At 41.0% G+C, this 144,179-nt stretch overlaps 1 protein-coding gene across 1 annotated transcript; it reads right to left on the bottom strand.

Moving 5' to 3' along the window:
- Window positions 1–31,193: 31,193 nt before the first annotated feature.
- LOC126455515 (glutathione S-transferase 1-1-like) lies at window positions 31,194–125,263 on the bottom strand. Its single transcript, XM_050091265.1, has 6 exons — window positions 125,121–125,263; window positions 104,710–104,889; window positions 78,787–78,845; window positions 75,832–75,973; window positions 32,333–32,494; window positions 31,194–31,464 (listed from the first exon to the last, which is right to left on the bottom strand). Exons 2-6 carry the CDS (start codon window positions 104,851–104,853, stop codon window positions 31,294–31,296), a joined length of 678 nt encoding a protein of 225 aa, XP_049947222.1. The 5' UTR covers window positions 104,854–104,889; window positions 125,121–125,263; the 3' UTR covers window positions 31,194–31,293.
- Window positions 125,264–144,179: the final 18,916 nt, after the last annotated feature.

Below are 144,179 nucleotides of genomic sequence, written 5' to 3'. Positions count from 1 at the left end.
TATTAATTGAGGACAAATTGGATGAAAATCAGTGTGGGTTTAGGCCTCTTAGAGGTTGTCAAGACCAGATCTTTAGCTTACGACAAATAATGGAGAAGTGTTGTGAATGGAACAGGGAATTGTATCTATGCTTTATAGATCTAGAAAAGGCTTATGACCGGGTTCCTAGGAGGAAGTTATTGTCTGTTCTACGAGATTATGGAATAGGAGGCAAACTTCTGCACTGCAAGCAATTAAAGGTCTTTACATAGATAGTCAGGCAGCAGCTAGAGTTGACGATAAACTGAGTTCATGGTTCAAGTAGTTTCAGGGGTAAGACAAGGCTGCAACCTGTCTCCACTGTTGTTCATATTATTTATGGATCATATGTTGAAAACAATAGACTGTCTGGGTGAGATTAAGATATGTGAACACAAAATAAGCAGTCTCGCATATGCGAATGACTTAGTTGTGATGGCAGATTCGATTGAAAGTTTGCAAAGTAATATTTCAGAGCTAGATCAGAAATGTAAGGACTATGGTATGAAGATTAGCATCTCCAAAACGAAAGTAATGTCAGTGGGAAAGAGATATAAACGGATTGAGTGCCAAATAGGAGGAACAAAGTTAGAACAGGTGGACGGTTTCAAGTACTTAGGATGCATATTCTCACAGGATGGCAACATAGTGAAAGAACTGGAAGCGGGGTGTAGCAAAGCTAATGCAGTGAGCGCTCAGCTACGATCTACTCTTCTGCAAGAAGGAAGTCAGTACCAAGACTAAGTTATCTGTGCACCGTTCAATATTTCGACCAACTTTGTTGTATGGGAGCGAAAGCTGGGTGGATTCAGGTTACCTTATCAATAAGGTTGAGGTTACGGATATGAAAGTAGCTAGGATGATTGCAGGTACTATTAGATGGGAACAATGGCAGGAGAGTGTTCACAATGAGGAAATCAAAGAAAAGCTGGGAATGAACTCTATAGATGTAGCAGTCAGGACGAACAGGCTTAGATGGTGGGGTCAGGTTACACGCATGGGAGAAGCAAGGTTACCCAAGAGACTCATGGGTTCAGCATTAGAGGGTAGGAGGAGTCGGGGTAGACCAAGGAGAAGGTACCTCGATTCGGTTAAGAATGATTTTGAAGTAACAGGCTTAACATCAGAAGATGCAGCAATGTTAGCACTGAATAGGGGATCATGGAGGAATTTTATAAGGGGGACTATGCTCCAGACTGAACGCTGAAAGGCATAATCAGTCTTAAATGATGATGATGATGATGATGATGATGACAAGAACAGCAAACCCAAAAAGTGAATATCACCGGGTAAACTGAGACATATCTGTAGCTTTAGTAAGAGCGGGGTGTTCTTGCAACTTCCGTGTCCTTCAGACTGTTCTGACGCTGTTCACGTCCGTATACTCTACCAGGAATGTTAACAGCATTAAACGTGAGCATTATTAACGCACTCTGGTGGCCGTTTAGACTGTCACAACTCTTCTGAGTAGGCTCCAAGTTCTCAGTGTAATACAAGGGCGTACACAATTCATCACTTTGGTTAGATTACTAGCGAAGTTCTGTACAAATAATTGTAATGGGCTTGATGTTATTCCAATTGATTATTCATTTTAGCTATTTTTTCACTGTCCTGTGGTTCTACAACACATAATTTGCCAAGGGATTTTTCTTCAAGATATTTTCGTCTGCTATGAGAAAGGTGAAACATAACTGCGTCCTGCTTTATGTTTCTTGCCCTTAAGTAAAGACAGGTTTCACAGAAGTAAAGAAGTCGTTGGGTACTAGAGTAACATCGCTGATGATAGCTTTAGAATAATTCGTGGAAGCTCTTTACTTCACAAATTACATCTAGCTCACTGTAACCAAACGCACTAAGGCGACAAAAGTCACAGTTTACGTGCTATTATCGTGTCGGATCTTTTTCCGGGCGTAGCGCTGCAACTCGACGTGGCATGGACTCAGTGGGTCGTTGGAAGTCCCCTGCAGAACTATTGAGCCATGCTGCCTCCACAGCCGTCCATAATTGCTAAAGTGTTGTCGGTGCAGAATGTCTTGCATAAACTGACCTCTCTGTTACGTTCCATAAATGTTCGACAGGATTTATGTCGGGAAACATGACGAAATCATTCGCTCGAATTGCCCAGAATGTTCTTCAAACTAATCGTGAACAATTGTGTTCCAGTGACATGGCATCGTTGTTCGGGAATATGGAGTGCATGAACGGCTGATATTAGTCTCTAAGTAACCGAACACAACCACTTCCAGTCAATGATCGGACCAGTTGGACCATAGGATACATACAGTACATTCCACGTAAACACAGGTCGCATCATCACGGAGCCACAACCGGATTGCACAGTGCTCTGTTGACAACTTGGGTCCACGGCTTCGTGGGGTCTACGCCACACTCGGACCGTACCATCAGCTCTTACCAACTGAAACTGAGACTCACCTCACCAGGTCACGGTTTTCCAGTCATCTAGAATCCAATCCGTGTACCCGTGGCCTCGGCAAGCCGGCGCGGTAGCTCAGCGTGTTCAGCAGAGGGTTATCAGCCCTCTGTAATAAAAAAAAAACTAAGTTAATGGATCAACAACGAACTTTCACAAGCATCGTGGGACGTCTACCCCGAACAAATACCAGGACCAATAACGAACATAACGAGATTTTTTTTTTAAAAAAAAAAAAGGCGTAGCGTCTTTGATTAGTAATCAAACCGTCCTCGGTCCCGGGTTCGAAACCCGCCACTGTTTACATTTTGATTAATAATCGCCCGAAGATTTCCGGCGTAAGAAGTCACTCTCATTCTGCAAACGGCCTTGTCAAAGAGGGCGGAGGAGCGGACAGAGGTTCAGGGCACTCTCTCTTCCTTGGAATTGGAAACTGCCTCTAAAGGCGGAAGAATCAGCAATGATCAACGGCATGAGGATTCAAAAGGCAATGGGAACCACTTCATTAAAGACACGTAACGTGCATCCGCAGGACATGTGGCCTGTTTCGGATTTCTGGGAGGAGACTGGCAAGGTGGAGGTGACCATGAGAAAAAGATTGAATAGTTAACGAAAGGATAACGCTCTACGCGTCGGGGCGTGGAATGTCAGACGCTTGAACGTCGTAGGGAAACTAAAAGATCTGTAAAGGGAAATGCAAAGGCTCAGTCTAGAGAATACATATTTAAATGATTAACAGTGCTAGATCACCGGTTAATGTAAGCGCGGGGTTAACCCCCTGCAAATGTAAATTCTTGTACCTTGATAACCGGTGTAACCGCCAGATTGTTGAATGCAAGTATGCAATCGTGCCCGCATTGTGTTCTACAGTTATCGGATGTCAATTTGTGGGGTAGAGTTCCATGCCTGTTGCATTTGGTGGTCAATTTAGGGACGGTTAATGCTGTTTACGGATTTTAAATGACTCTTCCGTCGTTTCGTGGAAGAAAAACATAATAAATGACAAGCGCTGGTTTTCTTTCGTTCTATAGTATTATTTTTACTGTGTTAACAGGTTTCCTGCTTACAAGATTCATAAAATAAAAGTAGTACTGTAGAAAAAAGCGAACTTACGAAAACGGATGACGCTGGAGTTGTCGTCTGATGAAGTATCACATGTGCTCGATTGCACACCCATCGGTGATGGAGCAGGCCAAGGCAACAGATCGACAAGCTGAAGAGCATGTTGGGTTACAACAGCAGTATGTTATGCTGTTGGAATGCTGTTCGTGAATGGCAACACAACAGGTCGAATCACCAGATCGACATACAAATTTGCAGCCAGGGTCGTGTGACAGCCATAAGAGTACTCTTGCTGTCATACGAAATCGCACCGCAGGTCATAACTCCAGGTGTAGGCCCAGTGCGTTTAGCACGCTGTCAGGTTAGTTGCAAGGCCTCGACTAGCTCCCTCCCAACCGAGATAGAAAAAGCTTTCATCTAAAAACACAACAGATCTCCACCTCGCTCTCCAATGACCTCGTGCTCGACACCACTGAAGCCGCAAATGGCGGTGGTTTCTGGTCAATGGAATGCACGCTACACGTCATCTGGTTCGGAGCTGTCCGTGAAGTAACCTATTTGTAACAGTTCTTAGTGTCGCTGTGGTGACAACTGCTGCTCAAAATGATGCTTCAGATGCAGTAGGATGCGCCAGAATTATACGCCGAACACAGTGGTCTTCCCTCCAGGTGCTGACACGTGGCCGTCCCGAGTCTGGTCTTCTTGGGAATGTAGATCCCCATGACCACCGCTGCCAAAAATCAAGTACAGTGGCTACATTCCTGCTAATTCTTTCTGCGCTATCGCTGAAGGAACATCCAGCTTATAGTAGCTCTATTACACGACCTCGTTCAAACTCAGCGAGGTGTTACCATTGGTGTCTTCGTCGCCTAAAAAGCGTTCTTGACTAACTTCAACTCACCACGCATAATCCCAAAGGCAAGCAATGCTCACGATCGTTACAGTGTGTACTTAAAGCAAACCTGATTAGCATCCTCATAGTGGCGCTTCTCCTAAGTGTCTGGCACGAAATTTTAATAGACGTCATCTTTCAGAAATACGAACACACCTACCAATTTTCGTTTATCTCGCACAAGTCGCCCTTGGTGTTGATATTCTTTTCCGCCAATGTAGTCTGCATACTATTCCACAGTCTTCCATACTCTCTTCGACATGAACATGTTTATTGAATAAAGTGTTAACCGAAAGATTGTTGCAGTCAGACCCCTTCCATTCATATTAAAATATTCTGAGTGTAAATTTTCACTTTAGGACTTCAACAAGGGCCTTCACATATTAACATTTGTAGCTTAGATCTTAAAAGCATGTCTGTTTCACAAGTAGTTTTCTGCGTTTGCAAGCAGATGGTTTCACGTAAATTGCTCAGGATACGACTTCCTTTTGGCTCCCATGATGCGCAGTCAGAAAAACTGTCAGTTTTTTTATTCATTTTGTGTTATTGGTGTAACCGGCAAGAGACAGAAACATTGTACTGCGGTAGTCTCTAGTCCTTTCAAACGTGAATTACAATCTATGTATTTTCTTTTCTCTAGGTTCATGTTCATCGTTTTGTCGATTCCGCCTCCCATCTGATGGTGTAATCTGCGTTCCAAACTAGCGTTGCGTGAATTTTGGAAAGGTCTTACTCTTCTCTGGACTTCATCAGTCGCCAAGTTTCACACCTACGTAAGAGACAGCTCGAGTGGCTACTACTGCTTCATATAAGTCCTTCCCAAATTTGACACCAGTAGCATTCGTGTTCTTCATTTGAGTCAGTCTTATTCTTCTAACACTTGATTTGGCCAGCTATCTTGCATAAACTGACTTCTTTCTTCTACTGTTACGTCTTCCACAACTTAGCATTTAGCAAGTCGCTACTGCCCAGTCTGTTATTCGTCCTCTGTCACTTTTGCTCTCACTTTTTTGGCAAAGCTCATGGTGGGTGGGTAGCTGGTTCTTCTTCCAGACTGCTGCCAGTCACACTTGCAATCTGCTGAAATGACCTGTTTATGTGTACAGAATCTTAACTGTAAGTTGGCCGATTTCCTGAGGGGGTTGCAATGAGCGGAGGAAGCAAACCCAGGACCCACATTGGCCGCCACGGGGTGAGCAGCCGCGCGAAGGTTAACAAGCCCCGCTTCTCTCCTGCAGTACAGGCACCGTTACCTGCACTTCAAGTTTCTGCAAAAGCAGAAGTCACGCATGGAGGAAAAAATCGGCGAAATCGTCTTATGTACTGACATGTTTAATAAAAATGCTAACTGCAACAATTACATACACTTATCACAAGGAAAGGAAGCAGTGTGAAACTGAAGGAAGTACTAAAGATAACAGAAGAGAGAACAATGGACGCCTCACACAGTGCTACCAAATTGTCAGCTGCGTACCATTGGTTGCAACCAAAAAGAAATGACTGCCAGCCGAAAACAGGGTTCTTACGTGTATAATAAAGATCACAAGTATATCATAATTTCAAGTCCTGTGTGATGTATGATCCTAAGAGAAGAATTATAAACGAAAATATTATAATTTTGAGAAGGGAGGAAGGGAGACTGGGTTTAACACCCTGTCGACATTGAGGTCATTAGAGATGGAGCATAAGCAAGGATTGTGTCAAGGATGAGGAACGGGATCGGCCGTGACATTTCTAAGGAACCGTCCCGGCATTTGCCTGGAGAGATTTAGAGAAATCACGGAAAACATAAATCTGGATGGCTGGATGCGGGTTTGGAACGTCGTCCTGCCGAATACGAGTCCAGTGCGCTAACCACTGCGCCACCTCTCTCAGTGATAATTTTGAAATTTTTCCTTTTTTTTTAACGAGAAACCGTTGCGAAAAAAAAATCAACTCTCTATATATTATCAGGTAATTATCAAGCGATTACCAACCACTTGTGTAACAATGGACTACGCTTACGTTAAGATTATTTAATTTAGTGCAAGAACGTCTTTCAATATACGCGCCTCGCAGGGACCTGATGTGTAGTAAGGTTCATTTTAGCGCCCTGTGTCCATTATAGTTCGGCTTAATATTTCAATATTTAACTAGCAATGGATTTCGACTACGTGCTTCCTATAGTGAATGATATTACGTGTGGTTATTCCTGCAGCTGGGCTGTGAATTGTTTAACTGTCATTCTCAGCTCTTCGTGCTCTAGTTGTGTACATAACACACCTTGTCAAGCAACATATTATACCATTAACATTTCGTGTTAATTTGTGTAATTTATTAAAATGATGTAATGTCAACTAGTGATGAAGATGTGTCTGGTGTATGTATGCCAGTCAAAAAGAAGATGCAAATAGGTGAGATGACAAAAACTCATCACAGACTTCAGCAATCTCGTACTGCATGGGAGGAGGATCCAACATTTCGTTCATGGATAGCAAAGGACCCTAATAATTGCTATGTTGAGTGGTACTTAAGATAAGTAAATAAATTAGTGAAATCAAAGTGAAGTAGAAATTAGAAAATAAATGAAAAACTTGGTTTAGTTTAGAGAGTTACATACTGGCAAACAGCGGGCAGAGCAGAAGAGACAATGACTGTGAAGTCATCAAGTTCAGGAGAAGACATCGTCCTCCCTACATAAGCGGACGCACTCGATTCAGCCGTCAGGGCATCGCCCGACCGGCTCACGTGTTTCTCAGTTGTCACATGTGATCAAAGGCCCTCGCCTACATTCCAAGAGCCAATGACCGACGTTAAGAAGATTCTTCAAGAAGCTTTTCAACGTGACAGAAGAGGCAATGACCGTGAAGTCGTTCACCTGCAGTGAACTGAAGTGAATAAATACGCGAGACGCAGTGGGCCCGAGAAGGAAGTAGAGCAGTAGTTTTCAGTCAGTTTCGGTGCTGAAGACCGTCATGCAAGAAGAGACTACATCATACACAGACGCACCAAGTCCGCCTCTGTAATGTAATAGCAAGCAGCAGCCTCGGCGCCAGAAGACAGAAGTTAACCCTAGCATTACCAACGTATTTTTTGTTACATGTAATACCAACGGGGGGGGGGGGGGGGCCTCAAAGGCCCATAAAGAATACCACAATTTATTTTATCATAAATCAAGTTTATTTACTTCTGATACCTCTAATAACAATTCAAAATGCTTAGACATTGTTTTTGTATACTGGATAATAAAAGATGTTATTATAATAGGAATAAAATGAACAAATCACGAGATTCAGTTTATATATTTTTTGGAATAATGTTTCAAAATAGTGTTTTCTTATAAAAACGACTTTTTTAATTCGATACACTACATGAAGCAAACAAAATTTACTGTCTCATTCTGCAACGCATTTTTCACACAACACTGTCTTCCTGCAGTGTTTCCCACAGACGTGTTTGTGGCACTGAGAGCAGGTAACAGTTGACTTTCCCAGCTTGTTGTACTTGATCTTTTTAGATGCAGCTTCTTGGCAGCATATGTGGCACCGTCCACGTGTTCCTGGTTCTGCTGTTGAGGATGATGGTTCTACAGAGCAGCTGAGCTTCCGTTGTGTGATGCTTTCCATTGCCATTATTACTGGCTTCTGAAGTCCATACAAATTTTGTGCCCGTTTATCTACTTGAGATCTTATTAGTTCGAGACCTAAGTTAGTGATAAAAACTCTTCTGCGGTTTAGCAAATTCTTTTTCCAATTCGGAAAGTTGAGGAGGAAGAGTGAATATGCATTTATTGCTGCTATGTCAATGAGTGTGTAGAAGAGGGACAAAGGCCATCTTCTTGTTCCTCTCTTTGTGCTGTAGTGTCTTGCCATCTGGTCTATGGTGTCCACGCCTCCCTTTGTAGAATTATAAAAAAGATTTATGTTAGTCTTTTTTGAGTCTTCATTCAACACCCCTTCTGAGTGATAAGTTGAAAGCATCAACAGCAGTCGTTTTGGCTTCTCGCGGACTAGCGTTGATGCAAGAGTAACTGGTGGCCTCTGTGTCTGAGGGTCAGTATAAGCAAAGATGGAAGAGTGTAAACTGCGGCCAGTTGTAGTCTTCAGCTCTTCAGGTATGTGTCGTCTGTTAGACTGTAGGGTGCCAACAAGTGTGAGGTGAAAATCATTCCATAGAGTCTCAGCAAGCTCCACTGAAGTATAGTACCGATCTGTGGTAACATTACGGCCTGATTTTTCAATAGGTTTTATTAGTCTCTTTACAATTTCCATCGGTCCATTTGAATGCTGTGTATTTCCTGACTTGCCTATATAGATGTCCATGCTGATCACATATCTAGTCTCAGCATCAGACAGCATTCGAATTAGAATGCCGTATTTTCCAGGTTTTTCTTTTAGAAACACCTTGAATGGACAGCGACCACGGAACAAAGACAACATCTCATCCACTGTTGTATGTAGACCAGGAATGAAATACAATGGAAGTGAAGAATTGAAGCTTTCAAAAATTTCCCTCATTGGAGCAAACTTGTCAGTCTGGCGACGAATTTCTCTTGTGTTCTTATCATCAAACCTCAATATTTTAGTCAATTCGAAAAATCGGGTCCGACTCATTGATCCATAGTACACTTGTCGGGCCTGAAGCAAAGACCATAAATCTTGGACAGGTATCTTATTGTCATGATTTGAACCCATGATTAGCAAGAGTCCTATATAACAAAATAACTCATCTTCATCTGTGTGCTGAATACCTAGTCGAGAAGCCTCTTCATTTGAGTGTAGTTTTATTAGATTCATAATTTGAGGTGTAAATAAGAGCTCTATAGCCTCTTTCGGAGACGCAATTCTTCCTTGTTGTCCTAGCCCCATTCTTCCTCGCACTATATTTTGTACAGAACGCCGATATTGTCGAGATAGCTTCGTAATATACTCTCGTCCACTTTTTGCAATGAATTTATCACATTCCGTATCATTATCATCTGGTGGATTGGCTTCAACCTCATCTTCATTCTCAGACGATGAATCAGTTCTAATTTCTTCCACATCATCATCCACTTCACTTTCCTCTAAATCTGATTCTTTCAAAACTTCTTCTAGCACTCTTTCAATGGAACTATCACGTAAACAATGTCTACTCATGTTGCTGGTTCAACAGCAGCAGAAACACTGAAAATAACAATGGTCTGCTTCATAATAATATGTCTGAAGGCAACAATGCCAAAATTCGTTTCATGGTAAGAATTTGAAACGAGAGACTCAACCTCGTAAATCTTTCCTTGCTATTACCAACGGGTGGGCTTCTAAGGCCCACAGAGAATTAAATCAAGTAAATGAATTTTAATTACATTTTTATTCCGAAATTCTGTAATGACTCAATAGTACATTCAATAACGAACAATTACCTTTGCTTTCAAGTTCATATATCAAAGGGTGTGGATACAACATAGAAAAACTGAGTCAGTGGGCCTACGAGGCCCCCCCGTTGGTAATGCTAGGGTTAAAAGGTATTTGAAGTCTGATTTTTACGTACCCGCGTGACTCGTGAGGACGGGAAGGAGACGGCCTCACATCAGCAGTCACCTGTGAGCTGGGATGAAGATTTGACAGCCGAAGACTGGCAAGCGGGAGTCCGTTGTTCGAGGCCGGGATACTGGCCTTCCCCCGCCGCGCCGCTCCGCTGGCCGACGCACAACACACGCGGCCGTTTAGAGAAGAGAAACACTGGGACGCCACATCCAAGGTATCACCGTCCGATGCACGACTTCGCTCTCAATAATTAATCGGGCCACAACACGATGCGCGTCTCCAGTCAACTGGGCGAGACGGCGACAGTAGATACACACCGCCAGACGTAACCAGATGCCGCCGCAGAAGAATTCGAAAAAGACACAGCTGCCGCTCTCCGAGCCAGAACATCCAGTAAGGGAACAGTTGTACAAAACTTTCAATAAAAGTTATCTTATGTAAAATGCTGTTTCATTCTACCTCATACCCGAGCCAAGGAAGAACCCACCCTTCCCACATGTTGTTAAGAGAGAAAAAGTAATTTATTTAGTGTTTTTCACCCTGACATAATGCTTTAGAATCAAACGCCCTTTGCAGTAATGCTCATCCTGACAACTGACTAGCATCAAAAGAGAAAAGCCAGTTACATATAGTGTCAGAACTGTTACAGCTATAATGCAAAATGCAAATACCGTAATGATTCTATAATAGCTACTGTAACTGTAGTAAAGAAACAGCATATTAATAGAATGAGTGATATTACTGAAAAATCATGCGCAACTTTTGCAGAGGTTTTGTCTAAAGGCACGACAACGCTCGGTGAACGAACTACGGAAGCCGTGCTTAAACTTGCAGCGTTCCTAGCAGCTCATGATATTCTTTATAATATATCTTACTATTTGATACCTATGTTAGGAAAGAGCGTTTCCTGATTCTAAATAGCACAAAATGTTATGAAAAGGAATAAAAGCAAGCTAGCAAAAGAAATGCTATTGAGTCTTCTCAGAACAATGATCTTATTTTGTTAACCAGTTTTAATGTTTATATGTAACTATGGAACACAGGTCAATCAATATTTTCAGCGTAGACCAAGATGGTAGTACGTGGATCGAGATTTAAAAATAAAAATGTATGATATTTTCAGTGGTAGTATGATATTTTTGTAGAAACCCGCCAGGATAGCCGAGCGCGCTAACGCGATGCTTCCTGGACTCGGGTAGGCGCGCCGGCCCCGGATCGAATCCGCCCAGTGGATGTGGTTTTTAGGCGGTTTTCCTCATCCTGCTAGGTGAATACTGGGCTGGTCCCCACGTTCCGCCTCAGTTACACGCGTCGCAGACATTTGCACTTTTTCACGATTTACACTAGACACAGATAGTTGCGGTACACTGATTCCGTCCTGGGGGGTACGGGGTGGCGGCAGGAAGGGCATCCGGCCATCCCTAACACTAACACTGTGAAATCCGTTGTAACCACGCCGACCCTGCGATCGCTGCGGGACTATGGCGTAAGCGAAAGAAAGAAAGATATTTTTGTAGTGGGTTGTATGATTATCTGCAGCGACTCCCTAACAATTCTGAGCCGAAGACTTCCGACTCATACAGCCTTCTATCGATTCAGGACGAGTGACCCAACAAGCCAAATTACATTTAGCACTCTGCTGCTGAAATCACAACTAGCTTTTACGTCAGCTAGCCCTGTGTCATCAGTGCAAACGCAGATACGCATATTTCTCTCCTGTTTCCACTGAGAAGCTGAGTTACTTTCTGTGCTTCTTTGATCCTTAGCTACATTCGTAGCTAGGCTCATTTTTGCTTTGATGGTGGTACCTGAGCTGCGGTGGGGTGGATTTAATCTAAACTCTAGTCTGCCCGAAGGGGCTTCCGTGCTGTTGAATTGTGATACGATCAGATAACTGTACCAACTTCCTTTCATGTTGAGCTATTACACTGAAATACTTTATTGCCGCCCTTGACCATCAATGCACATTTCTTTGGCATGCCAATCTTCGCATCTAAGCAGACGAGGCTCCTCTTGAAATCCTTATGCCACTGCTGGTAGTTTTGGCACTGACATAGATTGTCAAGCCATAACCTGACTTTTAGTAACAAGCGTAATTTTAGGGACAAAGTCTGGGAAAGACTTCCTTTTTGAATAGTAGCACTCAAACTCAATAAAGGGCCAGACTTACCTCTGTCGTGGGCTTCTGCCTAAAGGAGACGTCACCTGGACGGCATGCTTGTCAGCAGAGAGCTTGGAATCTACTCTCATAGCCTCATGTCCTTAATCATTGACCTGACATCTCACCTTCACTACTTCTTCGGCTCTTCCTTATTAACTATGACAAGAGCCACAGGCGGCGGTGTAATAGGCCTGCTGAAGTCCCGCGACTGTTTCTGCTCATCACTTTGGACAAATGGTCTGCCCTGTAGAGACGCCACTGCTTGCCACCACCGCTAGTATTAATTGCTACTCTTGTGAAACGCTTATCTCACTCGTAATCTTGAGGTTCTTGAGAGCAAGATAGTTGTGGGATCATCACTACAAGTTCTGTAGTGTCTGTCACATACCGTACTAGTGGAACTTCTTCGAGACTGTCAGACTAACATCAGGCGATTCGGTCTCTACTACTCTCCTGATTGGGCGCAATTCTTAAAGTTTCACTGAGCCAGTATAGCGTCCCCAGTGAAATAATAAGAAGAGACTTAAAAAAACAGTATTTATAGAGAAGAGACATTTAAAAATTTAATAATATACATTTTTCTCATGTATCATTATAATAATTTCTCTGTGTAAGTTTCGAGGGCAAAGAAATATAACAAAATTATCTAAAGAGGGCAAGATACGCTCTTTTGTTAATTTTTTGGTCGTCTTCACTTCTTCGCTTGTCTTGGTTGCGTGTAGACGAACATCTTGCGAGTGCTGGCAAATGTAAGCATATTTGTACTAATTAAGTAAATAATATATTGATTTAATATTATTGTGCGCTTTTAATTTGTAAGAGGTGATCCCGATTTCATGTCTGCCTTCCTTGAATTAACCTGCATACGAGTGATTTACAGTGCAACAATCGCAGCGGCCGATGCAGCCAACGACGCCATTACGTGTAGATATTAACTTATAAAAATTAGAGGAAGCGAAAAACTCGCCCGCTATTAACATTATATACATTTTTCTCCACAGCCGCCCGACGTTGAAGAAAATACGTAGCGCTAAGATTCTTATTTTCAGTACCATAGCCGAGAGCCGAGAGCCGACTACAATGCAATGGTTAACGGAGGTAAGAAGAAATACTCTCGCGCGTGAGTGGGCCGCAATTGTAATTAATAACTAAAGATTTTTTTGCTTTAAAGTGAACTGACTAGCCAAGGAAATTAGTATGAAAAGTTTATTCCATTGTTCAACTTATATGTTCATGCTTTAAGATTCAGGGAGTCTAACGTTCATTAACGTAAAAAATAATTTCCACTCAAGTTTAATATTGTTTAAAAAAGAGAACTTCACAAAATCATGTAATCGTAAATCAAAATTGAATGAAATATCATTTTGATTAAGACCCACCACGTAAGTCGGCAACAATCAACATTACCAATCAATTACTAATTAAATTACGACGGCCGACGGACGCGAGATCAGGCAGTGCAAATGTCCAGATACCGAACTAATATTCCACTTTTTACCTAAATCACTTCAAGTTAATGCAACAGTCTTTAAATAAACCACTGTAGACGTTTCCCTCGCCATCTTTGTCAAATTAATCTGTTTTCAATTCCAAACTACTCAATGAGACACTTTAAACTTGCTTCTTTCTTTTTTCCAGCATTTCCGCAACTTGTGGCCCATACCTTATCTCACAATGGCTCCTGTTTCCATCGAGATTTTCGACATTATACTGCTTCCCAATGCTAACCCAAAGTCAGTCGGAAGTTCAGCATCACATTCGAAGTAGCTTGTGTGATTGTCATGTGCGTCATGAACTTTAGAAACATAAAATGGAATTAACTGGATTCATTAGGAAGAAGAAAATGGAAAACTCGAAAATAAAATGAGAAACAATATTAGTCTTCCACTCATTACTATCACTGAAATATACTGTGCAGAGACAGCTTAACTGCAATCAAAATTTAGTAAGAGTAGAAAGACCTAGTGCATGACCTGCTCCCATAGCATACGGCGCAATATGCTAGCTTGCGAGATATGAAGGCGACTCAGACCTGGGGGGTGAATCCACGCGGCTGGTTTGTCTGCAGGCCCGTTTGTGGTGTTCAGGCATTTTCCCAACCTCGTTTAGGTAAATGTTGGGCGGCTCCCCAAATTCTGCCTCAAAGAATACGATACTTAAACAGTTAAAATACGATAAAACAGACGACTGTGCCAACAGAAAGGGTATCCTTTCTGTGAATAAATTTCATCAAATCTTGAAAAGTGGACCTTACTAGACAGGATAAATGTTAGGGAAGAGAAAAACAGACCTATTTTATAACACACCACATCTGTTTTCTAAAGAGGTTATAGAAGATCCAGTAGCCTGATCTATTTCACATAGTATTTGAATATTATAAGGATAGGTCCCCAGGAATGGAATTAGCTTTTCGAAACCACCTGTACAGTCGTTTAGGTTAGGGTGTCAGGGTTTATACGCTGCCATTCACCGCATTCCTGGAGATCCTCTAGACCACTGAAAATAAATTCTGAGACAGAAGAAACAACGCACCACCAAGGAAGTATTCGAATGGGACGGAAATCGGTTGGCTTGAGTTGTTTTGAGGGAGGAGAACAGACAGCGAGGTTATCGGTCTCATCAGATTAGGAAGGGAAGTCGACCGTGGCATTTCAAAGGAACCAACCCGGCATTTGCCTGGAGCAATTCAGGGAAATCACGGAAAACCTAAATCAGGATGGTCGGACGCGGGAGTGAACCGTCGTCCTCTCTAATGCCAGTCCAGTGTGCTAACCCTTGCACCACCTCGCTCGGTGGAGATCGGTAGATGTGATTTAGACGTACAGACAGTCAAACGATACAATTTCAGAAAAATTGGATGAATTATTCAACAGAAACAGCTCCACATATTCAGCGAGTCAATAAAAGCGTTGTTCCACCTCTGGCCCTGGCAAATCGTTATTCGGCTTGACACTGATTGAGAAAGTTGATGGATGACCTCCTGAGGGATATCGTGCTAAATTATTTTCAGTTGGTTCGTTCGTCACATTGTTAAAATCTCGAAATGGTTGGAAAGCTTGAAAGGTGGCTACACTGAGCCACAGCGCCAGAGATTGCGCCAAAGAGATTTATTCCGCCGACTCCACTGGCAGTGCTTGTCGAGATGTGGCAGTAGTCGGTGCTTGTGGAGTAGTAGTAGTGAGTCGGTGTTGAAATGTTGTAGTAGGGAGTGCTTGTTCCATGTTTTATGCAGTTGTTTGATGGGCTAGACAGCAGATGTTGTTCGAATGGAGATATTGTAATGATCAGAGTGCTTTTCGTCAATATATATGAAGGTAAAAAAATTCCTTTTTTTTATCATTTCAGTGTCTTAAATAATACGTCATTACAGGTTCAGTCAACAAATCATCTGCCTTGTGTTCTTGTATTAGAGTGTAATTCTGGTTTTCTTGCGCAATTATAGTATTTCTATTTTTTTTAATTACTTCAGTATAAATGGTATTTAAAATTTCTTGTCTTATTGAAGAAGAACCGTGCCAGATGTGTACGTTGAATCACACTTCCACACACAGAACAGTTACACTTGTGCTTTGGTTTCGTACGTTTTATAGTTGCTGGGGACTTAATTAATTAATTGTGTTAACGGAAATTTTCTTTCATTCTTATTGCTATTCTATGCAGTCAGATTGCGTACTAAAACCAGTCAGGGCCAACCGTTTACGAGACTGCGTAACCGAACAGACAGCTACTAAATCAAAAAATTAAGATTATTTGCATTCTTTATAATTAAGCACCCATGCACGTGGCCACCGCTGCTTCGGATCGTCCCTTGGAATTCTTCTGATTGTAAAAATAGCAGACAGTAGTATTGTTGTAGTAATTTGTAGTTTAGTATTTGTAGTCTATATTGCATGTGTAGATTTGGTAATTGTCATTCTTCTAATGGTATTTTTTGCAGAATTTAATTTTTGTTGTCTTTTATACGGGTTTGACAATTTTGTGCAATTATGAAGATTTCAGTTGTTCGTTAATCGTGTTTGAGGGAAGCATTTCGTGTAAATGATATTGTTGATGATAAAGTGTCATTGTGTGTAATTTTCATATAGTGACGAGTTTTGTATATTTTGTAAATGATTACGCAATCGATGAAAAAGGCAAAAATGATGGATAGTCAGAATGACGAAATTGTTGACATGGCGAACTCGCCAGCACAGGATAACAGTATGATGAATAATGAAGTTGAAAACAATTTAATAAGTCGGGAAAATAGGCCGGAATCAATTCAAAATTTTTCACAATCAAAACATTTTCAGTATACGAGATTAACGACAGAAGACTCTGGAATAGTATCGAACACAGATAGCTTTATGGCTATGCCGAAGGAAGTTGGTTTTGCGGGAAATGTTAGGGGGCGAAAAGAATTTTGAACCAGTTAATATGGAGCAGTTGATGGGTGTAATATTAAATTTGGGATCTGAATTAAAAACGCGGTTAGACTCACAAATAGGAACAATTAAAACAGAGATGGGGACGTTGGGATCTGAATTAAAAACTGATATGGGAACAATGGAAACACAGTTAAGATCTGAATTAAAAACAGTGGGATCACAGTTACGATCTGAAATTAAAACTGATATGGGAACAATGGAAACACGGTTAGACCTACTGGGATCACAAATAGGAACAATTAAAACAGAGATGGAAACACGGTTAGACTCACGAATAGGGACATGTTTCAAAAACATGAAAGATGAATTAAAGAAAGAAATTAGAGAAGAAGTACAACCGATTTTGAATTCTCACAATAATAGATTAATTGCAGTAGAGATTAGACAAAGGGAACAAGATAGAGAACAGGAAGAAAGAGATCGCGTGATAGTACAAAAATTTTCAGAGTTAAATTTACGTGCACACGATAACGAAGAAATATTTGAAAGAATCGAGGAATCAGTACCAAATGAGAGGACAAATAACTTAACGCAACAGTATGAACAGTTAACTACTAAATGTGACAATACCGAAACCCGAGTCGCGACACTTACGGAAAACGTAAATAAACAGAAAGAAAAAATAGGTGACTTATCGGAAAGAGTTGAGGAGATTTCAGATAAATTGACAAGTCTTAGTTTAAATGGGGACAGAGATTCGGATGATACAGTTCCATTACCATTTGCAGAAACCGAAGAGTACCAGAACATAAATAAGCATGTTGAAAATCAGGGAAAATTTAATGAACGCGTTAAAAGGGAATTTGAGGCATTACAAAAGCAAGTCAAACAAATTGAAGGCGAAATCGTAGGAAAAGACAGCAGAAGAAATTTAGGATCACAGATAGCAGAGGGCGCTGAAGAAAATAGTTTGTTTCATTTACGGGATGCAACAAGAGAGCGCCAGGCGCGTGAACTTGACAATAATCGACATTCGGACTGGAACAGTCGCGGTAGGTCTTTGTCGCCACGAGGAGAAAACTTTGGCTATAAACACTTCTTAACTGTTCGTAAATTTAAGATCTTTCGCAATTCTAAGAACGACATACATTCATGTTCATGGTTAAATCAATTTATGTACGCACTACCACCAAATTGGCCACTAAGTCACAAACTGGAATATATGTGCGGCTATTAAAGTCCTCAGGGGATTCACTACACTAAGTGAATATGTGCCGTAGCGTGCATAGGGCCCCGAGCTGTAGTGGTGCTATTTCCCTTTTAGTTTTCTGCACCGCTGCCTACTCTTTTACTATTCTTTCCATCTGTCAAAACAACTCTTCGACTATCAATCTATCTAGAGAGTCGGTAAAGATTAACCGGATATGACGATTTTACCCAAAAGAGATTTCGGAAATTACCGTTTGGACTTACTGTACCTTCAGCAGCATTCATTTGTAGTTTAAACCAAATTTTACCTGTTTATCTTCGTGACAATATCACTTCATATGTTGACGATATTCTTATTGCTAAACATTCTTGGAGTGAACATAACAAAATTTTGGATTCATTATTACGTATCTTTGCAAGAGTTGGCATTACAGTGAACTTGGAAAAATCCGAATTTGGTCGTTCTCAGGTGAAATTTCTTGGTCATATTATTTCTACAGAAGTTATTCTTCCTGATCCAGAGAAACTAGACGCTATTCGGAATTATGCTGTACCTAACACAAAACGTAATGTTCGTAGTTTCCTTGGTGTCTGTAGTTTTCGTAGACGCTTTGTTAGATTGGACGATTTGGCCACACCTCGTTTATGTGAACTATCTGGAAAGAATTCTAATTGGTGTTGGGATGAGGAAGCTCAGTCAGAATTTGAACAACTTCGTGATGCTTTAGTTGCTGCTCCACTTCTTTCACATCCGGATTTATCTAAAGATTTTTGTTAGACAGCATTATTTAGTTCGCAATGATATTCTTTTTAAACGAAAATCGGTCGACAACTCTGTTTGGTTAGTTTGTATTCCTGATGAGTGGGCAATAAATTGATTTGGTACACACATTTCAGTTATGCACACTTTGGTCCCAGAAAATGCTTCCATAAATTACGAGAAAATTGCTACTTCAGTAATATGGAAAAACGTATTCGATTTGTTCTTGCCAAATACAAATTATGTGAAAAGGCTAAACCGCCAACTATTTCTTACAGAGCACCATTGTTTCCTATCATTCCAGTGAAATTAAAGGACATGGCTGCAGTCGATTTGTTCGGTCCAGTGGTTCGTTCTACTAATGGTTTTGCGTACATTTTCGTAGCAGTGGAATTGACATCAAAATATGTGTGTTTTACACCGTTACGCAAAGCAACAGCTCCTTCAGTATCTAATGCTTTCATCAAACACTTTCTTAAAGAAGTGGCTCATGTTGATAAGGTTATATCAGATAATGGATCACAGTTTAGCTCTAAAATTTGGCTTCGTACTCTACGGCGTCATAAGATTAAACCAATTTTCATTTCACTTTTTCACCCTCAATCTAACGCTTCAGAGAGATGGATGAAGGAAATCAATAAATTGTGTCGACTTTATTGTCATCAGAATCATAGAACATGGGATCAGTATCTTCATATTTTTCAAAATATTCTGAATGAACTCCCAAATGATTCAACTTGTTTACCGCCTATATTGATATTAAAAAATAAAGCACCGACAAATCGCATTTCGGAAATCGTTCCTTTTCCGCCTTCACGAAAACTGCGGCATTCTGAAGTTGTCAACCTGGCTCTACAAAATATTGCATCTGCGGCTGCTAGAAGAGAGAAATCAGCTAAACGTCCTGGTCGTTTAAAAACCTTGTCAGTTGGTCAAAAGGTGTTAATTAAGTCTCACCGTTTGTCTCACAAAGGAAAGGGCTTGTGTCGCAAATTTTTTCTGCTTTATAACGGTCCATATAGAATTTGCAAAATTATTCATGATAACACTGTCGAAATAGAAACTCTTAAATCTCGACGCTCTAAGGGAATACATCATACAGGGTGATTCAAAAAGAATACCACAACTTTAGGAATTTAAAACTCTGCAACGACAAAAGGCAGAGCTAAGCACTATCTGTCGGCGAATTAAGGGAGCTATAAAGTTTCATTTAGTTGTACATTTGTTCGCTTGAGGCGCTGTTGACTAGGCGTCAGCGTCAGTTGATGCTAAGATGGCGACCGCTCAACAGAAAGCTTTTTGTGTTATTGAGTACGGCAGAAGTGAATCGACGACAGTTGTTCAGCGTGCATTTCGAACGAAGTATGGTGTTAAACCTCCTGATAGGTGGTGTATTAAACGTTGGTATAAACAGTTTACAGAGAATGGGTGTTTGTGCAAAGGGAAAAGTTCTGGACGGCCGAGAACGAGTGCTGAAAATGTAGCACGCATCCAGCAAGCATTTGTTCGCAGCCCAGGAAAATCGACTTGCAGAGCTAGCAGAGGGCTGCAAATTCCACAATCAACTGTATGGAGAGTCCTACGAAAAAGGTTAGTTATGAAACCTTATCGTCTGAAATTGGTTCAAGCACTGTCTGCAGCTGATAAGATTAAAAGAATCGATTTCTGTGATTTTATCCTTGCTCAAATGGAAACAGATGAATCTTTCATTTCAAAGATTGTGTTTAGTGATGAAGCAACTTGCCACACTAACGGGAAAGTCAACCGTCACAATGTCTGTATATGGGGCACTGAGAATCCGCGGGAAACAACTCAGTATGAACGTGACTCGCCTAAGGTGAACGTTTTCTGTGCCATTTCAGCCAATAAAGTTTTTGGTCCCTTTTTCTTGGAAGGTGCTACTGTAACTGGACTACAGTATCTGGAGATGTTAGAGAATTGGCTGTTCCCTCAGCTCGAACAAGAAGCACAACAATTCATATTTCAGCAGGATGGAGCGCCACCACATTGGCACTTATCTGTCCGTAACTACCTGAACGTCAACTACCCGAGGCGATGGATCGGCCGCCAGGCGGCCCGTGACAGAGCACTTCATCACTGGCCTCCAAGAAGCCCTGATCTTACCCCCTGCGATTTTTTTTATGGGGGTATATTAAGGATATGGTGTTTCGGCCACCTCTCCCAGCCACCATTGATGATTTGAAACGAGAAATAACAGCAGCTATCCAAACTGTTACGCCTGATATGCTACAGAGAGTGTGGAACGAGTTGGAGTATCGGGTTGTTATTGCTCGTGTCTCTGGAGGGGGCCATATTGAACATCTCTGAACTTGTTTTTGAGTGAAAAAAAACCTTTTTAAATACTCTTTGTAATGATGTATAACAGAAGGTTGTATTATGTTTCTTTCATTAAATACACATTTTTAAAGTTGTGGTATTCTTTTTGAATCACCGTGTATATCAAACGTTAAAATTTTTGTGGAATGACATACTTTTGAGAGACTAACAGTTACATGTAAACACGCAGAGAATACAAGGATACCGCGCCGTGTTCCGGCGGCGGCACATACTCAAAGCAACAGTCAAGTCTGCGCGGCGCACAAGGCAGTCGTTGACCGCAAACAATTACTTCCTACGTCACGCGTACCTACAGCTGATCGAGCGTTCAGTGTGAATGCACTGACAGCCGTAAACAAAAACACAGTCTAATTTCTCCGATTAAATTCAGTATAAAGCTATAGTGATTTGACAAATTATGTTATTAACGTTCAGTATTTTTCAGGATACGGTTGTATAAAATATTTAAGAACTTCAGGTAAATTCTGTGTGTCTCCGACGTTAAGAGAACTTGCTATGGAGAAAATTTCAGGAAGAATGTAATTTCGAAGAAAAAAGTAATAAACTAAAAAGGTTAACTATTAATTGAGTTTATTTTTCAGGTAACATATTTCCACTTAGGTACGTACTTTAGACGTAATTTGCTGCTCGCGATTACGTGAGTCATACTTTGTGCTAAATTTCATGTTCTTTGAATTTGTGAAGCGACATGCTTGCGTACATTAACTGCTTTTGACAATGATTGATTAATGAACAGGGTTGTTACTTGTGTATATTATGCATCGCTTGGCTGCACTGCTTTTTCACTAATGTCATTTTTTTAATTATGTGACTGCTGTGTTTATTTATTTAAATTATAATTGTCACCTGATTAATTGTGCTGACTATGGTTATGTATTTAGGTTATACTTTGTGATGTATCTGCTTGCGCCTTCATGTTTACTTATTAAGATTACATATGAAGATTTATTTGCTAATGCTGATATGATGCTAATGACCTGTTTATTATGTAAGATATATATTTGCTGCTTTGCGTATGGATTGCATATTTACACATTTCTGTTTTGTTGTCATAACTACTCTAATTTGGTATATAGAATTGCTGATATACTGTGTACGAACATAGAGTTTAGGTCACACTATGGTATTAATTATAGATTGTTTGCTTGGCAGACCCTCGTGGTAAGAATTGTGCTGCATCCACTTGTTGACATTCTGTTCTCCACTGGTATATTTACTCGCTATTGCATGTTTTGTTTACACTCAATGCCTCATTTTTTTAAGATAAGAAAATGAACTGCTATAATTCGACGAACGACATTAGTACAAGAAACGTCATAGAAGTCACACGAGCTGGAGGTTTTATGGAAGCTGTATAAATGTAATAGGAAGGAAGCTAACGACATGACATACCAACACTAGGTTTAGACCATTGACAGTTATTACACTGCATTCTTCATGAGCAATTGAAATAGCAAGTGACACTTGACACAAGAAATACTCCACATGTTTGCTTCTGTTCGCCATAGTTCTTGAAGTGGTGTACACACCGAAATATCACGATTATTCACACTTCGTAATCGTACTTACTTACTGAAAGTTCTTCGAACTAAAGGCTATTATAGGTCATGTATGCATTTCTCTTATTTAATGATGGACAAGGTAACCAAAATGTATTTTATAATTCATAATGAGTAGAAGATATGGGTCAGATGGATTACACAGAGGTTGTGTGTGGACATTGTGTCTACGGATTGTATGGGATGTGAAGTTTGCATTAGGATTTTATCTGTACTTGTTCGAGGAGACTGACTAGAAGAAAGAGTTGTTATGGAAGTGAAATGATATTGGCGATAAGGTTTATATGTATCGACGTATTGAAGAGGTATTATTGAGGTATTGAGATTGTGTGAAGTTGATGGTTATTGGAGTTTTAGTGAACAAGAGGTAAGGTATATGATATTGATGATAAGGTTTATATGTATCGACGTAAGAGGTATTATTGAAGTATTGAGATTATGTGATGCTGATCATTATTGGAGTTTTGGTGGATAAGAGGTGAAGTAAGTGAGGAGCATTTTTTTTTTTTTTTGTTGGTTTATATGGAACAAGGAGGATGAAGATGGCAGACTAGAACACTCTAGTAGAAGGAAGATTGTCTACACACACACACTTTGTTAAATCACTAAGCAGTATATACTTTTTTTTGGAGAGAGGAAGTATTTGCATATCTTGGCTCACTGACAGTTGTTCAGCAACCGTACATTTGATTTGGCTTGGCAAACATTGGTCTTGACATGATGACTATGACGTTGACTAACTATTATTGACTGCTATACATTGCTGCCACTACTACTTGATACACAAGTTGAACATAAAATTTTGGACAGAATTGCATTTACACAGTTAACACTATTCAATTACACAGTAGTACTTAATGTAGATGAAGGATGAGTGAGTGCGTTTTGTGTGTTTTCCTTTCCTAATCCCAAATAATTGGTACCGACCTATCTCCTAAATATTATTTTACTTGTTTGTTGTGACTTGCACTGACACCCATAAATATTATAGATTTACTTATATTTGTGTATTTGTAATAGTTAATATGACAATTATCTGATATCATCTGTGTGTTTATTATAATTTGTATGTTTAGTGTAAGAGCATTGATAATAATTTTGTAAAAGCAATTGTGTGTGCATTCAAACTGTTGTTCACACCTGTACCTGTTCAACATTGATGTATGACACTTAGAAATGTTTAATTTCTGCTGATGAACAGTGTGATTAGTGATAGTGAATATTATGGACTGCTGGCTGCACCTGCTCAACATTGCTGGGTGCCACTGATGAAACTGTTTCTACTGACATGTCACCTGTTGGTGTCTGCACTTGCTCAACATTGCTGGGTGCCAATGATGGACTGCTTCTACTGACATAAGGTCACTTGTTGGTGTCTGCACCTGTTGACCATTGTTGGGTGCTACTGCTGGAACTATCAACTACTTGTTTTTGAATCATTGAAAGCATTTTATGTGAACATTTGTATAAACTGATTTTTTGTGTATTGTGTAAACTATTATGTAAAGTCACATGTATGAAAGAATTTGTATTGCTTACTGTATTTTATATATTAGGTTATTGAAAGGTCAGTGCAAAGCCAAAATTTTATCTAATTATGTGATATTTACGTATTAATATTATCTTTTATTTTTGTCTGTATTTTTGTGGACGAATTTGGTGGTATTTTCACCACCAATGCTGGCAAAAATACTATCAAATTCTGGCCCATGGAGGAGGGGCATATGAAAGGTGGCTACACTGAGCCACAGCACCAGAGATTGCGCCAAAGCGTTTTATTCCGCCGCCTCCACTGGCAGTGCTTGTCGAGATGTGGCAGTAGTCAGTGCTTGTGGAGTAGTAGTAGTGAGTCGGTGTTGAGATGTTGTAGTAGGGAGTGCTTGTTCCATGTTTTATGCAGTTGTTTGATGGGCTAGACAGCAGATGTTGTTCGAATGGAGATATTGTAATGATCAGAATGCTTTTCGTCAATATATATGAAGGTAAAAAAAATTCCTTTTTTTTATTATTTCAGTGTCTTAAATAATGCGTCATTACAGGTTCAGTCAACAAAGCATCTGGCTTGTGTTCTTGTATTAGAGTGTAATTCTGGTTTTCTTGCGCGATTGTAGTATTTCTATTTTTTTTAATTACTTCAGTATAAATGGTATTTAAAATTTCTTGTCTTATTGAAGAAGAACCGTGCCAGATGTGTACGTTAAATCACACTTCCACACACAGAACAGTTACACTTGTGCTTTGGTTTCGTACGTTTTATAGTTGCTGGGGACTTAATTGATTAATTGTGTTAACGGAAATTTTCTTTCATTCTTGTTGCTATTCTATGCAGTCAGATTGCGTACTAAAACTAGTCAGGGCCAACCGTTTACGAGACTGCGTAACCGAACAGACAGCTACTAAATCAAAAAATTAAAATTATTTGCATTCTTTATAATTAAGCCCCCATGCAAGCTCTGCCCATACAGCTCCAAACGTTTTCAGTTGGGGAAGGTACGGCAAGCACGAAGACTAACAATAGAAACTTTCGCCGCTTAAGGGCGGGCATTCTCTTGCTGAAATGTAAACCCTGGATGGCTTCCCGTGAAGAACAACAAAAGTGGGAGTAGAATACAGTCGAAGTACCGCTGCGCTACAAGGATGCCGTGGGTGACAACTAAAGGAGGTCCTGCAGTGGAAAGAAATGGCACCCCACACCATCGCTCCGGGTTGTCGGGCCGTATAGCGGGCGACAGTCGTGAGTCTGGCTTCGAAATGAGCCCCGATGACCAGTGAAAACGCTGCAGACAGTAGTGGGATACCAATCTGCTTGTTGCCCGCAGCAGTGACAGTCTGGGCCCTGATTCCATTTCATAGCAGGACCCCTTTGGTTGTCATCTGCCGCTACCTTACAGCACAGCGCTTCGCCGACGATATTCTACGGGCCGTTTTGCTGCCTTTCATGACAACCCATCCCGGGCTTACAATAATGCCCGCTCGCACCACATCGAGAGTTTCTACTGCCTTTCTGTGTGCTTGCCGAACACTATCTTAGCCATCAGTCGCCGAAACCTAGAGTATTATGGGTAACAACTCTTAACCAGCTTGGGATTTTGAAGATATAACGAATTGGATCATATTTGGCACGATACCCTCCGGTGATATACCGCTACTCTATCAATCAATGCCTCGCAGGAAACTGCTTACTTAAGGGCCAGAGGTGTATGAACGCGCTGATGGCTTGTTCAATTTGTGAAGCTCTTTCTCTTTAATGGATCATCCAATTTCTCCGAAATTGTAATCACTTGTTTGTAAATGAACATCTCATCTACCGATTTCCGTCCCATACGTATAATTCCTTCGTGGTACGTTTTTTTTTTGTTGTTGTTTCTTACAGTTAGAATGTAAAATCAGCTGTTGAAATAGCAATGCAGTCTAGAGCGTAAGATATTAGTCTGGTATATGTGCTGAAAGTTGTAGGTTCGATCATGATGGTTTCATCTTCACAAAAATAGTTGTTAATTAGTTTCAATATATCTTATAAGTTTTCTCAGTGTTATATTTACCATATTTACTTTTTGTTTCTTCTTATTTGTTTACTTCTTTTTCTTCTTTTTTCCATTTGGAATCATTCTCCATGTACTTTCAAGTATTTTTCATTTATCCATCGTAATATTTAAATCTTAAAAAATACTGATGTAATAGTTAAAAAAGGATGAAAAACTAAAAAAAGAAAAGTTAATACAACTGTTAAAGTGGTGCGGTAAAAAGACAAATGAATTACATTTAAATTAATTAATTAGTTAATTAGTTTGATAAAGATAAAAATGGACGGAAGCCACCAGGAATCCAACCCACAATTCAGCGTACCAGCGTAACATCTTATTTGCTAGCCTACAGTATCATATCAAAATCTGGTATTATTTCTATGGCTCTAGTGCAGTGGTCGTCGAACTGAACCAAGTATTCTTATGACTCGTGGTTCTCAGCCGTATTTCACAATAATACGCAACTTGCAACCAAAAAGCGAATCCAAAAACGTCAACTTACATTGAGAGTTTCTTAAGAGTGTAGTTTTCCTGTTCAGTTACAAACAAAATTACAGAGACAGTCCAGGAGGTAAGTAAAGTTGGCCGCATACCTCAGGGGCAGAGGTGTGAGTAGTGCAGCCATTGAGGTGAGAGGATATGTGAGAGAGGGAATGTTTTACTGTTTGTCTTCCAGTACTGTCAACTCATGGACGTGAACGCCTCATAGCGATCAGCTCCTACGGTATAAATTTTGACATGGAAATAAGATGGATTCGTGAATTTTCATTACAAAGAAAATCATTTTCCTGTGCATATTTGTAGCAATGAATATGAAATTAAGTTACGGCTGCTGTAACACAACGCAATACAAAAAACGACATCTGAAAGGTTTAGTAAACATTTGTGATCATGTCTCCTATTACATCATGCATTTAAATATAGTGCTACTGTGTTACCCAATTTATCATTCACCCACACAGACAACAACAACACCACTTCGTCAGGCAATTACAGCGTCACAACTTTGAGGTCTCTGAAACAGAATAGTTCACGTGAAGCGTTCCCTGCGACCAACTTTTAATGATCGGCATTTAGGATCCTGCGGCAACTTATTGCATCCTTACTGTCGCTAGTCTATTTTAGGTATCAAGACGCAAAGGAATGAATGACATAAGCTGCCAGTTGACAATGATTTAAATCAATGAGGAAAGCTGAAAATTTGTGCCAGACAGTGATTCAAACCTGTCTCTCCTGCTAACTAGGCAGATGCACTGACCACTGCGCCATCTAGGCCCTTTGCCCTTTATCCTCATTGCTCACAGCAATTCGCCGATTCCGTAAGAGTTCGAACGTGGTGTACACCCGCATTGAAGTGGTCATTAGCTGTCCTCGCCTTAATTATATATGTGGTGTCCGTTCTTTCCGACGTGTCTGAAAGAACACATACCACGTGTATAATTTTATGTAGGTTACGAATACTAATAATAAATCCCACCCTTTGAGATCTTTCCGTCTTGAAGGAGAGTTATCAACGTCACAGCAATTTGTTCCTGACGTATGTGAAATCCCAATGTCAACCATATGTCTATTTTACAATAATACTCCTTAATTTTGGAAATTAATATAACGGACATGACAGTCACATATCGCTGTGCGACATTTGATTATTTTTCTGCTCATTTCTTGGCTTTTTGAGAGGAATACGGGACTTGCTAGCTTAGGAAGATGGCTCGAATAATTTTGTTATAAACGAGAGGGTCCACTGGTTGTTCTACGGTGTGTTGAGACCACTGGTTAGTCACAGAGGCCTTAAAGAAGGTGCATGGTTTCCCAGGGCACTGGAGTCTGCGAAGGTTGGCTGCGCTAAACCCCTGCTCCGCGCTTTGTTGGCAAATGCGGTTTTCTCCTTGGAAGGCAGTATCCCGCTAAGCCACTGCAAGCCCCGAGTGTATTACTGAGCGTCACGAATTCACCTTCCTACATGCACATCTAAGAACAGGCCGCCGCAACTCTGCTTGGACAGTAGAAAATTATTTACCTTTCCCTCCAGACTTTTCTTATTCAACCAAATGTCTCCTACCCGCCACCGTGCCTCAGCGCGAACGAATCGACCAATGAGTGGAACACGGCTAGCAGCCGATACCTACCTCTGGCACGTTAAGATGTCTTCTGTAAGTCAAGAATGGGAAATTTTTGCATCGTTACCCTCTGTATTCAAGTAAAGACGGCAATTATTTTGGTGGTCACTTTGGTAGTACCATTGACTTACCCCTTCCACCCGATGTTTTCTGTAAGGTGGGGAGTCAGGTTTAAAGGAAGATAATTTCGGTCACTGGCGATCCTGCCGCGGAGGGAGACAGGGTTCTGGCCCTGACACCGAGTGGGCAGTAGGCCGACTGAAGCGATCTTCATCCGGTAGCATTCGGCGAGGTCTGGCTGGCTTTTGCCGAGTTTGGAGTTGTTTCGCATTTCGCATCAGCGTTACCCACTTTCTGAGCAGCTCGCGATTGTGCGATTCGCTATGCGTCTTGTGTTACTTGATTAATTGTATAGTTTCGTGGGTCTTGGACTCGTCTTCTTTGGACTTACGATGTGCACAAATTAGGAAAGCTTTTAGTGTTTCGCAGGCAGGCTTCCACATAAGTGAGTTACCTCCCCACATCGTTAGTGGGACATTCTTGAGCTTCTAAATATGAATATAACCAGTTTACACGCATATCTAATTCGTTTGTATCATTGTGACAATGTTTCGTTGCAGACAGTGGCCAAGCCTTTTGATCACTCGAGATTATGCGCAGATATTGTGATTAGTTGTTATCTGATGTGCAACGAGCATTGCTCTCACTCGTGAAGCATGCTTTCGATGATATCCTAAGTTAGGACAAATTGCATGCCACGTGCACAAGACGAAAAATACAGTGCGTACACTTTACATGTATTAAAATGTACCAGTAGCGGTATGGGTATTATTACTCTGACACTATATCGTGGCAGTCGGACGAGAGCGTAAACAAGACAGGACTACGGCAGGTAGGGGCCACAAGAGAGGTGGTGGGGGGGGGGGGGGGGCAGCCCCCCCCCCCCTCTCGCACCCATGTTTCGCGCTTCAGCAAAAGCAGATCTGAAGCAGGCTGATAGTGAATGCAAAAACCAGTGAAGACACCTATTGTTACAGAGTGCCTAACAGTTATCAGAAATGATATAAAATTAGAGATAAACATTTCTGATAGAAAACCACTATAAACATATAACACTTACATACTGCATGAAACACTTCGACGATTTATCTTAGTCACACTCACGGCCACTTTCGGCCGTGTCCGTATGCTTTGTCCGTGCGGGACGAGCTCTCATGTTCCACTGTGTGTCTGTTAGATGAGTCCTCGTTGGAGTCATTAGCACGTGTTATAATATCGTCAATTCCAATGTCCATTACGACATCGCGCCTCTTGTCATGATGCTCTGCCTCTTGCACTTTTCTGCAGTACCCTTCCAAAAAGCTTGAATTGACAGAATTGAAGGCATCGTCTGTCAGTTTCTTGAGTTTGGCTACAGACATGTCGCCAGAGCCTTTGTGCTCCCTCATATACCGCTTAATTTCGCACATCCGAGTTCAGGTCGCAATTGCACGGCGGTAGGCGAACCACAGTGTGGTCTGCACTCTTAGACAGTTTGTCTACTAACTTACATCTTTTCACTTTGTTTATTCGCCTGCACAAGAGAATACAGCTCAGCTTTAAGATGCTGTCATTGCACTTAACTTTCATTTTCGCAGCCATTTTATCATCGCCACCCTTGGAGAGTATATTGATGCTGTTTTGTCCACCTGCCTAAAGTGATAGCAATGACAGAATTTGGCGGAAGATTTGGGAGCACCGTCTTCGGAAACCACTTCCCGAAATTCTCAGATTTCGTTTGGCCATGATAATCTCCTTGCGTCGTTTTCGCCCATACTTTAGCTCAGCTTGCTTCACAAACCAGTCTTTTCGAGCCAACACTTGCCACTCTCGTCCTTTTGGAGGAACTTCCCCACACGCTAACACCCACTGCCTCTTGCAACCTCTGTCAGCTTTTGTCACATGTCATATTGCTGTCAGTCCGCGACTCATCAAGATAAAAAATATTTTGCTGAGCTTCCCTAATGTTCCTCATGTGTACAAGGAAACGAGACCGCCAAATAACAATGCCACCAAGCTCTAGCAGGGGATTTCGTTTGTTTCGTACGGATTTCCAAAGGAATCACATCGAGAATGTTTCCAGAATGAGATTTTCACTCCGCAGCGGAGTGTGCGCTGATGTGAAACTTCCTGGCAGATTAAAACTGTGTGCCGGACCGAGACTCGAGCTCGGGACCTTTGCCTTTCGGGGGCAAGTGCTCTACCATCTGAGCACGACTCACGCCTCGTCCTTATAGGAGATGAGGTACTAGCTGAAGTAAAGCTGTGAGGACGGGGCGTGAGTCGTGCTTGTGTAGCTCAGATGGTAGAGAACCTGCCCGCGAAAGGCAAAGGTACCGAGTTAGAGTCTCGGTCCGGCACACAGTTTTAATCTGCCAGGAAGTTTCGAATAACATCGACTTAAGCAAAGCTTTTAATGAGGTGCTGCCCCATCTCCAATTTTACCTTCTCATGCAGCACTAGAAGTAGTTTTGCCACGCTTGCAAGTCCTGTCTGTTGTGTATAGAACTCCGCGTTCGTATTCCTTATAACTAATTTACTGAAGTCTTCCACTGGATCTCACAGGGCCTCTAAGTGAAATAAAATAAAAATAAAGTAATTTGAACCTAGCAGCTGCCTAGTTGGAAGCTTTACAAGTGTGCAGTACAAATTAGGACTAAAACTGACCATTTCTTTTCTGGAGTACCAGGAGATTCCAGTGGATGAGAGCTTGCAAACTTTCTAATCCTATCTACGTTTGGTATACCTTTGTCAGTTTGGGTAAGTGTCAGCTCTCTTAGAGGCTTGAGTGATACGGTGTAGCAGCTTTATGCTTTCCTTTTCCATCCCGCAGCACTCCAGTACATCATGCATCATTCTGCGAGCACCACTTCGTATTACGAATCTCCCTTTCCTTTTAGGGGTCGCGGGAGTCTTACTCGGACCCCGTGATAAACCTGTGGCAGTGTCTTCACTCATTTCACAATACGAAACGAGCGACAAACTACGTACAACACAAAGCAAAACAAATCTGAGAACACACGAGGTATTCTGTAATGGTTGGCACAGTTGTAAAAGCTGTGGGATAGGCCTACCGTTAACTTCAGCAACCAAATATCAAAACACCGCCACCTAAAACTGCCATGATATAGTGTCCGATCAATATTACTTTTTGTTGTCATCCGTAACTAGTACACATTGTACGAGATCTCGTCATACAAAAACATCTTTTTATTGAAGCATTCTTATCAGCTACTGATGATGTAATTACTGCTCTTAGAGCAACCTAAATATTTAATATATAATCCATTTATTGTTTGTTGACCGACATCTGTGCGAGTTTCTCTGTCAGCTTCTGTAACAGTTCCTTTAAAGCAGCAAACGATGAATTGTTTATCTCGTCGAAGCAGGGAATAGCTTTCTTCACACGATCTAGCCATCTGCAAACGTTGCTGTACGCCTTGAGATCCACTCCTGACCACTGCAACACAAAATTATTACTGATTAATTAGCTATTGATGATTCCGGTATGCAGGCAATTCTGAAAGGTATTCTGATACACGCTACAAAACAAAAGATTCCTCAGTTGTTGATAAAAGAAAATTAGATACTTAATACTCATTAATGATGGGCCAAGTCAATAGGATAGGGCGAAGCTTAGAAAGTCCACCCTTCCTCTTTTGTACAATGACTTCCAGAGACTAAATTTTCTGTTACACAAAAAATTCGAAACAGTTAACTTAATTGTATTTAATTGCACTTCCTTTGTAAACAATTTTTTGACAGTTTTATCCTGCTCGGTATTATCACTGAAGTGCTTAAGTCCTGCATACTATTTCAGGTTGAGGAACAAATGAAAATCTGTAGACAAGCTCTCAAGCCTGCGCAGTGCATACTTACTGCGTGACCAAAACTTTGAAACAAACATGCTGCGATCTTGGTACATGAAGTCACACTGATGGACCAAATATTTTCCCTGTTGCACTGACTGATCAATTTACAGGTTTGTGAGAACGCTAGGTGTCCTCCAATGTGCAGAACCCATCCATGCGTTAGTAAAACGATTAAAATGAAACGAATTCGTTACTGTATTTTCTACATGACTGTCATTACGAATACGTCAGATTCGTCCATCTCGTCTGTATATTTGTGCTACTTTCTTGTTCTGAATGGAGTCTTTTAAGCCGCAAACACCTAAGCTGTATTCAGTGTGATTAAACAGATTCTCGTCACTAATCGCAGAGGCTAGCAAGGCAATTTTTAAAATTCAACAAGGCAGTTTTTAAAATTCCTTTATCTGGAAATTGCTCTGCTTAGTCTGATTTTCTGGAGAATACGCACGCAATTACCTCAGCACTGCTGGTGGTGACAGCGAGGGCGTAATCAGCAATGGTGACGTGGCTGCCCGTAGCCCACTCTTTACCGTCCAGGAGCTTGTCGAACGTCTCGAAAGCTGCCATCATTTTCTTCTCTTTCTCTGGATCACCAGGCTGACCGTAAAAGATAGGCATCTGGAAAAAGAACGCTGCAGACAAACACCGAATCATGTGTAGTTGTGCACGTAGAAAATAAGACCACCAGACAAATACAATGTTGTTATAAATGACTGATGAGATTTTAATGAATTCGGTGTAGTAACATTAGTTGATATATTGTCATAAAACTCAACATTCACATTGAAAACTCAAAAAGTTCTCCCACGAGAGCACAGCGGTGAGCAGTTTGGCACATGGCATCAGGCGCCGAGAAAGTGTATATTGTGCGTGAAATGCATTCACACCAGTTTACCGTAACATGGCAACGGCATTTCGTTCTGCAGTTCAGAAAAGATCCGCCAACTCCATTTAGCCAAGATACGGACATTTTACAGCTTCAGGATGCCTCTGCAAGGGGAAATCAACAGATCGGGCTGCAGTGAGTGAAGAAACCACAGACAGCGTGCGGGCGGGGTTAGGGAGTAGCCCGCAGAAATCGACGCACAGAGCGAGCAGAGAGCTGGACATACTATAACCAACCATTTGGAAGACCTTAAGAAAACAACTGATGCTGAAGCCTTACCGCTTGCAGTTGCTACAAGCCCTGACTCCCGATGAAAGAAGTCAGGAGCTTCGAATTTTCGGTACAGTTGCAACTGCTTATGAAGGAGAAAGGGTTTTGTGAGAAACTCATCTTCAACATTTAAGCAACTTTTTTTTATGACTGGCACAGTGAACAGACACAATGTGTGGATCTTGGGGACAGATAATCACCGCGCTATCGTTCTGCACATTCGATATTCGCCGAAAGTTAATGTATTCCGTGCAGTCTCACGGTTTAAAGTTTACAGTCCGTTTTTCTTCTGTGAAAAGACCATTAGAGGCCACGTCTACCTAGACATGCTAGAAAACTGGCTCGTCCCACAACTGGAGACCTATAGTGTGACCTTCATCTACAAAAAGAATGGTGCTCCATCTCGCTTTAATCGATCGTGAATTCTTGCACAGAAAATTGAGAAACCGTTGGATGGGTCCTAGTGGGAATTATCAGGAATTCGTATCATGGCCTCCTCATTCTCTCGACCTAACCCCATGCGAGGTTCTCGTGTGTTATGTGAAACATTAAGTGTTTGCGCCCCTTCTATCAAGAAAGTTACCAGAACTGCGAGCTGATATAACAATGCTTAGGGACATACTGGGCCGAACGTGGGAACAACTCTTAATGACTTGATATCTGCAGAATCAGTGGGGCGGGCGGGGGGGGGGGGGGGGGGGGCACAAAGCGCGAGAAAAGCCACTGCAAATGTGAAATGCTGGTACATCAATAACTAGTGTAATTCAATCATGTAGACGTGCATGCACTTTGTCGTATAGGAGCCAGATGTCAGTTTCGGGGATGGAATTCCGTGCCTGTTGCACTTGGTCAGGCAATGTACGAATGGTTAACGCTGCTTGTGAATGACGCTGGAGTTATCGTCCCATGATATACCTTTTTTCGAGTAATCAGTCTTCTGATGGGTTTGATCCGGCCCGCCACGAATTCCTCTCCTGTGCCAGTCACTTCATCTCAGAGTAGCACTTTCACCCTGCGTACTCTATTTGCTTTATCTATTCCAATATCTGTCTTTCTCTGTAGTTTTTGCCCTCTACAGCTCCCTCTGGTACCATGGCAATCGTTCCCCGAAGTCTTAATAGATGTCCTATCATCCTATCCCTTCACTTTCTCAGTTTTCCACATATTCCTTTCCTCTCCGATTCTGCACACATCCTCCTCATTCCTTCCTCAAATTAAGGCCTATCTTTGATACTAGTAGACTTCTCTTGGCCAGAGATGCACTTTTTGCCAGTGCTAGTCTGCTTTTCATGTCCTCCTTGCTCTGTACGTCATTGGTTGTTTTGCTGTCTAGGAAGCAGAGCTCCTTAACTTCGTGACCATCAACCCTTATGTTAAGTTTCTCGCTGTTTTCATTTCTGCTACTTCTTGTTACTTTCGTCTTTCTTCGATTTACTCTCAATCCGTACCGCCCCTGGTAGCTGAGTGGTCAGCGCGACGGAATGTCGTACCTAACGGCCCGGGTTCGATTCCCGGCTGGGTCGAGGATTTTCTCCGCTCAGGGACTGGGTATCGTGTTATCATCATCATCATCATCATCCCCCATCATCATCATCATCATCATTTCATCCCCATCGACACGCAAGTCGCCGAAGTGGCGTCAACTCGAAAGACTTGCACCAGGCGAACGGTCTACCCGACGGGAGGCCCTAGCCACACGGCATTAGACGGTTCATTCCGTTTAGTTCATCTGTAATTGTTCTTCACTTTCACTCAGAGTAGCAATGGCATCAGCGAATCGTGTCATTGATAGCCTTTCACCTTCAATTTTAATTCCACTCCCGAATCTTTCTTTTACTTCCATTATTGCATCTTCGATGTACAGATTGAACAGTAGGGTCGAAAGACTACATCCCTGCCTTACACCCTTTTTAATCCGAGCACTTTGTTCTTGGGAGTCCACTCTCATTATTCCCTTTTGGCTGTTGTACATATTGCATATGACCCGTCTCTCCCTATAGATTACCCCTACTTTTCTCAAATTTCGAACATCTTGCACCATTTTACATTGTCGAACGCTTTTTCCAGGTGGACAAATACTATGAACGTGTCTATTTTTTTTAGTCTTTCCTCCATTATCGACCGCAACGTCAGAATTGCCTCTCGCACCTTTACCTTTCCTAAAGCCAAACTGATAGTGATACGTGGGGCTCCGTTGGCGCCAAACGCTTTTCTGTAATGATGTAAGATTGTAAGATCCCAGCAATCGACTCTGCATCGCGTGGCCGCTGTTTTCCTCTTTGGTCGCTTTTCGGCTATTTAAGCGCACTTTGCTGTGGGGAGATAGCTGGTTGTCGGCGGTCGCGCTTTTGCGCATGCTCTGCCTCTTTCTGTCACGTGGGCAGCGGGCGAAGACGCGCGTGCAGTTGGCTACTAGAGATGGGTCGAACTCGTTCATTCCAGTGAACTACTTCATTCATTTCACTCTTTGCCGTGAAGCGTTCAAATGAAGTAGTTCATTCGTGAAGTACGGAAGCCTGTCGAAGTTGCCCAGTTCGCCGCTCAGCCGCTGCTACGCTCGCTCGTACAATGAAGCTTCTTAATACTTCATAATTTTACCAACAGATGGCCGAACTATGTAGTAACGTGCACGCAACGTTTTACGCTCTTACAGCGTCTGAGTTAACTTAAATAGAGCATGGTCGGAGGGACAAAGGAAAGATAAACAGAGAAGCCTGTCACATATAAAGACGGTATTACATTTAATCTTGCTCGGAATTTTCTCATGAAGCGTCCAAAAAAGTCTTTATCTGCCAAATGAAATATTATTTGTTGTATTCATGAACTGAAAAATAGGGCTAACAACGAAATGCAGTCCAATTTTATGTTCCTTGTAAAATTTAATCCAAAATAGGATGAGTATGTTTACCACTGTCACAGTCTATATACCTACGTTAAGTAATTATTCAGAAGTTTTCCTGTAGATTTTATTTTTGTTGAGAATAATAACCCTCCAGATTCAAAACGTAAACTGTCACCTGTAGTCATTGGTACGATTTCAGGTAAAATCCCTCCTTCAGTGTTATTAACAAACCTTTTATTTTCATGTTGGCTATGCGTGCTCACACAGCCAGCCCCTTCGTTTATATCTTTAATATTCATTTGTCTGCAAGCGCTGCCAACGGTAGGCTACCCGTAGACGCGAAGTATAACTGCACAAATAGTCACAAGTAATGTCAGCACTGCACGTAGCAGCTGACGCTGCCTTCCCCTCGCCCCTCACCTCACCAACCACTCGTAAACCTATCGTTCCCCACAAACCCCGCGCGATTCGTAGACAGGCAGCGGAGGGAGGACTGAAGGGAGGATGAGTGACGTAGCGCCGATGTAGTGGGAGAGGGAGAGGGGAAGAGAGTGAGTGAACTAGAAAAAGTGTGGAGTGTGCTATCTGTGAAGAGTTTGAAGTACCAGTTAATTGAAATTGAGTGGTTAGTTCACACTTCACGGAAGTGAAGCGTTCATTTGAACGACTCATTCACGAGCTCCCCATCACTATTGGCTACTTGTGCCACGCCGACATCAAATTTGGAGCATGTGAAGTTCTTTCCATTGAGTATGTTGAGAACACAGCCAGCATCAGAAAGATGCAGGATGAGTAGGTGATGGTACGGAGGTGATGAGAGAGGAGCAGGATTAATATAAGCTGTTTGTGAGAAACAGATTGTCTACTCCTTCAAAAGGCTCATTGTGTGATAATATTTTGCGTCTGATATATTCTTTCAGTGTGGGTTAAGTAGAAAAATAAGAAAGCTTGTGGGTCGCTTGTGTCTGTATTCCTGTTTTTGAAATTTTTCAAATGTTTTAAGGATTATTACTCTGGATACTACACAGTTGCTCTGTAGTTTTTTTTTTTGTTTCAGTGGTGTAATCAGCGGTGCGCGTCAACCGTTGTAGCTGGTCGTTTTAACTGGGGGACGACGTCTTGGCGGCTGCCAGTTTGAATTGTAACCGATAGCGCGGTCGCTGTATTCATCACCAGTGGACTCCAGTTCTCCGGCGAATTTGAGTATTTTATTATTTGTTCCTGGTGACGTCGAGGCGTTCGTCTTTCCTTCTTCAGCGACTCCCTTTCAGCTTTCATTCAGACTCGCTCCGAGTTGTTCCCGCGCATCTCTGATGTGCGATAACTTATCACTGCAATTTTGTAATACCTGAAAGAGGCCTTTCATTGTATTGGGCTTTTAATATTTGATTTTGAGAGAGAAATCGTGAGTTGTTTCTGCTGTTATGTCTCAAAAGGTGTTCTGCTTGTATGGGAGTTCTCTCGGTAAAGAATTTATTGTTTGTAGGGTTCTTAAGATTTATGTAAAGAGGCTTTTAACATCGTTGCTTGGGGTGGGTTTTGACGCCCGTAGACATTTTGTCTGTTTAGTAATGTTTCAGATTCTAGAGGAATTATATATATTATTCTGGGGTATTGGTAAATAAAATCTGTTGGAAATTACAAGCCTGAGTTTGTGTTTCGTTGGTAATTATTGCCTTGTGTTTATTGAGTTGAAGTATTCTTGAGCGTGCGTCCCATGTCTCAACTTACATCTGGGTACCCCAACTGGATGGATGAATGTGCCAGCACTACAAAAAAAATGACGTCTTTTTTTTTTAGCGAGGTGTCTGATTGTGATCTGTCGATCACCTCGAATGAGTGTGTCCGAACCTTCCAACAATGCAGAACTCACGGCTGTGCGCGGCCTGCCGGCACGCGGGCTACCTAAAGGTTCTGCGAACGCCTACGAATATCTGCGATGCTCTGGTTTTCAGCCAAAAGAGACTCAATGACAGCTCTCTTTGGAACGCTCGCCCGTTACACACGGAATTTTGAAGGCCACGTATAGTGCCACCACCTATCTAAACTTATGAAACTATAGGAACTAAAGCGAGAATATTCCACATGTCCCTCAACAAATTCAGCATTTTTTCCAACCGAAATTGGCCAAACAATGGGTTGCGTTATGTATTGAATGCCCCTCATGCCAAGGATGCAGAAGGTGTTCACAGCATATTAGCGTGGTATCTCCTGGAACAGAGTTATTTTTTTTTGTCCAATGTGCTTATTGCTACGCACAGTACAGCACAGCACAAACTGTGAATGATATTCCTGCCAAAGACGCCGTTTCTACTTGATTCACAAAGTATAGAGCATTTAACGTTCCAAGCTATGTAGCCTTTCTAGGGACTAGTAGATAGTCGTGCCGCATAAGGAGTATGGTTGCTTGGTTAGCTGCTGTTGGGAGTCAGCTCGACCTCCGTAAGTTATCACAATGCTAGGTTATGTTCCGCTTTCAGAGGCTGATTAAGTTCAATGGGAAATGAAAGTGTTGGAGATAACTGAAAGCACTGCCACTTAAAATGTGAGCTGTATGTCAATTACATATGACAAAATAGAATGTATTAAAAGCATCTGCGAAGGTGTTATTCGTGAGTCCTCAGTTCGGGATGGCGGGAAAATTTGAGATCGTGGAGGTAGAAAGCATGAAGGAAGAACATGAAGACCCTTTGTCGTTACAAATAATCTATTTATGACTGTTACTGACGTCAGTGAAAAAACTGCATATTTTTTTCGCATACGAGGTGTGGCTAGAAAAAAACCGGACTAGTACTGGTGAAACAATAAAACGAATGCAATAAGGCTGAAAGTCGCGTGGCTTGTCACGTGACTTTCGCTCCGCCTACTGCTCGAGTTTCATCTGCCTCCTGCACTCAGTCTGCCCGTGGCGTCTGTTTTAAGTAGTTGATATTTTGTCTGTGCGTCGGAAAATGTTGAGTGTACAGAAAGAACAGCGTGTTAACATCAAATTTTGTTTCGAACTAGGGAAATCTGCAAGTGAAACGTTTGTAATGTTACAACAAGTGTACGGCGATGATTGTTTATCGCGAACGCAAGTGTTTGAGTGGTTTAAACGATTTAAAGATGGCCGCGAAGACACCAGTGACGAAACTAGCACTGGCAGACCATTGTCAGCAAAAACTGATGCAAACATTGAAAAAAATCGGTAAACTTGTTCGAAAAGATCGCCGTTTAACAATCAGAGCAGTGTCTGAGTTAACAGGAGTTGACAAGGAAAGTGTTAGGCAGATTCTTCATGAAAGTTTCAACATGAACAAAGTGTGTTCAAAAATGATTCCGAAGTGCGTCACAATTGAACAGAAGGAACGCCGAAGAATGATTTGTTCTGACATCCTGGAAAACATTGAAAGTGATCCCACCTTCTTACAAAATGTTATTACTTGCGATGAATCGTGGTTTTTTACTTACGATCCCGAAACTAAACGCCAATCGATGCATTGGAAAACTCCTGGTTCTCCACGACAGAAAAAAGCACAACTGTCAAAATCGAAATTCAAGGCAATGATGATTGTTTTTTTTTGACATCAAAGGGATTGTGCACATTGATTGGGTACCAGAGGGACAAACAGTGAATCAGCATTACTACATTAGCGTCCTGGCTACCCTACGTGAGCGAGTACGGAGAAAACGGAACGATTTGTGGAGAAAAAAGTCATGGATCCTTCACCAAGACAATGCCCCAGCTCACAGTGCGTTGTCAGTGAAGACGTTTTTGGCAAAACACAACATTCCCATCTTAGATCATCCACCCTACTCACCTGATTTGGCCCCCTGTGACTTTTTCTTTTCCCTAAAGTCAAGTCAGCTTTGAAAGGAACTAGATTTGAGACTGTTGAAGCAGTAAAAGAAAAAGCGACGGAAGTAATGTATGGACTTACGCAAAATGATCTGCAGCATTGCTATGAACAGTGGAAAATTCGTATGGAGCGGTGTAGAGACCGAGGAGGAGAGTACATTGAAGGAGATAACATGAAATTGTAAATAATTGTAAATAAATGTTTTTTCCAGCATCAGTCCGGTTTTTTTCTAGCCGCACCTCGTATAGTTATTGAAGGAATTGCTACAGCTCATCTAAAGTACAGTCAAATCACGCGAAGCGGCTTCTTCGTAGATTTGCATGCGAATGGTAAAGAGATTTATGGGCGCAGAAAGACATTTCAGCAATGCCATGCTATGCATAGCATAGGTAGGACATGTTTTGAGGCATCAAGGGATCACAAATTTAGCATTGGAGGGCAGCGTGGAGGGTAAAAATCGTAGAGGGAGACCAAGAGATGAATACACTAAGCAGATTCAGAAGGATGTAGGTTGCAGTAGGTACTGGGAGATGAAGCTTGCACAGGATAGAGTAGCATGGAGAGCTGCATCAAACCAGTCTCAGGACTGAAGACCACAACCACAACAATGCTATGCTACGGATAGAGACTCAGGTAGTACGTAAACACTGACGACGAAACTTTGATTCCTATTCGCAAAACAACTACTGGGACCAATCGCGTCGGCAGTACGCCATTACACATGTACAATCCCACACTAATAAATGGGGTCCGTAGAGCGAATCCAGGAGTACATACACAGTTCGGTCACGAGCGCAGACCAGTAACCTCCGTAGAATGTCCAAATACGGTACCGAGAGGGAAAGAATAATAGAACAAGGGAACATTATGCGCGCACATCCTAGCAACTCTTTGTCGAAACTTCCGAAGATTACGGCTTACAAAGGCTAGGCGTAATGCCTAACGGGATCGGTAAGTCTGAATGTCCTGTAAATAACATAATTTCATGGTATCTTTTTACAACCTCGGACCACACAAATTTTAACATAACCAGTATAAACTTCTTAGAAAGTCATCAACTGAAGTTTAAAAACAAAGAAAAAAGTAGTAAAATGCTAAGAAACTAAATTACAATCAAACTTAAACTACCTACAATGTGTAATTTAGCTGCGTAGTGTTATGCTATCCCCACCTTTCATTTTTAACCAGATCTAAATTCTAAACGATGACGTTTCTGGGAGTAGAAACCAGGTGTGACACGATTTGTGCATTCCGAGGCTGGAAAATGCAATAAAATATTACTTCTTTCATGAAAGCCGTATCAACTGCTGCCAAAAATTCAAGTTTCTAGTATTTTCGGTCTACACACCTTCTGGTCAAAAAATTCATTATAACATTCGAGCTTTCTGAGGCATTACGTATACAGGGATTCGACAAAAATATGTAAACTCTGCGAGAAATGGATGCAAGAACATAAATGTAGGTTCTAGTCAAGCCTGCGGATTGCGCCGTTGTAGTTGACCACCAATGGCACCTGTGGCATGTTCTCACTACGTTGCAAGTGTCGTAACAGTGTCCTGCGCAGTTGTGAGTGCGTTATGTCGGAACTACGTGAATCCGAACGTGGGCAAACTGTCAATGCTCGTATACTGCGTGCTTCCGTAACCAAGGGAGCCGAAGTGTTTGCTGTTACAAGAGACACCGTTTCGGAGTTTTCTACCACATCCAGTGAATGCGGGAAACCATCATCCGGTAAGCCACAACGCTATCCAATTCCTGGTATACCGATATTAGTTCCGTCGTTCTGGTTTTCTTGTTTGTTGGTTTTACGTGTTGATGGTGAAGAGCCGGAGGAGCTATCAACTAAGCGGCTGCCCAGAAACGACGAAACTTGTCCGCGGTGGGCCCTTTATTCTTTCGTTTGGTCCCGTGGACGTACCCCGTTGTGAGACTTACCGTGTGCGAAGCGGTGAATGCCTCCCATGCATCTTGCGACAAGTTTTTGTCTCCTTCTGAGCTGAATTGACGTATATCGGAAGAATTGGAACTATTATAATTGCGTAGGTTTCCGCGGCCAGAGTCAGCTCGACATAAAAGTTTTGTGGGTATGGTGCCGCGTCATATTGTATAAAACTGCTGCTGGAGAAAACCAAAGTTTCGACCACGGTTGCAGCGGCTTCCTTCTGCGTCTACTGTTGCGTTCTTGTTATGCAGTGTCCCTTATATTTTATTACTGTTCACAGCGCATGCCATTACGTCATAATTTTGAAAGATAGCTCATTTCTTTGGTCACTTCAAGAAGAAGGAGAGAGTACCTTCATTTTAATAGGTTACTGCGGTGGAGGGTGAGCGTATCCTCTTTTCTATTGGCTCTTGTATTATGTGCCATGATTAGTGGTCACCGGTAACTGAGAAGTTGGCTCCTGTTTACCAAATGCTGGACGTCAGCCGCGCGGCGGCAGTTACTCGCCAGTAGTGCTCGCGCCTCGAGCTGACAATTCGGTCGGTTGGGCTCTGATTGCTGGCAGCCAAGTCAGGGAAAGCCTGAGTCCATCCTCCCTATTCATGTTCTTATGGTTTTCAAGTATTTCGCTGGCCTCTCTGGTAAACAGAGGACGGAATCAGGCTTGCCCCGTCTTGCTTGCCAGCAATCAGAGCCCAACAGACCGCACTGCCACTACGAGGCGCGAGCACTACCGGTGAGTAACCGCCACTGCGCGGCCGACATCCAGCATTTGGTAAACAAGAGCCAACTCCTCATTCTCCGGTGACCACCAATCATGGCACATAATACAAGAGCCAATAGACAACAGAGGTTGCGCTCGCCCTCCACGGCAGTAACTTATTAAAATGAAGGTTCCCTCTACTTCTTCCGTAAGTGACCAATGAAATGAGCTGTCTTTCAAAATTATGACGTAATGGCATGCGCTGTGAACAGCAATAACAGAATTTCAGGGACATTGCATAGCTAGAACGCAACAGTAGACCCAGGAGGAGGCCGCTGCAAGCGTGGCCGAAACGTTGGTTTTCTCCAGCAGTAGTTTTATACAATACGACGTGGCACCATACCCACAAAACTTTTATGTCGAGTTGACACTATGTGCCACACTGGGTCACGTACCCTGGTTCCTTTGTTCTAGGATAAGTCAGTAGAGCACTGGGTTCGAGTCCCGGTCTGGCACGCAGTTTTAATCTGGCGAGAAGTTTCGTGTCAGCTCACATTTCGCTGCAAAACGAATATTTTATTCTGAAAATCTGAATATCAAATGGCATTTGAAAACTATGCAGAAGAATAGCAAATTATTTGATTGTGAAAAAAGTACTTGTTTCCTACGAAAATATTCCCCGTTCGGATATCAACTGCACTATGGGTGAGATACTCTTGTATCCAACCTACAAAAACAGAAATTTACCGACGGCGAGTGGAAATTCGCGTAATAACGCAACAGGAATTATACAATTTTAGAAATGGACTTCATTTTCCGAGTGTGATGTATCGCCACATTTCGATTATGTGTGAAAATAGCCAACTCATGCAGGTTCAACGAGATCGAAGGCGAAAGCCTGATTCTTGCGTGTCATAGCTAGTAAATGGATTATTTTTGTCCATGGTAGTACCGTAATGGTTCGCTATGCTTTTCATCTCATAATTGTTGTTTTCTCAACCTGAATTTTGTTGAAGTATGTGGGACCCACACAAAGCAGAGGGCAACGGGGGATACTGAGCGTGTACGAGGACGGCCAGCAGGAATAGTCACAGGTTTTGTTCGAAACACGAGAACGTAAAACACTGAAAGAAAAAAAAATTCTGAACCAGCGGACGCTTCAGGGCAGACGCGAAAGCTATTTACAAAGTTTTGAGAAGTAGTATTAAGTGAAGAACCTAGGAACATACTGCAGCCTACTATTTCCGTAGGGAACGCGAAGCCAATACTGCTTTAGCGAGCTCAGAGGTGTTTAAGAAGTCATTCTTCCTGCGCTATATACGTGGCTGGAATGGGAAAAATTCTGTGTGTTCCATTTGCAAGTACCCTCTGCCATACACCCACAATAATTAGCCGAGTATGGATGTAGATGTAGAGCTTAATGCTGTTAACTTACAAGCTACTTATTGCACCTGGTCCGAACACAATCACTACAACACCTATATTTATGATAAATTACAAAGATGACTTTAATTGCTTTCAGGACCGCTGTGAGCCCGTACGCAGTGACGCCATCGTAGTGTTTACGTCAGGGGGGGTAGGGGAGGAGAGGGGGGGTAGGGGGGGAGAGGGGGGAGAGGGGGGGTAGGGGGGAGAGGGGGGAGAGGGGGGAGAGGGGGGGTAGGGGGGAGAGGGGGGAGAGGAGGGGGGAGGGGGGGGGGGAGAGAGAGAGAGAGAGAGAGAGAGAGAGAGAGAGAGAGAGAGAGAGAACGCTGTGGCTTTACAGTGAAACATTGTCATGCATTATATTCGATAACCAGCTTTGAAACGCCTTCTAATTTGCGGCAGGGATGCAAGCAGGACTTGAGCGTTTTGATCGCAGTATCTCTCCCACGCCGATACAGCGGCGAATGACAGTAATGAGTGTACCTGCATAGTCTGACAGTTTTAATACCATTGTCCATTAAAGCGTTCGCTGTTGAGTAATAATTCTACAGATTTGTAACATGATCTTCCAGTTTCCTCACATCTAACTTAACAACAGCAAGAGCATTGATCGGTAACTTCTGTAAGTTCCATTTCTGGTAATTGTATAATGTGGGTCTTGTAAGAAGGCTCACGTAATATATACGAAAAGAGAACTTTAATTCCTTCTTGTAGCTCGATTTATAGGAGACGAAAATGCTTTCATATAGCAATCCTGGGATAAACTGATCCTCACCTATTATCTAAAGCGTTTGTTTTCCATTTCTAAGTCTAATCCGACATTTTTTTCCTTTCAGAGCCCTGTATCAGAAATAAACTGGTAATGATATCATTGCCATCATATGAATACACAGCAATTAAGCTGTGACATACTCTTTGCTACCCTCAAGGCTCGCTAATGTACCAAGTAATTACTGACATTTTTCGTTCCATTCTTCACAGTAACAGAGAATATTGCCTCATAATACATCTACGAAGATTTTCAGTAGAACTATTAAGACTTTTCTTCCTTTGTTCTTGAGTCTAGAACATACACCCGCTTTCATTTTCCCACTCTGCTTCCTTCCCTTCGTTGACTATCAGTCGTCATATGAAACATCCCATTTTTAAAACTGTTTCGGTCACTTTTTCTTGGAATTTTGTTGTTTTCACCTAGTATTCAATGATCTTCATGATGTTAACAAGTCGTTTGTTCTGTCCGCAAGGTTTTTTTCTGTGAAGTCTTTAAGTGCTGAATCAACGCACTGTTTTGAACGCAGCTATACAATGCGGCCTGACAGAGGTTACATCCTAGGACTGGCGGTACGGTACCATGTTTGCTTTGTCGGATTAATATATCAACGAAGCTGCATTTGTGGTCCTCTGACTGCTCCGCTTCTATTACATACTCCAGGATACCTTATAGAAGTTTGAGTTAGTACCTTAGAAATACATGAAGGAGCTCTTCGCTACACACACCTGTCACAAATATTGGTAGAGCTATAACGGAATTTCACAGCGTACGTAGAATTTCAAATTTGTGTGTACTTAGTAGATTTTCATTGTCATATCGCTGTGTAAATGATGATTACGTGCTAAGCAGTTTTGTTAAAATGCACCATGAAATTGTCTCTGAATAATTACAGCTGCGTATAATGAGCCTGGAGGTAAGACTCAGGGGAGACAGCGCTACAGACTTTGCGCTATACGTTGTTTTGAATATGGTTTTGAAGCAAACGCCGACATGTTAAATGTCCCAAACCAACTGTTTACGTGGAGGTTGTTTACGGTTGTCATTGTAATTTTTGTAGTGTGCACGCAACAGTTGTTTTAAATAGTAAATATTACAAATCTTTCGCTAATAACATTGGCATGAAGATATTTTCAAAAGTTTTCCCTGTCTTAAAAGTTTATTTGATCTAGCAATACGATCTCCATGATAATGACTCAGGAGCTGTGCCAAAGACTGTTAACAGACACTGTGGAAACAAGTGAAGAGGATTTAGAATATTGTTTGCCGTTGTGCGTACCAATCTCTCATTTTTTATATGAAATTTTATTTGACGCTAGTGATATGAAAGCGAAAATAAGATCAGGGTATTCGATGTTGCAAATACGGGTAAAGATCAGTTCGGAAACATTGTGAAATTAATTCAAAACAAGATTACACAGCGCCCTGCGAATACAAAAATAGCGGTGCCTGATTGCTGACTTCGAAGATTCACAAGTAAACCTGCTTACTTTGTAAATGTCGAGAAAGGGAAAATTCCATTTTGTAAGTATTAGGTGCAGATAAATAATAATAATAATATATTTCGATCTACTGTGTGAGTCAACCGCGTTTTCACCTTAAATCTGTGGATGTTTTGAGCTACCGTAAAAGCAACAGTTGAAGGTCATTCCATAAAAAGTGGAGATTTTGTTGCATCTGTAACACTTCCTGTTCCTTTTCAAGTATTATTAGCGCCACGAAATATGTAGGGAAGGGCGGGCCCAAGTTCTGCTCCTGATTTTGAAGATGTGGAAAGTAGTGGGAATGGCGAGCAACAACATATTCCTCACGTTCGTTTTACTATTATGAAATTTTCTCATGAATTGAGGGAATCAATGAATGTCATCAGTTTTGCCAGACAGTACAATTTAATTGCTTGCTATTTTAAGTGTTGTGTTTGTGGCAACGAGATGACATTGTGCAAGGTTTCAAAGAAACGCACGAGTGATTTGTCTATGAGCCACTGTGCGAAAGATCGAGTGTGGCAGTCTACTCGTGGAGGAACTTGGGTTGAGAAATCAAGGCTTCCTACGACAAGTATTTTGTTACTTTTTTTTTAAGATCTCGTATTTGGCTTGCTGTTTATGTGAGAGAGAGACCGTAAAACTGTTGTAGACTGGTATTCGTTTTACCAGGAAGTTTGTTCCAATTTTGTTATGAGAAGGGGCAAAACTAGTGGGCTGGTGGTTATTGTAGAAATTGACGAATCGTAGTTTGATAAAAAAACTAAAAAGTGAGACATGATGTTGTTGGACCATGGGTGTGATGGGCAGTTGATTCAGGGAATCAGTCTTCTTCAGATATGATTTTAAGGTAATTAAACATAGCACAGCTTGTACGATGTTTCAGTTAGTAAAAAGTTATACAACGGATCGGTGAATCACATGGGGCAATCAATGTCGGATGGGTGGGCTAGTTATAAGTGATTAGATGAAATTCGGTGCATGCATGTGGCTGTGAATCATTCCGTCGGATTTAGGGACAAGAAAGTAGGGGCATGTACAAGTAACGCAATGGTATTAGGGAACAATAAAAAGTATTATTGAGCGAGAGAAAAAGAAAATTTCAGTACTACAGAGTCATTTAGATGATCACGTCTGGAGGAAGAATGTTCCACAAAATATATTTTTGGAAGGTGTATGTATCAAAGAAAGAGTTACGTTTCTATTTTGGAATGGAGGTTCATCTTCCGTTTTTATTTTAATTACAACAATTACTTTTACTTCGTTAATTTTTTCATGTTTGCTTTTGAACTATTGGGATTTTTTTAAATATTTCCTAGGTAGCCTTGATTTCTTGATGTTAAGCTATTGGGGATAATGATCTGCTGTTGATAAGTACTGGTGCGTACCCTATTACCGTAATTTTCCATTTCTGTACAAGTTTTGTCTAACAGTGACTTGTTCTTGCATTGTGTGCTGATGTTGGCAGTTGATTGAAGTTGGTGTTAGCGAACTTGTAGATAGCAATTGAGTACATGTCGAGGAGGCGGAGGTGGTGTGAAGAGAGAGATGTACTTCTTGGAATTATTGGAGTTCCAGGTTTCCTAAAGAGCGGTTATCTCGTGAGCCAGCACAACGGCTTAATGTCACGATAATAGATTGGTTTAGCCGGAGGTCTAGGTTATTATGGAACGTCACGTCACGATTTGGATGTGAGTTGGCAAAGCCAACCAGTCTTATAGTGGGAAAGGTTCTGTGTTGACACATTGATTTCTAGCGTAGCCCGAGGTCTAGGTTAGGTTGGAATACGACAGTTTGGTTGTGAGTTAGCAATGAATCCGACAATGGAAAATCTTTCTGTGGTGACGGACTGATGAGTAGCGTAGCCTGCGGTCTAGACTAGGTTATGATTTCACAGTTTTCCCGTTAATGTCAAGAAAACTACATGTGTTAAGAGACTCACGTGTAATGTATGTGTATTTGTGTTTTCAAATATTTTACGTTCTGGCGTCCATTATAACTGTAGAGTGCGTCTTTACGATAGGGCCTTCCCGACAGTGGCGAAGCGTGGCATTTTTTGTAGGGTACGCTGAGAATTATGACTTTCGAAAAGAGAAAAAAATCTTAAAACAAAAACTTGTAAAATAGAAACACTGCTAAAGGAACTTCCATATTTTTACTAGGACTGAAACTATTACAGAAATTGTTATAAATAAAAATATAAAACATTAAACAGTTGCATATTAATAAAAATATAACACCAAGTAACTCACCGCTACACATTTTTATAAATTAGTTCTATCGTCTTGCCCTTTTTCTAGGCGTAAACAACGATAACATTAGATATTGAAGACCTGTCGTTTGGTTGAAGATTTCACAGTTCTCTTCTCCATAGCCCAAATCGCCAAGTTGGACCATCATTTGTCATTGTGTTGCGAAGGTAGGTTTTCTCCCGTTTTAATTTACTCATACTTCTTTAGCAAGACGCCGTGGTTGCTTACACAGCAAGTACCGACGACAGTAATTTCATACATTCAGAGATGATTTTTTGATCCATTGTTTATAATGGATTTAAGAAGGTCCTGAGGCTGTAGACGTTTGCTGTAAATAAACTTAAGCTCTCCTTTCCGTTTTTCACTGTCAAAGAAAGGATATATTTTAAGTAGTTTCTCAACTTTACGTATCGAAAAATTGTACGATTTGCTATAACCAGAGAACTTTATCTTATATACAAGTTCTCTAAAACCTGTTTCACTAAAGCCCTGGGATGTTTTCTACGTTTACTAATACTGTGTCAATTATTTCGAATGCTAGCTTTCCAGTTTCTGAATACTTGCTTCTGTTGCGTTAAGATTAATTTCAGATACTCCTGCTGAATTTATGAGGATTTTATCTCCCACTATGCATTTCGGAATAATTTCCTCATATCTTCGTCTTTCAACAGCTTTAATGCAGTTTTCCGTTTCGAGCTTACAGCGTCGTATGTCCACAATTTTAATTTTCAGGATGTCAAATTAGGTACTTGTATGCTGGAAAATCGAACTGTACAGCTGCAGTAGAAAAAGAAAAGTTTGATTATCCAGTATACTATTTAGCCCAATTGCTTGATGTAAAGAATTATTATCTCACCCTTCATTGTTTATCAGATAATTAAATGCTGCTCTCAGGTCTATATATTGAAGAATAATTGCTTGTACAGCGCGTGAATGAAAATTCCACTTTGTTTCACAAGGACTTGATAGTTTAAATGCTCTTTCCCTAAGACGTTCACTTTTTTGTAACGGCTAAAAATCCGTGAAATCCTGATTTGGCACAAAAATATTTATGTGCGTAATTTCTTTTACAAGCATAGAGGGGGACCATGTTCAACTCATGTGCGTAGCAGTGAATATAGAGAGCATGAGGATATGCTTGTTTCAGAACAGGATGGACACCATGATTTTTCCCTGGCATTGCACTGTAGCCGTCGTATGTTACCGATACTAATTTGTTTTTATCAGTATTCCAATTGCTTAGCACTTGCAACCAAACAGTGGCTATGCCTTGTGCACTCTAGTCTTTGGATACGTCATAAAATCCTATGAATCTCTTATTTCTCCTGATTCGTTATTTGCGAAACGAAAAAGTACACTCACTTGACTTCTAGTTCAGACAACCATTGTTTCGTCGGCTTGTGCTGATTTAAAACGACTATTTTTAATTTCACTTGAAATTTGTTCTTTAACAACATCCGTAATACAAGCTATTAACTCAGTCTGTGTGTCAGAGGAAGTGTCTTTAAACACTCCATCAGATGTTAAATGATCTTTCATGTACGGTTCTTCTTCTGCTAAGAAATCAAAGTTCTAAGTAATTTCCTTTATTTATTGACACCTCAGATTCCTCAAGACTTCAGAGCTAACTCTTGCCGTGATGAAAAGCAGATAGTCGAAATAAGTCTCTTCATAGTATTTCCGTTTCGATTAACCTTCTGAGTTTATTTCAAAGCCTCCAGGAGTGTTGCTTTCCAAAGAGCATGGTCAAGTCTTTCTGCACCAAGCTAATTGTATTTAACAGCTGCTGTGATATGTGAATTGGTACAGTCATCCTTTTTAGCCTTCGAAAGAAAAAGTGAAGACACTCTTCGCTTACTTCCCGCTTACGGCCATTCAAAACAGTCATTACCCATTCCAAATAGCACAGTAATGAGGAAAAAGTTTGTTCCCTACAACGTTGCCACTTAACCACGGCTTTGAATTGTACCACTGTGTATGGAAACGTGATTTTTTCAACAGACTTTGCGTCGGTTTTAGTTCTTTCACCAGGAGTTTATTTTCCAACGAAAGACGAGACAAGAATGCAGGATTTTCTATATAAAAAATTCAGTGGATCTTGTGATGAAATAAACACGTCCATGGCAGTTTGAGGTAGTCAGCAATACCATGCTTGACAAGATGATTATTTAAATATTACAGGACTTAACAGTTTTCGTCTTGCTAACACAATGGCAAGACAAATTGTCTATGACAGCTAACACGTGACAGGGCACACCGAAATACAGTTCACAATCAGTTAATCACTACCACTACTTTTTAACTACAGAATTCATGTTCCAGGTTTCATCATAAGCACGTCCAGTATTGATAAGAAAACCTACAGATACGTTACGGAACTACCAACATTTGAAATAAGTAAGGCTACTATATTTTACTCTGAGGAACAATGAAAATACATAGGCTCTTTCATATAATCTTGTAACAACACTCAATGATGCATTCACATTTATTTTCTATGAATTATGAATGCCTTCTTGGTCTATTTTTGAAGTACAGATTTAAATCGAAAGTTAATGCTTTCTCATTCTGCCCGTCTTGCCACTAGCGTGCTAGAAGATGCTAAGTAGGGCTCTCTGTTAGGGAACTGCTGAATGACTTTATTCCAAGGCGTGTATCCGCCTGCTGGCGAGAAGTGGAAACAAATCGAACGCCAGTTTTGAAATACCTTATCCACGCTGCAGAAGCCCCAGTCCGCCACGTGAAAAAACAGACTTACTGCGCATGTTCGTAAGAAGCACGGAATTCCTAGCTGCTATTGGTTGAAAAGCAAGAGGAGTTATGCATTATAATAGTGGCGGGTGCATGTACGAAGTTCAAACGTAAAATATTTGAAAACATTTACGAGGATACGTGATCAGATCCAATTAATTTCCGTTTTGACGAATTATTTGGAGTTTTTTGTGTAGGTTCAGCCCTAAAGGACTCATCGCCACTGCTACTAGATGCCTTTTTCGTTCTAAAAACTATATCTTTCATTACTATATTCGTAATCCGTTGTTTTGCGACCTTGTTAATTTTTTTTTACTCGCTGTTTCTGTCACAATAAAGAAATCCACATTGATACGACGTCACATTGGTCATTTTATGACGTTTGTCGCATGTTTTTTACGTCATTCGCCAAAGCCAGCGATCGTATTGAAGACTGCATATTAAAACTTCAGTGCGAATTCTACAGATGTTACGTCCGTAACCATGAATCACCCTTGATTGTATTTCTACAGAATCCTCCTTGTAGACGGTACAGCAGAGCCCCGGTAATCCGAACGTTCGGTTAATCCGTACATGGAAAATGTTTGTGTAAGTACGGAAAACTGTGCGGTAAACTGCCGTACACACACACTTTTTTAATTTACACAATACAGTAAACATGTATTAGAAAAATTGGCAAGAAAACATTAGGTTTAAAAATACATAACAATGTCTGCAGCCCGTGGTCTTTCGATAGCGTTCTCGCTTCCCGCGCACGGGGTCCCGGGTTCGATTCCCGGCGGGGTCAGGGATTTTCTCTACCTCGTGATGACTGGGTGTTGTGTGTCTTTCATCTTCATTTCATCATCATTGACTCGCCAGTCGCCGAAGTGGCGTCAAGTAAAAAGGACTTGCAATACGGCGGCCGAACTTCCCCGCATGGGGCCTCCCGGCCAACAATGCCATACGATCATTCATTCATTCAATGCATAACAATGAAAGAAAAGCTGTAAAATTGTTAAAATACAGCGGACATTATACCCCTACTTTTTATATGACAAAAACTCAGTCGTTTTTTGGCGTAATGATGATAGTCTGTTACATGACGCATAGTAGCGCCATTGTCTCAAACATCAAATCAGCAGGTGTAGCAGCGGGCTGTTGCTCCAAATAACGTAGCGCGAGGTTACGAGCTTGTGCTGCGTCACTGCGTGGCACCAGCTCTCGTTTGTCGCTTTCAGGCTCATTTTCACTTCCGTCACAGCAGTCCACTTCTTTCTGGTCTTGAGTCACAGCAGCAACTAAATCAGCGTCAGTAATGATCTCCACACCTGCCCCATCCGCTGCCATCCACTCATCTACGTCTCCTTCACTAGCTTCTTCACATCCAGGGATTGTACCATTTGTAGATTTTCCTCTTCACTTTCAACTAGGTTGTCCCGAAATTCAAGAGATGTCCACAGTTTTCTCCACGATTTTCTCAGAGTATTTTCTGAAATATTCTGCCATGCCTCAGCGGCCCAGTAAACAACATCCTTCACATTGGTCCTTTTTATTTTGTCCATTAAAGGAATGCTATCATCTCGGATCAGCATTCTTAATTATTCTCTGTAAATCAGTTTTAATGTTTGCAGTACGCCCTGGTCCATCGGCTGTAGAAGTGGTGTAACGTTCGGCGGCAAAAACTTCGCCACAATTTCTCCATCACATAATTCGCCAGTGCTGGGGTGAGATGGCGCGTTATCAATCGAAAGGTTTGCACGGGGAGACAAATGATTTTTATCGAATGCCAATAAATAGCTTTCAGTTCCGTTTTTCGTCCATGTTTATGAATAGTGTTTACTTAATATTGGAACTAAGTCTGGATCACAGCGCTCAGTGGCGCAGAAATGGGAGAAATCTTACGACTGAATTAAAAAATGATCAAGATAAATTCAATGATATACAGTATCTTCAATGGTGATTCGTATTCTGCAACTATGTTAATTACAGAAATTAAAGTAAAATTAACAAATAATGACATATTTATTGTGGGAAAGAAAATAGTTCCCACAAGTGACACTATTTGCCTAAAGCCAATACAAGCCTGTCTGCGACTCATCATCTCTGTATGGTGAGTAGCAATCTGACATTTCCATAATATTGTGATTGTTCAAAAAGTTCAAAGAAGGATAGCTCGTTTCGTACTACCGCAAAACAGGGAAAAGAGTGCCACGGAAATGGTACGTGAATTGGGGTGGCAGCCATAAAACAAAAGCGTTTTCCTTTACAGTAGGATCTTCATGAAATTTCCATCACTAACTTCTTTTTACGCAGAGTGAGAAAATAGTTTTTTGGTGTCCACCTCCATAGGGAGGAATTGTCATAATAGAATAATGAGAAATCAGAGCTCGCACAGAAAGATTTAAGTGTTCGTTTTTCCCGCGTGGTTTTCGAGAATGGAACGGTGAAGAAATAGCTTGAATGTGGTTCGATAAGCACACATCCAGGCACTTAACTGTGAATTGTAGAGTAATCACACTTCGATGTAGATTCCATCCTTTATTTTGCTTTGTACTTCAATTTTAGAAACACGCTAGACTCTAGCTAATCCAGCCCTCAGTAGTCTGGCCTCTCAGTAATCCAGCCCACATCCAAAAACACGGGCACAAATTATCGTGCGTAACAATGCTTATTTGAAATTGTAGCTCTCTTTACATTTTGGCATCATGTCTTCTGAAAGAAAACACTTCACGCTGGACCTCAAGCAGAAACTCGAAATGTTAGATAAGTTAAATCGAAGTTCTTCGCAGAAAGCCATTGTTGCCGAGTTCAATGCTGGACGAGCAACTCTTTATAACATCAGAAAGAAAGAAGATTTCATTCGACAATACTCAAGACAAATGGACAGTGAGTTGAGAAAACGGAAGGTTTTGCGAATGAATGAGAATGAAGAACTGGACGTAGTTGTTTATCGATACAACAACGCAGTAAAGGAATTCCAGTCAGTGACCCGATTATAAAGGAAAAAACAGCTGCATTCAACAAACAACTTGGCGGTAGTAACTTGTTTGCAGCAAGCGGAGGTTGGCTGTGAAACTGGAAAAAAACGACATGGTATTCGGCAGCTGATAGTCGCCATGAAAAGTCGCTCATCTAACGATAAGGATGCTGATGAGTTTGTAAACAATAAATGGAAGATAATAGAGGAAGAAGATTTAACTACTGATGTCTTGTATAATGCTGATGAAACAGGACTCTTTTACAAGATGCTTACTTCAAAAACATTAGCTGCCAAGAACGAGAAAGAAGCTCGTGGTTACAAGCAACAGAAACAGCTCGTAACAATGGCGTGTTGTAATGCAAATGGGGAGTCATAAACTACCGCTTATGGTGACTGGAAAATCCCAACATCCACGCTGTTTTCAGCACACTGACGAATACTCTACCAATGCAGTATTGCGCTCAGAAGAAATCGTGGATGGACAGACAAGTATTCCCTCGGTGGTTCCATTAAACGTTTGTACCAGCAGTGAGAAAAGAGCTAAAGAAAAAAAATCCTTCCACTGAAAGCTATCCTTATAGCTGACAATGCTCCCAGTCATCCTTCAGATGTTTCTCTGAAGTCAGATGGTATACAAGCACTCTTTCTTCTACATCTACATCTACATTTATACTCCGCAAGCCACCCAACGGTGTGTGGCGGAGGGCACTTTACGTGCCACTGTCATTACCTCCCTTTCCTGTTCCAGTCGCGTATGGTTCGCGGGAAGAACGACTGTCTGAAAGCCTCCGTGCGCGCTCTAATCTCTCTAATTTTACATTCGTGATCTCCTCGGGAGGTATAAGTAGGGGGAAGCAATATATTAGATACCTCATCCAGAAACGCACCCTCTCGAAACCTGGCGAGCAAGCTACACCGCGATGCAGAGCGCCTCTCTTGCAGAGTCTGCCACTTGAGTTTATTAAACATCTCCGTAACGCTATCACGGTTACCAAATAACCCTGTGACGAAACGCGCCGCTCTTCTTTGGATCTTCTCTATCTCCTCCGTCAGACCGATCTGGTACGGATCCCACACTGATGAGCAATACTCAAGTATAGGTCGAACGAGTGTTTTGTAAGCCACCTCCTTTGTTGATGGACTACATTTTCTAAGCACTCTCCCAAGGAATCTCAACCTGGTACCCGCCTTACCAACAATTAATTTTATATGATCATTCCACTTCAAATCGTTCCGCACGCATACTCCCAGATATTTTACAGAAGTAACTGCTACCAGTGTTTGTTCCGCTATCATATAATCATACAATAAAGGATCCTTCTTTCTATGTATTCGCAATACATTACATTTGTCTATGTTTAGGGTCAGTTGCCACTCCCTGCACCAAGTGCCTATCCGCTGCAGATCTTCCTGCATTTCGCTACAATTTTCTAATGCTGCAACTTCTCTGTATACTACAGCATCATCCGCGAAAAGCCGCATGGAACTTCCGACACTATCTACTAGGTCATTTATATATATTGTGAAAAGAAATGGTCCCATAACACTCCCCTGTGGCACGCCAGAGGTTACTTTAACGTCTGTAGACGTCTCTCCATTGATAACAACATGCTGTGTTCTGTTTGCTAAAAACTCTTCAATCCAGCCACACAGCTGGTCTGATATTCCGTAGGCTCTTACTTTGTTTATCAGGCGACAGTGCGGAACTGTATCGAACGCCTTCCGGAAGTCTAGGAAAATAGCATCTACCTGGGAGCCTGTATCTAATATTTTCTGGGTCTCATGAACAAATAAAGCGAGTTGGGTCTCACACGATCGCTGTTTCCGGAACCCATGTTGATTCCTACATAGTAGATTCTGGGTTTCCAAAAACGACATGATACTCGAGCTAAAAACATGTTCTAAAATTCTACAACAGATCGACGTCAGAGATATAGGTCTGAATGAGGAAAACGGTGATACGGACCAAAGTTTAACAGATGAAGAAATAATCAAAAGCGTGCAGGAAAGTAATAATGAAAGTGAAGAGGACACAGGAGGAGAGAGTATGAAGATTTCTTACAATGCTGGCGCTGAAGCTTCCTGGAGTACATTATGCAACAACCAGATACATGCAGTAACGATTAATGCTTGTAAAGCGGTTGCGCAATAAAGCATGCCACCGTCGCGTATCATTGCGACAGTTAAAAATAGGTGCCATGTTTCGTAGTGAGTGATACGACTGTATAATTATGCAGATTATACACTCAAGGACTAAGTTTTCTTTGAAAATTAATGTATTTTGGATTTAATAAAGTATATCCTCAATTTTTTAAAATTATATCCTTCGGTTTAATAAAGTACAGTACACTACATCCCTTATGTTTTCAAAATAAATAAAAAACAAAATAAGTGAATATAAGAAATTTCAGACACTCAGTAATCCGGCACTTCCGCTAATCCGGCACACATGTGTGCCAGGAACGCCGGGATTAGCGAGTTTTTATACTTTTTATTCACCTCTCTTCCAAAATAATTCGTTATTTCTCTCCAAAGAAGTTAGTGACCCTAGACATGGTCGTTGTATAGACGAACAGACTGAAAAAGTTCTTAAGTGAAATCACTCAAACCCGCAGACTAAAAATATTCATGTAACTGACATAGCCGTTAAAGACTTATCAGACAGTTTGGTTTACATTAAGTGGAGCCACTCACTGGGTGCAAAACATTCATGTACACTATGTGATCAGAAGTATCCGGACACCCCAAAAAACATACGTTTTCCATATAGGTGCATTGTGCTGCCACTCACTGCCAGGTACTCCATATCAGCGACCTCAGTAGTCGTTAGACGTCGTGAGAGAGCAGAATGGGGCGCTCCGCGGAACTCACGGACTTCGAGCGTGGTCAGGTGATTGGGTGCCACTTGTGTCACATGTCTGTACGTGGGATTTCCACACTCCTAAACATCCCTAGGTCCACTGCTTCCGATGTGATAGTGAAGTGGAAACGTGAAGAGACACGTACAGCACAAAAGCGTACAGGCCGACCTCGTCTATTGACTTACAGAGACCGCCAACAGTTGAAGAGGGTCGTAATGTGTAATAGGCAGACATTTATCCAGACCATCACACAGGAATTACAAATTGCATCAGGATCCACTGCAGGTACTATGACAGTTAGGCGGTAGGCGAGAAAACATTGATTTCACGGTCGAGCGGCTGCACATAAGCCACACATCACGCCGGTAAACGCCAAACGACGCCTCTCTTGGTGTAAAGAGCGTAAACATTGGACGATTGAACAGTGCAAAAAAGTTGTGTGGAGTGATGAATCACGGTACGTAGTGTGGCGATCCGATGGCAGCGTGTGGGTATGGCGAATTCCCGGTGAACATCTGCCAGCGTGAGTAGTGCCAACACTAAAATTCTTTGGCGGTGGTGTTATGGTGTGGTCGTAGTTTTCATGGAGGAGGTTTGCACCCTTCTTGATTTCGTGGCACTATCACGGCACAGGCCTTCATTGATGTTTTAAGCACCTTCTTGCTTCCTACTATTGAAGAGCAAATCGGGGATGGCGACTGCATCTTTTAACACGATCGAGCACCTGTTCATAATGCACGGCCTGTGGCGGAGTGGTTACCCCACAATAACATCCCTGTAATGGACTGGCCTGCACAGAGTCCTGTCCTGAATTCTATAGAACACCTTTGGGATGCTTTGGAACGCCGACTTCGTGCTAGGCCTCACCGACCGACATCGTGCAGCACTTAGTGAAGAATGGGCTGCCATTCCCCAAGAAACCTTCCAGCACCTGACAGAACGTATGCCTGCGTGAGTGGAAGCAGTCATCAAGGCTAAGTGTAGGCCAAAACCATACTGAATTCCAGCATTGCCGATGAAGGCGCCACGAACTTTTAAGTCATTTTCATCCAGGTGTCCGGATACTTTTTATCACAAAGTGTAGCTGATGTGGCCGCAAAGATTAATTTTATTCTTTTGTGTAATGCGACTGATAAAGCTGACTGACCCAAAAACAATTTTTGTATGGAGTGTCTCGTAATTAGAGCGAAAAATGACTGGAGTGAAAGAATACAATAACAGAAACGAAAATGTTCAAGTACACATCGGCTCCCAAAGGAGCCATTTGAGAATGTATGGTTGTGAGCAGTCACTGACTTCAGTGCCTTTAGTATCAAATACATTGGGGTGACTAGCCATGGGATACCTCTTAATATAGTGTCGGACATCCTTTTGCCCGTCATAGTGCAGCAACTCAACGTGGCATGGATTCAGCAAGTCGTTAGAAGTCCCTGTAGAAATACTGAGCCTTGCTGCCTCTGCAGCCTACCATAACTACGAAAGTGTTGCCGGCACAGGATTTTGTGCACGAACTGACCTCTCGATCACGTCCCATAAATGTTCGCTGGGATTCATGGCCGGCGATCTGGGTGGCCAAATCATTGACTCAAATTGTCCAGAATGTTCTTCAAACCAGCCGCAGACAACTGTGGTCCAGTCACATGGCGCATTGCCCTCCATAAAAATTCCATTTTAGCTTGGAACATGAAGTCCATGAATGGCTGCGAATGGTATACAAGTAGCCGAACGTAACCAGAGGATGCAGTCCATTCCATGTAAACACAACTCACACCATTACGGAACCATCGCCAGCTTGCACAGTGCCTTGTTGACAGCTTGATTCCATGACTTCGTGGTGTCTGCGCCACACTTTAAACCCACCATCATCAACTCTTATCTGGACTCATCTGACCGGGACACAGTTCTCCAGTCGTCCAGGGTCAACCGATATTTTCACAAGCCCAGGTGAAGCGCCGCAGGCGATGTCGTGCTGTAAGCAAAGGCACTCACGCTGGCCGCCTGCTGCCATAGTCCATTTGCCCTCGGTCATGAAGTAAAGGCCGTTGGCCACCGCGTTGTCCGTGGTGAGAGGTAACGCCTGAAATTTCGTGTTCTCGGGACACTCTTGACGCCGTAGAACATGGAATTCCCTAAAGATTCCAGAAATGGAATATCCCATGCATGTAACCCCAATTACCATTCAACGTTCCTCGTCTGTTAATTCCCGTCGTGCAACCATAATCACATTGGCAATCGTTTCACATGTCGTGCTAATTACCAATGGCAGTTCCGCCAATGCACTGCTCTTTTACACCTTACGCACGCGATACTGCCGACAATCTTTTACGTGCATAACGCTAACTGACGACTTGTCACCTTAGTGTATTGTTGTTGTATTCAGCACGTAAATTTTTCAATTAAGTCTCCATCTAATGCGCTCAATTTTCATCTGAGGCCTACCTTAACAAGAAATACTCGTTAAGTACTACTACAGCACGTTACACGTTACAAAGTACTGTACACGTACTGTTAGAAAGAAATTTTCCACATGTCTTCCGATTTTGATGCAATACTATACTCGTCTCTGCGCTGACTTACGAATTCTTTGCAACGCTCAGGGATCATCTCGCAAAACTTGACAAAACTATACAATTCACTGCTCCAGTTCTTGAACCGTATCAACTGCAGTGCAGTACGCTTCGCTTTTGAATTGCCCATTACAGAAAAACCCAGAATATAGAGGTTACGTAACCACGGAGACCGAGGTACTGGTCGTGCTCGATTTATCCGTAATGGACCAAACTGGCGCGTTTACATTTCAAATACAAAAGTACTTACTAGGACACCATTTCATACTGAAATCTAAAGCAGCTTGTAACCATCAATTCGCAGTTACCCTCTAACGACTCGTTTCAAGGCCATATTTTTTGGACTGATTCTGTTTCTATCATCGTAGAATTTTAAGTGTCAACATTTTTGCTATTCATTGCGATCCATCCTACATGTATACTAACATTGTTCATCATCATCATCTTCATATATAAATAATAAATCCCGTGTGGCTCACAGATCCACGCAAATACAGTGCCAGAAAAAAATATAGTACACCTGGAAAGACGACGTCGATTTTTATCCGATTGCGGCATATGTCACGTGCGGGGCTAGTAGACTACTGATGATAGTGTCAACGTCGTCAGGTAACAGCGTAGTGGGAAATTACCAGAGCGTCATCTGTGTCTTCCCTTCAATAAGTAATGCTCACAGCCAGAAGGCTCGGTGTGGCGCCAACATGTGAAGCAAGCAGGCACCTATGCCATGGAGATGCACTCATGATTCCAGTAGTGAACTGAGCGAGTTTGAAAGGAGTCATACTGTGGCCTTCCCAATGGCGGGATGGTCCTTTCAGAGAATTGCCACCAAAGTTGGACGTGCTGCGTCAGTTGTGGACCAATGCTGCTGCCAGTGGTCACTAACATTCTCACACCCATAGCCGAGGTTCTGGACGTCCACGCAGCACTGGCGCCCTCCTGGATCGTCGTATTGTAAGGGCAGCAGTGGCAAATCTTACAGCTACCACAGTACAAATGGTTCAAATGGCTCTGAGCACTGTGGGACTTAACATCTGAGGTGGTCAGTCCCCTACAACTTAGAACTACTTAAACCTAACTAACCTAAGGACACCACACACATCCATCCCCGAGGCAGGAATCGAACCTGCGACCGTAGCGGTCGCGCGGTTCCAGACTGAAGCGCCTAGAACCGCTCGGCCACATCGGCCATAACCACAGTACAGGCAGGAGGCGTAAACACGAAATGTTGCGGACCGGTTATTAGCAGAGGGACTACGGGCACGCACACCTCTAGCATGTCTTCCACTCACACCACAATATCGACAAGCACAGCTCAACTGTTGTCGTCAGAGGATCACTGGGGACGTGGGATAGCGCGCCGTGGCCCTCAGTAATGAAGCAGATTATGCCTGCTCGCAGGTGAAGGTCGTCTGCACATACGACATACAGCTGGTGAATGTTGTCTTAGAATGCTTTCGTCCAAGGCACACTGACCGCAACACATGCCTTATTGTCTGGGGGTACGATAAGCTATAACTCTTTCGCCTTTGGTATTTCTGGAGGGCACAAAAAACAACGCTCGGTATGTGCAGAATATTGTTTGACCTAGACGCACGGAACATTCCATTTCGGAAATCGTTAGGGAATTCGATACTCCGAGATCCACAGTGTCAAAAGTGTGCGAGTATACCAACTTTCAATCATCATCTCTCACCAGGGACAACGGAGTGGCCGAAGGCCTTCACTAACGAATGGGAGCAACGGTATTTGCACAGAGTGCAGTGCAGTGCTAACAGACAAGCAGTTGTTGTTGTTGTTGTTGTTGTTGTTGTTGTTGTTGTTGTTGTTGTCTTCAGTCCTGAGACTGGTTTGATGCAGCTCTCCATGCTACTCTATCCTGTGCAAGCTGCTTCATCTCCCAGTACGTACTACAGCCTACATCCTTCTGAATATGCTTAGTGTATTCATCTCTTGGTCTCCCTCTGCGATTTTTACCCTCCACGCTGTCCTCCAATACTAAATTGGTGATCCCTTGATGCCTCAGAACGTGGCCTACCAACCGATCCCTTCTTCTAGTCAAGTTGTGCCACAAACTTCTCTTCTCCCCAATCCTATTCAATACCTCCTCATTAGTTATGTGATCTACCCATCTAATCTTCAGCATCATTCTGTAGCACCACATTTCGAAAGCTTCTATTCTCTCTCTTATCGTCCATATGTCACTTCCATACATGGCTACACTCCATACAAATACTTGCAGAAACGACTTCCTGACACTTAAATCAATACTCGATGTTAATAAATTTCTCTTCTTCAGAAACGCTTTCCTTGCCATTGCCAGTCTACATTTTATATCCTCTCTACTAACGACCAGCATCAGTTATTTTGCTCCCCAAATAGCAAAACTCTTTTACTACTTTAAGTATCTCATTTCCTAATCTAATTCCCTGAGCATCATTCTATTCAGTGCGGCGAAATGTGGTGTTAATATGCTATGACAGCAGACAACCGACGCTAGTGCCTTTGCTAGCAGGCACGATATCGCCTGCAGCCCCTCAACTGGGCTCATGACAGTGTTGGATGGATCGTAGGCGACTGGAAAACTGTGGTCAGATGAGTTCCGATTTCAGTTGGTAAGAGCTGGCAACAGGGATCGAGTGTGGCGCAGACCCCACGAAGATATAGAATAAAGTTGTGAACAAGGCACTGTGCGAGCTGGTGGTGACTCCATCATGGTGTGGGTTGCGTTCACACGGATCATTGACTGAAAATGGAAATGTTCGGCTACTTGGATACCATTTGCAGCCATTCATGGACTTCATGTTCCTGAACAATGACGAAATTTTTATGGATGATGATGCGCCATGTCCCCAGGCTACAATCATTCACGATTGGTTTGAAGAACATTCTGTATGATTCGAGCAAATGATTTGGCCATCCAGATCGCCTAACATGACTTCTATCCAACATTCGCGGGGCATAATCGAGAAGTCAGTTCGTTCACACAATCCTCCACCAGCCACACTTTCACAATTATGGTGGCTATTGAGAAAGCGGGGCTCAATATTCATCGAGTGGACTTGGAACAACTTGAGTCCATGTCACGTCAAGCTGCTGCACTATGCCGGGCAAATGGAGGTCCGGCACGATATTAGGAGGTATCCCATGACTTATCGCCTAAGTGTATGTAGAATATTAGTCGACCACAATATTATCGCACTTAGGAGTGAGGACGCTTCGGTTGACTTGTGTGTTTACCTGCGTGCTTGAAGCTGACCAGAATGTGCTCTGCTGCTTTAACAGCCAGACAACGTGTCCTTGACGCTATTTTCACTTTCATAGTGTATGTGACCGTCTAGGTAACTGATGTGGTAGTGTTGGCAGAAGAGCCAACACCGTGTTACTAGAGGAGGCAGAAATGCACGCGTTTTAGCTCATGCAGGCTGGCGTGAGGAGGGATGAACTATACTGACGTGAGGTCTGGAACATGACAAGGAATTAGAATTCAGGATGCGGACGTAATTAGTTTGATACTTAACTTTAATCCATTAATGATGAACGTCGCTTTTGACGGTACATGATTCACAATATTATCGGTTCAGAAGACATGGTAACTGAACATGGCGCCTTGCTAGGTCGTAGCAAATTACGTAGCTGAAGGCTATGCTAAACTGTCGTCTCTGCAAATGAGAGCGTATGTAGACGGTTAACCATCGCTAACAAAGTCGGCTCTCCAACTGGGGCGAGTGCTAGGGAGTCTCTAGACTAGACCTTCCGTGTGGCGGCGCTCGGTCTGCAATCACTGATAGTGGCGACACGCGGGTCCGACGTATACTAACGGACCGCGGCCGATTTAAAGGCTACCATCTAGCAAGTGTAGCAGATGTGGTTCTTGTTTACAATAATGTCACCATGTACTTACAGTAACAGCCACTGGAGGTAAGAGCAGTAGCGAGATGGTTTACACTGATGATCCAGAATATTATGACCACCTACCTAATGTCTGGTATGTCCATCTCCGGCGCGGATAACAGCGGCGACACGTCATGGCATAGGAGCAGTGAGGCCCTGGTAGGTCGCTGGAGGGAGTGGTACCATATCTGAAGACGCAAGTCAAGTAATTCACGTAAGTTCTAGGGAGGGGGGCATGAGCTCTTATACCATGTTCAATTACATGCCAGTTGTTTTTGATTGGATTCAGATATAGCGAGTTAGCAAGACAGCACAACAATTGGAACTCACCACTGTGTTCCTCGAACAACATCTCACTCCTGTCCTTACGACATGGCGCATTATCTTCTTGAAAAAATGCCACTGCCGTCAGGAAACATGATCGTCATGAAGGAGTGTACATGGTCTGCAACCAGTGCACAATTCTCGTTTACTGTCACGGTACCATGCACGAGTTCCACTGGACCCATGGATGCCCATATGAGTGTTCCCCAAAGCCAGTTTGTCTCCATCCCGTAGTAGAGGTGTGAGGGAACTGTTTTGCTGGAAGACAACGGATTCATGCCCACCCATCGGCATGATGAATAAGGTATCAGGATTCATAAGACACTGCAACACTGCCACTGCCCCAGTGTCAAGTGCCTATAGTCACGTGCCCATGGCATTGTTTTAACATTGGCATATGCATGGATTGCTGGCTGCGGAGACCCATTGTTACGAGGGTTTGTTGCACTCAGTGGCGGATTTACATATAGGCCGACTTGGCACGGGCCTGGGGCGACTCCTTGCGGGGGGGCGACATGTTTTGCTCTGTACTCATTTTAATCTTTTACATTTTAAAATAACTGCTCTTACAAACGACAAAAATTTTTAATATTGTTAAACAACTTGCTAGTTTAAATAAGCTTTATGAACGAAATTTGATAATACAAGCTTGGAACTATACATAGTTTACTTGGTGACTGAATGGAAATTTAACATTGGGTTTCTGTCTGGTATTATCTGCATGATTGTTCAAAATATTTTGAAGTAAGCTGTCAGGAGGCAGTCTACAATACAATATTTGAACGTTATTATTCCGAGAATGTTGTCGGCTTCTACTTAACCCTACCATATTTTCCCTGTGAAAATACCGGGACCCTGAAAAGCTGTCATAAACTAATCAACAGTTTCTTAAATGCTGTAACATGTGTGGACCTCAGTATGTAAAACCCGACTCTACTTAAACTTCTTGTAGAATTTAAGGGGAAGTATCAAGTCAACCCTCCATTACCGCAATTAATGTGGAAGCTGCTTGGTCTTCAATATCTGAGCTTTGATTTAATGACACCCATTTAACAAAACATTTTGATACTGGGAATGTTTTACATTTTTAAACACATGTTTGTACGAAAAGAAAATAAGCAGAATATCTAACAATGTGTGAAATACACTTCGCAACAGCTTAAAAAAAATATTTATTTATTTATTTACTTAGTTACTTTTTGCCGAAAACAGAAGAAAAACCAATTTTCGTTTGCCTCATTTATTGTGCTTCAGCCTGCACGATATCAAAGTTCCCACTCAGTGCAATCAAATGGTACGTGGCATTGCAAATTTTATATTAAATTTCTTAACTAAGCTTTTTTTTCTTCGAGGAAAGGTAATAATTGTTTTATGTTGGTACAAAAGGTGCATTTCCTTGTAGACATAACAGCAGTGTTCAGACAAATGACAACACACCACATCAACTGCCAACAAGACTACTTTAACTTTGTAGCCTGCCTTCTCTGCCCACAGAAACCGCTAAAATGTTGGAAGAATAAGTGGGGTAAGAGTCGATCCAGCACACCTCACTCCAAGAAATTGCAAAAATTATTTGCTTCTTAAATTAGATAGACAGTGTGAAGAATATTCAGAACATATTTGCGTCCCAGCTAAAATTCCGGCGACTCGGGAAACAGAAGCCAAATAAGGGAATGTCACGTTTTCTTTACGAGACGAATTCCAGCCGGCAGGTGTGCTTCTTAGTGATGGGGAGCTCGTGAATGAGTCGTTCAAATGAACGACTCACTCCTGTGAAGTGTGAACTAACCATTCAATTTCAATGAACTGGTACTTCAAACTCTTCACAGATAGCACACTCCACACTTTTTTCTAGTTCACTCACTCTCTTCCCCTCTCCCTCACCCACGTCACTCCTCCTCCCATCACTTCACTCCTCCCTGTCCTGCCTGTCGACGAATCACGCGGTGTTAGTGGGGAACGATGGGTTTAGGACGGGTGGAGGAGGTGAGGGGTGAGGAGAAGGCAGCGTCAGCTGCTACCTGCAGTGCTGACATCATTACCCGTGACTATTTGTGCAGTTAAACTTCGCGTCTACGGGTAGCCTACCGTTGTCAGCGCTTGAAGACAAATGAATATTAAAGATAGAAACGAAGTGGCTATCTGTGTGAGCACGCACAGCAAACATGAAAATAAAAGGTTTGTTAATAACACTGAAAGAGGGATTTTACCTGAAATCGTACCAGTGACTACAGGTGACAGTTTACATTTTGAATCTAGTGGGTTATTATTGTCAACAAAAATAAAACCTACAGGAAAACTTCTGAATAATTACTTAACGTAGGTATATAGACTTTGTGACAGTGTTAAACATACTCATTCTATTTTGGATTAAATTTTAAAAGGAACATAAAATTGGACTGCATTTCGTTCGTAGCCCTATTTTTCAGTTCATGAATACAACAAATAATGTTTCATTTGGCAGATAAAGACTTTTTTGGGGGCTTCATGAGAAAATGTCGAGCAAGATTAAATATAGTACCTTCTTTATGTGTGACAGCCTTCTCTGTTTATCTTTCCTTTGTCCCCCTTTTTTTTCTTTATTGTCATTTTGAAACCTATATACAGGCAGGCCTGCAGCAGCATACTACGCCGCTCTTTGGCCGTAGAGAAACACAAAAGATAGAAATGAAGACAATTAGAGAAAAAAGATGGTGGACATATAAACGGAGCCAAACACTTTTTAAAATACAAGGTGCCGTTCACGGGCGTAAAGTCCAAGATAAAATTGTTCAGACACTTGGACACAGACAGAAACGCCCTTTGTCCCCTTCGACCATGCTGTATTTAAGATAACTCAGACGCTGTAAGAGCGTAAAACGTTGCGTGCACGTTACTCCATAGTTCCGCCATCTGTTGGTAAAATTATGAAGTATTACGAAGCTTTATTGTACGAGCGAGGCGAAGCGAGCGTAACAGCGGCTGAGCGGCGAACTGGGCAACTTCGCTAGGCTTCCGTACTTCACGAATGAACTACTTCATTTGAACGCTTCATGGCAAAGAGTGAAATGAATGAAGTAGTTCACGGGAATGAACGAGTTCGACCCACCTCGCTTCTACTGTTCACTGACAGAGAAACAGGCGACAATGAAATTATTCTGCACTGTCGTTCTTTCATAGCGCAGTTACGTCGAGTAATTCGATTTGGTCAGTTCATCGCTCCGTGTCTAAATGAAAAATCTTTGAGCTCGTGTGCCGTCTTTAAAGTAAAAAGATTTGTGCTCACGTGTGGTGTAGTACGATTGGAACTGGATACTTCCTTTCCTTTTACAATTTTTTTTGTTTCGACTGTTGGTTGACAATTTTGTGACTTAACATGAATAACAGTGAAAAAAGCAAACGTGTAAAATTAAGTGGGGTGGCATTTCGAAAATTATCGATGGAAAGGCGACAACGCGCAGCCAATGCTCTAAAAATGCTTTGCAGAGTAGATAAATTTTTCCCAAAGGATGTTGCTGGTTCTACCTCGAGTTCAAGAGTACGGATGATATTTCTGGCATTGCAGCTGTTGCAAAAGAAGTAAATATAGACGAAACAAAAGTTAAAAAATGAAGAAAAGCAGATTGTCCCTGATTTCGAGTTTCACGAAAAAACTAAGTGTCGAGTAACACATTACAAAAAGAAAGCGATGATTCTGCAGAATGCTGTGTCAATGAATCAACAATCGACCTTCTCTTACAACGTGGCATTAATCAAAATTGTAACGGTGATTTTTATAATTCAAGAAGATCAATAGGTGATAAAACCAGATATTTGAACAAAAATGTATTTTACTGTAAACTTATAAATCGTGGGGAATCAACTGTGTTATTTTCTAGTATACTCTTGTGGCACCTGTGCTGTTTTTTGTGCACCATGTAAATTGCTCAGAGGTAAGGCCGTGATTGCTACTAATGGTATTACAAATTGGGAAAATATTTCTAATATTAATCTCATCATGAGACTCCACTTTAACACCAAAATTCTGAGTTATCACTCTTAACAAGAAAAAAGTCACTTGGAACAACAGATAACCATTTCGAGTCATATGTTGAGACATTTTCTGTCCCTGGTGCAGTGTGCTGAAAAGGGTGTTTGCAGTAGTGAAGAAGCTAAAAAGTCGTGGACTTCCCTACGTGGATACGTTGAAAGATTCCATTCATTATGTAATCGCCAATTTATGATGTCACTTCAACTTATAGCCGAGACTGAACCTTTTCTCGCAGAGCATATTGAACGATATGGAAATCCAGGGCAGGGACATAGAAGTTATCTTTCTTCAACCATCTGTGACGAAATAAGAGCTTCTTTATGAATGAATAGAAAGAATTACCGTAAGTTAAATAAAACAGGCCAAATATTTCTCTATAATAGTAGATTCTAGTATGGACATTCCACTTACTGATCAATTATCTTTCATATTAAGATATGTGAACGAGAATGGTGAACCTGTTGAACATTTCCTTCTGTTTTTAACAAACCTGGGACCCAAGCCCGAAAACTTTGCTGAGGCCGTACTACAAATTCTATTGATATTACTGACTGTAGAGGCCAGTCATATGACAACGCAAGCAAATGTCAGGAACCTACACTGGTTTGCAGGCACGCATTAGAGAATGAAATCCGAAAGTGCACTATGTGCCTTGTGCAGCACTTTCTTTGAATGTAGTCGGAACTAGTGCTGCAAGCTGTTGTCAGGAAGCAAGTTCATTTTTCAGTGTAGTGCAAAACCTTTATAATTTTTTCTCTGCTTCTACACAGCGCTGGGATAAATTACTATCTTTCGCGAAACCAGGAAGCAAAACCGTAAAAAGTTTACCAAAAACATGTTGGTCAGCATGAGAGGAAGGGTGTGTAAGTCTATATGGAAACTGGGAGGGCGTTATCAATGCTCTTCACACATATTGCCAACAATACGTTTGAAAAAAAACACTTGTGCGAAATGAAGCTTCAGCTTTATTGAATCAACTCAGCAGACTAGAAACAGTATACATGATGACAGTTTGGAAGTACATACTCCGGAGACTTTATAGTGTAAATCTGAAATTGCAATGTGTAAATATTGATACCAAAATAGTGCATGAATTATAGGAATCACTTGCAGGACTTATTACAGCTATTCGTGGCATGTTCGACCATTATGAAAATAAATCCATGTAGATTGTGACTGATATAGACTGTGAATGCACCTACAAAAGATCACGAAAACGCTAACTTAATGACGACGAAGAAGCGGACTCTTAAGTTTTTCTGACTGGAAGGGAAAAATTTAAAGTCGAAATATTTCTCCCAGTAGGACAACTTGTACCCCGAATTAGTGAGGAGGAAGGAAAGCTATAGAACACTGTTGGACTCCTTCGGTTTTCAGGAACCTTAAGAACAGTTTGTTCACCTGACAATATTGCTGAACGTGCAGCAAAACTCCAAGCGTCATGTGATACCGATTTAGAGCCTTCCTTCCCTAGTGAATGTGTACATTTCCGGAACTTTCGAAATCTTCTGAGATTAGGGATATACCAGTCGCAATAGCAAATTTTTTAGGAAAGAGGTTACAGCCCGTGTTTCCGAATGTTGACGGCGCCTTTAGAATATTTCTATATATGGCACTTAAAATTGTTCCGCAGTACGCTCGTTTTCGCCTCTTAAGAGACTGAGTCGCACCTACGTTCTACGTTGTCTGAGGAGAGATTGAATGCCTTGTCTATTCTTCACATCGAAGCCGACCTCCCAATTGACAACCGTCTGAACTATGAAGATATGATCAACGAGTTTTCTGCCGAAAACGCCAGACGCAAACTTTCCTGACTGGTGAGTTTGTTTATTTATTCATATTAGTTTAAAATATTTAAGATTACAATGTGATTTTTACTATAACTTAGAGCACATTCATTGGATTTACAAACTACGTATTCCCTGCTTATTTTACAATTGCCGATGGCAGAACACGGAACTAAACCTCATGTACGTGACCGAAGCCGCCCGACAATGCTAAACAATACCGGAATGACCCAGGCCGCTCGGCGCTGTACAGTCAAGTCATGTTGATTGATACTGTAGTATATTACAACTCATGCGTATTCTTGGCGTCTGCTGAAATGTATAGTTTCGCGGAAATATACGTTATCGGAGAGTACGCCGCTCAGATGAAAAAGTGTTAATAACGTAGTCCAGTTCTGTTGATAATTACGTAAAAGTTTTGCTAATACCGTTAGAAAGAGCATAGTGAGAGCAGTAGCTGCAGTACAAAACTGGTCAGCCCTTACATGGTTAAACGTATTGTGTACACTTATTATGCAGCATCTAGCTACACAGACCCTAATGCTTTACACGTTAACTATTAGATTATAAAACAAATTTGAATTTTCCACACTAGTCTGTAAAATTATGTAATAGCAAGTCCAGTTCTGTGTTTGTTCGTCTGTATTTAGTTATTAGCTCGTGCATCGAAATCTCTATTTCATTTTCATTTCTTACACTTTCCTGTAGACTCACGTATTAATACCGAACGTGTTTTTTTTATCTGCTACATATTCAAGTTATTAGATCGTAAAGCGACAGTTCAATTTTAATTCTGAACGCATCTCTGTAAAAGTTCATATTACTTTCTAATGTATGGCACATTCGCTTCAATTTTTAGATCGTATAAATTTTTTTTTATTTTCATTATCAACGGTTTCGTGTAAAAGAACATATTAAAAGTGAATGTATAAAAAATCCGTTGTCTCCTACACGCTCTGCTGAATTTGTAGGCCATAGAAGAAAAGTTATTTTCCTTGTGTTCGTTTCTGTTGTCTTTCGACAGAAGAATGTGTTAACACAATGGAGTTTTAAGTTTGTTTTATCTGCTGCCGTACAAGTACAGTTCAGGAACCACATTGCATTTTGATTGACCGCGTCTAGACCACTGATGCGTCCTTCAGAACAACGTATGGCAGAGTACGGTAACAGTTCACAGCGCTCCCACCCAAAACGGCAATTGTGAAGTTATCGGGTAGTAGTTATTACTTAAAACATGCTTTGTGGGCGGAAGGGGGAGGGGGTATAATATGGTGTGCCTAGGGACGCAAAATTTTTAAATCCGCCACCGGTTGCACTGCGTATTCACACACACTTCTACTCTGCCCAGCATTGAAGTACGATGTCAGTTCCACCAGAGTTTTCCGCCTGTGCTGGTTTACCAGTCTGGCCAGCCTACGACGTCAGACATCTGTCATGATGTGTGGCTGCCCAATCCCGTGATGTCTGGGCGTGGTTTTGTCACATGTTGAAGACCCGACAAGTCGCGCAGTTTTCAAAATGCTCGTGCCAAGCCTGTGGGCCATCTCCATCTAACCTCAGTCAAATTCAGATAGACCACGCGCCTTGCCCATTCTACTCACGGACTGCACGTGCATTGACACTATATGCATCGTGCGCGCGCGCACGACAGAGAGAGAGAGAGAGAGAGAGAGAGAGAGAGAGAGAGAGAGAGAGAGAGAATACTTGATACATAACACCTTGTGCTGGGGTTGTGACTAAATGAGAGATACTTTATCTGTGATTCGCATTACTCGGCGCCATACACACCAAGAAGCCAATGAAGTAGGAAGAGTGTTTGTACTCACGTATTTTGTATTTCTGCAACCAGCCTAAACAGGTAAATGAAACACTAACATGTCTGAACAGGAAGATGTTGCAGACGTAATGTGCACAAAAATTTGTATTCAGTTCTAATCACTTAAGGGGATACGGAATCACCTATCCCCGCAATGTTAATATATGCCTACTATAGGGAACATTTTCTCACAAACTACTGGAGACAGACAGGTAAAAATTTTACTGTATGTGCATTCATATGTTACAACAATACTGAAACAACAGTTTATTGTCAAAGTATTTTCTTACAGAGATATTGTACATTTATTTTTAAGTAAATTTTTTCCATCGCTTTTTACTAGACTATCACCCCTAAGTCTTTTGTAAATCAAGTAATTAAAAAATCGTTGTTTCAGTATGTAATAGGGACCTATGTCACTACGTCATAAAAATTTCAGACTTCTAGGTTGACCAGTACCTGAGATAATGTTCCTAGATGAAGTAAAAAGTAAACTTACGGGAAACGGAGAAAGAAGATTAAAACATTCCTGATCCGTAGCTAATACCCCCTTCACAGTCTTCATAATCATCTTCAAGTCTTCTTTTGGCACCCCTCTGCACCTGTCTTGCTTTTTTCACTAATGTCTTGATTATATTATCAGCATGCCTTAGTCTGTGCTGATCTAAAAAGAACATAGCACGTACCGTACGGGAACCAACACACATACCCAACTTTTGAAGGACCTGGCATTTAGTTATATTTCCAAGATTGAAGGTTGCCACAGCATCATACACACCAAAATGTAGTGTATTAATTCCGACAAACACTGTTTTTGGGAGACGATGCCATATCACACTATTCAAGCACTCGTTGGGGTTCTGCGTTTTTCCGTGAAGACATTTCATCAGAAGACTTCTGTCAGCCAGATCTCTGAAAATGGGCTTTATTTCTGCCATGATGGCTGATGGTAGACTGTGGTGGTGAATGTATTTCTCTCCTGTTGTTAGTCCCCTATTGTATTTACACCAGCTGTTTTCACCTTTGGGGCACAAACCATGTTGTGGATGCTCATCCGTGGATGCGGTGTGGAAATATAAAGCCCATATAGCTCTCCTCATTTCTTCAAGATTGCCTGTATTTTGCCTGATTGCAAGGCCATAGCAGTTCTGAATGTGGTCTATTATGGAATCAGTCAATCTTCCTCTGCCATCCAAGGTTTTCCCATCATCTAGTTTTTTCCCTTTCATAACTGATTTTAACCTTCTCAGCCTGGCACCCATTCTCTTCTGCACATGTCCTATACATTCAAGTTTGCTTATATTTACACTGTTCCCATATGGTTTGCTTTCCAAAACTTCTTTGAATGCTTTAGAGTCACCATCTCCCATATATTTGACATAGCGAACATTATACCACTGTGAAGAGCGATGAAAAATTTTCTTCACCCCAGCAACCTCCATGCCACCACTACTACCATAATAATTAGCAATACAGTCATCACTGTGTTCATTTTTCAGCCTGCCTGTGCACCTACAGTATTTAGACATTATTGCAACATCAATAACCTTGCCAGTATCAACACTAGTTGCTGTTACAACACCATTGTTGGAGGTGTGGCCTCTTTTCTGCCACGTGCCATCAAACGCCACTGTGAGGTCACGACTGCCGTCATTTTCTTCCACTGCTTCTTCCACAGCAACCTGCATTGACTTCTGTGCTACATCTTCAACTGCAGATCCTAGTACATAATTGTAAGCTTCAAACTTTGAAGGTGCACTTGGAAGATTTAGAACACCACATAGCATATCACCAGCTGCTTTGCCCTTACCAATTGCTCGCAATCCATAAACTAACCTAATATTTACACTATAAAGTTCAGTTTTCTTGTATCCATTATTTACAGTTACTGAAACCGAACTTGGAAACTTACAGCTGTATTTACAAACACTGCATATTAAATTAAACTGGGCAGCCAGGCCAACATGGGATTCTACTTTCAGAGAAACGTTTCCATGACATTTTTTGCAGCACAAACTGTTTTCAAGAGCTTCACACAATATATTCGTATCAATGAGTTCAAAAACTTCATTCCCTCTATCAAGTAAATTATATTTCTCTTCCAAATCTCTTAGTTTTTTATGAGAAGCACTGTTTTCATTTGGTGTAAGTTCGTTCGGCAAATCAGTAATAAGTGGATTCACATTTTCCAACAGTGATGATGATGAACTGCTTTGCTTTGCTAATGAATCATTATTTCTTTTCTTTTGCCAGTTCACACGCTTTTTAAATACTTTTGCTTTAGCTCTAGGCATTTTCACTGCGAAAAATGAAGCACTAAATACGAAATAACTCAACAACAACTACTTTCTTATATCACACTGTTTACAAAACAGCCCCGCCACAAAGTCAAAGAGTAACTTGAGGAAACCAGAGAGAAACATTTTCGGGCAACTAGTGTATAAATAGTCGCTGGAAACCGGGATATTTGAATTCATGTCACTTTAAAGGTACTGCCAAAAAGTTCATGGTCAGCCACGAGAGACGTGTATAACTAAAGCGCAATACCCGATCTCACAAATATATAAAAATAAAATAGTTATAATTGTAGTAGAGCTATGTATGATACGTCATTTTAAAGAGGAAACATGGCAGAATATAATACGCCAATAAAAAAAATTCAATTTTTTAACCCAAAATCCGATTCCGTATCCCCTTAAAGTTTCCACTACTCATGGCGCGTTAAATCGTGGAGGTTCCGCAAAACGAACGAGTGACTCCACAGTTTTACTTGTCACATCCTATCGAAAGACCGGGTGCGCTCAAAAATATGGAAACACCAAAAACCCAACACTTTACCACCCCGAATATGATGTAGGAAAACAGTTGGCGTTCTGAATAGCTTCCAGTCGTCTTGGAATGCATAAATACAAATCTTATCTCGTCTTCGAGGGAACCTACTAACATTGTTCCTGCAAAACAGTGGTGAGGTCAGGTAACAATGTTGGAATGTGGATAGCGATCAGGCACCCTTCTCTTCGAAGCTGATCACAAAGAATCAGTCATGTTTGAGATGTGGCTTTGGTGGCCGAGGAGATGCTACAATTCACTCTCTCCCCCACAAAACCAGTCCTGGACGATGTGAGCTGCGTGAACAGAGCCCTACAGTCTTCGAAAATAGCGTCGCACAATGGGATGCACCTGATCAGCCAAAATGGTCACAAATCCTTGGCAGTAATGTGACCTTACAGAGAAACCATGGTGCCCATGGCATACCACTATAGAGCTGCCCAAAATAATCACCCAACCTCTACCATGTCTAGCTCTTGGGGCATAAGCTCTGCCAGAATTTAGTAAGTGTGCACCAAGACTCATCCGACCAAGCGACTTTCTACCATTTCCCCACAGCCCAGGTTTTATGACTGTGGCACAACGTTTTCCTGTTATGGGCATTTACATCACAGGAGATGTTTTGGAATTCCAGGTCGCCTTGCAATCCGCTGCTTATGAAGTTCCCTTCGTATTGCTATGGTGCTTCGTATTGCTCGGGAGTGCAACGTTCAGTTCTTTCGCCACTTTTGCAACTGTCGTCGTCGCCATCTTACTTTTGATCACAATCCTCTTCCACGACCGTCCGTTATGATCACTCAAACTTTCGTCCACATTGTGACAGCGGATGATATTTTTCCGCTTTCCTTGTATGTGGTATAAATCTTCTATACAGTGCCTTTTGAAACATTAAACGCTTTGGCAAACTTGACCAAGGAAGAACCCACCATACGAACACCAACAATTTGCCATGTTCGAATGCACTGAGATCCGACGTAATGCACTTACAACACAGAAATTTGTTCTGACCATGACTGACACTAGCAACGTATTGAGGACATTGCGTATGTGCCGTTTGTTGTCAAATACAACAGCGTAACCAGCACGTTTGGCTCGCTTCTACATTTATGTTCAAGCATTCATTTCACGCGGTATTTCGAAATTTTTGTCTACCCCGTCCATGTTCAGCAGCTATTGGAGAGAACAGATTCAAGCACAAGACTTCCTGCAGTTAGTGACAGTGTATCTACCTATTTGAAATGACATACCTACTCATTTACAGTGCTCATCTAGAGTTACACCCACATACTTCAATTTCAAGAAGAATGGAGAGCATGTTTTCATGGAATGGAGGACTAAGAAACTTCTGATGTTATAATAAATTGGGATTTCTCCACATTTCGTTTTAGGCACACATTTTACACCCATAAAAAGAATAAAGTCTTCATTCATCTGGACGATGGGAGTGTTGATATCTTTAGTTTGGCACTTATGTAATGGTTGACATCACTGGAATTACATTTGCAGTACGGAATCCACGAGATGTTACTTACATCCAAAAGCAACAGCAGGCGTTGCACCTACCTTTTTGTCACACATAACTTTCGCAGTGGCTTAGTTCAGTACTTACTGCAATTGCTTCTGTTATCAAGTATCAGACATACTTTAACCGCAAACAAGCATTTTGAAAAAAATTAGTAACTAACAATAAAACCACATTTAACGGCCCACAGTTCACCTAGCAGAGTCTAAGCTACACTTTACCTGATAATCACTGTAGCTCATCCAGAGTGTTCCAGCATCGAAAAACAACATCCTGTTGACAGTTGCCCTTCGCTTAGGATCCCGTGGGTATAATGAATCATCCTTGGCATAATTGTCCACGAGATATCCTATAATCGCTCGACTGCAAATAGAATGATAAAAATCTTTATTACACGCAGGTTTTAGCATAATTAACAGGTATTCAAAATGAAATTAAAATATTTTCAGAGGAGATGATTTACGCCATGCACGCTGCTATTGCAATTAAATATTGTAGATTGCAAATGTGACATCAAAATTTAATCCAGTAAAATTTCGTTGATCTCTGACTACATTAATTCATTATTGCACACGATATATTCACTCGTTACAGATAGACAAATCTCCAGTTAGGTTCGCTATGTAGACGTCAGCTCGTTCTTCTTGGAAATCTTCACACACATACAATAAATGTTCACACGCTGGGGTTACCTATTTTTGGCCAAGACAAATCATCCCAAGAACAGAATTTGCTGCAAACCCTCAATTCCAGCTTCCTACTTTCGGTAGGCCACAAAGAAACTAAAAGCTATGCAATGTCTCATCCTTATATGTCCAGGGTGAAATGGCTCTGAGCACTATGGGACTGAACTTCTGAGGTCATCAGTCCCCTAGAACTTAGAACTACTTAAACCTAACCATCCTAAGAACATCACACACATCAATGCCCGAGGCAGGATTCTAACCTGCGAGCGTAGCGGTCGCGCGGTTCCAGACTGTAGCTATTGGAACCGCTGGGATACTCTGGTCGGCTGTCCAGGGTGAAGCAGCTAAAGCAGATAAAGCAGGTAACCCCAGATATACGTACTCAGAATGGATAAATATATCAAGGTGCGGTTTTCGCCAAGTTATAGTGAATAATGAAGTATATTTCCTGACGTTCGCAAGGAATTTTTATCGTTTATTGTCGCCGATTTACGACGCCGACTCTTTTTCTAATCTATCTACTTTTTTGTGTCACATGAAAGAAGCTTCTAAGACAATTTGATCAACATAACATGTGTGGGATCAAATATTATCAAGAAAACAGCCTTGTAAACCATCGCCTTGCCATCAGGAGAAGAGGACGCTTGCTACGAGGCATCGCGGAACATAGAAGTGTCAAGTGGTTGCCTACCTGCAGGCTCTATGACCCTCGTCACGCGTTCTCTCTGTAATGGTACATTTTTAGTGCTCAACAAACGCGAGGGTGGCATTGAGGATGTTGCCGAACTGAGGGGTCATAGAGAGACCCCTCTGCCGTTTTATTCAAATATGTGTCGATGTTACATACCCCATAACCACGCCACAGGAGGGTGCAAAACAGGACGGTTAAAAAAAACACCCTTTGCTGCTTCAAATAGTGTTAACATTTCGTCGAACAACTTTGAACGGACCCTTGTAGTTCTGTATGGTACACCAGAGAAAAACTCGCTGTCACACTCCAAAGGGTTGTGATAGGTCTACGATGTCTGTAGAGATCGTTTGAAGCGTCTGTGGGATGTCAGCAGTATCGAAGTTTATCAAGAACGTTGTCCTTTTGTTCATCGCACTTTAAACTTTCATTTCCGACTGCATTGCATGTGGCAGTCAACACATCATCAAGGCAAGGGATGGTTTCATTCACACCCTGTGGCCTTCTAGTGTTGGCTGTAAGTGGCGTTTTTCTTAAATGTTTTCCTCGGCCACACATAAGAAAATCGCACGATTTCAACGCTGGGCATCGCAATTCTGACCTCCATCGCAGAGGCGTCAAGAGAAGGGTTGTTTGCTGGTAAGAGGGGCTGCGACTAATTGTATGACACGTCCAAGGTGGCGTTGGGCAGAATTATGGTGAAATTTGATGCCAATCTGACATCAGTAATCCACCTTACTCCTTACACCTCAGTTCATGGCTTGTAGAAAATGAACTAACGTTAAATCACAGTAAGACTCAGTTTTTACAGTTTCTAACACACAATTCAACAAAACCTGACGTTTTAATCTCACAGAACGGGCATATGATTAGTGAAACTGAACAGTTCAAATTCCAAGGTTTTCAGATAGATAGTAAGCTGTCGTGGAAAGCCCACGTTCAGGATCTTGTTCAAAGACTTAATACTGCCATTTTCACTATTCGAACGGTATCGAAAGTGAGTGATACTTCGACCAGTGAATTAGTCTACTTTGCTTATTTTCATTCACTTATGTCGTATGGTATTATGTTTTGGGGTAACTCTTCCCATTCTAAAAAATATTTTTGGCTCAGAAACGGGCGGTTCTGGCAATAAGTGGTGTGAGTTCACGAACCTCTTGTCGACCTCTGTTCACGAGTCTGGGTATTTTGACATTGGCCTCTCAATATGTATATTCCTTACTGTCGTTTCTTGTGACCAATATTACTTTATTTCCAACAATAAGCAGCTTTGACTCGGTTAATACTAGACAGAAATCAAACCTCCATTTGGATCGGACTTCCTTAACTCTTGTGCAAAAAGGTGTGCAGTATACTGCTGCATACATTTTCAAAAATCTTAGCAGTAATCCACGCGCTTTCAAATCGAAACTGAAGAATCTCCTCATGGGACACTCCTCCTATCCTGTGAGGAGCTCCTTGAAAAATTAAGCTGATTCTCATTGTATTGCTGATAGCGTTTGCTTAAACTTATGGACTGATTTTCTTTCAGGTTCACGAACATTTATTTTTATCTGTTATTAATTTTATGTTATAAGTTCATGTACTGACACGTTCCATGACCGTGAAGATATGATCCTCAATTTGGTCCTACGGAACTTGACATGTAAATAAAAAAAAAATAAACTCTACCTCTCGATTTATATATCTATCCTCATAATACCATTTTCAGCTTCTGAACAGACACACATAACCCCCCCCTCCCCCCCCCCCCCCACACACACACACACAGGAAGAAGCACAGGCAATACTTAAGTACTAACCTCTCTGATAAGTAAAATCCATTGTCACCGAGAACTGGCACCTGATGCTGTGGATTCATCTGCAACAATGCATGTGAGCTTTATTTCTCTTATTACCAATCAGAAACACAATTGCAGTAAACTTTTATGGTACACAAACAGGAGGCTTTCGTATGTCACAGCTCTGTAGTATGTATGTAGAGAGAGTCGAGAATTTTTGCCAGACTAGGAATCAAAACCAAAGTCCCCACTTGCTGTGAGCAACTGGGTAAACTATTAGACAATCTGAGCACACTCCTGCCGTGACTCAGACGTTGTCTCGTTTCTAGTTTCCAACTATTACTTCTGAAAACAACCAAGAGATTCTCTCTCTCCCTGTGTGTGTGTGTGTGTGTGTGTGTGTGTGTGTGTGTGTGTGTGTATATATATATGTGGGTATTAGAAAAAAAACGGCTCTGAGCACTATGGGACTTAAACTGCTGTGGTCATCAGTCCCCTAGAACTTAGAACTACTTAAACCTAACTAACCTAAGGACATCACACACATCCATGCCCGAGGCAGGATTCGAACCTGCAACTGTAGCGGTCGCGCGGTTCCAGACTGTAGCGCCTAGAATCGCACAGCCACTCCGGCCGGCGGGTATTAGCGTCCATTGGAAAACAAGACAGTGGATAACTGTAGTTCATCTCACCACGAGGGATGTAGATGAAATGTACACTGACATGAAATAAATGACTGGATCATTGGGGATGAAATAAATACAGATGCAATGACATTAAATGATATCAATACAAGCAGTTAATGTATGCTTAACCGACAACGTGATTGCATCTTCATGGAATTCATTGTGTTACTTCAGTGCATTTAATTCCCTTTGCACTTCTGTAATATGTTAAATTCATGGAAGATCAGCTATTTTTCAAGCAAATTTGAAATTTTTGTCATTAGTTTCACATTATTTTGCAATTTATTAAAAACATCTTTTAACCTTTAATGCAAAGAAAAAGTTCGAAAGAATAAAGCAATAGTACGTCTTGTGATTTTAGGCTGTCCATAAATATTTAAGGGCAAAATCTAGCTTGGAAACTATATCAGTGATCTCATCTACCCATTAAAGCCCAACACTGCATTTTTTTCTGCCTCTATGTGAAAGCTAATCTCAAGAACTACTGCAATTATTTTGATACTGTTTTCACTGACAGACTGATCCATGAGGAAGGTTTTTGTGTATAATTTATTACTGCTACATCAGATACACTAACTCGGCATAGTGCTACTTCTCCAAAACTCTTTCAAGCTAGATTCATTAACAGATTAGAGGCAAGGTTCCTCGAGCCGAAATAAAATTAAAAGATGTAATAGCAGATTTACTAGAAAGTAACACAAAACAACCTCTTAATAATATAAAGTCAAAATCACACTCAACAAAATTCTAGTATATTCTTATAAAGAAATTTAAAGTAAAACCCCCTGAAACATGTTCAATATAAATTACTGAAAAAATTCAAAATCCGCTCCTGTAAAATCAAAAGGACTTTGATTTGTCTCAGCTATACATGAAGAGAAGCTAACAAAAGCAGAAGGGAAAGAAATAACAATAAATCAGCACTGAAGTTGTTCATTTTATAAAAGCAAATTATTAAAAATACCAGTTAAAACAGTTGGGGGTAATAAAATCAAAGCCAATCTAACTTCATATGAAACAATTTGACCATCAGAATGTAAATAATCTAATGAAGTATAATTTGAATTTGATAAACAACCAACAATTATTACAATGTAAATGCTGAATCTAGTAAAACTTCAAAAATGAAAGACCATAAGAAAAAACATATGTATGTTAAATAAAGAAAAATCACTCTGACAGCTATAGAAATTTTCAAATTAGAAACACAAGAAAAATAATAGAGTATTATTTTTTACAGATGCTCTACTGGTCCACAGGAGAGCTTCTGTAAGGTTTGGAAGGTAGGAGACGAGGTACTGGCAGAAGTAAAGCTGTGAGGATGGGGCGTGAGTCGTGCTTGGGTAGCTCAGATGGTAGGGCACTTGCCCACGAAAGGCAAAGGTCCCGAATTCGAGTCTCGGTCCAGCACACAGTTTTCGTCTGCCAGGAAGTTTCTTATAAGTACACCACAGACTAATTCACAGGCCTTACAAGGTCCATTTTTCACAGTGTTAATAGGTTTACATTTCCCTACATTGTAAGTAAATGAATACTGAGTATCACCTTTTATTACCGCTGACACAGTGTGTGGATTAACATTTTTTGTTGCCGCAGTATTATCAGAACACTGTCTATCAACATGTTTATTTCAACACTTGGTTATCAACTCTCCCCAAGACATCTCTCTGGATTTGAAGCTGCTGCATTATATTGACATTTTAGTAGATATTGCGTGATTATGCCTGTGTGTTTAATTTACTGATAATGTGTGTAATCACTTTTAGTGTAAGTAGTACATTTGACTTCAATTAAAAAATGTGAATTACTTGTCAATCAAAACAGTTCTAATTATGTCTACAAGAATTTTTATTATATTAGTGTACCATTTATTGTTGTACTACTTGTAAAAATTCTGTCAAAAAGACTGACTGAGGAAAAAATTCGCTTTTCTAATGCTGATTTGATTCAAAATGTTCAGTCCAAATACCAGACCCCTTCAGTTCTTTTTAACTATTCAGTTTTGGTGTACAGATGTCATTAATTTCACAATTTGCAATTATTATACAAACAAATGCTACTGTCTGTATCAGTAGTACTTTTTATTCTAGTTCTCTTAAGAGGAAATATCATGAATGAATTCAAGGAGCTGTTCGTGGGTGAAATATATGATTTATTGCAGTTAGTTTCAACCTAGAGGTTCAGTAAATATCGCTTTATTCTGTATTAATTGAAGCCAAATTAAGGAAAAGTGTAGTCAGTATAAAACTGCTAACCTTTTATAATAGCAATTAATTCCATTAACATTTGTAACATCTACATAGTTAGAATAAGATTTTACATTTTAACTGTAAAAATATTGTGTATGTTTCTAAACATATCTGAAAATAAAAATACCTCCTTAATATTTTCAGTTTAACACATTAATCATAAGTTGTTAAAGTATTACAAGAAAAATAGTTTAACAAAAAGGTATTAAAAAATAAACAACAAAACCTTAAAATTTGAGTTGTGTCATTCTTGACCATAACAGATCATATAAATAAAGAAGTTATATATATCGACTACTTAATAGTTCACCTCAGCCATGATCAGAAGACTCTGATGTATAATAACCCTGCCTGACTGGCTCATCACTGACACCTCCACTACCCAACCACCCACCCACCCACCCAACCACCCTCACCCAGCCCTAGCAACTAACGACAAACTTGAAATTTGCAGAGGGTGTTGATCTGCTTAGGCAACACTTAAGAAGGGATTTTCCTATCTTCCATCCCTAAGGGTGTGAGACAGCAGTCTGAAAGCTTTGTCAAAATATGTCACTATTAAGGAGACCTAAATAGCCTGATATTTGGTTTCTCAGTCAGAAATAAATGTGTTTCAGCAGTTGTGAAATTCATCCATTAAGGAGAAAAATAGTGCATTAAAATTTTTGAAAAATCATTATTGAAGAACTACTAAACGTATAAGAAAATTGGTATTTGACTTTTGGTTAGCAATAAAAGAATGTACCTCAGTGTTTTTGGAAATTGAACCTCCTAAGACAGTGAAATAAGGGGTGAAAATTTCTAAGAAAATATTTCGTCGTACTACAAATTTTTGAAGCTCCATCTATGAAAATTTCTATTTTAACTCTCAGATAAAGAAATATTTGTTAGAGGATGCATGTTTCTGACAAAGTATCTCCACAACAATGCAAAACCATTGACTCTCATTACAATAATCACCTTTACATCAGTACCACATTTGGAAAAGACCTTGGTCTTAATTAGTTGGAAAAGTTTAGAAGGTGTTGCAATTCGTGAACAACATAAAAATCCCATTAAAGAAAAAAATCAGTGCAAACTGTACAGTCTACACAAGCAAAGCAGTGGATGCTAACCTAGTATCTAATGAACTTAGTTGAAAGAAAAGGTATAAAAAATAAAGAACCAGTAAACCAAACAAACAGTATTATTAAAACCAAAAAATTATGAGAAAAATTTAGATAATCCAAGTTAAAACGTAAAATAATCACAGCAGTCGTTAAAAGTTTTAAATAATGATATGCAGCAATTATATGTGGAATACTAAAAATTAATAAAGATGGAAGTCTACCACCAGAAAGAGCCACAAAGAATAAAGTATTTACACCATACAAAATGTAATAACCCTTATCATCCAAAGGAAACTTGAATAGAAATTATCATCACTCAATGTTAAGTAATAAAATAAACTAAAAGAATAAGAAGCCATTAAACCACTAGATAAGAAATATGGAAAACAGTTTAAACAATTAATTCACTCTAAACAATCTAATTAATTAAACCCCTGCATAAAATACAACCAAACAAATGCATCCCACATAAAGACAATCTAGAGACATCAAAACAGATGTTAACAGTAAAAAATTCATAATGGAAATCACGAAACATATATCTTGAGAATCGTTTCAATTATTAGTTATTTAAACTGCACATGTAAATAATAGTGCCATAAATAATGAGTGAGCCATTAAATGAGAAGATGCATATTTTGGATAACCTATTGCCTAAATACTTATTAACTGAAGCTGACAAAGTAGAAACAGCAACAATCTTCAAGTCACATTCGTAACTGCCCCAAGAGCACTTATGAATATAAACAACTAATTAATAATAAAAACCAACCACAATTGTACGTATCAAGTACTAGATGAGAACAAATAAACACAAACAGTAACAAGAAGAGTGAATGAACTGAAGGAGATGCAGGAGTAGAACAGTCATGGCTGCAGGAAGTCAAGAGAAAATGGAACCTGTGCACTCTTAGTTACACCTCCCAAACAATGAATACACTAATATGCTTGTTTTTCAGAAGAATTAGAAGCACAATCTTAGTAATATAATTTAACCCACAAAAATTTAATACCGAAGTAACAGAAATTAAAATGGGAAACATTACCAATGTAATCTCATAAAGCAGTTAATACATTTGCCCATTAAGTCTTTACATAAGTAACTAAACAATAAGAAACTAATACTAAACCATTTCCACCTAATAAAAATCTAATTCAGTTTGGCCTTGTAAAAAAACCCTTGAAACAATAAACTAAGATATTTTATACTTTTCACCAGATACATAATCATCTCTATAATAAATAACTAAAGAATAAATAACAAAAGATGTATAATAAAAGATATTCAACCTCAAAGTTATTACCACTATGAAACCTTTTAAATTCGATAGTTCTTACACAGCAAAAGGACTATAACCACCAGGAAATAGTAAATATCTAAATGAAGATTAAAGTTCTTGAGAAAAGTAAAGAAAAATTGATCAAAAATAGGAAATAAATGTTTTAACATTAAAAATTTCTTATTAAAATAATCCCACAAAACAACATTTTTATCAAAATGCTTAAGTAAAACTGAAGAAACATTTGCCTATCAAATAAATTAGGTATATTTAAAGGTGATCAATGTAAAAATGAAAGATGATATTCATAGAAAAAACCAAGAGGGGTTGTATGTACACCAGTATATGAATAGCCATTTTGAGAATAAGAACACATGTATGAACAGCTCTAAAAAAAAAAATGACACTAAAAATGTAAAGGAAAATGAAGACATAATTCTTTTTAAGAAACATAGTGCACCCACTAAATTTGAAATTTCCGATGATCTTGGAAAGGCCTCAAAGTGACATAGTAGGTATTGTCCACCTGAATGTTAGTTAACACTATTTGATAAACAAAATAAACTGCAATAGCCCTAACAATGACCAGATGTTAAAGGAAGTGAAGCCTCACTATACCACCATTTTTTTGTTATTAAAGCACAAATAACCATTGTTATATGAGTAACAGATGGAACTGAAGACTTCATCCGAACCAATTATCTTTAAAAGTACGAAACGGCTTAAACAATGTCCGAAACGTAAAGGCTGCCGTCTTCGACGGATTGTACCAGTAACTACTCAGATACTGCGGATCTGCCATTAAATGTTGAGTTACTTCCTTTTTCAGTTTCATATTGGAGTCAGCTGGACTAACAACAGTCTTTAAGAAGACTAGTATAACTGCACTCGGGGAACTGGGAAAACAACCACGCCTTCAACGAATCTTCAGACCAGCTGCACTTCTCCCTGTTGCATTCCTTGAATGAATAATCCTAAATAAAATAGCGCCGGCCATTGAAGCCCTATTCCTGGCGAAACGAGGTGGATTAAATACGCACCTTAACCATCCTTTTGGAAACTGCGTTTGAAAAGAAAAAAGTACTGCTGTGTTCCTAGATCTGTGAACATCATACAACCAAATCTGGTAACAGGGACTTAATGAACTTTATCACGGGTGTTACCTGGATGAAGATCATTACCTTGTTGGACAATGTTTCTAATAACTGCCTGCTCAATGTTCACTCCGACCACATACATAGTTTTACGGACAGTATGGTGGCCTGCATCTGTTCTTTCTCCTGTGTTCAACCATTTGGCTCACGATCTACGAGACGTTGTCTCGCAGATTTGTATATATCGATGAGGTCTTTGTAGAGGCTCAACATTCCAAACTCTACATCTACATAACGCGTGTCACCTAACAGTATGTTGCGTAAGACACTTCTCGTACCACCACCATTTCGCCCTTTCCCAGTCACTTCTGCGAATGGCGCCTGCTAAGATAGAAGAAATTCTGACCGAGAGCCTGCATGTGTTGGATAAGTATTACAAACGGTGGAAGCTGAAACCAAGCCCACTGAGGCACAACAAGCAGCATTCTATACGAACAGCAAATATGCAGATTTCAGTCAAAAATCTGCATAATTTATACGTATCTACCTACAACTGTTCAGTAGCTTCAGGTGCTAAGCAATGTCACTCCACTTATCATATGAAAACAGCAAGGTCGGTCTCTGTCACGTAGCACAGTCAGCGAAGGCCAAAAAATGTCGACTGGGGGAAAAATTCATGTAGTTGCAATTTTTTGTACAGTGTTGGACCAGGTAGGGAGGGAGGGAGGGAGGGAGGAGTGTCGGGAGTGTCGTGAACAACATACCAAAAATCCTGACCGTGAGGGTGTGAGCGGGGGTGTTGGGGTGGCGTTTAAATGTCACTTTTTTAGTTTTTTCTTTAATGTCTCAAGCCCGCGGCATCTAGCGAAAATGTTTCTCGCTGAAAATTAAACAATATTAGATTTCTTACAAGAAGTTCCAATTCATTCTTTTTCTATATGACTAATAGTTTCCACGTTACAGGGGACGTAGAAAATTGCAAATTATATTGTTTTTAGAGGTATCAAATAGATGTTCATTATTAAATGGTTTAACAACAAGTCCTAAATGTGTGCACCATATCTAAGCGCAAAATAACCGCATTACAAAATTAATTGCGTTCTTGGGGTGTAACAGGTTGGAAAAGCGGTGGTGCAGGTTAGAAGCGTGATGGAACATATGTCGTTTATTGTCATGCACTTCCCCTTTTTCGTAAATCTGCAAAATGAAGAACGAGCAGATAATTCCCCGTACTCTCTAACATACTACGTCACAAAAAGGAGCTACATGGTATTTCACAAAGCCGTAACGACTCTTACACAACTCGCCTTATCGATCACTGGCGACGAGTGTACAAGTGCTCCCGGCAGCCCGAGGGAGTGTATTTTCCACGAAGTGTGAACGCTTTGTTGAATCCAGGTACGAGTTGCTAATAATACAAACGGAAGGAAAGCATATGAACAGATACTATGCAAATCTCTGCACACTTTTCTACACAACTAGAGGAGAAATTGATTCTTAGTCATCATGTGCGACAGTTGCTGCGTTCATCTGGGAAAGGTGACTTCCCACCACGAGCGCTGCTTGCTTTTCAGTTTACAGACAATGTCTCCCCAGCATTTCTTGTCCAGTTCTCTTACGGAAGTAGACAAAATTACTTAACTGAGGTCGTCCACATAGTGGAGCTATTTTCCGTGTCCTGAATACTTATTTGCAGTTTTTAAGTGAGCTTTCATATAAAATATGTCCCTATATACATAGCTGAGGAGGGCTCAACTTGTGTGTGGTGACGTTGCTAGTGACCTATGGAATGTTCATGGAGAAAGGATTGGACTGGTAAATGTGGTATCTTGCTTCTGTCTGTCGTTGACATTCCCGGCATTAACTGTGTTGCCGGTAGACTGCATAAATCTCTTCCATTCGCGAATCTCTTCCATTCGCGAACTGCCGACTAGTGTTGAAATATGTGAAGTTCTACAACACTAAGTCATCTACTTGTGTTAGAGGGAGGCAATTTTAAGCCCCTGGGTCTCTTCAGATACTGGGATAGCTGATGCTGAGGTAATGCATTTGATACTCTCAAGTTGGAGAAGATATTCCAGCCATTGATAGTTGAGACAATGGAATCGACATTGTCGAATACATGTCTGTTATACTTGGAGGCAGGCTGTTGAGCGTCACAGACAGTTGACAGCTCCAGCTACTTAGCTTTTTTACGTAGTAACTCATTTAACAACTGCAAATAAATACTCAAACTAGAAGAAACTCCATTATGTAAATACGATATCGTTAAAGTTATTTTGTCTATTCACACGAGAGAACTGGACAGGAAAAAATAATGTGTATGAGCGTGCCGCGCCCATAATGGAAGAAGTCTCCTTTCCCGGAAGAACGCTACAACGGCCGTACAGAATGGCTAATAATCAATTTCACCTGCAGTAGCGTAGAACTGAGTGTAGAGGTTTGCGTAGCATCTGCCCATATGCTTTTCTTGCCTTTGCGTTATCAAATACTCTTATCTGAGTTCAGTGTAATGCTAAGGCAATTGAGGTTTTTCAGCTATGTAGATGCTTTTGTTGTTTAGCCTCGTGGCAGTGAGAATTTGAAAGATTATTTAGACGCCTGGATTCAGTCCACTCGAATATCCGTTTAACGACGGAGGTGCAAAAGGATGGCTGCCTTCGCTTCTTATGTTGGTCAGGAGGAAGTTTGATGGTTTGTTGGGACACGCCGTAAATGGAAAGCCTTCTCACGCTACGCTGACTTACCTACTGGCTGGTAATTGTCATCCGGCTCAGTGTTAGGAGCGGACTTTATACCCTGGTTCACAGGGTCCACATATTCTCAGACCCTGAGAGTTTGTCAGCTGTGTTAGCCCTTCCTGACGTCAGCTTTCGGCCGAATGGTTATAGTGAAACGTAGATCAGATGTGGGTTGCACTACCGACCAAATGTGCTTTGAGTAATATTAATACCGAGGTGGCACGAAAATATACGGCCTTCTTGTTTTACAGTGGAAGTATTTCCAACATGATTGGTCGTATTTTGCGGAAATATGATGTGAAACGCTTTTTTCGACCACCATCTAAGATAAGGGTTCTTTTGGATCCCGTAAAGGATGATCTTTGTTTGTGTAAGGCGTTTGTCTATCGTATTCCTTGCAGTAGTGGTGCGTCATATACTCTTAGTTGTCAGACTATCAGGACTGTAGAGGACCGGTGTGTTGAGCATACGCGGCACACACGCTTACAACAACCGAGCAAATCTGCTATTGCAGAACATTCTTGGGCACCGCTCGTCCCATGGAATATAACAAAACGAAGGCGTTTTGGCATGCACTTCCAGCAGTTGAGTGGTATTATTAAGGAAGCAGTTGAAATTAAATTAGCAAGTAACCTTATCAATAGAGATGGAGGTGGTAGGGGGGGGGGGGGGTGCTTAAATTCTCTCCATGGTCAAAAACCAAAGCGACGGTGTAATGCTGCCTCAACGGTAGCATACTAATTTTCACAATCGATAACTTCAAACGTCAGTCGCCTTTGTATGAAGATGGTATCTGTTCTTTCGGACATGCACACGCATAGCCCGAACTCTTACGGAACAATCTTACTTGTCTGCCGCGGGTAATGTAGTATGTGGACATTAAGTTGGGAATGTGGGCCTAACAGGGAGCGTGCAAGGGATAAATCCCTGCAGTCGCACTATCCTCTGTGCCCTCGGTGGCTCAGATGGATAGAGCGTCAGCGAGATAAGCAAGAGGTCCCGGGTTCGAGTCCCGGTCTGGGCACACATTTTCAACTGTCCCCGTTGATGTACATCAACGCCTGTCGACAGCTTAGGGTCTTGATTTAATTATCATTTCGATCATCTTTGGTTGTGTGGCAGCACTAGTGTTCACAGCGTGCGCGTGCTCTGCAAATCGGGGTTTTAAATTCCTTTACACTGCGCTTACGTGCTGCAGTTTTGCCTTTTACATGACGGGGTGTGCACCTCCGAATTATCGGCGGCTGTCTACGTCACCCATTTGCATTCCTGTAAGTTATTTGAACACTGTATAGGCCTCTACGCTGGAGAAACTCAGGTCACACACTTCATGGAAAATAAACACCCTACGGATCCCAGGAAGTGTCTTCAGTTTTTCACAAGGCGAGCTGCAAGAGCGTCGGTAAAACTTTCTGAAACAGTCTGTAGTTGCTATGTGTCGTATTCCGGTAAAGAGAATGGAAAATTGCCTGCTCACTTATCATGGAGGAGGGAAGTTTATGACCTCAGTTCAGCGACTAACCTTTCCACCCTGTTACACAGCCGGAACATAATTTCTCTCTTAATATGGCTCGACTGCACCTATTTGTGGTACATATATTTTTGGTCTTAACAAAATTTAACAAAGAACATCAGTTTTATTTCATTAAACACTACTTTTAATAATCTCTCGGTTTTCCATCCAATGCAACACGGAAACAATTAGTCCTAAAGGAAAAAATGAGCAAGACCTATTTTTGTACAAAATTTAATGCTGATTAATTTTGTACTGGAGAACATTTTCGCTGGAAGCCGAAGTTTACGAGTTAGTCAAAGTAAACATTAAAATGTGACCTTCAAATGCCCCCACCAACCCCAAGGTAACGCCCAATCGATCAGTATTTTTAGTATGTTATTCATTACAACCCCCACCTCCCCTACCCCCACTACCATGCTACAAAAGTTTGCGTCTACACGAATTTTTCCTTTATTTTCTTTCTCGATGTGACTAACGGACACAAATGCAGAAAAGCAATATTTTCTCGTTCCCTATACTATAATACTAACGTTATTAAACAATATGTACACATGGTTACATTTGGGAAACGCTTTCACCAGTCTTTTGTTAATGTGCTTAGTGGTTGAATTCTGTTTACACACCTCACTAAATGATATTTGGAGCATGGTTTGTTCCGTAGTTCACAGATGCAGTCCTCCTTAGGCTCGTGATGTGATCCCTTCTGGCACGTTTCCCAGGGAAAGCAAGGGTGGCAAAACCTGTGAACAGGTGGCGGACTTTGAAGTTCGGTCCTTCGCAGCATCTTTATTCATCGCTTCCATTTCTATGATTCCTTTCGGTACGTCCCTGGCTTTCTTCTGTCACTCCTCGATGACGGTTGTGTGTGTTTGCGTCTGTGGAAGGTCGAAGTATTGTCTAGTATCTTCTACGGAGAAAGATTCCTTCGCTGTTATATGGGTGTAGCTATTTCTTGTCAATTTTGAGACTGACAGATCTTTTTAGGAATTTGATTTTTAACGTCCTTTAATTTCTTGATGTTTTTCACCATCAGATACAATCCAGGAAGATTCTAAAATACCATTAAAATCTCGTTATTCAGCCTTGAGAAACGCCATGAGCCTGTTAGCCAACGCTTTCAGTCCCGAGGGTGTAGATTTCAGTCCCGAGGGTGTAGAAGGCAGAGTTGCCATATTCCACTCCAGCAAGGCATCTTACTCTCTGGTTCCAACCTTCCTTGCGTTATCTGGTGCAAATTTTCTTATTTTAGTGATAGTCTACATTCTTTTATAATTCTTCCTAAATCGAGATTGTATATTCGTGATTGCCCATTGGCATTAAACGTTACTGATATTAACAATAATGCGGTACCACATTACTATATGCACAATAAATAGCTTGGTGATGCTGTGGAGGGGGGAGGGGAGAGGTGTACGAGAAACAATCTCGCTTCTTTTCTCAGATAGCAGGCAGCGTACTGAACTCGACATTGCAGTCATACTCCCTACTACATCACTATGGCGTTTCGTATTGTTTTGTAGCCACGACTGGCAACGGGTGGAAACATTCCCTACCGATTCGGAGTCATTTATAATCGTTTTCTTCGCTCCCAGAAACGAGCCAAGTTACATCGTATGCGTTAGCATATGCAGTCGCCTGACTTACAGGAATTACCGCACTGGAAAACTAGCCAGGCAGATAGCCGATGGAAACCACCAAAAAAAATTTTCACTAAACGGTTTATAGCTATGAAAGTCGAATGGCCTGTGTACAGTTCGCGAAGCATTTGAGAAGATAGGAGTGGCGAAATACAGATCACTCAGAGAAAATCATTCATTCCTACGCTCCAATGTGGAACTAGCTACAAAAAATCCTGGCATGTGGTGAAACAAAATATCTGCTCCTACGCACACTTTACGCGGAAGCGCCAAAGAAACTGGTATCAGCATGCATATTCAAATACAGAGAGATGTAAAGACGCAGAATACGGCGCTGCGGTCGGCAACGCTTATATAAGATAACTGTCTGGCGCAGTTGTTAGATCGGTTACTGCTGCTACAATGGCGGGTTATTAAGATTTAAGTGAGTTTGAACGTGGTACTGTAGTCGGCGCGCGAGCGATGGGACACAGCGTCTCCAAGGTAGCGATGGAGTGAGGATTTTCCCGTACGACCATTTCGCGAAAGTAACGTGAATATTAGGAATGCCGTAAAACATCAAATCTCCGACATCGCTGCGGCCAGAAAAAAAATCCTGAAAGAACGGGGCCAACGATGACTGAAGACAATCGTTCAACGTGACAGAAGTGCAACCCTTCCGCAAATTCCTGCAGATTTCAGTGCTGGGCCATCAACTGTCAGCGTGCGAACCATTCAACGAAACATCTATATGGGCTTTCGGAGCCGAAGCCCACTCGTGTACCGTTGATGACAGCGTGGCACAAAGCTTTTCGCCTCGCCCTGGCCCGTCAACACCGATATTGGACTGTTGATGACTGGAAACATGTTGCCTGGTCGGACGAGTCTCGTTTCAAATTATATCGAGCGCAGGGACGTGTACGGCTATGGAGACAATCTCGTGAATCCATGGGCCCTGCATGTCAGCAGGAAGCTGTTCGAGCTGGTGGAGGCTCTAATGGTGTGGGTAGTGTGCAGTTGGAGTAATATGGGAACCGTGATACGTGTAGGCACGTCTGACAGGTGACAAGTACGTAAGCATCCTACCTGATTACCCGTATACATTGATGTCCATTGTGCACTCCGACGGACTTTAGCAATTCCTGCAGGACAAAGCGACACTTCACACGTCCAGAATTGCTACAGAGTGGCTCCAGGAACACTTTCTTCAGTTTAAGCACTTCCGCAGGCCACCAAACTCCCCAAACATTAACATTATTGAGCAACGTGCTATTTAGAAGAGATCTCCATCCCCTCGTACTCTTGCGGATATATGGACAGCCCTGCCGGACTCATGGTGTCCGTTCCCTCCAGCACTACTTCAGACATTAATCGAGTCCATGCCACGTCGTGTTGCGGAACTTACGTGTGCTCGCGGCGGCCCTACACGATGTTAGGCAGGTGTACTAGTTCCTTTGGCTCTTCAGTGCAGTTGTCGCAGAGATGCCATCAAAAATGTACGGACTGTTACTTCAACATTTACTTATGAACTCAAATATTAACTACTTCACTATCTTGCTTGTAGCCGGTGTTGTCTCCTTTGTACCACTTGTTGTAACCCTACGATGTTGCAAGCTGCCCCAGCCTCTTAAAATAACCATACATATCTTAGAGTCGGAATGTTCACTATGCATCTCAGCTTATATTTTTTTCGTCAACCCTACTACGCTATTCACTGGCTGAATTACGTACAGCTGAAGAGTTGAATGGAATATCAGTTTGAGATTTATTCTTTTATATTATTTCTTTTTGTTCTTGCAGAGACTGCAAAGACAATCCCTTATCTGTCCGAGTGGGAAAAAATCTAAAACATAACGTCATGAAGAGCATAAAAAATTCTGGACAACAAAACAGTGCAATAAATACGAAGGAGTGACAAAGCCTAGCGGAAACTTAAAAGTAATGATTATTGGTAGTGTGTAATAATTACTAGTTCTGTGGAATTAGTTTAGTTATGGCAGTACGTAACTGCGGAAGTTGTACATACACTACGAAAATTCAGCAGTTGGTTTTATGTCGCAGAACAGAAAAGTAACAATAGCTGGCGATTCGCCTGCTTTTGTGGTGAGCTGGAAATTTCTGCCAGCACCACCATACGTGATAATGTACTGATGGCTACCGAATATATCAGTGGGTTGTAGAAACTGTATTACTTCGTTGTTACATCATTACTTTGACAATGGTAGTGACTATAAAATTTTGTCGATCATGAGAGAGTGTACAACTGTGTTTCATTAACCAGGAAGTCACAGTTCTCGTCGAAATTTCCACCACCAACCATCAATGGACATTAATTACCAGGGGGACTCCGTAACTGGATTTACAGAGTTTTTTTAACTTGTCGTATTACGCTTGAGCTTACAGTTTAGTTTGCTTGCATATATTATAACGCCTTAGATAAGTTCGTACCGACTAAGGTCCAAAGCGAGGGGAAAGATCCACCGTGGTATAACAATCATGTACGAAAGGTACTACGGAAACAAAGAAAGCTTCATCATAGGTTTAAGAGTAGTCGAATCATAGCTGATAAGGAAAAGCTGAACGAAGCGAAAAAGAGCGTAAAGAGAGCAATGAGAGAAGCATTCAACGAATTCGAACATAAAACATTGGCAAACAATCTAAACAAGAACCCTAAAAAGTTTTGGTCATATGTAAAATCGGTAAGCGGATCTAAATCCCCTATTCAGTCACTCGTTGACCACGATGGCACCGAAACAGAGGACGACCGAAGAAAGGCAGAAATACTGAATTCAGTGTTCCGAAACTGTTTCACTGCGGAAAATCGTAACACGGTCCCTGACTTCAGCCGTCGCACGGACGCCAAAATGGAAAATATTGAAATAAACGATATCGGAATTGAAAAACAACTGCTATCACTTAGTAGCGGAAAAGCATCCGGACCAGACGAGATACCCTTAAGATTCTACAGTGATTATGCTAAAGAACTTGCCCCCTTTCTATCAGCAATTTATCGTAGATCGCTGGAAGAACGTAAAGTACCTAGCGACTGGAAGAAAGCGCAGGTCGTTCCCATTTTCAAGAAGGGTCATAAATCAGATGCGAATAATTATAGGCCTATTTCGCTTACGTCAATCTGTTGTAGAATAATGGAACATGTTTTGTGTTCTCGTATTATGACGTTCTTAGATAATACAAATCTCCTTCATCATAACCAACATGGATTCCGCCACACAGAGATCATGTGAAACTCAGCTCGCCCTATTTGCCCAAGAAATTCACAGTGCCGTAGACACTGGCGAGCAGATTGATGCCGTATTCCTGGACTTCAGGAAGGCATTTGATACGGTTCCGCACTTACGTTTAGTGAAAAAAATACGAGCTTACGGAATATCGGACCAGGTTTGTGATTGGATTCAGGATTTCCTAGAAGAAAGAACACAAAATGTCATTCTTAACGGTTCAAAATCTGCAGATGTAGAGGTAATTTCGGGAGTACCGCAGGGAAGCGTGATAGGACCTTTATTGTTTACAATATACATAAATCACTTAGTTGACAACGTCGGTAGCTCCGTGAGGCTATTTGCAGATGACACGGTTGTCTACAAGAAAGTAGCAACATCAGAAGACTCGTACGTACTCCAGGAGGACCTGCAGAGGATTAATGCATGGTGCGACAGCTGGCAGCTTTCCCTAAACATAGATAAATGTAATATAATGCGCATACATAGGGGCAGAAATCCATTCCAGTACGATTATGCCATAGGTGGTAAATCATTGGAAGCCGTAACGACCGTAAAATACTTAGGAGTTACTATCCGGAGCGATATGAAGTGGAATGATCACATAAAACAAATAGTGGGAAAAGCAGGCGCCAGGTTGAGATTCATAGGAAGAATTCTAAGAAAATGTGACTCATCGACGAAAGAAGTAGCTTACAAAACGCTTGTTCGTCCGATTCTTGAGTATTGCTCATCAGTATGGGACCCTTACCAGGTTGGATTAATAGAAGAGATAGACATGATCCAGCGAAAAGCAGCGCGATTCGTCATGGGGACATTTAGTCAGCGCGAGAGCGTTACGGAGATGCTGAACAAGCTCCAGTGGCGGACACTTCAAGAAAGGCGTTACGCAATACGGAGAGGTTTATTATCGAAATTACGAGAGAGCACATTCCGGGAAGAGATGGGCAACATATTACTACCGCCCACATAGATCTCGCGTAATGATCACAACGAAAAGATCCGAGAAATTAGAGCAAATACGGAGACTTACAAGCAGTCGTTCTTCCCACGCACAATTCGTGAATGGAACAGGGAAGGGGGGATCAGATAGTGGTACAATAAGTACCCTCCGCCACACACCGTAAGGTGGCTCGCGGAGTATAGATGTAGATGTAGATGTAAAGAGGGCAGGGAAAACAAAGGTGCAAACAGAATATGAATACCGAATCTGTAATGGAAGACTGGAAATATTGAGAGGGGTTACACCATGGTGAAAGCTTTAATACCCCTCAAATCACAATTTACCTCAACAAAGAAAAAAATTGTGCCACAGTTTCAATGATTGTTGTTGATCTTGTTGTGGTTTCCAGGCCGAAGAATGGTTTGATGCAGTTCTCCACGCTATAGTTGACTCGGCTGAAATTGATCCCCGACAGTTGCAGTGGGATGGGAGACTCATTAACTCCTTTCTGGTTCTGCCTTGCTCTGAACCCACTATCCAACAGGCTAAATAATACAAATTATGGATACAATATTACTGGAACATACCCACACAAAATCACACATTTGCTATACATGGATGATCTAAAACTACTGGCAGCAACCAATCAACAACTCAACCAATTATTAAAGATAACAGAAGGATTCAGCATTGATATAAGTATGGCTTTTGGAACAGACAAATGTAAGAAAAATAGCATAGTCAAGGGAAAACACACTAAACAAGAAGATTACATATTGGATATCCACAGCGACTGCATAGAAGCGATGGAAAAAACAGATGCATATAAATATCTAGGATACAGACAAAAAATAGGAATAGTTAATACAAATATTAAAGAAGAACTAAAAGAAAAATATAGACAAAGACTAACAAAAATACTGAAAACAGAATTGACAGCAAGAAACAAGACAAAAGCTATAAATACTTACGCCATACCAATATTGACCTACTCATTTGGAGTAGTGAAATGGAGTAACACAGACCTAGAAGCACTCAATACACTTACACGATCACAATGCCACAAATATAGAATACATCACATACATTCAGCAACAGAAAGATTCACATTAAGCAGAAAGGAAGGAGGAAGGGGATTTATCAACATAAAAAACCTACATTATGGACAGGTAGACAATTTAAGAAAATTCTTTCTAGAACGAGCAGAAACTAGCAAAATACACAAGGCAATCACTCATATAAATACATTGGCTACACCAGTGCAATTTCATAACCACTTCTACAACCCTTTAGATCACATAACATCAACAGATACGAAGAAAGTAAATTGGAAAAAGAAAACACTTCATGGCAAGCACCCGTATCATCTAACACAGCCACACATCGATCAAGACGCATCCAACACATGGCTAAGAAAAGGCAATATATACAATGAGACAGAAGGATTCATGATTGCAATACAGGATCAAACAATAAACACCAGGTATTACAGCAAGCATATTATTAAAGATCCCAATACCACAATGGATAAATGCAGACTTTGTAAACAACAAATAGAAACAGTAGATCACATCACAAGCGGATGTACAATACTAGCAAATACAGAATACCCCAGAAGATATGACAATGTCGCAAAAATAATACATCAACAGCTTGCCTTACAACATAAACTTTTAAAACAACACGTTCCTACATACAAGTATACACCACAAAATGTACTGGAGAATGATGAATACAAATTATACTGGAACAGAACCATTATAACAGATAAAACAACGTCACATAACAAACCTGACATCATACTCACCAATAAAAAGAAGAAATTAACACAACCAATCGAAATATCCATACCCAATACAACAAATACACAAAAGAAAACAGTAGAAAAAATTGAAAAATACATCCAACTGGCTGAGGAAGTCAAAGACATGTGGCATCAGGATAAAGTTGACATACCAATTATACTATCAACTACAGGAGTCATACCACACAATATCCACCAGTACATCAATGCAATACAGCTACATCCAAACATATATATACAACTACAGAAATCCGTAATTATTGATACATGTTCAATTACCTGAAAGTTCCTAAATGCAATATAACACATACCGTACAGTTAAAAGGAAGTGACACTTGATAAGGTCCGCGTCACTCCATTTTTAACCGGACTTAACGTCTGAGAAAGTGAAGGAAATAATAATAATAATAATAATAATAATAATAATAATAATAATGGCGTGTGACGAGGGCCTCCTGTCACCTGGTGCAAGTCTTTCGATTTGACGCCACTTCGGCGACTTGCGCGTCGATGGGGATGAAATGATGACGATTAGGACAACAACACCCAGTCCCTGAGCAGAGAAAATCTCCGACCCAGCTGGGATTCGAACCCGGGCCCTTAGGATTGACAGTCTGTCGCGCTGACCACTCAGCTACCGGGGGCGGACACCCACCCATATAATATGCAGCATCCGTCTGCAACACTACGTTTCAAAAGCTGTTGCTCATTTCTGATGTGAACTACTTATCAAGCACGTTTCACTTCGCGCACGGACAAATTCTTGCAGAAAAGACTTCCTAACTCTTATATTAGATTCTAATAAATTCCTGTGTACCAGAAATGGGTTTCTTGTTATGGCCATTCTTCATTTTACACCCACTTTACGCGGGCCATAAACTGCCCACATGGCAAAATACATCTACTACTATTAGTGTCTCACTAAGTAATCTACCATCTCTTTTCAACACACGATTCATTCCCTTCAATTGCTGCTCCGAACTCTCTACTACCCCTGATAGACTTACAATGTCAGCAGACCTCAGTTTTTTATTCTTCTCTGTCAACTTTAGTTTCCTTTCCGGATTTTCCCATCATTTCCTTTACGGCTTGCTCAGTGTACAGACTGAATAACTGTAGAGATACCCTGTCTCACTCCCTCCTCAACCAATGGTTACCTTTCATGTACGTGATTCATAAGTGCTATCTGGTTTCAGTACAGGTTGTACTTTATCCCTGCTACTTTCCCGTTCTCAAAGAGTGTAGTCCCGTCAACACTGTAAAAAGCTCTCTCATAAATTTACAAATACTATAAATGTAAACTTGACTTACTTCAACCTATCTTCTGCTAAGCCTCAGGGTTTATATTGCCTCGCTTGTTCTTACATTTTTCTGGAACCCCAACTGATCTTCCCCGAGGTCGACTTCTACCAGTTTTCCATTCTTCTGTAAATAATTCGTGTCAGTATTTTTCAACCGCGACTTGTTAAACTGATAGTTCCGTTGTACACATCCTGTCAGTACCATTTTTTGGAATTGATGTAACAATATTATTTAAGTCTGAGGGTATTTCGTCTGTCTCATGTCTTTCACACCAGGTGCAACAATTTTGTCATGGCTGGCTATCCCAATGGTCTTAATAATTCTGGGGGAATGTCGTCTACTCCGGGCTCTTTGTTTAGACTCACGTCTTTCAGTGCTTTTTCGAATTATTCTCGCACTCTCATATTCTCCATCTCATCTTCACCTACTTCCTTTCCTCTTTTTATAGCATTGCCTCCAAGCTCATTTCAGTTGTATAGTTCTGTTATACAGTATGTTCCTTTCATCTTTCAGCTTTCCCTCCGTGCCCATTGTTCTTACTAACTTGCCGTCTGTGCAGCTGAGTCCTTTCTCCAAAGGTAGCTTCAGCTCCTCCGGTGCGCCACATTTTTCCCCTAGCGATGCCTACTTCTACAGCATTCCCACTTAGCCATTTTGAATTTTCTGTCATTTTTTGGACATCTACAATCCCTCCCGTCTGTTTTATTTTCCTCGTTTTTATATTTTCTCCTTTTGTCTGTTCGGTTATTTTCTCCTGTTTCATCGAAGGATTTGTACTAGGCCGTGTAGTTTTACATTTGTGATCCTCTGCTGCCTTCACTATTTAGTCTCTTACAGCTATGGGTACGTCATCTATGATGTTCATTTCCCCAGTTTCAGTTTAACGTTCCCTCAAACTTTCACCACCATCTGTCTCCTTCAGTTTGTCCGTACATTGCGAGCCTTGAAATAGCTGTGCGTATTGCTAAAGCTGAAAAGCGCCATGCGATTATAAAAGAAAGCAAGCGAAGTGTAGTGAGACGTTTCTATATGTGATGCAACTATTACATCACAGAACAAGAGCGTCATACAGTTTACTGAACACAAATCGTTTATATTGTATTTTGATATAACACAAATATACTCCTGTAAGATAAACTAGTAAGTGATAAGGTAAAACTTCATAGTAAATGGTTCCTACAAGTTGTGGTGTATTTAGTTAAAGAGCTTTGCAATGTAAGCAAACATATTTGCTAGAATCAAATATTTAGCTAGAATGAGGGAGAAGGTCTTAATGGAAACTTAATTCGCTAGTGAACTGGTAATACACACTTTAACACAATAAAAGTCGCACCACGAAGGAATTATCCAAATGGGACGGAAATCTATAGACGTGATTTACATGTACAGACAAATGATTACCGTTTCAGAAAAACTGGACGATTTATTCTAGAGAAAAAGCTTTACACACTGAGCACGTCAATATGCATTGGTCCACCTCTGGCGCTTACACAAGTAGTTATTAGGCTTGGTACTGACAGTTGTTGTATGTCTTCCTGGGGGATATGGCGGTAGACCGACAAAATCTCGAGATAATGACGGGTCCTACACATAATGCTCCACCCGTTCTCAACTGGGGAGAGATCCGGCGACATTGTTGGCCAAGGCAGGGTCAGACAAGCACGAGCACAAGCAGGAGAAACACTCTTCGTGTGAGGGCGGGCATTATCTTGCTGAAATTGAAGGGCAGCAGAAGGGGCCGTAGAGTTTTGTCTACGTACTGATGTGCTGGAAGGTTGCCGCGGATGACCGCCGAAGATGCAAAGAAATAGCACCCCCGACCACCAGTTCTGGTTGTAGGGTCGTATGGCGGGCGACAGGCAGGTTAAAATCCTAGCACTGTTCAAGGCTTCTCCAGACATGTCTTCGGCCTGGAATCTCGTTGACTGGAGTAGGATTTTCGGCCATGAGCCCCGCTTCTGAGTTCCAATGACTAGGAATGACGTTCTGGAGATGCCCCTAACAGCAATGGAATACCAACTTGGCTGTCGTCCACCATATGATTTGACAACCAGGAGTGATGTGCCCTTTCTTTTCATAGCAGATTCCCTTTAGCTGTCATCCGCGACACCCTTACGCTATAGTGCACACTGACGATATTCTACGATCCAATTCGTTCGTCTTTATGGCAAGCCGTCCTGGGTTACATTTCAGCAAGACAATACTCGCCTGCAGACAGCGAGAGTGTGTAACGCTTGTCTTCGTGCTTGCCAAACTCTATCTTGGCCAGCAAGGTCTCCATTGAGAAAGTTTGGAGCTTTGTGGGCAAGGCCCTCCAACCAGCCTTTTATTTCGACAATCTGACACTCCAATTGGAAATAAATTGGCACAATATCTCTCAGGACGTCCAACAACTATCAGTGCCAAGCCGAATAACTGCTTGCGTAAGGGCTAGAGTGGACCAACGCGTTATTGACTTGCTCAGTCTGTGAAGCTCTTTCTCTTGAATAAATCTTCCAGTTTTTCTGAAACTGTAATCATTTGTCTGCATGTACATCGCATCTACCGATTTCCGTCCCATGTGGATGATTCCTTCGTGGTGAGTCTTTTTTTCTCAGAGTGTATAAAAATTTGGCCTTTTCTATGTAAGTCAGGTTAAGACCTGAACAGTTGAGGTCACTTTCATTGCTTGTTACATTTGTAAAAACTACTTTTGTTTTCCAGTTCAGAAGAATTACTAATGAAATGATTCACAGAAGAGAGAGAATATTGTCAATCTGTTGTTAATATACGTAGTTTTCGAAAAAATGCTGAAAGGCTTGCCAGTGTACGTAGCTTTCCTCATGTTTTTTGCGTCGCTCATAATATTACGCTAAACAGTATTAATGAGTGGAAATGTGATAGTAAAGTAACTCGGCGATCATGCCCTGAGAACGATGCGATACCTACAGACCGCCTGTCATCCTCCTCCACCTTACGGCGTCACTTGAGAATGTGCGGAGGAAGCAATGAGTCAGCACACTACTACGTCAGCCACCGTCAGCTTTCCAGAACTTGGAGCCGCTACGTCTCGTTGAGCAACTCCTGAAGTTGCGTCACAATATTCATTTGCCCCGTTCCAATCCTCCCTGCTGGGAAAATTTCCTGGAACTACCCAGAATTGAACCCAAGATTTCCACATGGGAGTCAGACGCGCAAATCACTCAGCTGCGCAGGCGGACAATTAGCGGAAATATGTGAAAGCAAATGAAGTACCTCCAAAATCAACCATCAAACATAGAACACATGTTGCCGAATTTTGTCGGATAAGATAATCTGTAAAAAGTAATTACCAATTCAATTTCTTATTCACGAAGATGTTATATTTTATATTTATTACCTTTGTCAGGAATTCTACTGTTATTGCCGAAGTTTTAACCCACTTGTAAATAACTATAGGAAACGTTTCCCTATTATTAAGTTTGTAAAAATTATACATTACAAAAATTAAAAGACAGGTACATACGACACAAAACACATGCGTATTCCAGTGCAACTTTGTGTGAAAACTTCAAAGCTTTTGGTCAAAAACTTTCGGAGATTTGCGATTAGCAAATCGACATTTTCTATATAAGTACAGATATAGATGCTCGTTTCTTCAAAATCACACTATCTCTCTAAGTTCCTCATCGATTGCTTTGAAATTTGACAACGTTCCCTATGAACACGTGCAAGTTTTTATTTACCTACTTTTTTAAATATATGTAATATATAAATTTAATAATAGCAAAACGTTATAAATTATGTAATAGTGAAACTTTGTTAGCCAACAGGGAAGTTAAATTTATGGTTTATTGGTTTTTGAATAGAATACCACTACTACAGATTTTCAATTTCTAGTAACAATAAACAATTCTCAAGGTCAGACGGGGGGGGGGGGGGGGAGGAGGAGATGAACAGAGAGGGGGGGCAGCGGCGGCAGGGAGGGAGGGAGGGAGGGAGTAGAAGATGGACAGAAAGGAGGTGATGGACAGAGAGAGGGGGACGGAAAAGGAGATCGACAAAGAAAGGGGAATTGGTAGATGGACAGAGACAGGGGAGAGAAGGAGATAGGAGGTATATCCAGTTGCCGTACATATTAGAAACTTGAGATTTCTATCTTCCATTTAAGTGGATTGAGGTACAGCAAAATGTCGCCAGATACAGACAGTGAGAAAAAATAAGTTTCTTAATGAAAAAGTAGCTTAATTTAATCTATATTGGTCTCTCTCTGGCGGATTTACGTCGTTTTCATCTGTGTAAGATGGTAGCGGTGGTGGTGGTACTAGTAGTAGTAGTAGTAGTAGTAGTAGTAATAGTAGTAGTAGTAGTAGTAGTAATGGTAATGGTAGTAGTAGTAGGCCGTCGTCTTATTTTAGCTGTCTTCAGTCCAAAGACATTTGATAAAGTTCTCCACTGAGCATCCTATAGGAAACTACAACCTACATATTTGAATCTACTTACTGGAGTCAAGCTTTGGTCTGCCTCTACAGTTTTTACTCCAAACAGTTCCGTCCATTACCAATTTAAATATTTCTTGATGTTTCAGGTTGTGTGCTATCAGTCTACCATTTCTTCTAGTCGAATAATACCATTTTGATCTTTCCTCCCCAATTAGATTTAATACCTCTTCGTTAGATACTCTTTTTGCTCATCTAATCTTCAATATTCTTTCAAAACTTCGCGTTTCAAAAGTTTCTTTTCTCCTTTTGTTTGCACTGATTATCGTTTCGTTTTCATATTTATCCTTACTTTTGCCATAACGTTTTATTTATTTGACCAAGTATCAAAACTCTAACATTGCTACTATCTCATTTGCTAATCTAATTTCTTTAGCATCAACCAATTTAATTCGTTTCCATTCCTTCATTCTTCTCTTACATTTCTTGATGTTTCATTCCTTCAGTTGATAGTCCAAGATAGAATAAAAGTGTTAACAGCCAGTTTTTTTTTCTTTTCCTTGAACTAAGTTCCATTTCTTTTATGAAGAAAGAAACAGCCGTTGACTGCAAAACAGGCTTTATTGGTTTACATTCTCCCAATAACTCGTTTCGCCTTATTTAAGCCTTCTTCAGATTGGCTGGCCCAATAGGTGTTAAACACGTAGGCTGCCGTTCATGGAAGCATCTTAGCAGGCACACATCATCGTCAATATTTTAAGAACATTGCATGACACCCTGATACAAAATAGTGTTGAGTTCAGGGGAAGTCACATTTAAAATACTTAAGAGACCACCTCAGTAGGTAGCTGACCTAGTCGACTTTCAAGAGATCGCGCTGTGCCCTTGTAGAGTAACCCATATAGCGCAGTCCAAAGGACACCAAAAACGGTATCAAGCCTACAGAAATGCATCACAAAATGTAAACATTTAAGAAATTCCGTTGTACATGTTACGGCCGCGCAAATAAGGCTATTATTTTATTATACGTTATTATTTGCGAGGTCGGGGGAACTAGTACAACGGCATTTTTTACATGTTTACATTTTGTGATGCATTTCTGTAGGCCTGATCCGGGCTTTGGTGTCCTTTGGACTGCGCAAAGGGCATTGTACAAAGTCTCTTAAAACTCCTCAAGGACAACTACCTGCTAAGGTCCTTTATGTATTTTAAACGTGACTTGTCGTGTACTCAACACTGTTTTGTATTAAGACACCACGCAATGTTCTTAAAATATTGACAGCGGTGTTTACCTGCTAAGACATTTGCATGGACGGCAGCCTATGTTCTCAACACCAGTTGTGCCATTCAATTTGAAGAGGACTTAAAGGCGAAATACGTTATTGCCAAAATATAAAATAATAGCCTGTTTTGCGGAAAAGACTATCCCTTCAAAACATTAGTCACTGGTTGCTGTATCATCCCGCCTTGGACTGGAAATCGTTTCCTTTTTCTTTTGTTTGTTGCTCGTTCATTGTAGAAACTGAAAAATTTGGAGCATAGGCAGCCACCCAGTCACCTCCTTCCTCTACTGCTACCTCCCTTTCACGTACTTCGACTTGTAACTACAGTCTCGCTTATGTAAAAGTAGTAGATAACTTTTTGCTGCCTGTGTTTTATCTTTATTAACTTCGGTATTTCATCTCTATCTGTGTTAATGTAACGTACCTAATCTTGAACCCTGTAACAAAGTAGTAGTGATCAACTCCCAACTGCGGAATGATTCCTAATTATCTTTGAAGACATTCACATCAGTCAAATGAGCATTGTAAAGAGTAGAGATTACTGAAGAAGTTAGATTTTCTGGCTATATAAATATGAAGACAGTGTTGCAGAGCTACAAACTAACTCAAGGAATGATGACTACATTTAAAATTAGAGGCCCTCTATAAACACCAGCAAGCGAATGTTACGACAGGGTAACTGTACCTTGACGAATTCTGGCTTACGGTGCTCTTCCTGCAGCATGTCCACATCAACCAATTGCAGATCAAGACCGATAGTGTGTGCCAGCATACGGACGGTCCGACACGGCGGGCTCGCCTCGGCGTGGTACAGGCTCAGCTGCGGCATGACTTAACTCCACCGTTCAGGTAGCCGGCTGCAGAGCTGCAAAAGCAAACATCCAGTCATTCATTCATTCAGCGGATGTATAGGTGCCGATTGAAACCAAAGCAAGATTAAGTAAATACGCTTGTAACATATTATTTGTAGCCCTGTCCTTGTACTCTTCTTGTTCGCCAGTGTGGATGCCATAGCCGGTTTTCGGTCCCATGGGACGGGAGCTTTTGTTCGGCCTGGAGATACGGGCCGATCTTTCCGTAATCCTTCTAAATGGACTGTGACCGAGGCCTACAAGGATGTACTAAGTGCTTGTGACTTTCCCCATGACAGCAGTGATGTTTAGCACCCGCTGGAAAGAAGATTCCGACGTTTAGTGCTATTATAGGGAGCAAGAAACTTTCAGCGTAAACACCTGCATTCAGCTCCTGAAATTAACTCGCAGAAAATACTCGATGTAAATTACCGTAATTTTGTGAAGCTGCTTGGAATTTAGGAAACTAGGCGTCGGAAGGTGAAACGTCCCCTTTGAACAATTATACATGACTGTGCCTAAACTGACACACAGTATTTTTAGCGCAACACAATCTGACTTTCAAAAATCGCTACAAAAGAATGGCCCTTACTAACATTAACCTATAACTTTCACAAATCACTTACCTCACCAAAAATCTTCGTTACTCGAACTACTGCAATACAGCGAGCGCCACTACTGCCAGCTAAATAAAAGATTCAAACTACTGAAGGCACTAACTACTAATAGGCATAGTTAGCAAATGAAAGATTTTGATAGAGAACGAACAATGTATTTACCTTAATAGTCATAATATATATAGCAGTTCATGACATCCAGTCTTACAAATTTCAAAACTCCGCCATTTCTCTCCCCACATCCACCACTGCTGGCGGCTCACCTCCAACTGCGCAACGCTATGAGCTGTTTACATGCAGCTGCCCAACGCTACAATGGCGAGTATTACAACAATGCCAACCAGCCACAGACTGCACACAGCACAGCCAGTGATTTTCATACAGAGCACTATGTAACGTTGCCAATAAGAAAACATAAACAGCCTACTAACAAAGGTAGTCTTTGCAAGGGTAAGAAGTGAGTAGTACGCTCGGTGGGGCGGAGTGATGTTTTAGGTGTTGAGTATATGAAGTCGCTAGTGAGTGATCTTCAACAATCAGAGTTGTTTCCGGTGGTACTAAAGGATTCGCGGACTTGTGCATTTGCGTATTCTACCTGTTTTCTCGGCTGGTGTTGCGGGTTCGTGAACGTGCAAGTGCTCAGTGGTAAAGCCGTCCTCAACGGGACGATGCAACTAACGTTGACATGGACGCGCACGGGACATCCGAACTCACGAAAGCGCCGATGGCACGCGCGACAAGCTGGGTAATGTGATTTGCGCTCCCAGTGCTCTCCAACGGCCGTGGTCGGCTTTATTTGGCTCTCAAATCAGTTTCTTTACAAACATGGGCATGCGTAAAATAGCTGCGTTAATTGTTAGCGATTATCATAGATGAGCGAAAAAAAATCGCAAGAAAAATTCTGCACCGTCGAAGGCTTAAACAGCGAATTACTGGTAGAAGAACACTACATAATGCTGTACAACGACCTGAGGTACACTGTATTAGAAGTTACTTGTTAGCTTAATTGGATCAAAAACTGAACACAGTTCAACAATGGAAACAGAAGAAGGTATACTAAACTGTGAAAAAAGAAGCAAAATCGAAACCGTAAGCAGTCCAAGCTCAAATGTGCAACATCGAGCTAATTTAAATAGCCATGGTGTCGTAGTTATATTGTCACGGTGTTTGACTGCAAAGTGGGAGATCCATGTTCATACCTGCCTCGTGCCCGTATTTTTTTCACAAAATTATGAACTATCCGTCCGGTCATTGACGTGTCTGTGCGCTACATTGAAATTTATGTCTGTGTCGTGTGTTCGTTTGCAACAGCGATGTTGAAGGAAGTGACTTCCAGACGTACAGACTTCCTATTCTTTCTACGCAAGTATCACATGTTATGACTTTCGTCCCGTTAAGGAAGTTTTGACTCTTGAATTCATTTGTTGTAACATAGTATGTTGACGATGCATTTTTAATATGCCCACTTGGCAATGAGGCACTGCAGCAGTTTGTTAATCATTTGAATGGTATACATCAGAACATAAGATTTACAGTGGAGGTGGAGAAGGATGGAAAGTTACCCTTCTTAGATGTGCTGGTGGAGCGGAAATCAGATGGACGTATCTGACATTGTGTACAGAAAACCGACACATACAGATTTATATCTAAACGCGCGTAGTTTTCACCACCCAGCTCAGAAGAGAGCTATGCTGAATACCTTGGTACACAGAGCAAGGACTATTTTGGACAAGGATAATCTCGGCTCCGAGATTAACCATCTGACGACGGTATTCATAAAAAATGGATATTCCGACCGTGATACCAAATCTACTCTGGCGAAGAAACCAAGGAAGGACGCTGTTCGAACAGATCAAAACGACCAACACATCGCGCGGCTACCATTCTGCGGTGCAACGACCAGCAAGATCGGCAAAGTCCTGACCCGGCAGGGAATCAGACCAGTCTTCCGGCCACCCAGTAAGATTAAGGAAATGCTGCGACCCGTGAAAGATAGTCTCGGCTTGAGAGTACCGGGAATTTACAGCATTCCTTGCGAGTGTGGGAAAAATTATGTGGGCCAGTCTATAAGAACTGTTGCCGATCGCTGTGTGGAACATCAGCGTCACCTGAAAAACAGGTATCTAGAAGAATCAGCGGTGGCTGAGCACAGTTTGTTAAATAAACATAAGATTTCATTCGATGAAACAGGACTACTTTTCACGCTTCAAACTACTGGGACTGTCATCAGGGAAGCAGTTGAAATTAGACTCTGAAAATAATTTCAACAGAGACTCCGGTTATGCACTCAGCAATGCATGGAAGCGCGCAATTGATAAAGAAAGAGCGCAGAGGGAGACTTCTTACATTCCTCGCAGTTCTCCGCCTGTTGCGATGGATGGCGCTGCAAGTGACGCTGGATAAAGCGCGCAAACAAAATCTATGGATATAGAGGCCGCCACCTCAGTACGCGCCTGTTTCACCGTGACGTCATCCAGCCAATGAAAAGCCGTCCACTGCTTATAAAAGCGGAAGCCTCACCGGTCCTTGCTCTTGCCCCCACCCTGCAGCGCTCCCAACACCTTCTCCAATCCCATCTTGACCGGTTCACCACTTGGTGCAACCAGTGGTTGCTCAAGGTCAATCCCTCCAAAACCCAGGCAATCATTGTAGGCAAAACCGCCCCTTCCTTCCGCCTCCTTGATTTCTATCTCACCATCTATGGCCGTCCTATCGCCCTCACTCCCACCCTTAAGTACCTTGGCGTCACCCTTGACCGTCGCCCCTCCTGGACTCCCCATCTCCGGACAATCCAAGCCAAGGCACGCTCCCGACTCCATCTCCTCAAGCTCCTTCCCGGCCGTGCGTGGAGTCTGGACCCCTCCACCATCCTCCACACCTATAAATCCCTCATCCGCCCTATCCTTTGTTACGCCCATCCGGCCTGGATCTCCGCCCCCCCTACCTTTTATAAATCCCTACAAATCCTTAAGCGCCATGCTCTCCGCCTCGCCTATCGCATCCGTCTCCCCTCCCCCACGCGGATCCTGTCTGATCTCATCCCCTTCCCCCACCTCCTCCTTTTCCTTGAAAGGATACAGGTCCTGTACACCTCCCCCAAACTCGATCCTCCTCATCCGCTTGTCTCACCCGTCCTCTCCCACCCCCGCCCGCTGCCGCGCCTGTATTCCCACGTCCCACCCGGTCTCCATCTCTCCACCCTCCTTACCCTCTCCCAAGGTGGCTTCCGCCAGCTCCCCCTCTCTGATGATGTCCTCCTCCCCTCCATCTACCCCTCCTACCAACTTTGATCCTCCCTCCCTCTTCCTGTGTCTGTTCCTTTGGGCACCCTCCGTCCCTCCTCCCCTTCTCCCCACTCCTCCCCCGGGCCTCCCCTCCCCTGTCCCTCTACTCCTCCTCCCATCTCCTCAGCCATTGGCATCTTTGTTCTCCCCTCTCCAGCCCCCCTCACCCTTCTTCCCCTCTTGGCAGGTCCCCGGACCCGCACACGCCATGTGGACTTTCGCGCGCCGGATATCATCGCCGTCAGTGTCTCGTGTGTGTGACGTCATTTTGTGTTTTACTGTCTGCCGTCACGCTTCTATGTTCACTTGTGCCGCCGGATTCATCAGTGTTATGTGCGCCGTGTCAACGTGTTTTCAGTGTCGTTATCGTCGAGTGTGAACGGCTCCGTGTTTTTTGTGTATCTGTGACCACTATTTTTTGCCCGTCACTATGCTCATTTTAATTCTCCATTATTGTACTGTTATTGTCAACACTATGGCTGAAGAGCGGTGTAGCATGCCGCTGCCAGCCTACCTGATTGTTCAGCTGTTAAAATAACAATAAAGAAAAAAAAAAACGGTCCACGACAGTCAGTTTTACCCCTGACGAAGATGACGCAGGTAGTCATCGAAAGCTTGGGATTTCATCCAAATTTGACGTGGCACGAAAACTGAGAATTTTTTATGCATAGTTCACACCGTTCCTTTGTTTTTTACATTTCTGTGAGAGGTCTATGCGGCATTATTGTGCTGTTATTGTCAACACTATGGCTGAAGAGCGGCGTAGCATGCCGCTGCCAGCCTACCTGATTGTTCAGCTGTTAAAATAACAATAAAGAAAAAAAAACGGTCCACGACAGTCAGTTTTACCCCTGACATTAATATATTCTTGCCACATGATTCATATTCTGTAACCAATGTATAGTGTGACAATTTCCGAGACAACGGAAGGAGAACGGGCACCTCAATGACCGGACGGAAAGTTCATAACTTTGTGGAAAAAAAAAAAATTGGGTCACGAGGCAGATTTGAACACCGATCTCCCACTTTCCAGTCCAACACCGAGGCGACACAACCACGACGCCGTGATTCTCGCAGTCACTTCTTTTTTCACATTTCAGTACACCTTCGTGTTTTCATTCTTGATCTGTGTTCAGTTGTTGACAGGCTGTCCACTGGGCCAATTTACCACTAAATCTAGGGGGGGGGGGGGAGTGTTAGGGAGTTTCCCTTGTCAGTAATAACCAGAAGCAACGTAGCAGCTGCGGCACATCACCCCTAAAGTTCCAAATTCGCGCAGAGGGTGAGATTACTGGTCATCTGGAGCTCCAGTGCTAGGCAGGTAATGGAGCTCCTTAGGGAAATAGCAGGCAGTTCGTTAAAAAGGGCCCGTGTCCACTCCACTTGGAGGGCTATCACATTAAAGACGTGAAGGAGGCTCCACAGATAGTAAATGAGAGCACTAGGTACACCCAGCTTCAAATCGTGGTTCATCTCGGCATGCGTGACGCCTGCCGCCTTGGGTTCGAAGGCCACCTTTGTTTCCTGCAGGTTGCTGTTTACTGTGATGAAGACAGCTAGTCTCGCACAGGGAGTGGAAGCAGAGCTAGCGTTGTACAGCATTGTTCCCAGAACCCATCGCAGTCCTCTACTTCGGAGACGAGGGGAAGGCTTAAACCAGACATCCTGACGATTTTGTGACGGATTTCTGGACCTGCAATATCGGATACAGAATTATAGGAACTCTCTTAAAAGGTCATGCGCACTGGACATAGGAATCGGCTACTAGCGGAGCTGAGTATGTGTGCTGTATAGGATAGAGAAATTAGGACCAATAAAATACGTTCAGATTTCAGATAGGTATGAGTGCCAGAGCCATTAATTAAAACATTTGCTTTTTCGAAATATATTCGCTAAATTGCATCAGCTGTATTGGGTACAGCTGTACTACCTATCAATGATACGAAAATTTGTGCCGGACCAGGACTCGAACGCAGATTTCCCGGTTATCGCGAGCGGTCGCCTTGCCATTGGACTATCCGAGCACGCTCCCTGGGCCGACTATATGTCACACTGTCTACATCTTTATGTCACAGTCTAATTTGCTCACGATAAGCGGGAAATTCGATTTCGAGTCCCGGTCTGGCACAAATTTTCATATGTCAGTGATAGGTAGTACAGCTGTACCCAATACAGCTGATGCTGAAGAAATTCATAGTTCAGCGAATATGTTTTGTAAAATATTTAGACAAGTCTAGGATCGTCAAAATACGTAAAAAGTCTGCATTCGTCATGGCAGAGCGGAGATGGAATATTTTTATATATTACACACCTGCAGGAACACCCATGGAAGGGTCCCAGAGCTTGACTCGCTCTTGAGAGGTAATAATGCCCACGTAGTAGGGCCAGAAAGCTGGCTGCAATCAAATATTGACAGCAATGAAATTATACATTCCGACTGGAATGTATATTGCAAAGATACATTTAATGCGGGCGCCGAAGATGTGCTTATTTGTATTTCTAACCGGTTAACGAGATTCACTATGCACAATCCTATTTACAAACTGCCTAACGGCTTAAAGGACAAAGAGAATTTTTATTCAGTATTTCAAATAATAACTGGCGCAACTGAAATTTAAAATGCTCTCATAACCTGCCCATGAAGAGAGATAATCTTACGTCAAAGGTTTAAAACAACAGGATAAGCATGACACAAGCTGTGGGTGTCTTGAGCCAGCGTAATTCACCGCCCAGGAATACAAGGACTATATTCATCCAACACACACACACACACACACACACACACACACACACACACACACACACACACACGAAAAGAAGAAAAATCGCATACTACTCTTTCGCATTTCATGCAGTAAAACTGCCACAACGAGCATTATATTTTAATTTGTTAGGTCTTTACTACAAACCCTGTTCGCAACATATTTTGCAGATAGCATCCTTCTACACCATTGAATGTACCTGCAACATTATATCATTGTACGGCATGTAGTTCAGGATACATGACTTTGTAAACTTTGACATGCATGGGAAACTAGCTTTTCTTCTACACCTTCATGGTTACTCTGCAAATCACATTCAAGTGCCCGGTAGGGGGTTCATCGAACCACCTTCACAATTCTCTATTATTCCAATCTCGTATGGCGCGCGGCAAGAATGAAAACCTATGTCTTTCCTTACGAGCTCTGATTTCCCTTACTTTATCGTGGTGATCGTTCCTCCCTATGTAGGTCGGTGTCAACAAAATATTTTACGGAGGAGGAAGTTGGTAACTGGAATTTCGTGAGAAGATTTCGTCGCAACGAAAAACGCCTTTCTTTTAATGATTTCCAGCCCAAATCCTGTGTCATTTCTGTGACACACTTTCTCCCATATTTCGCGATAATACAAAACTGAGCGCAAATTCCCAGACTATACTGATCCAGTGTGTGATCTTTTCTAAGTCTTTTCTCGCTTACATGTTTAACATCAAATATTTAGCCCATTATCTCATTCGTAAAGTAATCAGAATTAAAGTAAGCCATATATACAGCGTGACAATTTGAAAGGGTACAGTACCGCCTAACATTGAAAATAGGTACGACATACTTCATTATTTTTGTCAGAACAACACATTTTTTTGTAAAATAACTCAATTTCAATTAATACAGCGAAGCCGGATACCAGTGTGGGAAAGAATGACAATTTATTTATTTAATTGATCACATGTGCACTCCCACAAAATAAATCCCTACATCCAGTTTGGTGAGATCTGTGAAATGAATGAATCTGCTAACTGCAGATAGTGAATGTGAATATATGATCATCTTTGAGACGATCCTTTGGCCACCTTTGGTGGAACCAAAGAGATGAAACTTACCGGAGCTTTGAGCGCCTGAAATGTGGCTGACCAATACAGTAGCACGGTCTTCCCCCACCTCGACAGAGGTGCGAGATGACCTGAAGAACGGCCATGTTTCAGCACTCTGCCGCTGGATCTTGTGCTGTTAAGACCTGTCTTAGTTGTGCTCCGTAAAGACAAAAGAGTGGAGACATGGTATGCATGTGGAATATTTAAGAGTAGTTTGAAATAATAATTTCTCTATTTCAGGAACTTTTGTGGGGAAAATTAAATGTCAGGCAGGTAATATTAATGAGATCATAGTAATCTTCGGAAGTGACCAACGGTCATAATGAAACCACGTGTAGCAATAAGTTGAAATATTTCCGTGTGCTTAAGTTAAGCTGAATTACTAGCGTGTGTACTATAAGTTGAAATATTTAAGAAATAGCGTGTGCAGAATTTGAAATTAGAGGCGAGTACTTCCACGTGGTGAGTACTGTGTGAGTCTCAATCTGTGTATGAGACAAAGGATAAAGAGAAGTACTCGTCCATGGTATCAGTTGAGGCCTCGCGTGTGTGATGAATATGTTCTTAATATTACTTTGCGTGATATGATTCCGTGTGACGCTAGATTCAAACTCAGAGAGAAGCAAGATGAGTCGGCCGTCTATCCAGCAACGCCACTTGGCTTGCATTGCACAGGAAGACGTGCATATATCTCCAGAGTTCATAGTAGGAAAGTAGAATTACAAAGTGGGGCAGTGTCGTGTGAAACTGGGATAAATGCTAATTGAAGTGGGAAAGCTGAAAGTGATAGTGTTGTGACTATTTATTGTATTGTATTCCATGTTGTAGTGTGGTGTATGTCATGTAATTTGGATATGTGTGGTTTGCATGGGAGAGTAGCAAGGTAGTTTCAAAAGATTAGTGGGTTATGCTTGTTCCTTCGGTACCGCTCGGTCTGGAGGAAAGTTTCGTGATGATGATTGTGAGAGTCGAAGTGTGAGGTATAATAAAAGATCCACCATCCTATCCAGAAAGTGCACTGTAGCGTTAAATAATTACGAGACCATAAGGTAGAGAATCACCAATGTGAAGCCATGCCCACTGGGCGGAATTTCTCATGTGTTATTGTTGTAAGTTATAGAATTTGTGTGTTTAGGTTATAGAATTTATCGGAATAAATAAGATAGTAAAAAGAAAAAGATTGGTGGACTTTTCCTTCGAATTGTATGTTGTCATGATGTCCCGAATTTATAATGTGTGCGCCATTCATATTCAGTGCGGTGGCCACGTGTTGATAAAAGCCGTTAAATAAAAGAAAAAAGAAAATGTGGTATTGCCAGTGCGTAGTGAACAGTCAGAGTTCTGTAAATTACTGATAGATGTGCGTTTCCGTTGCGTATTATTCATACAGGAGGTTGATTAGTGACTTAATTGTGAGTAGGAGAGTTCATGTTACTCGATAAATAAGAATGAATCCACTCGCTTGGCAGACCACTCATCTTGCAGGCCTGACTGCTTGATGCCACAGTACGAGCAAGGCACGTGGGTGCCTCTCAAATTATTGAACTATACGAGAGAAACCTAAAATAGTTACATTCTACGGCGTCCACACACTTATTCAACATGTAAACGTCACTACAGATATTCGGATTTAGGTTGTGACATGTTCGGTATGCCTGCCATCATTGGCGATGATGTGGCGCAGACGATTAGCGAAATTCTGCATGACCCGCTGAAGTGTCGAAACATCGATGCTGTCTATCACCTCCTGAATAGCTGAGCAATGGTTTTGCTGTACACATCGTCTTTAATATAGTGCACTAAAAGGAGTCGCTTATGTTCGGATACAGAGAATATGGGGGCCAATCGAGGCCCATGCTATTGGCCTCTGGGTACCCCAGAGCCAGAATGCCGTCCCCAAAGTGCTCCTCCAGTACAAATACTCTCGTGTTTCGATGAGGTCGAGCTCAGTCTTGCATGAACAACATTCTGTCGAAATCAGGGTTACTTTGGATAACTGGGATGAATTAATCTTCCAAAACCTTCATGTACCATTCAGTAGTCACCTTGCCGTCAAGGAATATCGCACTGATTATTCCGTGACTGGACACTGCACAGTACACAGTCGCCTGTTGAGGTCGATGGGATTCCTCGATCGCGAAAAGCTGATTCTCAGTCCCCCAAATGCGCAACCAAACCGATTCATAACAAAGCCCTGTTCGTCAGTTCTAGAGACAACAGTGTTAGCGAAACAACCGCTGTTCCATGGCACTGGGGCTTAATAGTTAATGGGTTTTGTGAGAAGAGGTGCAAGTCTTCAACAACAATTGGTCACAGTGTCTCCCCGTTGATTCCCACTGCTTGTGCAGCCCGTCTGCTAGTTTTAAACACACCACGTATCTTCTCGATGTTTTCAGACGTTTTTGGACGACCGACATTACCAACAATGTCATCACGAACACTACCCATTCTACTTACGAATAAAATTCTTGATTGTTAGCACACTTGGACTGGTGTCTTCAGCTTGAACTTAGTCGCAAACTTCCTTTGAGCCGCAGCTGGGCTGTTATTGCTCGCATAGTAGGACATCACAAACGCTATACGCTCAGGCACAGTGTACCGTTAACTTTTCACATGCGAATGGCCGACAACAAGGCGCATGTGCTTACTAATTTCCATCACGCCCCGCGGCCAACCGTGCAGTCTGAACGTCCGAACGCAAACCGTTCAGAAGGTATGACCATTTTATTTCATATAGTTCAATAACGGTCACCCTGTAAAACGACTTACAGTTTACTCATAGTCGTAAATAATACGATGTTATCAAGTGAGGTTTGTCTGGATTCTGAATGTGAAATAATTTGGGCGAGGATAAATATCAAACAGGTTTATCTGATGTTTTTTATGAAACCCCCGCCTCAGGACGAGAAGGAGCACACCATTTCAGAGGAAAAACTTGGAGAAGGTCGCGCGTGAATTTTGCAGTCATGTTATAGTGCAGAATTTGAACCTGCTAACGCAGTCGGGAAACTCAAGTGAATAGGTCGTGCAGTAGGGACAAGGAACTGTGTGTGTTCCAATTGCCTTTTCTGAAAATTACCCGAGCACTTAATCACACACCCACTTCGTAAAGCTAACATCTTGGATCTCTTACACACGGACAGACACGAACTTTTCGACTCTGTTACCGTATAGCACCCAATCATTGATCATAAGGCCTTTACAGCATGGTTGAATACGGCTTAAATAGGCATGTAAAGAAATGTAGGTAGATATTTCTTGTTAGTAACTGGAACAAATATATTACAAATTACCTGTGCGGTCAACATGAAACGTTCGTCTCCAGGGAAAAACGATGAGCGGAAATGCGCAAGTTCATGAATATTGTACAATACGCCTTAGACAGGTACGTGCCAAGTTTTGTGAGGGGTTGGGAAGGCGCGACGTCGTTCGAGAGCTGGGTTGGAAATCTGTCCCGAAGGCAAAATTATTTTCACTACAGATATCAGTGTAGCTAAAAGCTTCCTAGACAAAAACCAAACTAAGCCAAATTACGCGTAAGGAGACCACGCATGATGCGTTCAACTAATTAGAAAGTAAAATTCTGTATGCGATCTGACAAAAACCCTAAGAAGTTTTACTCTTTGTTGTATCAGTTAACGGATCAAAGCCATCTGTCCGTCTCTGTTCATGATGGCACCAAAACGGAGGACGACAGAAGGCAGAAGTACGAAAGTTCTGTTCCTAAAACTTGTTTCACTAAGGAAGATATTACAGCTGTTCCTCTCTTAAATCGTCGCACGAACGTCAAAATGACATAACTAAACAAGTGTCCAAAGGACATAAATTCAACTGGAATCACTTCACAGAGGAAAGGCTACTGGATCTAGTGAGACACCCATACGATTCTACATTGAGTACGCGAAAGAACTTTCCACTCTTCTAGCAGTAGTGTACCGTAAATCGATAGAGGAGCGAAGCGGTCCAAGAGAGTGGAAAAAAGTGCAGGATAGTCACGTTGTCGAGAAATATCTTCGAACAGGCGCACAAAACTGTAGACCTTGACATTAGTATGTTTTAGAATTTTGGAACACGTTTTATGCTCGCGTATAATGACACTTCACTAATCTCTCTGGGAATCATACCGAGGCCCAAGTTCTACGAACTTGGAAATGGCAGATACTGGGGTAATCGATTGCAGAACAGAAAAGTAACTATAACCGCTTAGTAGCGGAAAGGTATCAAGACCAGATTCTACAAAGATTAAGCGAAAGAGCTTACTCCCCTTCTAGCAGCAGTTTATCGTAGACAGCTGGAGCAACGAAGGGTACCTAGCGACTGGAAAAATGTGCAGGTCATTCCCCTTTTCAAGAAGGAACGCAGGACACGATTAGACCGATATTGTTGATGTTGATCTGTTGAATTATGGAACACGTTTTATGCTCTAAAATTATTACGTTTTTAGAGGAAGAAAGTCGTCTCTATAAAAATGAACATGGGTTCCGCAAACAGATATCTTGAGAAACTCAGCTCGCTCTGTTCCCCCATGAGACCCATAGCGCTGCAGAAAACGGCGCTCAAGCATCCGTGCACCTTGACTTCAGGAAGGCATTTGACACTGTCCCGCACTGCCGTTTAGTGAAGCAAATGTGCTTATCGATTATCGGACCAGATTTGCGAGTGGATTCAAGACTTGGTTGCTGATGGAACTCAATACGTCGCCGTTAACGGAACAAAATCAACAGTTGTAAAGGTAATTTGCGGAATACCCCAAAGAAATGTGATATGATCGCTACTGTTTAAAGTGTATATAAGTAATCTAGTAGAGAGCGTCGGAAGCTCTTAAAGACTGTTCACAGATAATACGGTTGTCTATAACACAGTAGCAATGCTAGAAGACAATACCGATTTGCAGAATGACCTGCAGAGGATTGGTGAATGGTGCAGACTCTGGCAATTGAAACAGAAAGTAAATGTATGTAAGACTGCACACACACACACACACACACACACACACACACACACACACACACACACACAGGAAAAGAAAGTCACCACTGTACAACTACACTGTTGTTGTTTTTGTCTTCAGTCTGAGACTGGTTTGATGCAGCTCTCCATGCTACTCTATCCTGTGCAACCTGCTTCATCTCCCAGTTCCTACTGCAACCTACATCCTTCTGAATCTGCTTGGTGTATTTATCATCTCTTGGTCTCCCTCTACGATTTTTACCCTCCACGCTACCCTCCAATACTAAATCGGTGATCCCTTGATGCCTCAGAACATGTCGTACAAACCCATCCCTTCTTCTAGTCAAGGTGTGGCACAGATTTCTCTTGTCCCTAATTCTATTCAATACCTCCTCATTAGTTATGTGATATACTCATCTAATCTTCAGCATTCTTCTGTAGCACCACATTTCGAAATCTTCTGTTCTCTTCTTGTCCAAACTATTTATCGTCCATGTTTCACTTCCACACATGGCTACAGTCCATACAAATGCTTTCAGAAACAACTTCCTGACACTTAAATCTATACTCGATGTTAACAAATTTCTCTTCTTCAGAAACGCTTTCCTTGCCACTGCTAGTCTACATTTTATATCCCCTCTACTTCGACCATCATCAGTTATTTTGCTCCCCAAATAGCAAAACTCCTTTACCAATTTAAGCGTCTCATTTCCTAATTTAATTCCCTCAGCATCACCCGATTGAATTCGACTACATTCCATTACCCTCGTTTTGCTTTTGTTGATGTTCATCTTATATCATCCTTTCAAGACACTGTCCATTCCGTTCAACCGCTCTTCCAGGTCCTTTGCTGTCTCTGACAGAATTACAATATCATCGGCGAACCTCAAAGTTTTTATTTCTTCTCCATGGATTTTAATTCCTACTCCGAATTTTTCTTTTGTTTCCTTTACTGCTTGCTCAATATACAGACTGAATAACATCGGGGAGGGGCTACAACCCTGCCTAACTCCCTTGCCAACCATTGCTTCCCTTTCATGCCCCTCGACTCATAACTACCATGTGGTTTCTGTACAAATTGTGAATAGCCTTTCGCTCCCTGTATTTTACCCCTGCCACCTTCAGAATTTCGAAGAGAGTATTCCAGTCAATATTAGCTATGATTAAGTTATGCTCTGCGCAAAATTCTACCAGGCGGCTTCCTCTACACTATTGATGAGAAACTGCTGTAAACAGTATCTACCGTAATAGATCCAGAGCAACCTTAAGTTGAAAGTAGTAGCGAAAGCAGATCCCAGACAGATTCAGACGAAAAATCTTAAGGAAATTTTTGTGGCTTACAGGGCGTTTGGTCGACCAATCGTTGAGTATAGTTCGTCAGTACGTGATCCTTGTCTAGTAGGACTGACAAAAGATCCAATGAAGAGCAGCGCGTTTCGTCACGGGAATCCAACAAATCTGACCATACATTACGTCCTCCCAGATACATCTCGCGCATTGGCCACGACGAGAAATTATAGCCAATACAGAGGCTTACCGACAATCATCATTCTTAAGTGCCATCCGCGAGTGGAACAGGGTAAGGGGTATCAGTGTACCTCCACCATGTACCATTAAGTGTCTTGCGAAGTATGATGTAGACGTAGAAGCTTCCTCGCGGCGTTCGATAAAAGTTCCGCACTGCCGCCTATTAATATACGAGCATACGGGAAACCAAACCGAACTGTGTGATTGGGTTGAAGAATTCCTAACGAACAGAACAGCAAGTCACTTTTAACGGAGAGGTATCTTCAGACGTAAAAGTAACTTCGGGTTTACCTCAAGGAAATGTTATAGGAGAATTAGCTTTCACAAATCATATAAATAACCTAGTAGTTAGCTTAAGATATACCACGATGTTTCTGCAGATGGTGGGGATCGTGGCGGTGATAATGCCTGGTGGTGGTGTGACCAGAGAAATCATAGCGCTATCAAACTGTAGCGAAATGCAGGGAAACCTGGAGAGAATCTGCGCCTAGCGCAGGGATCGGCAGCTGAGCTTCAGCATGAACAAATATAACTTATTGCGCTTAAATTGGAAGAAAGATCCATTACTGTACGATTACAAGACTGCAGAACAATCACTGGAAGCAGCCACATCCATAAAATGCCTATGAATATGCGTGCAACCACATGAAACTAATCGTAGGTAAGGCAGACGCTAGACAGATTCATTAGAAGAATTCTCGTTAAGTGTACTCTACCCACGACGGAGATAACTTACAAAAACCCCGTTCGATAGATACTTAAAATTTGCTCGTCGTTCTGAGATCCGTATCAGAGAGAACTGATAGAGAAAGAAGAGAAAATCCAAAGAAGAGTAGCGCGTTTCGTTGCAGGTGCGTTTACTAAGAACGAAAGCATCCCTGAAAATCAGCCAATTCCAGTAGCATACGCTACAAGAGAGTCGTTCTGTGTCACTGTGTGGTTCACTGTTAACATTCCGAGGGGGTAAGTTCTTAGAATAGTCAACAAATATATTGCTTCCTCTTAGGCAGGCTAAATCTCAAGAAAACACACTGAAGGTAAAATTAGAGAAATTCAAGCTCACAGGGCTGCTTACTAATAATCGTTCCTCCCACAGGTCATTCCCCACTAGATCATGAAAGGGAGCAGTTTTCAGTGAACATTCCGGCCACAGACGTAGATATAGAGAGAGACTGCATAAATAGAGTTGTTACGTGTGCGAAAAATTTTAGCAACAAAACATGACGTTAATTAAAACTTCGGGTCTATGAGGCCGTGATCGAACAGTAGAAATTCTTCCTCCTGACGTTTCGTTGCCAACAACTTAAGAGAAGACATGACAGTTCAACAAGCATATTAGCTAATACGGAATACGATACCACAGCAAGAAAAAAATATTTACATCCATTATCATTATTATGAACCAAGACGGAGGCATAAACTTGCCAACAGATCTTAAATTTGCACAGTGTTCCCGGTATGTCATCTTGAAAGAGAGCTTCTAAATATAATAAAAGCGGAAATATTAACCGTAAAATTAAAAGGCAAGCGAGCGTTCATGGCACGAATTCTACTCAGTTCAAGTAACTTACTCTTCAGCTTTAAAAGGCTGCAATTTCCAGTAAGATTAAGGTACACTGTAATTAGCAATATATCAAAATGCAAACCATTTCAATGCTGCAGAGTGAATTTAAAAGATTCATGTTCCTCGTACAAGAAACTATATGTAGTAGGCGGCCTATGTTCGCGTGTGGGTCAACCTCAATACTATTCCTCTTTGGACCCAAAAGCGAAAACCAATTGTATTTTATAACAACATACTTTGAGTAAGTTAGATGCTACACAAATGAGATGACTACCATTTTTTCCCAACTCGAAGCGAGTCCTTAAAGAAACGTGTTTCTGAAAAAAAGGGGGGGGGGGGGGGGGAGAAATACCATCGAAATAAAACGGAAGTGTTCGGAAGTCTTTTCAGAAAGTGTCTTGAGTTTATACTATCATGTAAATGAAATGTGGATGCTCAGTGGCATCGACAAGAAAATAAGCTTTTGAAATATCGTACTGCAGAAGAATGCTGAAGATTAAATGGGCAGAAAGAAAAGTATTTTTGTTGCACAACTTGACTAAAAGAAGGAATAGTCCATTAGTCCATAGGTTACATATGGAGTAAAGTTGTGTGTGTTGTGATAAGCAGGTCCAAGTGACGATCGCAACAGTACAGCACAGTTATGAGAAAATTGGAGAAAAGAAGCGCTGACTGATGGTGGCGACAGGGTTGCTAGCCGAAATATTGTGCCTGTTGAACACTTAAGAGTTCATGTGTAGACTGTCCGGTCAACAAATACACTGGGAGAAGGTAAATCATACAATGCTACAACGTCGTAAGCAGCCAGTTCAGCAAATTTTACGCTTGCTCTCATTGCAAATGTTGGAGAAAAATATACCAGTTTAACATTCTTTGCTCATTGTCATTCCGTAATGCCATGTGATATCGTGTTTTGGTACAAACTTTGCTTTAGAAATAAGAATTTCAATGCAAAAAGCGTGCTACAAGAATAGTATGTGGTGTTTACTATAGATCGTCTAGTAGAGAAATGTTTAAGGATTTAGGTGTTTCAGTTACAACGTCAAAGTAAATATTTTCTCCCGTGAGATTTATTGTAAATGAGATAGTAGAGTTCAGAAGGAAAAAGGAAGTGCTTAACTACAATACAAAAATTTATATTACGCTTTATGAAAACTAACTTCGGCTCAGAAACGGGCGAATCATAGTGCTACCAACATCTTTGATGACTTATCCTAGGATATTAAATGCCTGACAAATAGCAGAGCTAAACTGAAAATAAGTTAGAATAATTCCTTCTGTGCAACTCCTATTTCACAGTAGAATATTTGCCTGAACTTCTAGCTTGTTTGACAATTCTGTTATTAAGCTAAACTTTCTTTTCTGTTACGTGACTCTTCTACAAATGGTCAGCACGCAACCACATTTATACGGAAATAACCAGTAAGTAAACTGACTCCTTCTCCATCACTGTGATGTATCGTGCAATAAGGGCCTGTAGCTTATTAAAAGGTAAGAAAATATTCCTGACCTGTAGACTTGCGTGTGCATGATTTTGGCCTCGGGAGAAGCTCTGTATAGTTTCAGTCCATTAGGCGTATTATTGTTGCCGGTGTAATGACTGCAGTAGTTTCCGTCAGTAAGTACACATTCGCCGCCAGCATTTAGCTACTCACCTTGTGGTAACACTACACCCTGTTCTATGTTCGAGGCCAAGATCATGCACGCGATTGCCTGAAAGTCACGAATATTTTAGTTTTGTTTATTAAGTCACGTGTTCCATGTGTCATTAACAACAAGACAATTTAATAACTGATAAGGTGTGTTTAAATATGTTTGCACGCTGGCAATTTACAGATGATTTCAGTTAAAAGAACGATTAATAACAGAATTGTACTAAAGCTAAAAGCATAGTGTGGCCCAAAAGCGAGTAGCTGGCGGCGAATGTTCATTTCACTGACCGACACTATCGCAGTCATTACAACAATAGTAAAACTTGTGAATTAAAACTTACATAGGTTACTGATTTCCGAAGCGTAAAATAACAGACACGGTCTGCCCAGCACCTCGTAGCGATAATCTTGTGTGTGACCATTTGACTTGGTTTCCCACTCATGTTTCAGTACTAACTGCTTGTTCCACTTGGGCAGCGGTTTTTAGTCTATTTGCCATCTGCCACAATCCACAGAATTGATCGAATCCCTTAAGTTCTTTCACGAACAATGAAATACCGGTATGCCTAGTTCTAGATTTTGTTTCTTTCAGGATCTGCTATTCTTCCTCGAAGCCGTTTGTAGGGAATTTCTGTATGTGTGTCAGAGTTACCTCCATTTATATGAAGCTAACCCGTTTCCAGATTGTCAGTATGTCTACTGCAGTTCACTTTGATCTTTTTCTTGCCTTCTTATTCTATTTCGCGATCAAGCCTAGGAAATGCGGTTATTATCCAACTGAAAATTTGTTGAAAGAGTAAGAGTGCAGAGCACGTTATGATACGTAGAGCTACCTACAGGCACACAACTAATAGCTGCTGTGTACCAAGGGATTGTGATACTACCATTTACTATTAATCTTATTAACATAACTTTGATGACAGTACTTTCATGAAACTTCCTGGCAGATTAAAACTGTGTGCCGGACCGAGACTCGAACTCGGGACCTTTGCCTTGCGCGCGCTCTACCATCTTTTTTTTGTGTTTTGTTCGTTGTATTTTGTCGTAGCGGACATCACATGACATCCGTTGAAGTTCGTTGTTGAGCCTTTCAGTCAGTTTTTTTATTACAGAGACCAACCAGAGCTCTCTGACCGAACACGCTGAGCTACCGTGCTGGCACCATCTGAGATACCCAAGCACGACTCACGCCCCATCCTCGCAGCAATACTTCTGCCAGTATCTCGCCTCCTAGAGCACTTGCCCGCGAAAGGCAAAGGTCTCGAGTTCGAGTCTCGGTCCGGCACACAATCTGCCAGGAAGTTTCATATTAGCGCACACTCCGCCGCAGAGTGAAAATCCCATTCTGGAGGACTTTCATATACTTCAGTGTGGTTAAAAGACAGGTAAATAGCCTTTAATATAGAGAAATTTTATACAGACGCATTATTCATCAGGTTGTGATTTACTGTTAAAATTACGAGAGCTAATACTCCTTAAAGAATCAAACAATATTGCTTCTTTCAAAATTCATCTTGCGTAATGACCATGAAGGTCAAATCAGACACAGCTGAGATCTTATGGAGGCTTACCAATGGTTGTCATACCCGTGCACCATTCACGTCTGGGACGGGACAGTGACAATGGTGCCTGAAGCACCGTACCCCTAAGGTGGCTTCTGGAGTACAGAAGAAGATGGTAGAAAATGGAAATCGGGAGTTTCGTTACGAAGGGGATAGCTTCCTCAAGACCTTTACGGCCAATAGTGCAATGCGTCTCTGGTGTGTGAAACAGACTGGGTTAGCAGTAAACGTCGAACGTAGACGAAGAAGGGCAATGCGAATGGTCACATGCTTGTTTGACTGTTCGGAAGAACTTAACTGAAACGCCGAAAGTCTGAGCTGGCAGGCATTCGAAGAATGACGCGATATTTTTCACCGTGGGAAGATCTTACCTCTTCCGGCCTCTCACGAGTCAGATTGCAACATGAAACGCATCCCTTATACGATTTTGGCAAATCACAAGAAACGATATAGACACGAACGTATGGCGATTTGATCTAACATCGTTCGCTGTCTCATGAAGGGCGTTGGACCGCAGACTGAAGCTATGTATAGAGAACAGTTGGAAGAGGAGAAAAAAAAAAAAAAAAAAAAAAAAAAGAAAAAAAAAAAGACACGAAAAATAAGACACCGCTTAGATTTCCACCTCTGAAGTCAGCAGGACACCATACTCATATTCGGGAGGAGGGGATGTCATATCCCTACACATCCTGTCAAATACAGTGCAAATTTAAATTACTTCTGGTAAATGCCAGAATAAATCTTTGAAAACGTCACACTAATCCCTTGTCGTAATCCTTTTCATGGACCAGTACTGTACTTCGTCTTTAACGACCCTGTCGAGAAGTTAAGAGTCTAACAGTCTTTCATTCTATTCATACAGTCTAAAACATCTGCAAAGTTTTAAGACAGGACATAATTTGGGAAAGGCTTGTTGCTCACGTATTTCCCGTTGCTTAATTTCTATTTTTCGTAAGAGAATAACATGGGTGTTAGCATTTCAAAAGCATTATTTCTCACACGGCTTCAGTTCGAAGTAATCACACATCTGAAGACTGCACTAAGCATTTTGTCCCTTTGGTAAATAACTGCATTCTACAACCGAAGAATTTGCTGCAAATAAATTTAAACAAAGATACAGCACGCAAGGTACGCTTTAAAAGGATTCAAAACTCTACACGTCTTGGGTGAAAAACACTAAACCAAGTAACTGAAAAATTCTTTTCCTATTTGTAATGACTAAGAAGCTGCGCGCCTTACCTCTTCGTCCTCAGTGCCGTCTCAAATGACAGCGAGCCCAGAACTAAACTCGCTGTTTCCTCTCGTACCCTCAGACGGATCTCTCGACACCGGTGCGTCAGTGCTTGCTTTGTGCTTAAGGAGCACGTCCTTGACAGTCACGTGACGTAATACCACGGAGCAATGCCCACTTACCAGCCAGCTGAACATGTTGACAGCGAAGCAGCCCACGTAAAAGACGAGAACAAGAATCGTGGAAGGTGTAAATGTGGTTGTGTTATAGGTGGGAAGCATTTAATACACCACACTCGTAGGATGACATGAATTAACGATAAGGATATATCGAGAACAGGTACTGCACAGCGAACAGTCGGCAATCAATACAGTTGTAATCATCCATTTAATTCAGGTATTGCAGTCACATGTGGCATCTCCACACTTGCTGTCACGGAAAACATCCAGCGTGTTTGCTTATGCACTTCCTTGAAACGGCATTTCGTGTGAAAAGGATGTACATTAAGAATCGTATACGGCCTAGCGTACCTTTAGAGATGTAATCACGCACAGTAATAATGTTAAACACTGCCCTCAATAGACGTCATGGAAACTGATGCATAAACTGAAACAATTGCTGGCTGTGGCATTGCAAAAGGAACAAAGGCTGAGGAGAGAAGGGGGGAGTTGTCGGTAACGTAGCATTAGTTTTAGAGGATGACAATGTAACACGAGGTCACCTACATTTCTGCACCGGCGGATGTGCTGTATAAACTGCAGGTGCTTTGCGCTTAACGTCATTTGTGACATTTTCCAGCAAATAAGTGATTAGGCTAGTACAATTTATTTTCGACGTATGGCGAAGAAAAACGTGGGCTGAGGTATCGGGATATAAAGTATGTTGTACAGTATTGTTTATAGGGCCTTGTACGGTAACTAACGATGTTCGTAATTCGTAGTAAAGCAGATACATGCGAGTAAAAAAGTAAAGCAATAAATTTGAATTAAAATATCCCATCCTAGGAAGATGTCACTGCGCCAATCACAGGACGAATTATCGGTATTTTAAATGTGCATTAAGCTATGTCCACAAGTAGAATCACTTCTGCGTTATTGGATAAATTTTTAGGGCAGCTTGGCTTCTTCATAGCACAAAACATTTACAAACCTGTATTTAAAATACTGTTGCCATTCTGTCATTGCTGTGACGTACATCCTTGAGGTGGTTAAATACGCACAGAAAATTATGAAGACAAGACAGATGCTGCGGTACTTTAAGTGAAAGATAGATTGATTGATTGATTGATTTTTATTGTTGTAGAGACCTCATAGACCATCTGAGGCATTACAAAAGTCAGCATTACAAAAGTCAATATTACATAGTATAAATGTTACACAAATAATTACAAAGACAAGAAAAATGTTGTTGTTGTTGTTTTCAGTCCTGAGACTGGTTTGATGCAGCTCTCCATTCTCTCCATCATGTGCAAGCTTCTTCATCTCCCAGGACTTACTGCAACCTACATCCTTCTGAATCTGCTTAGTGTATTCATCTCTTGGTCTCCTTCTACGATTTTTACCCTCCACGCTGCCCTCCAATGCTTAATATGTGATCCCTTGATGCCTCAGAACATGTCGTACCAACCGGTCCCTTCTTCTTGTCAAGTTGTGCCACAAACTCCTCTTCTCCCCAATTCTGTTCAATACCTCCTCATTAGTTATGTGATCTACCCATCTAATCTTCAGCATTCTTCTGTAGCACCACATTTCGAAAGCTTTTATTCTCTTCTTGTCCAAACTATTTATCGTCCATGTTTCACTTCAATACAAATACTTTCAGAAAGACTTCCAGACACTTAAATCTATACTCGATGTTAACAAATTTCTCTTCTTCAGAAACACTTTCCTTGCCATTGCTAGTCTACATTTTATATCCTCTCTACTTCGACCATCATCAGTTATTTTGCTCCCCAAATAGCAAAACTTCTTTACTACTTTATGGGTCTCATTTCCTAATCTAATTCCCTCAGCATCACCTGACTTAATTCGACTACATTCCATTATCCTCGTTTTGCTTTTGTTGATGTTCATCTTATATCCTCCTTTCAAGACACTGTCCATTCTGTTCAACTGCCCTTCCAAGTACTTTGCTGCCTCTGACAGAATTACAATGTCATCGGTGAACCTCAATGTTTTTATTTCTTCTCCATGGATTTTAATACCTATTCCAAACTTTAGTTTTGTTTCCTTTACTGCTTGCTCAATATACAGATTGAATAACATCGGGGATAGGCTACAATCCTGTCTCACTCCCTTCCCAACCGCTGCTTCCCCTTCATGCCCCTCAACTCTTACAACTGCCATCTGGTTTCTGTACAAATTGTAAATAGCCTTTCGCTCCCTGTATTTTACCCGTGCCATCTTTAGAATTTGAAAGAGAGTATTCCAGTCAACATTGTCGAAAGCTTTCTCTAAGTCTACAAATGCTGGAAACGTAGGTTTGCCTTACCTTAATCTATTTTCTAAGATAAGTCATAGGGTCAGTATTGCCTCACGTGTTCCAACATCTCTGCGGAATCCAAACTGATCTTCCCCGAGGTCGGCTTCTACCAGTTTTTCCATTCGTCTGTAAAGAATTCGCGTTAGTATTTTGCATCTGTTACTGTCAACACCTGCTTTTTTTGGGATTGGAATTATTATATTCTTCTTGAAGTCTGAGGGTATTTCGCCTGTCTCATACATCTTGCTCACCAGATGGTAGAGTTTTGTCAGGACTGGCTCTCCCAAGGCTGTCAGTAGTTCTAATGGAATGTTGTCTACTCCTGAGGCCTTGTTTTGGCTCAGGTCTTTCAGTGCTCTGTCGAACTCTTCACACAGTATCAGATCACCCATTTCATCTTCATCTACATCCTCTTCCATTTCCATAATATTGTCCTCAAGTACACTGCCCTTGTATAGACCCTCTATATACTCCTTCCACCTTTCTGCTTTCCCTTCTTTGCTTAGAACTGGATTTCCACATTTGGGCTCTTGATATTCATACAAGTGGTTCTCTTTTCTCCAAAGGTCTCTTTAATTTTCCTGTAGGCAGTATCTGTCTTACCCCTGGTGAGACAATCCTCGACATCCTTACATTTGTCATCTAGCCATCCCTGCTTAGCCATTTTACACTTCCTATTGATCTCATTTTTGAGATGTTTGTATTTCTTTTTGCCTGCTTCATTTACTGCGTTTTTATATTTTCTCCTTTCATCAATTAAATTCAATATTTCTTCTGTTCCCCAAGGATTTCTACTAGCCCTCGTGTTTTTACCTACTTTATCCTCTGCTGCCTTCACTACTTCATCCCTCAAAGCTACCCATTCTTCTTCTACTGTATTTCTTTCCCCCATTCCTGTCAATTGTTCCCTTATGCTCTCCTTGAAACTCTGTACAATCTCTGGTTCTTTCAGTTTATCCAGGTCCCATCCCCTTAAATTTCCACCTTTTTGCAGTTGCTTCAATTTAAATCTACAGTTCATAACCAATAAATTATGGTCGGAGTTCACATCTGCCCCTGGAAATGTCTTACAATTTAAAACCTGGTTCCTAAATCTCTGTCTTACCATTATGTAATCTATCTGAAACCTGTCAGTATCTCCAGGCTTCTTCCATGTATACAACCTTCTTTTATGATTCTTGAACCAATTGTTAGCTATGATTAAGTTGTGCTCTGTGCAAAATTCTACCAGGCAGCTCTTCCTTTTTCATTTCTTTCCCCCAATCCGTATTCACCTACTACGTTTCCTTCTCTCCCTTTTCCTACTCTCAAATTCCAGTCACCCATGACTATTAAATTTTCGTCTCCCTTCATTACCTGAATAATTTCTTTTATCTCATCATACGTTTAATCAATTTCTTCATCATCTGCAGAGCCAGTTGGCATATAAACTTGAACTACCGTAGTAGGCTTGGCCACGATAATGTGTTCACTATGGTGTTTGTAGTAGCTTGCCCGCACTCCTATTTATTTATTCATTATTAAACCTACTCCTGCATTACCCCTATTTGATTTTGTATTTATAACCCTGTATTCACCTGACCAAAAGTCTTGTTCCTCCTGCCACCAAACTTCACTAATTCCCACTATATCTAACTTTAATCTATCCATTTCCCTTTTTAAATTTTCTAACCTACCTGCCCGATTAAGGGATCTGACATTCCACACTCCGATCCGTAGAACGCCAGTTTTCTTTCTCCTGATAATGACACCCTCTTGAGTAGTCCCCACCCGGAGATCCGAATGGGGGACTATTTTACCTCCGGAATATTTTACCCAAGAGGACGCCATCATTACTTAACCATACAGTAAAGCTGCATGCCCTCGGGAAAAATTATGGCTGTAGTTTCCCCTTGCTTTCAGCTGAAGAAAAATATTACACAATATAAATATTACACAATATAAATATTACACAATATAAATATTACACAATATAAATATTACACAATATAAATATTACACAATATAAATATTACACAAATAATTATGGTACCTTCACACAGAAACAAAACAGGGAAACTTCTGGTACAAATTGATATTGCATAGTAAATTTAGCCATTTACAGACTTACTCATATATAGAAGCATATAAAAACTGATCACAAAGTGTAGTCATACCATATTCTTTGCCTCCCTTAAAAATTCATCAGTTTAATAAATGCTGAGCTCAAGAAGAAATTCTTTTACTTTTTTTTTTTATTGTTGAATTGGAAGATCCCTGATATGTTGGGGTATGGCATTAAAAAATTTATGGACTTGTATGAGAAGCACTTTTGTGTTTTTTTATAGTTACATATGAAAGAAACTAGGTCCTGCTTATTTCTTGCGTTATAATTATGTCACATGCCATACTGTTGATAACGCAGATAGTTTTCCTTAATATGCATTACACACTGTAGTATAAATATTGACGGCAGGGTCATAATCTGTAATTTTTTAAAGCTTGGCCTACAGTGAGCTCTGGGTGCCAAGCTACATACCAGTCTTATTGCCTTCTTTTGTAGTTTGAAGACATTAGCTGCCTTACTTTGATGTCCTCACAGTATTGTACCATAGGAAATGTGACTGTGTATTAAAGCAAAATAAACCACTTTAAGTACGGCACGCTTAGACAAAGACGCAGCTTCCTTAGAGCAAATATTCATTTGCTAATGCTGCTTCCCACTTTTTCTATATGGCTACCCTAGGAGGATAATTTTGAATCAATTGAGATTCCAAGGAAATTAACAGCATTTGAGCTCCGTTCAAGTTCAGAAAATCTACTAATATAAATTTAAGATTATTTCCCCCTTCCCTTTTAATGTATGGCCTGTTTAAAATTGCGTTTGGTATTTATTGTAGTGGTGGTGGATGATTCAAATAGGCCCCCAGTTAATTATGTATTGTTCTGCACTTTGAAAACATAATATTTTGAACGTTTTTGTAACTCTGAAAGTACCATACTGGTATATTATTTATTACTTCCCTTAATGAGACAGAGGTTATGCAGCAAAAGAATGAAATCGATGGAGAAAGAATCTTCTCTTTTTCAGAGAAATGAGTTAATATTAAACAACAGCAATAGTGGTATGTTACTGAAAGTATAATACCGTAAAAGCAGTAGATAATTACTATCAGAGCAAAGATTCTGTCACACATTATTTGATTTCCACCTTGTCACCAATCTGAACTACAGTACTTGCACAAATAACGTATGCAATGAACTATCCCGTTTGTTGTACTTAACACAAAATTAAAGACCACCATTAGTAGGAAACTGCTACTTCTTATGTAGGGCACAATATCTACTCCCACAAGTGTGAGCTACAGTGTTACAGTGTGGGGCAACTCTGATGGTACCAGCAGAATTTTCCTTGGGCTAAAATGGCCATCCTATATATATGTGGTATGTGGTGTTAACACTCCTTGCGAAATGTGTTTTGTCATAAACAAAAACTGTTTCAGAGATAAAGTCACATTGAGAGGCTGCTGTCATGGTGGCACTTCCACTACAATTATTTGCAGTAATTGATTAGATATGCACTGTATCACTATGAAGTTTCAGAGTTAGCTATCTTCAGATCTGCTGCAGCACATACAAAAGAAAAACTACAGTTAGCAGCCACTCTTGAATAAACACAATAATTTGCATTTCTGTAGCCTCCACATATAACATAGGAAATATGTGTAAACATGCTAATTCTTCACATTACTTGATACTAAATGTATCTTGCTGTAAGTTTTTCTGTACATGTCCATGTCACAAATTATAAGTGCTGCAGATGTGTGGAAATGGTAAATGTAGGTGGATATAAGCTTTCAGCACATGTAAGCAGAGACTCTATGGAGAGAGGAGGAGTTGCCATATATGTTAAAATCAGTCATAGTGTGAAAAATTTGGAAACTAAAAAATTTTGCGTAGAGCAACACATAGAAGCATGTGCATGTGAGCTTAAACTAAATAAAGGCACTTTTATAATAGTAGCTGTGTACAGGTCCCCATTGGGATATTTTCAACTATTTTTGAAAAACTTGGATTCATTGTTGTGCTACCTGTCAGACAAAGGAAAGCAAATTAACAAATGAAAGCAAATTATTGTTTGTGGGGATTTCAACTTAGATTTTCTGAAACAGTCAGATAGAAAGCTTGACCTTGAAGTATTACTTGGTTCTTTCAATTTGACATCAGTTATTATATCTAAAAACAAAGATGATGTGGCTTACCATACGAAAGCACTGGCAGGTCGATAGACACACAAACAAACACAATCATACACACAAAATTCAAGCTTTCGCAACCAACGGTTGCTTTGTGAGGAAAGAGGGAAAGACGAAAGGATGTGGGTTTTAAGGGAGAGGGTAAGGAGTCATTCCAATCCCGGGAGCGGAAAGACTCACCTTAGGGGGAAAAAAAGGATGGGTATACACTCGCGCGCGCGCGCGCGCGCCCACACACACACACACACACACACACACACACACACACACACACACACACAGATATACAGACACAAGCAGACAGAATATGTCTTCTTGTGTCCGTACATGTGCGGACAGACATGTGTGCGTGTGTGCGAGCGTATACCCATCCCTCCCCCCCCTCCCCCCCCCAGGCGAGCCCCCCCGCTCCCAGGACTGGAATGACTCCCACCCCCTCCCCTTCCCCCTTCCGCTCCTTACCCTCTCCCTTAAAACCCACATCCTTTCGTCTTTCCCTCTTTCCTGACGAAGCAACCGTTGGTTGCGAAAGCTTGAATTTTGTGTGTATGATTGTGTTTGTTTGTGTGTCTATCGACCTGCCAGCGCTTTCGTATGGTAAGTCACATCATCTTTGTTTTTAGATATATTTTTCCTGTGTGGAATGTTTCCCTCTATTATATTGACATCAGTTATTGATTTTCCTACTCGGGCGGTACAGGAAAGCATCACACTGCTAGATAACATTTTCATAGACCAAGATAAATTCAATCAAGTAAAAACTTTTCCTGTTAAGAATGGTCTGTCTGATCACGATGCACAGCAAGTTACAGTATATGATATAGCTCCATACAGTAATGCAAAACAGTCCTCCAAAATAGTGCATTCCATTAATGATTTAACACTTCAAAATTTTAGGGAAAGCTTGCAACAGTTAGACTGGGATGAGGTGCACAGGGAATATGATGCTATTTTAAAATTTAACCTATTTCATGATACCTTTGTGAGTATATTTGAAAACAGTTTCCCTAAGAAGACAGTGAAACATAATTCTAAGAAACCATGTAAAAAGCCATGGCTTACTAAAGGGATAAAAATATCTTGTAAACAGAAAAGGGAAATGTATCTTATAGCTAGGAGGAGTAATGATCCCTAAACAATGAAACATTATAAAAACTACTCCACTGTGTTAAGAAAAGTTATTAAAAAGTCCAGAAGGAAGTGCATTATGTCTGAGATTAGCACATCTGATAATAAAATTAAAACAATTTGGAATATTGTGAAAAGGGAAACAGGGCAACCAAGATCACAGGAAGACCGTATTTCTATCAAACACAATGAAAAGTTTGTTAACAAGAAGTCAGAAGTATAAAACATTTTTAATAATCATTTTTAAGTGTTGTAGAGAAAATAGGTTCCAGCTATTCATTAGAAAATGTAGGGCAGTATATGGAAGAGGCAGTACCTATGCAATTTGATAAAACTGAATTTCAACCCATCTCTCCTACTGAAATTAGGAAAACAATAAATTCACTCAAAAGTAAAACCTCACATGGAATTGATGGCATTTCCAACAGAGTACTAAAAACTTGTCCCCAACAAATAAGTAGGATTCTCAGCCACATATGTAGTAGCTCACTGAAACAGGGAATTTTTCCAGATAGACTGAAATATGTTACTGTTAAACCATTGCATAAAAAAGGGGGTAGATCTGACGGTAACAACTACCGCCCAACCTCACTTGTGACAGCATTATCCAAAATTCTTATATATTCAAGAGTAGCATCACATTTGTAAAAATGAAGTACTAACAAAATGTCATTTTGGTTTTCAGAAAGGCTTTTCGACAGAAAATGCTATATATGCTTTCACTGATCAAATATTAAATACAATGAATAACAAAAAATCACCCACTGGGATATTTTGTGATCTCTCAAAGGCTTTGGATTGTGTGAATCATGAAATTCTTCTAGATAAGCTTAAGTATTGTGGTATGAGTGGGACAGTGCACAAATGGTTTAATTCATACTTAACTGGAAGAATGCAAAAGGTTGAAATTAACAGTACAGATAGTCTATAAAAGCCAGCAGAATCCTCTAACTGGGGAGGCATCAAGAATGGTGTCTCACAGGGTTCAGTCTTGGGTACCTTATTGTTCTTAATATATATATTAATGACTTGCCACTCTGTATTCATGAAGATGAAAAGTTAGTTCATTTTGCTGATGATACAAGTATAGTAATCATACCCAAGAAGCAAGCATCAGCTGAGGAAATTGCAAATAATGTCTTTCAGAAAATTGTTGAGTGGTTGTCTGAAAATGGACTCTCACTAAATTTTGAGAAAACACAGTTTATACAATTCTGTACAGTAAATGGCACAACACTGTCGATAAATATAGACTGTGAATGGAAGTCTGTTGCTAAGGTAGAATACTCAAAATTTCTGGGTGTGTGCATTGATGAGAAACTGAAATGGAAGAAACACATCGATGATCTGCTGAAATGGTTAGGTTCAGCTACTTATGCTATTAGGGTTATTGCAAATTTTGGTGATTAACATATCAGTAAATTAGCCTACTATGCCTATTTTCATTCACTGCTTTCATATGGCACCATACCATCATTTGAAGTGAAGTCTTCCTCCAACCCTATCACACCACCAAATCTCCCTGTAAAGATACTCCCCTTTACCTGGCAAAACGCAGAGTTACAATCAGCCACCAAAAGAACATCCTCATTCAGGTACAGCCCTTGTACAATACTTCCATTGTACACCTTAGCCTTGCCTCTTCTTCAGTACTTTAAGTGGCTCCGGAACGCCCTATACTTGCAATGTTAAAATAACGCTTATAAATTACATCTTTCCTCACAAAGTATTTCAGGTAGGAAGTTGAACTTTTTACAGATTATTTATTGGAATATGGGCTACAACTTAACACAGGGATTTTACAAAATTTTAGTTCAGTTATTAAAGATGATTTTTTTTCAATTGTAATGAAAATTCACAACATTTTTTGCAATTTTTTATTTATATATTCAAAAATGTACAGTTTTATGGAAAAAAGCTGTGTTAAATTATGCAGAAGGTACTGTGTAACATTTACTGAAAGTTTGAAACAAATATGTTTGGAAGATCCTTAGAAAACATGTAATTAGTATGAGAAAATAAAAGTTTTGGGAATCGAGTGACAAAGATTGGATTAACTTTTTAGTGCATTCCAGGTCCATAGGATGGATTATCTTCATCTTCTGCAAACTCCTCCTCCAGCTTCCTCTTGTTCCTCCTCCTGTTTACTCTTGCTTGTATTTCTAGACTCTTCACAGCCCTGTCTGCAGCCCGAAGGCATTCCTTGTCTAAAGCAAGCATCGCTCGTTGTTGTGTTCGTAGATTTTGCTACCATTTTCTTCAGTTGCAGTTACTGCAACACTGTTCCAAAAGGTGGTCATGTATGAACACTTATCACATTTCAGTTGTATTTCACTATCAAGTCCTACATGCTTTATTATGGAGAGTTCCAGACCAACTTCACTACAATGAATACATCTTACACAGTTTGAAAAAATTCCTTTGAGAACCGACATATCAAATATTTCATTCACATCCAATTCACCCATAAAACATTCATAGTTTTCACTCATTGAACCAAGCTTCTTCTGTGAAGTATTTTCTTTCCCACTTTGACTGCTATAGGCAGGTGTACTTGAGAGGTTAGGTTCACTCACTTGGTTATCGTCTTTATTGTTTACAGTAATAACACATACCTTTGGCTTTCCAACATTTCTCCTTTTCTTAAAAGCCTTCAGAGGATTTCTAATAACTTTACTTTTACTCATTATTATACTTCAACAAAACAGAGACTCAAGAAACAGAATTAATTACGAATATTTTCGAGATAACGACAGAGTAAATAAACATGAAACAATCGACAATCACACCAGCGATATATATTGAACCATCACAGGTTAGCCACAACACATACTTTATCTCACATAACTAAAATGTACCTGATGAACATGGACGTTAATAATAACACCATTTGACAGCAGTTTAACAGCGCCACAGTGGGTCACGCCCATGTAGAACACATTTCAAAAAAAATTTAAAAATAGTTGTAGTCTTCAGAATTGAATAAATTATATATCTATTAAAAGGTAATAGTCTGCAGGTTCAGAAAACGCAAAAAAGTAAAAATTGAACTTTTCATGATTTTGAGCCTTTCCGGAGCCCCTTAACTGTTAGCCGAGCCACCATATATATCCCACACCATTCCCTATGACTTCCTCATCCACATAAACAGTGCCTTTTCTATCTACATGATTCTTGCTGACCTAAACGTCCACAGTAGATCTTATGATGGAATCCCCCCCAAAGTGATATAGACCTGAACCAATAACACTCTCATTATGTAAGTAATACAGCCCCATACATCATCCTAGCATCTCCTAACCTCTTGGGATGTGTCAGTGCAGAAGTGTTGTATCCAGTTGGAAGTGACCACCTACCCAGCCTACTCACCTTCTCCCCCCTTTCCAACATCCACCCCTATCAGTTTGTTTCTGACTTATGTAGTGAGCACATGTATATTGTTACATTTATCTACCCACACTTTGTGGTGCATATATTCCAAATTTTATATGATTGTCATTAAGATCAGGCACTTCAGTGTAGCCTCAGTAGGTCAGGCTTGAGAATGGAGTCAGTCAGTTTGAAATTAGTTGCTAGAATATATGTACTGCAACTGTGATATTTGTAATAAATGCTCATGACATTAAAATGTCTTTGACTAATTCTCAGATGGCAAGTAACACAGAAACCTCACTTATAACCTGTCCAACAGAAAGTACACACTGAACTAAAATTACATTAACATTAACCAGCTGAGTACGGGGACTGCAACCATCCATTGTCCTCTGCACCTACCTCTTCCTCTTGGACAACTCGTCTGCTATTTATATATAGTACTTCATACTTAGCATTTACATAACTTAGCTGATTTCAGAGTATTCAATCAGCTGTATATGTGGTCAAAAGTTAAAAACATTTGCAACACACTGAAGTGCCAAAGAAAGTGGTACAGGCACACACATTCAAGTACAGTGATATGTAAACAAGTAGTATATGGCACTGAGGTTGGCAACGTTTACATAAGGCAAATGTCTGGCAGAGTTGTTAGATCAATTACTGCTGCTACAATGGCAGGTTATCAAGATTTAAATGAATTTGAATGTGTTATTATAGTTGGTGCATGAGCAATGGACACAGCCCTTCCGAGATAGTGATGAAGTGGGGATTTTCCTGTATGACCATTTCATGAGTGTACTGTGAATATCAGCAGTCCAGTAAAACATCAAATCTCCAACATCACTGTGGGTGGAAAAAGATCCTGCAAGAATGAGACTGATGATGACTGGAGAGAATCGTTCAAGAGACATAAGTGCAACCCTTCCGGAAATTGCTGCAGATTTCAATGCTAGGCCATCAACAAGTGTCAGTGTGTGAATCATTCAATGAAACATCATCAATATGTGCTTTTGGAGCTGAAGACACACTTGTGTACTACACAACACAAAGCATAACACCTCGCCCAAGCCTGTCAACACTGACATTGGACTGTTGATGACCGGAAATGTATCAAGCAGATGGACGTGTAAAGGGTATGGAGACAACCTCATGAATCCATAGACCCTGCATGCCAGCAGGGGGCTGTTCAAGCTGGTGGAGGCTCTATAATGGTGTGGGGTGTGTGCAGTTGAACTGATACAGGACCTCAGAGACGTCTAGATAAGACTCTGACAGGTGACGTAAGTAAGCATCATGTCTGATCACCTGCGTTCATTCATGTCCATTGTGCATTCCGACAGACTTGGGCAATTTCAGCAAGACAATCTGACACCCCACATGTCCAGAATTGCTTCAGGGTGGCTCCAGGAACACTCTTCTGAGTTTAAATGCTTCTGCTGGCCACCAAACTCCCCAGCCATGAACATTATTGATCATATCAGGGATGCCGTGCAATGTGCCATTCAGAAGGGATGTCCACCCCCTTATACTCTTACTGATTTATGAACAGCCCTGCAGGATTCATGGTGTCAATTCGCTCCAGCACTACTTCAGACATTAGTCAAGTATATCCCACATTGTGTTGCAGAACTTCTGCATGCTCGTGGGGGCCCTACACAATATTAGGCAGGTGTAAGTGTTTCTTTGGCTCTTCAATGTATGACCATTAATGTGTCACTTAATTTACATTCACTTAATTTACATTCCTCAAGTCCAAATATTCTGATAAATTGTAACATTAGCTAGTAAGATACTCTTGTACTTTGCTTTTCAATATCTGAAGATCTTTAATTTGCTGTCCGATTGCTATCAGTAAACTGATAAAGGCTTTTGCAGTAGAATATAAAACTCCATTCTGACACCTACACAGGAGTATGTAATTAGTGTTGAAGTTACTTTTACTTCTTCTAAATTGCCAGGGCTAGACAGAGCATGCACCTCCATCCTCCTGAATCTGCGGTCAGTGTCTTAACTTCATTTGATTATTCCTAATGTACATTTCTCTTATGTTTGTACATAACTTCAATGTTTTGTCTATCTGGATACCATGAATTTAAGGAGTATCATCCAGTATAAGCCCTTTGATCTCTACATGTGGTACCTGTTAAGTCAACCTCTCCTGTACTCTTACAAATCACTGATGTACGATCTTTGTATAAAAAGGGAGTAACCACTGATGTAAATAATTATGGGCTAATATGATTGACTTCAACACTTGGTAAGTTGCTTGAAAGAATAGTCCTAGACCAACTGGAATCTTTCTCTGTAAATACAACCTATTGAACAACGCACAGCATATGTTCCAAGAAGGGAGATCAACAGTTGTAGCAGTAATAACTCCTATACATGAACTGATAAGTGAAATGGATAAAGGAAACAAAGTACTGGAACTTATTATGCCTCTGATTATGTGAATTGTGCAGTACTGTTAGAAAAATTGGAGGAGAAGCACTAACATCTTGAGTTCTTATATTTGAGATAGAGTTCAGAGTATTAAAGTGTTTTATAAGAATGAAAGTAAAATGTTTATAGTAAGATCAGCAAAAAACTCTCAACCCTAGAGTTCTTTGTTCATTTTTATTTATTGAATATATTAATGACACAACACAGCCACGAAACTTAAAGCTACTGAACTATGATGATGATACATCATTTATTAGTTGTCGCTATGCTGACCAATTAACATTACAAAGCAACACAGAGAACTCTGAACTGATCACAGATTATCTAACAGTGAATAAACTTACACTGAATAAGGACAAGGCTGTTGTAATGAAGTTATTGTCGAATTTTAACCAGTCTCATACTGACTGACTGACTGACTGACTGCAGTTGAAACCTCCGATAAACATAAATTTTTAGGCATTGTTATTGGCAAACATCTTACATGAAAAGAGCATATCAGCTAAACCTGTAAAAAGATTAGATGCAGTCTTTACTTAACGAAAAGTCACTCAAGTTTAATAAATTCTCGTGTTCTTAAACAAGTCTATTATGGGTTAATTCAGATGCATTTGCAAAATGGGATTGAAGTTTGGCATGAGCCCCCTATAGTCTACATGGATGAGATATTCAGGCTTCAGAAGAGAGCAGTTAGGATAATTGTCAACATAAATAAATGCCAGTCCTGTAGGAACTACTTCAAAAATTATAATTTACTAACTCTCTGTACACTGTATGCCCTTAAAGACTTTCATGTTTGTAAAAGAGAATGATGAACTAAGTATAATGATGAGGCAGTCATAATTACAATACATCTACATGGATAGTCTGCAAATCACACCCAAGTGCCTGGCAGAGGGTTCATCGAACCACCTTCACAATAATTGTCTATTATTCCAATCTCGAACAGTGTGCGGAAAAAACTAACACCTATGTCTTTCAGAGCTCTGATTTCCCTTATTTTATGATGATGATCATTTCTCCCTATGTAGGTTAGTGTCAACAAAATGTTTTCAGATTCGAAGGGGAAAGCTGGTGATTGAAATTTGGTGAGAACAATCTGCCACAGTGAAAAATGCCTGTTTTAATTATGTGCACTCCAAATCCTGTATCGTGGCAGTGACAATCTCTTCCCTATTTCTTGATAGTACAAAATGTGCTGCTGTTCTTTGCACTTTCTTGATGTACTCTGTTAATCCTATCTGGTAACCATCCCATACCGCATCACAGTATTCCAAAAGAGGACAGACAAACATAGTGTAGCCAGTCTCTTTAGTAGATCTGTTGCATCTTCAAAGCATTCTGCCAGTAAAACTCGGTCTTTTGTTCACCTTCCCCACAACATTTTGTGTATGTTCTTTCCAGTTTAAGTTGTTCATAACTGTAATTCCTATGTATTTAGTTGCATTTATGGTTTATCGTGTAACCGAAGTTTACAGATTGCTTTTAGCACTCATGTGGATAACGTCATACTTTTCATTATTTAGGATCAATTGCCAATACAGATATCTTTTCTATCCAGATGTGATTATCACAGGGTACTGACTAATAGATTGCAATCCACTTGAAGCCTGAAGTCAGTTCTGTAATAAGTTGCCAAATAATAAGAAGCAGTTTCATGGAAAACTTATTAAAGGAAACTGAACCATTTGATGACTGAAAAATGTTTATTCTCTTCAAAGATTTCTGAGCTCTATTATCAACAAGTATAATTGAATGAAATTTTATTATCATTTAGCTATTACAGCAATTGACAAAGTCAAGTTACATATATACAAGTTATACAGCATATATACATGGGTTGAAGATCAATATATTACTATTGGTTTTACATAAAATACAATATTTAAAATTAAATAATATGAAAACATTGCATCATAAATTACTCAGTTAAAGAAATTATGCTGTACTCTCCAAACCGATACCACTATGATATTTTACAGTCATAAAATTCCTGAAGTGGGTAGCAAGGATTTGCAGCTAACCAACTGAATAATTTGTCTTTAAATAAATCAAATGGAGCTTCTACCCATTCTAGTGGCAGTTTGATAAACATCTTCATACCCACCACTTTGTGGCTGTTCAGTGACTTGGATAATCTGTAGTAAGGTATGTCAAGGTGGCTACTATTTCTGGTTCCATGAGAGTGTACATCTCTTCTATGCTGGCATTCTGATAAGTTTCTCTTTATATGCAGTAATACAGTGTAAATATACATGTTTATAACAGTTAATATTTTTAAGTTGATAAACAGTGGTTTGCAGTGGGCCAGTTTATCACTGTTTGTGATAATTCGAATTACTTTCTTCTGAAGTACCAAAATGTCCTGAAGGTGTGAGCTATTGCCCCATATTAAAAGGCCATAAGATATAATGATCTGAAAAAAAGGAAAGTAGGCCAATCTTACATAGGCCACAGGTACATGGTTTTTTAAATTCCTTAACAAATACACCTCTCTAGACAGCCTTGCACTAATGTATTTAATATGTGGCTCCCAAGTCAATTTACTATGTATAACAATACCTAAGAACTTAACACTATACATGAAGTCTGCTACTGGCAGATCTCTTCAACTAAATACAATCTTTTGAGTTTTACTCTCATTAAGCAGGAACCCATTAGCTTGAAACCAGACTGATGCTTGTGATATTGTGTCATCTGCCACAGGTTGGAGCATATCCATGTCTGAGCTGACACTGAAAAAAGTGGTATCATCTGCATAGAGAATGGAGCGAGTATTTATCTAAGATGGTAGATCGTTTGTCATTAGGATAGATAGCAGAGGTCCTAATACTGAGCCTTATGGTACACTGCACTTAACTTCAGCTAGCTGTGATCTCTGTTTACCAATACAAACAATTTGTTTACTTTGCTGAGGAAAGATTCGAAAATGTTGTCAACTTCACTGTTTGTGATTCCATAATAAACTAGTTTTTTGAGGAGTGAAATATGCTCCACACAATCGAAGGCTTTGCTAACAGGGGAACCTCCCCATCACACCCCCCTCAGATTTAGTTATAAGTTGGCACAGTGGATAGGCCTTGAAAAACTGAACACAGATCAAGTTGTGTGAAACTATGAAAAAATAAGCAAAATATACAAACTGAGTAGTCCATGCGCAACATATGCGACTATGAGAGCCCAGGAGAGCTGTTGTCCTGTGGTTAGCGTGAGCGGCTGCGTAACGAGAGGTCCTTAGTTCAAGTCTTCCCTCTAGTGAAAAGTTTATTTTTTTATTTTCAGTTTATGTGGCAAACTTTTATGTTTTCATCACTTTTTTGGGAGTGATTGTCACATCCGCAAGAAAACCTGCATCGGGCAAGGTAGAAGAATCTTTTAACCCATTCGCCAAGTGTATAAGTTAGGTGGGTCGACAACATATTCTTGTCATGTGACGCACATGCCGTCACCAGTGTGGTATATAATATATCAGACGTGTTTTCCTGTGGAGGAATCGGTTGACCTATGACCTTGTGATCAAATGTTTTTGGTTCCCATTGGAGAGGCATGTCCTTTCATCTACTAATCGCACAGTTTTGCGGTGTGGTGGCAAAACACAGACACAGAACTTATTAAAGTGAACAGATCATTACTTTGTGAAAATACAGAAAGTAAATTTTTCATTCGAGGGACTACTTGAACCAAGGACCTTTCGTTTCGCAGCTGCTCACGCTAACTACGGGACCACGGCGCTTCTGAGCTCAAGATGTCCTTGATGTTGCCTATCTTTCCCATGGACTACTCAGTTTGTATATTTTGCTTATTTTTTTCATAGTTCCAACCAACTTCTTCCTGTTTTCTCGATTGATCTGTGTTCAGTTTTTCAAGGCTTATCCACTGTGCCAACTTATAACTAAATCTGAGGGGGGTGTGATGGGGAGTTCCCTTGTAAGATCACAAAAGGTAGCCTGAGCAAAATTTTTTCCTTCATAAGCATTAAGCACTTTTTTAATCAGGGAGTCAATGGCATGGGCTATGGATTTGCCCTTTCTAAAGCCAAATTTTACAGCAGGAATAATGTTATTACACGTCAGATAATCACACAACTGGAAGTTGATGATGGATTTCAAATTTTTAGATAAAATAGGTGTCAGAGATATTGGGCGATAGCTAGATGGGCAATTTTTCTCTCCTTTCTTGTAAATGGACACTACCCTGGATAATTTTAATACATCTGGGAATACTCCTTCAATTAGATATCTCCTTATACATTTAGTAAAAGGATATACTAGGTGCCCAATTATCTTTTTTAACATATTACAAGAAATACCATATATATCTTCACTATCAGAGGGCCTAAAATTATTTACAATAGTTAAAACAGCATCTGGTGTGACCTCTGTTAAAAGGAATTTATCTTTCAAGGAATAGTCTACATTATGATATTTAATGAGATCAGCTACAGTTTCTTGCTGCCTCCCTATGCTTTCCCTAATTTGGTTAACAGATTTTATACCGTAATTATTCAATTCATCTGCTGAAATTTCTACCTCAGCTTTCTGCTTGCTTTTGGCCACTGAATTTATTATAGTCCGTGCTTTTTTGCATTCATTTTTTGATGACTCAATGCTTATTAGGTTATGTTGTTTTTTGGCCTCATTTAAAGCATACTTATATTCCTTTTGTGCTCTTGTGTGTGTGTGAAATCTTATGGGACTTAACTGATAAGGTCATCAGTCCCTAAGCTTACACACTACTTAACCTAAATTATCCTAAGGACTAACACACACACCCATGCCTGAGGGAGGACTCAAACCTTCGCCAGGACCAGCCGCACAGTCCGTGAGTGTAGCGCCTTAGACCGCTAGGCTAATCCTGCACGGGTTTGTGCTCTTGAGTACCTTTGTTTAGCCACATCAGTTTTCTGAAGTCTGTAAGAATCTCTATACAACAACCACCTCCTTTTCATATTGGCTAGTTGAGTGGTATACCATGGATTCTTATCCCTATGTCTATTACTGTTACTTTTAGGGTTAACTATACATTTGTATTGAGGGCAGTTGGTCTCAAATATATTTAAGAAAGAATGAAAAAAATCTATCGGACAAAGTATTGGTAGAGCCCTGGGCATTATTGTTAAACATTTGTGACCAGTCACAATTGCTGAGTGAGACCATGAAATTACACAATTTTTCTTGCGTTATTGGTCTTGTGATGACTATTTTAGGTTCTTTAAACTCCTTATAGTCCATATTAGGCCTATCTGTACCTATCTTTACCCAAATTGAGTCATGGTCTGAGAAATTGAAGACAGCTACATCTGAGGGCAGTAACACTCTATTGACATTTGTAAGTATGTTGTCGAGACAAGCAGACTGTCTTGTGGGTTTGCAGTTCGTAAAAATGAAGTTGAATTGTCGTAACAGG

The sequence above is a fragment of the Schistocerca serialis genome, chromosome 2, assembly GCF_023864345.2.
Source record: "Schistocerca serialis cubense isolate TAMUIC-IGC-003099 chromosome 2, iqSchSeri2.2, whole genome shotgun sequence".
Taxonomy (NCBI): domain Eukaryota; kingdom Metazoa; phylum Arthropoda; class Insecta; order Orthoptera; family Acrididae; genus Schistocerca; species Schistocerca serialis.
Note: the sequence above shows the minus strand (reverse complement) of the source record. Positions and strands in the feature narration are given on the sequence as shown.

Coding starts and splice junctions, on each gene's coding strand:
- LOC126455515 (XM_050091265.1), bottom strand. CDS start 104,853: ATGCCGCAGCTGAGCCTGTACCACGCCGAGGCGAGCCCGCCGTGTCGG. Junction 78,846..104,709: donor GTAAGCCAGAATTCGTCAAG/GTACAGTTACCC, acceptor GCATTGTTGCAG/ATGAATCCACAGCATCAGGT. Junction 75,974..78,786: donor GGATTTTACTTATCAGAGAG/GTTAGTACTTAA, acceptor TTCTATTTGCAG/TCGAGCGATTATAGGATATC.